The sequence below is a fragment of the Phymastichus coffea genome, unplaced genomic scaffold, assembly GCF_024137745.1.
Source record: "Phymastichus coffea isolate CEN01 unplaced genomic scaffold, Cenicafe_Pcof_1.1 PCOF00003, whole genome shotgun sequence".
NCBI classification, from domain to species: Eukaryota; Metazoa; Arthropoda; class Insecta; order Hymenoptera; family Eulophidae; genus Phymastichus; species Phymastichus coffea.
Window position 1 is genome coordinate 12,098,295 of NW_026706814.1, and position 109,911 is coordinate 12,208,205.

A 109,911-nucleotide genomic window follows, 5' to 3' on the forward strand; every position below is an offset into this window, starting at 1 on the left:
AAGTTTAAAAATCCATCAGTTGCCATGGTTATTAAAAATATTTTTTCTCGAAATATAAATGAGTGAATTTTTAAAATACATCGATGTTTGTAAGACAAAGTGTTGATTAATTTTATTTCATTTGAAAATACGTCATAGGTAAATGTCCTAAAAGAATATTCATTCATTTTTAAAAAGTATAAGATATTACTTTTGCAAATCATGGTTACCTTAAGCATCCATCCGAACAAGCTATAAAAATAAGTATACTTTGACCATTACTAGAAATTTTTAGTGTGCTTATGTCCATATATCTCATTTCTGGATCAATATTGTACATTAATTCTTTACCAATCCAAATTTTATCTCGTTCTGTGTCTGGTCCATATAACATGTATGACGAAAGATCTTTGCAAAGCAAATCCGCACTTTCAAACAAATTATTATTTGACTTTATGGTCACTTCCCATATTCTTAGTTGAGCTCTTCCACCTCCAGAAAAAATTAAGCTTTTACTAACATTTTCATTTTCACTCAGGGCAAATATTGAAATACATTTAATACAAGATAAATGTCCATCAAAGGATTCTAAATTTTTAAAGTTCATGTTTGATTCTTTTGTAGATGAATTAATGTGTATTAAATTCAAGGTACAATCCTCTCCTCCACCTACTAAAATATTACAACTTTTTGAGACGATTGGGATTGACTTAACTGTGTATATTTCTTTCTTACATAAACCTGTCTGTAATATACACAAAATTATTTATGATTTTCAATGAAAGTTGATAAAATTGTGTATTATACATACCAATAAAGGTGGAATATATAAAGTATCTAAAGGAATAACAATACTATGAAATTGTTTTTTTTTAATATATACAAAATGTATTTCATTATTGTAAATTATGCAATCCCAAGATCTATGGCCACCTCCACAAGAAAATTTAACTAAAATTCTTTTTAATGAAACACTATACATAACAAACTCATCCTAAAATAAAATATAAATTATTGTTGTATAAATAAATTTTAACTTCAATTGCAATGATTTTATTTTTTAAATTATCTAGTAATAATATATAATACCTCTTTGAACCCTAAAACATAATAGTCATTTTGATACTTTAACACTTTACTAACCCAATCCATGGGCATGTTCTTACAATATATGTATTCAATTTTTGGAACTTCATTATCTAGTTTATAGATATTATAAAATCTTAATTTTCCATCACGACCACTAGTCAGTAAATTGTTTTCAATTACAATACATGACTGTACACCCAGTCTGCCATGAATTTTTTTAAAAGATTGAATTGGGTTAACAGAGTCAATTGACAGTTTATACACAAAAATACTACCCATCCTGTCTCCGCATATCATAATATTATCATACATGCAAGCTGCTGTAACCCAGCGTTCGCGACTTGCAGGCAATTTGTGTTGTGATAAAATTTCGAAACCTCAAACATTAAATTTAACATATCAATATTGAAATATTTTTTATATCATTTTTTAATTTATTACTAATTCATTACTAATTAACTTTACCTTGAATAGAAAATTTAACCACACATAAACTTCCTTTTGCTGCACTAATTAAAGCTATATCAACACTCAACCACTGCATAGAAGATATTTTAAATTCAGTAATCTTATAGGTACCATTTTTAATCCATGTATTTTCAGATTCTGTAATAATTATAAGTTGTTTCATCTTTAAATACTGATAAAAGCAAAGATTCATTAACTATTATTCAAATTTATTGAAACTTACTTTTGTAAAGTGATATTTCACCTTTAATTGAAGCTAAAGCAATTGACTTTCTATCTGGAGACATTTCCATAATACAGTAGCTTGAATTATGCATAGGTAAATCATAAGCATCAACCAATAAGTTTTTATCTTCTAAATAGTGTAATAATTTGCTAGAACTTCTCATATTTGCATATACGATAATATCACAATTATGGAGATAATTGACATATTTAGGAACCATGTCAGTATCTAATGCTAATTTGTTTTGTACATAATTTGTAGTTTTATTAGAAGGCCAAGAATTTACTGAACCATCAGCACCTCCTGTATAAATAATATTATCTTGCGACATATCTATACACCAGATAGGTGCACCGCAGTGAGCTTCCACCTTATTCAATAATTTTCCAGACAAATCCCAAAAGCATATTCGAGAGTCCTTTATTTTAAAAATAAGAAAACATTTAAAAATTATGATGATACAAAGTAATCAATACATATTTGATATATAGTACAAGATAATGTTATTACTTACTTCTCCAATACTCGCAATCATATCTTTTAACATTATAGCTTTCCATACCCTTGCTAAGTGACCATACATTGTAGCTTGAAGAGATACCTCAACATTTTCCCAGATCAGATTTGTTTGATCTGAATTGTATTCTGAAACTACTTTCCATAATCGCACAGTTCTATCATCAGACGTAGAACAAATCAAATTATTAAATGAATTATAAAACACTGAAAATATTACACCCTGAAATATACTTTTTTTATTAAAGTTATAGAACTGGTTATATTTATTAATGAATTATAATCAATAATACAAACTTTGTGTCCTTTTAATCTATGCAAAACTTTGGAGTATTTGCTAATTCCATTTGGAGTAGTTGTTAATTTATTCTGGTTTACTTTCCATATTAAAATTTCCTGAAATACGGTTCCACTAAATATAATTACATTTCCAGGACCATTACCACACATACTTCCAGCATATCTGAATATTTTTGTTAAAGAAATATTATTTAAACTAATGAAACCAGACAATAAATAAATCAAATAAAAATGTATAAAGGATACAATAGACATGTTTCATTGCAAGTGGTATTAAAATACTCTCTCTCATTAAAATCAAAAGTAAAAACATTATTATGTGCAAATAAAACAGTTAAATTGGAATTGTGTAATGGCTCTAGCCATTCAACACTTATAATCCAATCATCAAATTTATGTACAATGTCCGATTTTGTTATGCTGATAAATTAATATAGAATTAAAATAAAAGATCCTGAAATTCAAAAGACATTATACTGTAAATTTTTATTTTTGTACTTACTTTATTGAATCATTTATCATATCAAGATCAAAGCAGCACAAACATTTTCCTCCATAAACAATTAACTTATTATTTCTATACACAATACCATGTATGTTATCAGGATGTAATGCATTTATTTTTAATTTTATTTTGAAATCATTTTTGTATATCACATACAACTTGCAGCCTGATCCTGTGATTAAAAACCATATAAATATACACTATAGTATTTATTAATTATTGCTACTTAAAAATCATTTTCATACCAACAAATATGTAATTTCCCACACATTTGATGGCTAACACATCTGTACTGATATCTAAGAATTTCATTATGAAAACTGCACCATCACTATCATTCTTATATTAATTCTAATTATTTAAATAAATGTTTAATCTAGCAATATTTCTGTTCATTCTAATTATTATTCTATTTTAATCCACATTCATATATTAGAATCGTTAAAACCACTATCAATATTATCGAGCACGATTAATGAATTACGGACAAATCGTATAGAGATTAATTATTCTATAAATGTAAAATAAATTGTGTAATGCTTGCTGATTATTTCAGTTTTATTATATTGAAAATATTAAGTATTTATCTATTTTTATTTGTAAAATTAATAAACTCATATTTTATGTATTAACTAATTGAAACCGACGTGACACATTCCGTGTCGTCTGCAAGAATGTACATACATCGAATAGGTTATGTTTATAAAACTATATTTAATTTTAATATTTTTTATTGTTACGAAGTTTTACAGATATATGTATTACAACACGATCACAGTGACACCGGTAAGGGCGCGAAGAACTGCAAATTTAAATACATGAATTTCGTGTTAAATTGATTCTTGCAAATTAATATAGAAAAACGTTTACGTTTACATGTATGTTTACAAATTAACGATGTATTGCAGTGATAAAATTATAAAATGTTTTGGAAACTTTGGACCATTTTTCCTCTTTTTAGAATTGGGTCAAATATATGTAATTAAATTCGTAAAGAGAAATATTTATTATTTGCTGAGTTACAGCGAGTTGAATGTCAAAAATTACGAAATTTTTTTTCTCATTTTTAAAAATTTTCGCGTGTTTTATAATGTTCTCCCAACTTCAGAAAATTTTAAACCGCATATTCGTATATATTCTCTTGAAAATATAAAAGTACATCATTATTAGCGACTAGAGGATTGATCTGGTCACTACTACCATGTCATTTTGGGGGTGGTGACCGCCGGCCTATTCTGTTCTGTTTTATTGGCACCAGAGTGGGATTTAACTTAACGTATAAGCTCTTTACGGCCATCAACTGAATTGTGAGCACTGAGCAGGCGCGTATGTTTTCTAACTTGGCGGAGAGTTTGAAAGTAGAAAGTAAAGTAAAGTATAGAGTTCAGGTAGACTGAAAGAAGAAGAGAAGGCTAGTTGTTGTAGTCGTGAGTATATTGTAGAGTGTTGTGCATTGTGTGGAAACTATATTGTGATATCGTATTTTTTTTAGGAATTTGCAACGGGTAGTTAGGCAGTCATAATTTGGGTTGTGTAAGAATTGTGTGATGGTGTAAGAAGGGTATAATTTGAGTTTTGTGAGCTTGTGAAGTAGGGATTTGCGCTGGGTGTCGAAGCGGTTGCTGGATCAAAACATGTAGTTACCGTCTTGTATGTCCTGGCCACATGCTTAGAGGTCAGAATTGATTAAATTCTTTCTGTATAAGTAGTGGGCGAGGCTGTAGTGATTGCTTTTCATTCGCGTTATTGTAACTGTTTCTATCTTTAGCAGTGGTAGTTTGTGGAACAATGGTTTAGGCGAGTTTTCATAGTATAGGTTAAAGGATAGCGTCTTTTTGTTTGTATCGGAGTTTATAAGAAAGTCGTGGAATTTCTTTTTGCAAAAGTCGTTGACTAGTTAAAGGAAATCTAAATATAGGAGAAGATGGACCGGTTTTGTTCCGACACCTATGACTTTGATATCGCGAGATCGTCGACAATTTTATTGCCTGGAATGCCTAGGTAGCTGGAGATCCAAGCTAAGAGAATCTCTTGGTTACTTTGTTCGATTTCTAAGGCAACGTTTTTAATCCTGTAAATAGTGATGTAAGAGGAGTTTAGTATGACGGATTCGTTAGAGTCTATCGTGCTCAGCGAGTCTGTAAATATCACATATTTTGGAATATTTTTAAGACGTATGTATTCTAGGGTGAGTTGGATAGTGTAGGTACTGAGAAAATCGATGCTTGAGTGTCAATTTGGAACTGCAAATTTAGATTTAGTGGTGTAGGGTTATGTATGGTGAGTCCTATATAAAGGCCGGGGTCTTTTGTTGATCCATCGGTGAAGAACGGCGTGTACGTGTTGAGGATATTTTGAAATTGTATGATGAATTCTTGGGGTGTATTATCCGGCTATTTTATTTGAGTGCCTTTGTCTTAAATTGATTTTAAGGTTGTTTGTTGGGCTTTTAACGGGAAGAAATAGCAAGAGGGAATGGAGCATGAGTAAATTTTCTTTTTTAGCGATTTCAATTTTAGGTATGCAGTCAGTAGTGGGAAGGTGCGTAGATATTACGGTGAGTTGGTTTTTATCGAGTATGATAGTTCGGAGATAGCTTCGATTATTGTTGCGAAAGAACGAAGAACGTAGTTTAAGGCGAGTTTTTTCTATCTGAGTTTAACTATTAGGAGTTGAGTCCCTAATACCTAGAGCTAATCTGAGAGCGCTTCTTTGTGTAACATTGAGCTTATATAATAACTGTTTGGTGTTGATGGGGATGCATGGTGAGCCGTAGTCGATAACTGCAGCAATAATTGCGTTGTGGATGAGGAGGAGAGTCCTAGGATGACCTCCCCACAACAATATGTATTCAAGACATTCATGGCGGGTATGATTTTCGCGGTTGTGTTGGAGATGCGTCGTCCAAGGTAGTCTCGTATCTAAGGTCAAGCCAAAAAATTTCTCTTTCTCGCTGACTGAGAGGGTATAACAGTGTTGACAATTCTGTGCATGTTTGAGGTGTTTGTTTTTTTGTTATATACTTGTTGGTGTGGATTATAACTTTTGTTTTTCCTAGGGAGAATGATAATACAATTTTATTAAGGAAAAGATTTACTCTGTGAATGTTTCTCTCAATTGTTTTTAGAGCAGTTTCTGGGTCGTTTGATGCGGCAAACAATGCGATGTCATCGGCGAACTAATTTCGTATTCTAAGAGAATGGAGTTGAGTTGTCTGGTGCTGATGCTGTGAAGGATAGGGCTCGAAACACAGTCCTGGAAATCCCCTGTCCTTGTGATAAATGAGCCTAGTATCTTATCGGTGACATTGAAATAAATTAATAAATAATTCTTTCGAACGTGAGGTTGTGGTAGAATTTACAAAGTAGTTCTTGAAGTTCTAGATTTCTTAGGGCGTACGTCAGAGTGGTTGGGTCAACGTCATGAAAAACACTTTTTACGTCCAGATAAGCAACTGCGGCGTATAGAACTTTGGAAAAGCTGGTGTATATTTTAAAGATGAGAATAGCAGTTATCGATGCAGGATCTTGACTTTCTGAATCCTTATTGTGAAAGCGGCAGTCTTAGGTTGTACTCTATCCACCAAGATAGTCAGGTAAAAATCATTTTTTCAAATAATTTTAGGGAGGCCGGGGCCAAAGAAATCAATCTAAATTTGTGTTTATCTGTTTTAAGAATGAAGAAGACGAGAAATTCGTTCCATGATTTCGGGAAAGCGTTTGATTGCTAGATGTTGTTTTCAACAATGCTTTCAGCATTGAGCAATTCTTGTACTCGTATGATGTTGTCTGGTAGATTGAATATCATACAATAATCAATTTTATCGAGCTCCGGGGTAGAGCCTTTTACTGCAAGAGTCTATTGCTGATTTTATTTCTTAGAGTATATGGGATTTATTGAAAAACTGTGTTGTTATTTCTGAGGGAGTGAAGATTGTGGGAAAATTTTAGGCGGTGCAGGAGGGAGGACATATAGTGTCAATCATTCCTTCCTGTTTTTCGATATTTTCAGAGTTATTTTTGGCGCATTGCGCTCCCAACGATCTATGCCGAAACCTTTTGATAGTTTTAAAGTTAGTGGAAAGTGGGGTAGAAGGACTGATAACTACGCAAAATTCTAAGAAGGCAGATGCTTTGGCTTGCTTGAATGTTCGTTTTGCATGTTTTTCAGCTGTGGTGAGTTCAATGATTGGGCTAGGGTTGTGACGAAAGTCCTCCAAAGCTAATTTTCGCAGATGATTGACCTGCTCACAGCCTTGGTTCGATCACGAGGCGTGAGTTCGTGGAGTATTCTAGTGAAATTTGTTCAAGATAGTTGCAGAAAGGCAGCCAGTCCTTAGAAGATTTGAACCTCCGAAAATTGTACCTTAAGTTAAAAGAGGGTTTCGTATATTGGTGTCTGGCTCGTAGCCCTGAGATGGTTTGCAGTGAGGGAAGACGTATTCTATAGCTTGTACTATAGTTGAGATTTCGTGGGAGTAGTTTATTTTTGCAGGCGGTGATTTTAATTGCCACAATGTAGTTGTCTTAATGGGTGTTGTCGGTGTTGAAATTGTCTAGTGAAATTTGTTGAAGATAGTTGCAGAAAGGCAGCCAGTCCTTAGAAGATTTGAACCTCCGAAAATTGTACCTTAAGTTAAAAGAGGGTTTCGTATATTGGTGTCTGGCTCGTAGCCCTGAGATGGTTTGCAGTGAGGGAAGACGTATTCTATAGCTTGTACTATAGTTGAGATTTCGTGGGAGTAGTTTATTTTTGCAGGCGGTGATTTTAATTGCCACAATGTAGTTGTCTTAATGGGTGTTGTCGGTGTTGAAATTGTCTAGTGAAATTTGTTGAAGATAGTTGCAGAAAGGCAGCCAGTCCTTAGAAGATTTGAACCTCCGAAAATTGTACCTTAAGTTAAAAGAGGGTTTTGAGGAAGGGCGGGAGATACCTATATTAAACGATATTAGATAGTGATTACTTCCTAAATTATCTTCTTCACGGTTCATTCGCAGAGAGCGTGTAAATGGGGGGACACAAATGATAAATTTATACAGGTTGGATTATGTGGATTTTTTTTGTTTATATGAGTGGGTAATATCGTCGTTGAGGATGACGTCATTGTCAGTGAAATGAGGTAGTAGCGTGTCACCGATATCGTCAATGTTAGAACTGCCCCAAGCTGTATTGTGGCAGTTAAAGTCATCACATGCAAAGATCAAGTTAAATTGGGATAGTGATTCAGATGAAATTTTCCAAAAAGTAGCGGAAAAGGGATGGTCATTGTGGGATGATCTGTATATAGTAGCTATTGTGTGGTTAGAGTTATTGAGTTTGATGGTTAGGGGTTGGGTTAGAACGTTAGGCGTACTCGGAATTGATTATTTGATCGTGAAAATGATGTCGTTTTTTATAGCTATATCTATTCCTTCATCTTTGCTATCATTTCTGTCTCGGCGTAGGATAGTAAACTGATTGATCTTCATATTGTATTTTTTATTAGCTTTGGTTTCCAACAAAATGATTACATCATAGTTGAAAGAAAAAGTACACTTGAACTTAAAGGGAAGCGATAAATATACGCTATAATTTAGTTCATGAAGTGAGTTCGATTGAGGGTGGGGTGAATTGTGCCATAAGCTTGACTATCTAATACATCAAAGAGAAAAGAAAACGAGACTTAGTTACTTTATTTGTGTGAACATGAACAAAATATGACACTTAAATTAATTAACGTAAATTATTGTTCATTTCGATATATCAACAGATTAATTTACACGTCTCTTATAATTAAAAACATGAACTTGATGGCGTTCAGGTATAATATAAGGTGATCGCTTATACTAATAATTATAGTGTGAATACCGTAGACACTATTTACAATGTACGCGGAGAGCTCTCTTATTTACTATTAATTAATGTATCGTCATCAAAATTTGGGAAAAATCTTACTTTCATGTGTACAACAATTGTGCCAAATTAAAAACAAATCCGTAACCTAAGAGTTATAAGTTAATCGAAATACGTAGCCAAAAATAATCCAGTTGCGCTTCAGGTTGCAGACAACGAACTGAACTAGTTCTCGTCTTCTTCTCAACTAACGATGCATCTCAACCCTCTCCCTCTACCCCGGTTATTAAGGGAGAGGTAAAGAAAGATGTTACAGATACACCGTTGTACCTGCACCGGTCAGGGTTTGCTCGGTTGCATGTATTGAAAGGACGCAACTCGAAAACCAATGATTTACAACCCGGGAAAATCTTTAGTTTCAAAGAGCGAAACATGTGCTAGCCCCCTGTCGAGCTTGCTTATGATTATTGGTGAGAAGAGCGTTTAGGTCGTAAACAATAGTCGTGAGCTATTTCGTGTAAGAGGGTACGCCTTTGGGAAAAGGAATTGCAGTTCCATTGTAGAATAAGTAATAGTTCCTTATTGCAACTTGGATCCATTTTGGGTGTTGTTTTTGATGAGCATAGAGTGTAGGAGATTCTGGATTTTATCGGCGTCTGGAGAGTTCCTTAACAGCGGTAAAATTAGTTGAATCATGCTAAGGAAAAATTGAAGCGCTTCTGAAACATCTTTAGGAGTGGGCATTATTTGGTAGGTTTCTTCAGGTAAAACTTTTGTGGTTGACAATTGTAGCCGTATATGTATACAGGTGAGGATCCTTGAGAGTTTACAGAAGGGGGGAGGGGGGCAGTAAGTGAAGGAGACGAGTAATTTTGGTTCAGTCTCATTTGAATGTCTGTAAGTGGAACCGATGTTACTCTGACCGTGCGGCGCTGCCAGCTGTTGTGAGAGGTGTAAGCTGATGGATTGTTGTAGATGCGGATAGGCAGGGAGGGTTCGGATTGACTGCGATGTTTTAGTTTCGGTAGAAGAGAAGGATTGTGGTGGGAGGAGGTAGTATGAATATGGTATGGTTTGGGTTATGGCTTTTAAAGATGCTTGCGTAGGATTTGGGATGGTTAAAAGCGGATGCGTAGGATGTTTGAAGGGACGATTGGGAATTATGGAGGTTTGAAAAGAGTGTGGGGTAATAGAGTTGCATCGCAGGTGGTGCATGAGATGACTGAGGTTTCGTTCTTTTGTAGTTTTCGTAGGCCCTTGAGTGGTAAATCGGTGGACAGGCTTTATAAAAAACGATGATGGTTTCGCGGATTGGCATGTTGTATTGAGCCGCGACTTTGCTGACTTTCTGCTGGTACTTGTACTCTAGGCAGTCCTTGGAGCTTGACATGTGTCCACCCTTGTAATGGTACCACTCTGGTGCTATGTTTGCGCGGGGCATTCCTCGTTGTGATCGTTGTCGTGTTTCAAGTTTCCGCAATGGAAACATCTGGGTTTACCTTTGCATCCGTCTTTCAAGTATCTGTAGAAGCAGCAATTGTTGCACATCTTCGACTATGGAACATAAACTTCAATTGGGTGACTTACAAAAAATAAATCGGGGGGAGAATTTGTCCGTCGAACATCAGCTGCATTGATTGAGTTTCAACGAGTTTCGGAGCGTTTGCTGAATCTTAGTTGTCACTTTACGTGTCAGCCTTCTGACTTGTGCAATTTCAAAGGGTGAGCCGATGATGTTTAGAAGTTCTGATGCGGACATGTCAATTGGCACTCCTCTGATGATACCCTGCCTGTTCGTGCGGTGGTAGGAGAGGGAGTTTCTGAGCTTGTTAGCAGTTAATAGGGGGTCTGTGAATAGGTGGTTCGCCGCCGCAGTGTTTTTGAATTTGACGGAAAGTTTTTGAGGACCGTTTGGTTCAATTGCACCTGAAAATAGTGAATTTTGATAAGACTTTGATATAACTCTGCCATACGTTGTGGGATTAAGAGTTATTTTGGCGCCAGAATCGTTAATGGGTTTAATGGATTCAATGAAGATGACATAGGAACCTGAGATAGCCTTTGAGTATCCATTGTACTCGTTGTCGCTTTTTTTCGCAAAGAATCTAGAATGATTTATCGCGGGGACGTCTTGGGAACATGTTCGAGGTGTGTCGCTTATACCTTTGCTGTCTTGAGAGAGGTTATCATATGGGGGAGTGGAAAGGCTACGGTTGGCGTATCCGCGTTTTGAATTTCCAGCACCTAATTCCGCTTGTTCCTCTTGTTAGTTTCTGATAATGTAAACACCTCTTATTTCTTGTTGTTTTCCAAGGTCGACCTCCATATCGATATTCTCTCGTTCGCTTAGGCTTTGAGTGCCTTTTTTAGGGGTTTACGCAGCGTGTTTTTTATTCTGCTTTTCCGATTCTCCTTGTTAATGACGGCGTGATTTCTCTTATTGTTAGATTTTGATATCCGTAATTTTTGAAAAATAATGATTTTTACATAAGTTATTAACTCCGGAAAATAAGTAAAATAAGCCATTTTATATATATATATTTTTTTCTTGTTTTAAACCATCTTTCTCGATAAAAATGAGTCCGCACTGAAAAACTCAGTTTTTCATAATACATCAGGAAATCGAATTTCCCGTAAGATGTACCACTTTTCGTTATTTCTGATCAAGATATTAGGATTCAGCGGGAAAATTTACATAGGGTTACATAGTTTTTGAAAGGTTTATCCCCGGTGCATACAGGAAGATACCCAGCTCCCAAATTATACGCTTTTCTATTGTTTTCTTTCCCCCTCCCAGCTGTTCGAGCCCGCGGATCGTCTGATGATTCTGAAGTGGATCTTGTGCGCCATCCGAGCCGTTTGACCAGTCTTTTAGGACTTCCATCCAGGGATCATGGTAGCCTCAAAAATGGTCCTCGGGCGATGATCCGAATATTTAAAAAAAGATCTATGGCGTCCAGCCCTGACACTGCGATACAGCTAGAATGCGCGTCATATCGAGCACGAACAACAGAGAGGCGTGCTATTATAAATAATAAAATTGTGCGTTCACACATTAACACTAATGCATAGTTCACGCTCGCAAATTAAAACTAACGTACGCGTGGGTTGTGTTTCGCGGAGGTTTTTCAAAAAGGTGTTTTCGGTCATTTCTTTTTCTCTTTTAATTGTAGGTCTGTGCCCCATAGACTCGTCAAACTTATGACGTTGAAAATGCTCGATGCTTGACCCGACGGATCTTATTGCAGGTACTAATCCGTATCCGTTCTACGTATTTCCCCAAAAGAAAAAGAAAAACAGACGTCTTCGAAGTGCTGCCATCTGTGCTACGGCTGTGAGCTGGATGTGGGCGAGCACATAATTCACATCTGTTCGCTATGCATTTGCCATCCGTAACAAATAAGCTTGGCATTGTAAACAAACTAAAGTAGACAACATTTATTAAAATCGTTATTATAACAAAATTACATTATCATTGGTATAATATTTATTACTTCCCCAGTATGGATGGCGAACGTTAAAGTTACTGACTAAAATGAAAGATTTGAATTTTTTAATCTCGTCTTGTAAAGCAACCCATTCATTATTCTTCAAATCATTGCCAGCTTCAGGTGATCTATAGCAAGAAATGATTACAAGATCACTTAAATTAGAAGAGATCTCGCCCCAATCTCGAGACTTTCCAATTTAAGATCAATGTCAACCTTTTCATACAAAAAGTTGTTTCTAATAAAATTTAGGAGGCTACAATCTTCTCCTAGACCATTTGGTTAATCGAATCTAAGAGTATTAAATTCTTTTAATGAGAAAACTTTGTTTTCTTTAAGCCACATTTCACTTAAAATATTGTGGAATTGATGATTTAAGTTGATGAAATGATATGCCACGTAATGAAATTGTGTTTAGTAAAATACTTTAATTGATGAAAAAATATAGGAGTACAATGTGGAAATCGCACAAATGCACTATGCAGAGGTTCCCAAAAAATTGACCAACTGCCCTTCGCAGAGGACTTAACTCTTCGTTCAACTTTCCGTTCCCATGCTTTCTATTTTTATGGCATTTTCCAAACGCTGATTACTCTCGTCAGACACGTGCAGTCCAAATGTTGGTAGCAAGCGACCTTACCCTTGCCTTTCGCGATCTAAGTAAGCGTCCAAGCTCATAAACCTTCAACACCTAAGCTTCTTTTATTCGACTTCTTTTATCCGACTTCTTTTATCCAACTTCTCTTATAAAAGACGTGAAGATGAAAATAAAAATTAATTTCTTACTAACGTTGCTTATTTGAGTAAGTCTTGAGCTGTTGAGTTGAAGTTGAATTGGCTGCTTGGTGTTGAATCTGACTAAAGTTGGACCTTTTTTTCTCGTGTTTTAATCTATCTTGTAATATTAAAATTGCGTTACCTAGTTTCTGCTGCGAGCCTGAAATATTATCACTAGTTGGTTTTACAGTGTCTTTAGAAATCTTCAAAGAAATATCTTGTTTGGATCGTTCGATCTGATTGACCGACTTAAATAATTCATTCATATTTACTTTGCCAAGTTGGAGTTCATTAAAAGTAGAAGAGCTAGTAATTGCATTTATTTTCTAATTCATTATTGTAGCTTAACTCAGATTCTTGAAAAAGTTTTTTAGTTTGAAATAAAATATTATATATCCTTTCAGTCAAATCCGATTGAGTTCTTTCTAAATTATTTAGTGCTTGGTCATTTGAGACGATATTCGTAAGAAAAATTTGACCTTATTTATATTATTTATTTTTAGACGGGCTTGGAAAAAAATTTTTTTTTGTTTGAACAAAGGAAATGTTGTCATAAGCCTAGATATATATTTACTCTGTGGTATTTAATATAAACTAGGCATCTTTAATAATTTTTTTTATGATTTCCATTACAGTTAGCACAGGTAGGTACATTGGCAGAACAAACATTATTCTTTCCATGGTCATGATTGTTCAAACCACACATAATACATTTTTTGACACTTTTACAAGTTTTTGCAGTATAACCAAATTTAAAGCAATTAAAGTATTGCATGGGTCTGCGAACGTATAGTTCAACTTTAACTCACACATGAAAGAGAATACTCCGGCAAAATATGACCCGAGAATATTAACAACACCGTTTGGGAAAGAATTCATTTTTCTTCCTCGCCTGTAACACATCTGTTTCTCTTATTTAAGCTTTTTTGTCAGTGATAATGGCGACTGAGCAAATACTCTCGCAAATTTCACTATCAGTAATGTCAGTTGAAACCCTCTTAATCTTCAGAGGACGGGGATTGGGAATTTTTAACTACTCAGTATTTTCTATAGAAAACGCAAAATATGTGTATCTAATATCGGAGAATACTCATATATGAAGTGGCGATCGATAGTCGAGCCACTATAGAGGCTTTCCCATTCTCAAGAGTAATGCTAATTTTGACACTTTGAAAAATGTAGTATAGGTATATAGGCGGGAGTTACTATGACTCTCTTAATCCAGCGTATGGCTGGAAGTCATGCGTATGGCCGAAAGCAATGCGTATGGCTGGAAGTCATGCGCGTGTTTGAAAGCAATGCGTATGACCGAAAGCAATGCGTATGGCTGGAAGCAATGCGCGTGGCTGAAAGCAATGCGTATGGACTTAGAGTTTTTAGTTGCTCAATGGACTAAGCGGAGAGGTGTCCCCTCTAACTTAGTCAAGTCTTGAAGCTACCTCTTCGTGGTACCGCTAGTAATACATTTGACGTGGCTCAAGTGTAGCTAAAGTCTTCAAGGCGGAGGGATACCGTGAGAGAGCAGCCCTCTCACATGACCAGCCTTCCCACTAGTTAGTGGCGGTATCCCCCCTAGGAAGGTGGTATATAAAGGAGTATGGGGTTGCCTTCCCTATACTTCACTGGAAGCAGGCACGAGTCGAAATATCAATTCTCGTGAGTCAAGTGACTCACCGCCGGTAGCCCCACTGGGGTCTCGGATTACCGGCCCTGCTTCGGCAACTGACCGTGACCGTCCGGTCTTGCCCTCAAGTGATGGCAACAACAACAGCCGTCACAAGTGTCCAGTTTGTGCGAGAGAGTTTGTCACTAAGATCGGCCTTGGAGTCCATTTAAGGAGAGCTCATCCTGAAAATGCTAATGAGAGAGTACAGTTGGCAGATCGCAAGGTGAGATGGAGAGACGAGGAGGTTGAACTGGTCGCCATGGAGGAGGCTAAGACCATTCACGAGGGCAGTGTCCGATTTATACGGCAGTACCTGTTATCTACGCCCCTTTTGAAGTCGCTTGGGTGTGATCTTGAGCGACTGAAGGGTCTCCGAAAGAAGGAGACGTATAAAGCCCTCGTAATGCAAAAACTAACAGCTTTACAAAGCCCCTCCCCAGGTCCCTCCTCAGATGTAGTTGGGCCGAACATCAACCCAACCACCCATCAAGTGTCCAGGGATAGCGATGACCATCTAACGCTTCCCTTGTCACAGGAGGAGGGCAATGATAATAACATCTATATCGATGCAATCAGGCATTCGATCGGGTTGGCTCGAGAGATTACATCTCATCGAGCTTCTGACCTGATCGAGATTGCAGAGGCCCTCCTGGATGGCAATCAAATTACACCTGATGATTGTCATCAATGGGTGATGAAGGTCTTTCCTCCACCCAAGATAGAACATCGTGTCCCTAGAGTACCTAGGGACACGCCGACTGCACATATCTCAAACTGGCGTAAGAGGCGGCGGGAATATGCTGCCATGCAAAGTTTGTGGACCAAGGACATGTCACGAGCGGCTAAGTTAGTCCTGGATGGCGAGGTGCGCGCCATTCAGCCCTCTATGGAGCAATTTATTGAGTTTTGGGAACCAATTCTCAATGCTCCATCCCAACATCTGGAAGAGGGAATAGTCGTTCGTGAGGACCCGACTTTGCAATGGCTTGCAGATCCGATTTGTCCCAATAACATCAGGGACAGTGAGATACCGCTCGCCTCGGCTGCTGGTTTAGACGGCATTTCCAGCCGACAGTGGAGGAGTGTGCCAATGCGTTTGAGGGCACTGTTCTACAACATCGTCCTGGCTGTTGGAGAATTTCCATCTCAACTTCTACTCAGCAGGACGGTGTTTGTCCCCAAGAAGGATGGGAGTTCACTTCCATCAGAATTCCGTCCCATAAGTGTGGCCTCTGTTGTCGTTCGTCAATTACATAAGATCATAGCGATGAGGTTGGTTAAAGCCAATATCATCGACGAGCGACAGAGAGGTTTACATGATGGCTGCGCTGAGAACACAATGGTTCTTGACACGGTATTGCACGTAGCGAAGACATCACTTCGTGAAATGCATGCCGTGTCGTTGGATGTCGCAAAGGCATTTGACAGTGTCAGTCATTATGCCATTACATCGGCATTGAGGGGACAAGGCATACCATCTAGCCTTGTCCGGTATATTGACAACATGTACCGGAAATGTGGAACGGTGCTCCAAGTGGCCGGACAATGTTCGCAACCTATTGTGGTAAAGCGGGGTGTAAGGCAGGGAGATCCCATGTCAAGCATCCTGTTTACCATGGTTGTGGACAGAGTCATGAGATCACTACCCAACAACATCGGGTTTAGAGTCCATCAACATCGGACTAACGCTATGGCATACGCGGATGATATAGTATTATTCGCGTCCTCTAAGGCTGGGATGGAAACACTACTGAAGACTGCTGAGAAAGAGGCCCGCAAGTATGGCCTTCAATTCAATTCATCAAAAAGTCAGGCCATCTCCATCCAAATAGCGGGGAAAGCTAAGACTTATAAAGTCATAAGCACCCCGTTATTTAAGCTTCAAGGTGAACCCGTCAAACAACTTGGGTCCACGGAACAGTTTAGATACCTAGGCATTAACATCTCGCCATTAGGTATCAAAAAGCCGGGTGGATATTTAGAGAGAGAGCTAAATAACATCACTCGAGCTCCTCTCAAGCCTCAACAGCGACTCAAGATCCTTCGCTGCTTTCTTATTCCTCGCCTGTATCATGGTCTGGTGCTTTCGCGGACCACTGCGAGGGTCTTGAGGGCACTAGATAGACAGGTGAGGATTGCAGTTCGGAGGTGGCTGCGTTTGCCCAAGGATACTCCGTTAGGGTACTTCCACGCCAAATGCAGGGATGGTGGATTGGGAGTCCCGGCTTTCATAACATCTGTGCCGGGACAAATGCATGCTAGATTATTGGCAATGGCCCATTCCACATCGCCTGCGGTGCGGGACGCCACTCAACATTTATATAACGTTAACTGGTCCGATGGGCTGAGGGGCTGCTCACATATAATGGGCAGTCACTTACGGGTCCAGAAGATCGGCGACGTTATTGGGCGTCCCGGCTCCATCAATCCAACGATGGAAGCGAGTTGCGTGAGGCTGCTAAAGTCACCGCTAGCAGCTTTTGGGTAGATGCAGGTAGTGCGAGAGTCCTTGGTCGGGATTATATCCAGTACCACAGGACACGAATTAACGCTCTACCCTCCAGAATAAGAACAACTAGAGGGCGCCGTGACGGAGGTGTTCCTGTGCTTTGCCGTGCCGGATGTCACGTGGCGGAGATTGCGGCGCACATTGTACAGGGCTGTCACCGAACTCATGGTGGCCGAATTCTGAGGCATGATGCCATCTGTCGCATAGCTGCGACAGGGCTCAGGCAAAAGGGGTGGCGCGTGTTCGAAAATCCGCACTACTGTCTTCCATCAGGGTTACAGAAACCTGATGTCGTTGCAGTAAAGGATGGGAGCGTCAAAGTCATCGATGCACAGGTGGTTAGTGGAGCAGCATCACTTGACGACGCACATAACACCAAGTGCAGAAAATATGATACTCTTCCGCTTAAACATCATATAGCAAATGAGTTGGGGGCTGTGGTCGAGAATATCTCGGTCACATCCATTACCCTCTCATGGAAGGGTATCTGGTCGTTGAGGTCTGCTAATGACCTGACCTCCTTGGGACTCCAAAAACTCTTACCAGGCATAACAACAAGAGCTTTGCAGGGTTCGCACACGAATTGGACACGGTGGAACAGAATGACTGGTGTTTATCCCAGTAATCCTGTTCCACGAGAAGGGATAGGATAGGGCGGTTACGGTCAACACGCTACAGCGTTTGGGTAACCCAGGCCCCACCATCTTAAGTCGGTACTGGGAAATAAAGCCGCGGCCTGCACAACCAACATCATCAGTGCAGGTGACAGATGGAGTTTTAGTGGGTATTCCTCTATGAGGTGAGTCCCACATACCAGCACTAACATCTGCTGAGATGCGTAAATGCATTTCTCCATCTATAAAAAAAAAAAAAAAAAAAAAAAAAAAAAAATAGTGTACCCTTATTTTAGGGGTGGTTTATGGTTTTTTCGTAATTTTGACCTTGGAATACGATTGAGCGTTGAAACCATGAGTCTCCATGGTCACCCCCCACTGTTTCTTACAATAGTATATGCTCCATTAATATATTTTCCTACGGCGTAGCTATTATTATTATTATAGTCTGCGGAGCGATCCTCTTTTCATTCCCAGGAAACCCTTAATTTTCTTGACTTAGGAACTTGTTCAGATTTTATAACCATTTAAAAATTCTGTTACTTTGCATTAATATATCAGATTTTTTTTATTTCTGAAAAAATATAGTCACAGTGACATTTTTCATTATTCACCGGGAATTTTTTGATTGTTATTACCTAATCATCCAGAAAAAATTTATCTGGAAACCATGCAGCATTGAACAACGTCACGATTCTCAGCTTCAAAACTGTACTTTTTTTATTTACTCATATATAATATTATTACTTAATTGTCAATCAGCAGAAATACTATGACAATCAAAATTTAGCGGAAACCTGTCAATGAATACAAAAAACCCTGTGGGCGTTGCCTCAGATTAATTCTTCTCTTAGGTGTTTAGTTTTAGATCAGTTTGAAGCGAAGATGAATAGGTAAGAAATAGAAAGTAATATAACTAAAAAAGCAATACAACTAATGAAGTAAATTTGTAAGTTAAGGTTAGCTGTTCTTATGAAGGCCGCAGTCCTACCAATGCGAAAACAGCCCGACACAAATAACATTTTATAAAAAAAAATGATCACATCTCACGTATGTCTAATTGTTCTTCTCGAAAAAATAATTATTTGTTATTGTACCATTATATTTCTCATAAAAAATAAAAAATATCGTTATCGATAATTCACCTCCTATTTATTCACATAAAAGACATAATTAAGCAAAAACAAATTCATAGAAAAATTGTACGTTCTGTAGTCTAAATTGTACCACCAGTACAATTCTATAAATTTGTTTCTAAAAGAAATAATAGGACAATTACAAAGCTCTACGGCTACGCAAAGTGCATTTCCGGATGACATCCTTGTAAGTTGTAACAATTAGTGGTAATTTGTAAAAATTCTTGAGAACAATATCAAGTCTGCTAGATACGTAGCAGCAGTCTGCGATAGACCATTCATTGTCACCCCCGTGGAGGTATACTCGTACAGTCTCCATGGTTGAAACATACCTCAGAAAACTATATTCACACTCCCTTACTATAGAAATTTTATTTTTGCGACTGAAAGGATAGTTTACCCTTATTTTAGGATTTCGTAATTTTTGACTTATGACGTCAAATTCGTAATCAGTATTCCCAAAAACCCCAGAAATAACCTATTTTACAGACTAACTTGAGAAATTATTTTGAGCCACTATAGTGGTTTTCCCGCCCTTTAAAGGTTAATTAAGTTTTATCTAGATTATAGAAATCCTGTAATGAAAGCTTCAAAATTTTGACATTTGAACAATTTACCTTTTAGGAAAATATTTGCCTCTTTTATTTTTTTAAAAGTAACTATAACCTTCAAATCGTCTCTATTTCTATTACACTTAATATTCTTATATTTAAAAAAAAGTATACTACTCACTTTAAAAGCATTAAATCCAAAGTTATTTTTCATTTATTTTATCGACATATCGTAAAGGATTTTATCATCTATTTTAAACTATTGCTGAACTTGTGTAGTGTTAGTCATTTGGCCGGTTTCTAATTTTCGGCCGTTGGAACTCTAAATAGAACCTTGTGGCTGTGACGTTATCGGAACTTTTTTCTGCACGTTCTCGATGAAATTATCCAAACAATTAATACACATCCAAGTAAGTTATATAGTATTATATTAGCAATACAATACCGTTATTCAAAATTCTAAAATTCAATTTGCCTCAGTGACAGTGGTAGAATTAAAAAATCATTTAACAGCGCTTTTCGAACTCCAAATTTCAATTTATAATATTAACAGACATTATTGATACATACTCTTTAAAAACTACAATAATTTAATAATAGAACGAAAAAAAATCAAACTAATATTTCTTTTAGTTACTGAGCTATTGCATTTGTTGATTAGGATGATACAATTATTTTGCAATAACATACAGGTCAGGGAAAGACATGGACACTTACTGAGATTTTTTAGCACATGCCGTGATGTTTCAACTATATGATATACCGTAGTTTAATCGACAATTTTTTAATATTAATCAACTAATTACTTTTTTAAAATATTTTCTGATTTCAGCGAGTTTCCGTTGTTATTAATATTTATAAAATCTATGATATTGTTAGACAAAAAACTTTTAACGTTTCTAACTTTAAATTTTAATACTTTACTTTAAGTTACAATACTTTAAGTTATTGAATCTTATATTCAATGACCTGTGCAATCCATTTAACATCTATTTAGCATAAAGTACCATTTTATGCATTTGCCCAAATACTTTCCATGTACAGAAAATATATTACGTTAATGATTATTGCACGTACTCTTCTACTCTTATAAATAAGAGAACCTGACAAAATGGAGCCAGTTTATTCATGGTCTAATTGTCTGATAGATAGTCACGTGATCAACTGTTGTGTGCTATTATATTCCTCCTCCTCTAGAGTCGCAGTCGTGGTAGTAGCTCAGCACAACGACGAGAAATTGAATTCATAATCGAATTCAATATCGTTGCGACCTCTTTATAACAACCTACTACTGTGGGCAAAAAGTAAGGTGAATTTTCAATTTAAACTTCGCGGGCTTAACATTTCGGGCTAGTTCTTTTTTTCTTGAGTTGGTAGGACTGCGAATGACATCTGGGACAAATTTCATGTCAATGTCATCATCAGTAATATATTTACGTTTGTGTTTACCAAACGACCAAGAGTGCATGTTTCGATTTTTACAATGTCTGATTTAATTGAGCAAAGAAGTGCCATCAAATTTTGTTTGCGGAATGAAATTTCGGCTGCGGAAACGTTGAGGATGTTGCGGAAGGCCTTTGGTGATTCTACCATGTCGCAGAAAAATGTTTATAAGTGGTACAAAGACTTCAAAGAGGGTCGAGAACGTGTTGATGACTTGGAGCGCTCCGGACGACCATCGACGTCAACAGATGACCAACACGTCAATAAAGTGAAGGAATTAGTGCTCGAAAATCGTCGGTTGACTGTTAGAGACCTTACTGATATGATCGGAATATCAGAAGGATCTGTGAAAACAATTTTGAAAGACCATTTGGGCCTACGAAAAGTCAAATCTCGTTTGGTACCGAAAACGCTCAATTTCTTGCAAAAAAGTCGCCGCGTTGATGTGTGTGAAACAATGCTTTCTGACTATCAGGACAAGCTCAAATGCATGATTACGGGAGATGAGACTTGGATTTATGCTTACGACCCTGAAACAACCGACCAATCAAGCGAATATCGTGCTAAAGGCGAGGCCAGACCGAAAAGAGCACGTCAAAGTCGTTCAAAAATCAAGGTCATGATGACAGTTTTCTTCGATTTTCATGGTGTGGTGCACTATGAATTCCTTCCACCCGGCCAAACTGTTAATAAGGAATATTATTTGAGCGTTATGCGTCGTTTGCGTGAAGCAATTCGTCTAAAAAGACCAGAATTATGGGCTAACAACTCTTGGTTTTTGCATCACGATAATGCACCATCTCACACTGCACTCGTTCTTCGTGACCAATTCGCCAAAAATTCGACGCATATCGTTCCGCAACCACCGTATTCGCCTGATTTGGCTCCGTGTGACTTCTGGCTATTCCCAAAACTCAAGAGACCACTCCGGGGAACGCGTTTCGAGTCGATTGAGGAGATAAGAGCTGAATCGAAGAAGGCGCTGATGGCTATACCGGAAAGGGACTATTTGGCATGTTTCGAGGATTGGAAAAAACGTTGGCATAAGTGTATTTTATCGGGAGGGGATTACTTCGAAGGGGATGACATTGATGTTGAAGAATAAATAAAGATTTTTTATTTTACAAACAAATTCACCTTACTTTTTGCCCACAGTAGTATCTCTGCTTCTAATTATCAAATTCGATTTTTTACTTGATATGGGAAATCTTGATAAATTCAAATATAAAATTGTTTTTATGATATTTTCATGAATGTACGAGGTACAGTAACTATAATTTTTTTTGTGATTTTTGTAAATAACAGTCATATCGTCTTTTAGAATAAATACGTAAATATTTCATTAATATTGAACTAAATTAATTAATTTTTATTAATGAATCATGTGCAGCAAGTGATTGTAGATTCAATTATTTTTGCCATTCAAGAATGTGGCAACGTAGAAATTGTAATTAGATAATTATTCATAAATTTTTACCACTATAAATCATTGTAATAATTTTAAAAAAGTTAGGGAACAGTACGGAATTATAACTATCAGTTTCAACAACGTAAATTCATTTATTTTACGAAAGCTGTAACGGGGTTGCTTACCGTTTAATTAATTTTATCCGCGTAATCGTATTAAAAAACGCACGTAATTACCTATGTTTAATACGGAGGTCGGAGAGCAAGAGGGAACGGGTGTTAGTCAACCAAATAACTACGAATACGAAATAAACAGGTCGAAAGTACTGGCTAATATCACAGACGAAAACTCTTTATTACCTCTGAATGTTACATTACATTCGGCCGGCGTGTTTATGTTTACATACCGCGCCCCCACAGCAACGACATACAGTGTCGGATCGCTCGCCGCTCTTTGTTAGCAGAGCTATTACATGCACGCTTCGCTTCGAGTACGGAAAATTGATTATCAGGCATGCAATCGCGGTCGCGAGATTAAGCTAGCCAGCTTACCTTAATTACGGGTGTTCGGCAGCGAACGAAACTTAGCACACACACGCTCGGATAAAGTCTGTTGTTCTCCCTTTCTTTCGGGTCGCGAACTTGCGCACGCACGGTTTCGCCCTCGAAGGCGAAACACTTCACACACACTCGTGGTGGCAGGGGAGGACACCGTGTCTGCAGGCTCTGGTCAGCACTCTCTGGGTAACTCGGCGACAATAATTACTCGATTTCTGCGGTGTGTTCAGGCTCTGGTCAGCATTCTCTGGGTAACCCGGCGACAACAATCACTCGATTTCTGCGGTGTATTCAGGCGATCAGGTTACGAGCCTCGATTTTTGCGGCCTCTGTATCGGTAGCTAGTCCCATACTCGGATCAGCTCGTCTCGGCACTCGGGAAAGCTCGGGAACTATCAACTATCCCACCTTGCACAGCTTAGCGACCGGGCGCTCATCTTCGACTCCTCTTAGGCGATATCGATAGCTGATCCTCGACTGGTTCGTTTTCAATCGCGCGCGTTCCGCCTCGTCGCGTGCCGAATTCCCTCATTACGTTTTTCGTCTCCCGGTAGGTGCTGCCCCCGCGGGCAGCCACTAGGTTAAGCTATTAGCGCTAATATGACGTTTACCGTCACAAAGCATTCAAGAACTGTATTCGGAGAGAATAAAGTATATTAAAAAAATATTTTCTTTAGCCATAAGATACATTTACAATAAAGAAAAATATTTTCATGTTTATTTTCATATTTATGTCATTATCTTATTCCTATACATCTATATAATCTAAAAAGATAATGCTAGATATTAAATAATTTTACTATAGTCGAATGGGGAAACGTGCAGAAAAAGGCCATATTTTGCATATTTTGCTCTAAATATTTATTGTGCAAAACGCACAAAGAAATTCAAGGTGACAGACATAGTATTTACATTAATATAATATTCATTAGCGATTTCAAACAAAATAGGTTCCTGCTCTCATGTCCATAATTCGTGCCCTTTTGAGCTAATTCTACTAAACTATATATTATGCAACATATAGAAAAGCTTCTCAAACAAGTAATGTTTTTATTTCTGGACGAAATAATTTGGTAATATGAAAAAGGTGTTTAATATTATGAACACATTTATTTCATTCTCTGTAAACACTATACACAAGGTATATAGATATAAGCTAAAGATGTTATTATGATTCGTCACAGCGCACTGGAATTACGTAATCGACCGATACAGCAGAAACTGTTGATTGAGGCTCTTCATTGAGAATGCGAGTCATGCAGATACGATATTTATTGTATTAAATGAAAAATTTCAATTGTCGTTTACGTATTTTGTTTCTACAAATATTATTAACATCTTTTTTTATTTTAAATTACTTGTAAAATAAAGCTTTTCAGACTGTTGGCTACTTAAGCAAAATTTGTTCCATGTCCGCAAAACAAAAATTTTTTGAATGTTTATTAGATGATTTCTTTGTAAAAATAAAACTTAAAAAATAGAAATGAATAGGACTAGAGACTATTTTTTCAAAAATTCTTTACAACAATCTAACAGATAGCTCAATCTGTAAAAAAATTATTGATCTAAAATCTCTTGCATTACTTAGTTTAACTTGAAAATATACAATTTCTATAAATTTAATTTTTAAATTAACATAAACAATTATATTCAAAAATGAAGAATTATATAATTTAAAAAAATATGTTAACACTACCGCATATAGAAACATACAGTAGAGAAAAAAAAATGAAATAAATGTTTATTATGTGATAGACCTTATGACATAAATTTATACTTGAAAGAGATCAAGAAAGCAATAAGTAGCCAGAAACTATCATGTAGTAGTTTGCCATGCGTTTAATCAACAATAAACGATTAGTCATTTGAACTTTAAGTTACGGGTTATCAGACGTTCTGCTACAGCTATTTATTTATTGTTTTGATATACTCTCAGACATGTAGTTGACGTAAAATTATCAAGCTTGGGGTTCACATCTGGGTAAACTGTATCTAAGTGAAAATTTCTGTTGTTAACAATTATACAAATGCGCAGAGGAGAATCGAAAGCACTAAAATGCTAGAAATTTTAAGGTGACATGTAAGCTCGCGATATATATAACTGCGGTTTGATGTACAGCAGGCAGTAATGACCTTCAATTGATGCTATATTCTGTTCAGTCTTATAAATAGTAAATTGACTGTGATCGGACAGTTAGTATGCAACTTCTACAATTTACGATTGTAATTTTGCCTTGTTATGTATATAGCTATTAATTTCGTCAATGCCCAAAGGACAAAATTAAATCACTTGAAACCAATTCTAAGCCATCGAATTGGTACGCCATCCTAATGAAACTAAATTGAACTATATATGTAATTATTTTATTTATTTCGTACTGGGTAATTGACGCGAGATTAATAGCAATAACTTTGCATTAAACTATTTGTAATCAAAGGCCATTAGATAAGTCAACAATAATTTGCCATTTAAATTAAAATGGATTTAAGTAGCATTCGTGAGATCTTATGAGAAACTGAAAAAAAATTTTGTATTCGTTGTTGCAAACATGTGGATATTTTTTAGCAACCTTATGAGCTTTCCCACTATAAATTTATATTACACACTGTGTTCATTTTGTTTACTTGGGCTGCCAGGAAAAACATCCTTTTCCAAGATGTAATTTTATAATTAAAAAAAGTCAAATTCTAATTTATAATAAGCTTGGAATTCGTATCATGTTTTCTATTGTATTCAAATCATCTCGGAGATGATGCCATATTATATAAGAATGGATAATAAATTGAAATATATTTATTAAACGACAATTGCTAGCGTTTATTGTGATTTTAAGATTGTATATTTATTTTTCAGTAACGGAATTATATATTTTTTAGGAAAAGTATAAACAAATTTAACAAATATTCAATCGAACTTTTGTTTTTAAATTGTTACTCAAAAATAAAATTGCAGTTCATACTGTTTATTTAATAAGATGCTATTGTATATGAGTAATTATTTATTTTCCAATATAATCAACTTAGTAAGTATATCTATTATTAAAAAGTGCAATAACTAATCTTTATGTATGCAATATTTAGTAATATGATTAACAAAGAAATAGAAATTTTGTGTTACTTTACTTTTTATTGATATTAATGATAGATTATAGTCCAACACCAATAATTTGATTATTACAAAAGTAAATGATTGAACTCTCAATCTATATTATATAATGTGTAAATGCTTTTAGTATTACATTAGTCAAAATGCCAAAAAAATTCTATTCTAGCTTATTATCAAATTTGGAAATATGATCAAACAATTTATAAGTGTATAGATGATCATTTATTATTGGAAATTATTTAGATATTCTGTTGTTATATGAAAAACAACTTATATTTTTCATTGTCTTCAAAATATACATAACATTGAAAGAAAAAGTTGCGCATTTCTCCACTAAAACAAAACTTAAGTTTCACTATGGAAAAGTATATACGAGATAGTCGTAAAAGCAATCGGGAGAAGTATCAAGCGAAATGACGTAAGACTTTTAAAGACACGACACCCCACTTAAATTGAGATGACGAAACGACAATTTGCTTCAAAGTAACGGAAGATATCGGCTTAGTCTGATACTTTCTGCTGAGAAGGTAAGTTGAGATCATCAGACTTCTTTTCGTTGCGGTTTAGATCATTTATACTGTACCAGAAAAATGAACAATAATTTTTTGACTATTTATTTATAACTTTTTTATATGTTTCGTTTATTCTGTCGAATTTTCTTTCGTGAATTCAAAGCTCTTTGTTAAAATTATTATATTGTAACATTGTATGTAATAATTATATGCTCGATTTCTTGAATTATATTCATCTAATATTTGCGTATGTTTAGTTAGATACGACAATGAAACTGCTAATTTCAACGGCGGTAGCCGTTGTACTGCTTGCTTGTGTCAATTCTGCGCTCAGCGCTGTTGATTCTCATGAACACACCAAAGTCGTTTGTTATTGGAACTCAACATCTTTCCTGCGCGCTGGTAAATAGCATTATAATCTCTTAAAATTTCTTCACCATTGCATGGATACATTGCATATTCTATAAAAGATATTTATTTTAATTTAAAGTTTTATCGGTACAATTTCCAAATTGCATAATGTTACTGTATACGATACTTGAAAAATTTATAATGTTCACAATTATTGCCGTAAATTTGAATTTTTAATACAACTCTGAAATACTTACTAAAGTTCAAGTTATCCTTATAGCAAGTCCACAATCAATCTATAGTTTTGAATTATTATTCCAGAAACAATGACAGTATGTTAAAACTGGTGATCGCTTTATATCAGCTAAATTGGTGTAGTCATTGGTTTATTGGTCTTTCTTTTTCAAACTTCTAATATGATTGTTAATTGCGTAGGTCCCGGTAAATTTAACGTGGACGATCTCCGGCCGGCGCTTTCGCTTTGTACTCACTTGATTTACGGCTTTGCTGGTATCAACGCCGCAAATTTTGAGGTCATACCATTGAACCCAAGCTTAGACACTGGTGCTGGTTATGGATTCTATCGTCTAGTTACCCAACTCAAACGTCAATTCCCTGACCTTAAAGTCTACCTTGGAATTGGTGGCAATGCCGATCCTTATGAAGACACTCACAAATATCTCCTTGTCGTAAGTAAATCCATATTCATTCATAAAGTCCCCGTGATATCGAATTTTCGAGATAATCTCTAATGAAAATAAAAATATTAGATTATAATGCATTGCTAAGAATACTATCACAAATTTATCTTCAGCCTCGAATAGAACATCAAAGATTATTACGAAATGACGTACGATCTACTGACTAATGGCACTAAGTCACTTTTATGTATTACTAAACATTTTCTTATTCCTTGTTTGCACAACAGATAAATTTTTGAAGTAATTATAAAATACTTAAAAATTAATGTTTTAATGCAATGGCATAAATAATAATGACATATTCTTCAAACCAATGAAACTTTAGATTTTAACACGTATATTAGATCACTAAACTATTTGTAACGATTGAAATAATTAGCATAGCCGTTAGTTATCTTCGGCGAGTAAATAATTCGCAGTCGAGTACGTATAATGTTCAAGGCTATCTTGATTATAACCATTTTGAATTTTGCACTTACGAAGTGCGAATGAAATTATTCAACAGTACGTGTTCGTACTAATGAATGTTGATTATTTCACAACCGCGACGGAAATTTCTCACTTAAAATTTGATTAATCTTACCGAATTAAATGAATTGTTTTCAGACGGAAACGTCAGAAGCCAGAAGCAAGTTCATCAATTCGGTGATTCGTTTGTTGTACGATTATGAGTTTGACGGTGTTGACCTCGCCTGGCAATTCCCAGAGGTTCGGGTGAAAAAACAACGTGGCACGTTTGGATCTTTCTGGCACGGTGTCAAGAAAGTATTCGGAGCAGGTAAATTTAAGGACGAGAAGGAGGACGATCATCGCAATGGTTTTACCAATATTGTCCGCGATCTCAAGGCTCAACTGAGGACAAAGAACAAGGCGCTATCTTTGACGGTTTTGCCTCACGTCAATGCTAGTAGTTAGTATTGGAGCTCACCTATATCGTTGAATCGTTCTAATGGCTTGCGTCAATCCTAAAAAATCAAACTTATTTATTTGTTCAGCTTACTACGACGCGAGAACGATTATACCGCATTTGGAAGCTATCCACATTCTTGCCTTTGACCAGAGCACTCCTGAGCGAAACCCCAAGAAGGCTGACTATCCTGCACCAGTTTATGAGAGCTACGGCCGTGAACAAAGCGATAATATCGACACTCAAGCTAGGTAATTAATTGCATAACAATGTCAGTTGCGAGCGAGTAGTCAAATGAAATGGCGATTGTTGTTTTTCAGATACTGGCTGCAAAACGGAACGCCCGGAAGTAAAATCGTCATCGGAATACCCGCATTTGCTCGCACGTGGAAATTGACTCAGGACAGTGAAGCTGCGGGAGTACCTCCTGTAACCGCTGATGGTCCAGGAGGCGAAGGTCCGCACACCAACATTCCCGGTCTGCTGTCGTATGCCGAGGTCTGCTCTCGCCTGACCGAGCACGCGGTTGGCCGCATTCGACGCGTCAACGATCCGTCCAATAAGTACGGGCCTTACGCTTATCAACAGTACAACGCCGATACCAAAGCCGATGGCATCTGGGTTGGATTCGAAGATCCCGACACTGCTGGCAAAAAGGCCAATTACGTCAAGTCCAAGGGACTCGGTGGTGTGGCCATCTATGATCTGTCTCTCGATGACTTCCGTGGCATTTGCAATGGTGACAAGTTCCCCATTGTCAAAGGAGCTAAATTCAAATTAGTCTAAATCTATTCGACTTGATACTCATCAAAGCTCTTCATTTTTATTCTTTTTTTTGTCTTATGTCCGTTGACTTTATTTCTCTGTTTACGAAGTTTACAATCCAAGCAAAGACTTTTAAATAAATAAACTTTAAAGGATATGGAACAACTTCATTTCTGACCGTATTATCATGTAACAAATTCAAATTCCGTTGATGATTTCATAAATTATATACTAATTACGATATTATATCATTTTCTAATATATTATTTATTATATTTTTTCGATTTCAACAATAGTTTGGATAAATTATTAGATAAGTAAAAGATATCGTTACATTTTTATTCTTTCTTTTTGATGAAAGGAAAATTGGTACAGTAGTTGGTTATCGTCAATAGTACCAATCTACACGCAATCTTATAGAATAATCTTCTATTTTTATATATTAAATCGCTTGTAATTTTTGCAATAAAATCTCCAATATCTTATGGTCATTTATTTCATTCTTTATTACATTGCAAGAAATATACAAGGTTTAATCAAAATAATATTTTTCATACAATCCAACAACTTGTTTTACATAATGAAGACTAGCATCAGTAAACTAAATATAATAATAACGAAGAGTATATCGTTTGTTTATAGATACACATAAAATATACTGTAGATTTACATATTCTCTTAATATAGAATACACTCGAACTAACAGTTTTTCTTTCGATAACTCCAGAATTCTAATGACAAGCTAATCATTCATTTTACCGTAGAGGTTTAACATAAAAAAATAATAATTATTTTGATTCGAGCACAGAACGTTTTTTTTTCATACGCCGCAATGTATAAAACACAAAACTTCAATACAGTTTGATACTAAATTATGGTATATATTGTATTAACTATAATCATGATTATTAAAGTAATAAGAATAGAGAAATAAAACTTTGTCAAATCATTAGACTTTATAACGTGATTTTTCTTATGTTCAAATTAATCGATATTTTTTATTCATTCAGAATAAATGTGCATTCTACTGAAATCATAAACTTATAATAATACATTATTTCTCAAATAAGTATTTTTCTACAATAGACATTTATAAACATACTATAAACATTTACAGACATTTACAAACATTCAAGGATAGTCTCAATATATTTTTTTTCTTGATAAACTGTAAAAGCTCTGCATTTGTAGATCACAAGCAGCTGTTGTTCATCATTTATTAACACAAATAACGTTTTCAATTCAACAACAGCCAGTCGGCATAACCGTTGTTTTGTCAATTAATGGAAGTTTTCCGAAAATTTTTTATTATTTAAAAGTACACGTGTGCATATATCAATAAAGTGCAAAATTTCTCTTAATATAGATGACGATTGTATTATGCGAGTTTTAACTGTTCAAACTGTTTTGGCGTATTTTCTCATGTTTCGTATGGAGCTGCAATTTAAGATTATGATCTATACCGGACGGTTATGATTTTTGAATTCAACTAATATCGATGTTAATGAATAAAGTGTACTTTTTTGTTACATACAAATCAAATCACGTGCCAACTTCCATACTCTATTGTCTTTAATGCAAGTAGTTTAGTTATTAGAATAGTGCAAATTCAGTGTCTGGTGTCACTAAAAAGTTGCAATTAGTATTTTTTTTTGCATAATATACACTATACGTGTTGATAATAAGATGATACTTGTTAAATGCACCTCTAAGTTAATCAAATATTATTCAATTCTAATATTGAAGCTTTTACTTCGTGGCACAGGCGGAATACATAATTCGGCAGAGGAAGAAGTTGAAGGCTTTAAGATTTTGTTATTTTTAATAATTCCATAAGTTTAGTGGAATAAAATTTTTCTTAATTTCTGTACTCGACTGTGCAAAAATTCAACCTTGTCTTTGCTAATGTCTCGTTTAGAATTTGTATCTAGCGATTAAATGCTTATATACAGTGTGTTATAGGATCCATTAATTGGTTTTATACCTGTTAGTACATGTTTTAGTATTTTATCTGTGATAATCGTAAGATAATTCATAAATTTTATGTCAACAATAATTATATATGGTTTCTCTAATAAAAGCCAAAAATTATATTTATATATATATATATATATATATATATACAGAAAGCGAGCGTCGTTTTTATTCTTTAAAAGATATTAATTAATGCGTTTCTCAAAATTTACATATACATCATTTTGAATTCAATAAAAGTTATGATCTATATTTTCACTGGAGTTATTAAAGCGGATGTACATCGAATTTCGATGAGACGTATCGAATGTTAAATTCGTAACTATAAAGAGTATCACCCATAGTTGCAGATATTGAAAAATGGAATGAAGAACCAACCCTTCCGAGAATGTTCTATTTTTTAAATAAATTCTAACATAATTAGAGTTTTGAATTTTATGATTAGGGCTCTGAACTATTGTTTTATCCAGCGGCTTGAAAGTAGTTTTTTTCGACCGTATCTCAGTCGGTAACATACTAATTGTGGCCTCGGTGGACAAAAAAATAGTATTGGCCCTACCGTCGGGAAATTGGCAAGCCGATCATAGCATGTATTTGCCAATTCTTACGTGCTATCAACTTACTGATACTTTCCCAATCTAGGTACGTAATATACTATAGAGACAAACCAAAATAAAGTATAAAATTTTATGTTGACTATTATAGAAATCTCTATAATAGTAGTAATTTATATTCAGTGCTTTTAATTTCTTTTATATTTTTGATAGTAGAGTTATGAAAATGTAAAAATCCGGCAGTTTTTTTGTAGTAATTTGAGGTCTTCAGTTAAGTTTTTCAAATGTTATACTTCTTAAGAATAGTTGTTTAAAAATGATATGATCATAATTCTTTTATACACAAGTTACTTGAAGTTAATGTGTGTTTATTTCTAAAAATCTTCTAAGATCATAAAAATAAAAAAATATCATAATTACCAGCTCCAATTTTAATTCATAATATATTATTAATCTAAGCATCGCCTATTCATAAAAAGATTAGGCTTATTATAATTAATCGAGTACAAACGATGCAGCAAAGACGATTGAATATTCAATCTTTCATGGACCATACAACCACTTGATCAATTGTTTTCATTGAATAATATCATAATGATTTGTAACGACGCTCGCAGTCAATCAATGCTCTTAACTTTCATTTATTTGTACGGACAAGATAATAATTAGGCATTTGTCAACTTCTGTTTATTCTCACTATATACGATGTTTTCGGTGAACTAAGAGCAGCTATGTGACTATCCATATTACGTTAGGTAGACATTTCACCGCGCTCGGGATTTAATATTTATTTAATATACTTTTTATGGAACTGTAATTTGCATATATTGCAAAATAAATATATTACTAATCTGGCGTAATATACTTATTTAATTCATTATACTACTTTAAATATTGACAAATCTGTGCATATAGTGTCTAACTCGAAATAATCAATATGTAAGTGATTACATTGTCTGTTAAAATTAAATAAATTATTATCAAAAATAATAATATTTCAATGCATTATTATAGGTGATTGTATAATCATGTCTAATGTATATTACATTCGATTAAGTAGTCATCTGTAATTCCGAACGCTGTATACAAAAATATGAAAAATTAAAGATGTGCAGCACCTATCAAACTTTTAAATTGATTCTTGAAAAAAAATTTCATTCGATATTCAATACAATATATTAAGTTTCTGCTAGAGTATAATACGTAGACTCCTTTGAATATTATTTAATTTATCAAAGTATCACTTGTGTTTGTTGTATCTAAAAAAATAGTTTCAAATTCAGCTAGGTTCGATAAACTTCTTGTTATCAACGCTTTATATTTATAATGTAATATGGTTAAGCCACTTGTTTTAACTAGAATCGCACACTTATTATATTACGTTATTTATATTTTGTATTTCTTCTTAGCTAAAAGTCAATAACTTTAAAGAAAAAGTAACAATTTATAACATCATTAGTAGATATATCTTATACACTTTTACTATGTACGATTCATTTACGTCAGGCTATAAAATAATTTATTTTATTAAGCAGTAATTTAATTAATACGAATTTTTATTTTCAAATCGATTGTTTGTCTGATTTATAACAGCTGCTCTTCAACGTATTTTGTAGTTCAATCTGAAACTGGTTAAGCATTACGTTTTCAACACGCCGTGCGAAAAATACTACTTTGCCGAATGCTCGGTGAAAAACGTGCACTCAACTTGAGTGCTCATGTCTTATATCAGTTGTACTTTACACGCATTGTTTTGAAAAATACCGTATCTAACATGTTCGGGAAAGAGATTTTTGCCTCGTGTGCCTTTCCAACCTCGCTTCACTTCGCTTGGGTGTAAACCTCACACGAGACAAAAATCTACTTTCCCGCGCTAGTTAGCTAATATACTAATAATATTTATGGTGATCTAGCTTAATTTCGATTTAGTACATTACGATACAAGTGCGGGAAAATAGATTCTTGCCTCGTGTGGCGTTTATGCCCGAGCGAAGCGAGAAACTCTTTCCTGAACATGTGCCGTACCGTATTTTTTAATACGGCGTGTGGAAAGTGCGATTTTCAACGCACGTTTCTTGCCGAGCGTGCGAGAAAAACGCACTTTCCGCACGGAGTGTCCAAAAATAATGAATAGCATTACATGGAAATTGCTTCTACTAATTAAGAAAGTTCATTTAAGCTTAATTTTTCTTAGTCATAATTTGAAAAATTACCAATGTGTAAAATAAATTATTTAAATTGTCACGTGCGAAGCTTCCTGAGAGTCACTGGACTCCAGCTTATACTCTGCTTATACTCGCGCTCGCCATGTTCTTACGGCTTGAAGGGTATTCGTCAACTTTTTTGGGTCGCTCATGCAAGTGCATTTGCACCTCTACAAGGACAAAGTGGAGACGATTAGGCGAAATGCGTACCGAGATGATTCGGCGCAGCCGGGAGACATTCGAGCTCGGGCAGTAGTCGCGCGCGCACACACACGATCTCTCTCTCTCTCTCTCTCTCTCTTTCTCTCTTTCGTTTTTAATTAATAAAGCGCATACACTTATTGTATATTTAATTGCATTTATTTCACCATCCAACCTTATCCTCAAAGATCGGGTAATGTCAAGAAAGAACTCTCAACCCGTCACAAAATCTGGTTATAATTAATTTGTTTTCAACTCTATAACATATTTCTATAGTATATATAAATTGCCTTTTACTGGCAGTATACTCCTGATCACCTTCACGTGCAATAAAATCATAGATAATACATTCAATAAGTACATCGTAAATATATAACAATTTCCTATAATTCTCAAATTTTTTAAGCAATATTAAAAATTTAATGTAAAATCAATAATAGTTTTCCAACAACTTAACCGCATAGATGAATGTTATTTTTACTTTGTTTATTTTTTTATGTCTAGGAAAGTCTAAAAAAGTCGATAGGCATATCCTCAATATTTTTCAAGTATAGACAAAATCAGTTCCAATTTTTCTAATAGCTAATAATCAGGATGCACAGATTGTTTTTTAAAAGGTTGTTTATAGGATTTACCAACATAAACAAAAACAAAGCCTATAAAATTGAAATGGTAATGATCATCTAGATATTATGAAATTGGAAGCGGTGCTAGAACGAAGCAAAACGTTAAATTATGAAAGTTAAACGGTCAATCCACAAAAGAAAGAAATTAATTTCTAAAAAGTTGAACGGTACGCTTTAAGATTGAAGTTGGCGTGTATATTATAAATATTATTAATAATTAATAATAAGTAATATTAATTAATATTAATTAATAATAATTATTATTATTAATAATTAATTATTAATTAATATTATTATTATTAATATTATATTATTAATATTCTGTGAGGCATGTATGTGATCTAGAATATTACATGACAGAACAGCGCGTAACATTGTACCGATTATCTCGGTCCACATTGTTGATGCTGAGTACCTTGAGTAGACGTTCGGTATCTTTGAAGGTGCTTCCAGTGCGCTGTCGACCGGTACGCAAAGCACCTGCCTCCAACATTGACTTCATTGTCTTCTCGCGCATTGTCGCTATCATCATGCGGTGGCGTCTTCTTCGCTTTCGCTTGCGATACTTCGGTAGCGAAAGCTCGAAAAATTCGCCAAGACGCAGCCGTATTGGCGACATGGTAATTTCTTCGTCGACGCGGATCTCAACAACATCATCGACAATCTGCTCCAACTGATGCCCCTTCTTTTTCTTCTTCTTATTGTCCTTGTCCTTTTGTTTCACCTTGGACTGTAACACACGAAACTAGTTACGTCGGTAAATCCCATGAAATGTATAAATAAGTATACAGCTGTATCCGACCTTGTCAGCCATGCATCTTGATCGTATCTGTAGATTTTGGCTCTCGTCCCAGTTGACAATGACAGCTTCATTTTCTTGTGGAAAGCTATCGTGGATCCTTACGGGTCTAGCCAAAGACGAGCGTTTGCGAGCAGGCGTAGCGGGACCCCTCTGATGATTTTGCTTGTCACACAAGTGTTGTAGGCGTGCCTCGTTGTAGCTGCTGCTGTTGGAGCTTTTTGATAGCCAACGACGTATCGAAGGATCCTTCACGCTCATCAGATAACTTTCAAGTTGTTGATTATTAGTGGCAGTCTTGTTGGTGCTTTTGACGTTCGCCGCTTGAAGATTGTTGATCTTCTGAACTCGATTTTTATTGACGGCGGCGCTGCTCACTGCACTGCTGTTCTTTTGATTTTTTGCAGCCACCGCGTTGATTTTGTTGTTCGAATTGGTGCTTTTGTTGACGTTTTTGGCGACGTTTTTACCACGATTAGCAACATTCGGCCTGCTATTCTTGCCGTGGAGATTTTTACCGGGGAGGTTATTCTTGTTACTGTTGTTATTATTGCAACAATTGTTTCTGCTTTTCAGAATGAGATCGTGCCTGCACTGATCAGCACATTGCAAGCAATCGTAATACTTTTCCGAGGCAGTTGTGGGCCCGCGGTTGCGATTGCGTCTATAGTGATCGCCGTCGGCCTGGGCCTGAGAAGGTTGCTGTCACACCTCCTGCAGATATTTCAAGGGACACAAAATCTCTTTGCATCGAATCTCGCCATCCTTTGTAGCTTGCCCTGACGCAAGCACGTCCGAAGCGCAGCGCACCATTGCGACACCGTCAACTTCTTCGCCGACTTGCACGACAATCTACAACAGATGTTTTCATCAACCAAGCTCAATCATATGAAGAAGTACTCGATAAATTGTTGAAAATGTATTTTGAAATGGTGTTGAAAAATAAACTCAGTTATTGCCTTCGGCGAAAGCTTCAACTCTAAATCTATTCAATTCACCGTATAAATTAAGATGAAAGAGCCCACATACAACTCGAAAATACGAACAATAAAAATCGAGGTTTAAGAGGCTTGCAAAAATATTGCAAGTTCTTAAATTTAGCAACGCAAATAATGCGACAACTCCTAATTATTGAGCCAAATCGAGCTTCTACAGAACTTCACTAAAGTGACAAAAGAATTTAACTCTGCAGATCCAATTATAAATAGAATCATTCGATTGGAATACAGTTCACCTTATAGAATATAACTCTTATTTTATTAAATTTTTAATTAAAATTTTTGTCTCCTGTTATATAAAAAATTGGATACTATTTGCAGTAGGCAATTTCTCGAATTGCATAAAAATGAAAACACTGAACTCTCCTCGTGTTTCATTGCTATTAAATTTATACACGCTGAACACACATCTATGGTGTGTTCCATTTCTTTTCCCAAGCCAACTTATCATTCAAAATAAAATAGACTCATAAATGTTTACCTGATCACGCAAAAGAGTCATTTGGTCTGCTAACTGAAGGTTCCGTGTTACTTGGAGTGTCTTTTGGCCGGATTCTACCCTCATAACGTAAGTGCTGGGGAAAAAACCCGCCCGTCCACCTAAACATTTTCCTTTCCACCAATCTTTGTCGGATTTGTCTATAACAGTTACTTTATAGCCGGCTCTGTAAAAATATATATTTTAGGTATGTATTGTTAATGCTAATGTCACATTATATTACTCTGTTATAATAGAACAATAACTAAGAAAAGTAAATTTGTGGTAATTGTTTACAACAACTAAAATGGTTATATAAGAAATAAATTCGTATACTGTACTGATGATTAATTTGTTAGTAATCTTTACAGTAAAGAAGTAAAATATTTTCAACTGTTTATATTATTATTACCTATTGTATTAGTTCTACTATTCTCAATCAATGTATTTTTGTTTAATAATTAGCAGTAAACTTAAATAATTAAACGTCAATAATTATTAAATATTTCGAAACAGTCGTAAATAGAATAGAATAAAATAGAATAGAGAGAGAATAGTCTTAATGTACTTCGTATTGATTTTTCACTGATAATATATTAGAATATTTGAAATCATATATTTGCTCCGCCTATTATTTCAAACAAGCTAGAGAAAATTAAACGATTGTTAGGACGAAAATGGTATAATCATTTGTTAATGATTGTTTATATAGCTTCAAAAATTAGACAAATTGTATTTTATTTCAAGTTCAAATTTATTGAAGAAAATTAAATATAGTCTTACAGTCTAACACTTATAAACCTTGTGAATATCTACAGTAGCACCGAACAAATAATAGAAACGATAACTCGCCTAAACTCTGCTTAAGTCTCTTTCAAGAATATTACGGGCGGAAATTTGAAAACTTGTCTGTTTAATACCATTCGAATGTATAATCTTATAAGATTTATATATAGAAGTACAACAAAGACATCGAGAAAAAAAATACTTTCTATACAAGTATCGCTATTTACAGAAGTATTATATAACACGTAAGCAGCCCTACATCTTTGCTACACGTGTAAATCTCAAAAAATATCACGCAATATTTATTGATAATGAAAATATCAATATGACTTACTTAAGGTCAAGCTCGTCACGATGTCGAGCTTCGAAATTGTACAAAACAACGTAAAGATTATTTGGCGGTAGGACACGTTTGCCAGCCGGATTCGAATGATTTTGATTGTTCATATGAGGCGAAGGACAAGGCGAAGTGCTCGCAGAAGAGTACGACTTTTCGTTGTCATCAGGCAATTCAACACTTGACATTCGTATAGTGCCTCGTAAATGTTGCTTGTGAATGCCATGGATGCTTTGACCTGGACTGCATGGCGCCGCTGCAACATTGCAAGTGTTCTCGTTTGATTATAATTTCAAAAAATCTTTTAAGAAAATGTACTTTTATTCAATGCATTATATAATTTTACGAAATTATCTAACACATCAGGAAGCAAAACCACCTTTTTCTTCTTTTTTTATTATCGTATTTTACAAAAATAGAAGTTACATATAATATCTACGGAGAAATAATGACTATAAGCTTATTTATCTCATTTTACAACGAGAACTGTATCGTATCTGAACCTGTGCAAGCAATAGAGTCGAGTTTTCGAATCAAAATAATGTTTTTGAAAGTAATTAAATAAATAATCAAATCTTAAATTACTTGGTGTTATAATTAAACAAGTTGATTAAATGTTGCTGTGCAATAACAGTCGAAGTAATTTTCTCGGGCAAGAAATAACAGTTTCTTTAATAAATTCACAATTTATTTATGATATTTTGAAAGTGATAGTCTAAATAGTAATATTTATAGAAAAGTTAATATAGTGAGATTCTTAAAATAATTGTAAAAATAGTAGATTACGTATCTAAGCCGTGAGAGTATTGATAAATCTATAGAATTGACGACCGAGGCAAAGCCGATGTTGTCAAACACATTATGAACTTGCCAATATTTTCGTGGCCTTGAGTTGTAATCTACCATTTTTTGGCTCCGGTGGATAGAAATATAGTATACGCAACATGGCGAATTTTCACGTGCTATGGACTTACTAATACTTTCCCGGCCTAGATACGTAATCTATACTATTATTCGCTAAAATTTTTGAGTTTTCTTTTCTTATTCAAGGTATATAGTGATGAAAAAAAGTCCAGAAGCTTTAGCAAATGAAAAAAAATTTTTTAAAGCTACTCTTCCGAAAAATACATTTTCAATAGTTTTGTCATGTATTGAAAAGATAATTTGTCTGTGTAATTTAAAAGGGTCGTCGCGTAGATTACTTTACCAATTTTCGTATTTCAACTGCTAAAATTAATTTACGCGTATTGCAAAAAAGCTAAGAACTTTTTCTGACACTCTCCATACAGACGACCATCGTATGTATCTTTTATTTAGTTCATATACCAGTGACTCTCTAATTTTGAATTTTGACACCGATGCTTGCAAGTGAGTTTTGTTTGATATTTTAACTTTATTAAATTGGGACTACTCATGACTGTGTTACTCTATATTTTGGAATACGGCAATTCTTTTCCACAAACTAAGAAAACTAAACAATAGTTAATGTCGATTATTACTTTAAAATTTATTAACAAAATAAACTTCAAAAAAGAGAAATAACAAATTTGTTACGGATGTATTTTGAAATATGCTCTCAAAGAATTTTCGGACAAAGACATTGCGCTTGGATCATTTCATTACGCCGCGGACTGTTTTGCTAATCGATGCGCGCGTGCGATATCGAACTCGAAATCAAGATCGAGTGACCATGCGTCGCGGCATCGACACTCTTATTTCTAAAAGAATCTTTTATCTGCCGATATTTGTCGGTTGGTCCCTTTGTTGTTAAATTCAATTACAGCCTCTTCGAAACTCAAAACTTAAGCAACACTACGAATATTGTTTACTTTAAAATAAGCGTGTGAGAGAAGCGTGCGCCGCATCAAGCTGAGTTACGATTTAGAATCAAATTTTTACTATTTAACATTGCTACGATCACTGCCTCCAAACTCGCAAAAATGCACACATCGCTAAAAAAGATGGCAAAAGCATTGCGGCAATCAGACTGGTTGAAAGGTTACCTTTCAAAGCTGATTGCCGATGACGGACATTGAGCGTCCGTCACCCCGTTGTTTGAGCCGAAAGCCGGCAATATCAAACAACGCAACACGAGCCACCAAAACACGGCACAATCTTTAGCGCGCGGTCGGAATCATCACAGACTTCGACTCGAGCCAATCAACTAGAGTAAGGAGCAGTTGATACGTGAATAATGAAACCTCGTTGGCAGGAGGTCAAGAAGTTCACGCCTTCGACCTTCGTGCGAGGAAAGGGAATTGAGATAAAAAAAATTTTTTGCATCGGACTCAGCTGGCGCGGTGACGCGTTTCAATCTTTCTAGATCCGGCTCTTAAAAAAGGCAAGTCGCTTATCGTTGAGCACGCGTGCGTTTATCATACTCTATTAATTGTCCTTCCGTCAACTATACCTTTGTAATATTTGGAGATACGATTCTTGTGCCGACTTATTTAATCCTTTCTTATTTTTAACTAACTCAGTTTGCGATTGAGATTTCGAACTTTTATAAATGTAATTTGTATCGTTAGTTTTAATTGCAAACTTACTTTGGTTCCGAGCGTTCCGGTTTATTTGTTATATTTAAGCTATTTTATTGTAAGTTGAATAAATCCGGCGTTCTTATATCTAATATTTTAAAACTTCCACTCTCAGTCCTTCTCACCCTAACAAAATTAAAAAAATATCAAGATACAAATATTCTTATTAAGGTTACACATCATATTCTCCTCTGTTAAAACAATCATACTGTTAAAAATGAGAATTTCATTTAATATACAGTTGTAACAAATGGGTCAGCGGATGCGATCCAATTCGTTCGTGAAATCAATCAGTCGATGTTGTCTTACCGCCTATACTGTTGATCGTGCAAATAAGAGTAAATTTTCTCGTATCTAATCGAAATTGTTTTCCTAACTATCCAACCTCAATCGAAAATAGTTGTGTGTATTTATTTTACGTTCAACTGCACTAGTTAAGTCAAGCGGATAACTATAGTTCAACATGGTCTCATAGTAGTTTTAAATACCATTCGAAAATTTTTTGTTACAATGCAATATTATTGAAATTTATGAGAAAAAATAAAAGGACGTAAGACAAGACACGAACAGTATACTCACACAATCGGTTAATACTGCCACTGTCGGATCGTCGGGGCGGAGTCGACGAATCGCGTTGACCTGTACCGGGGTAATCTCGTGGTCGATGACGTACGTGAGCTGAGCCTTCCGGCGAGTCCAGACTCAAACTTTTCATGCGCAGATTAAGCCGCTCTCGGCGACGCTGCGGACTGTGTGGTGCTGCATTTTTTTTAAATAGACAGAACATTTAGTGACGTTGGAATATTTGTGCTGCATTTATTTGTTTGAACGTTTATTTCTTTTTTGTATTTCCAAACCGAAAACAAAACTTGTCGTTCTAATACAAATTTGTAAAGCTTCTTTCTCATTTTCCTTCTAAACAAAAAATTTCTTTCAATTAATTGAGTAGTATTCCTTAGTCAAATGAAATATTTACTTCAATCTGAAAGCTGCATCAGTAAACGATCTACTTTCAAGTAAAAATTTATGGTCGACAAAACGCTGCGAAGAATACTAGTTTAATTATAATATGAGTATACATATGAGGAAATTACTTGGCACAAGTAAAAACTAGTGAAGCAGCATGCACTTTATCATTCACAAATGCATTATCATACACAGTACAAATAAACGAAATTATAGAGGGACAAAATGTAAGATAGAATGCACATGTGCTAGTGCATAGATAATTTAAGCATTAAAAGTGAGCGTAGTAAAAAATTCATATCTCGCGAGGGACACGGGACTCGTTGCTCAACCTACCTTTTTCCTCCCCGAGGATTATTATTTGCAGCGTTATTTCTTCCTTATAGTTAGTTCCTCTATTTCATTTTTATTCCAAGCTTTATACGGTTTACTTACCTTCCTTATTGTCCATTGATTAGTTATTTTTCATGTTCTTCTAATGAAACGTAGATAATTTATATTTGAGAACAAAAGTCAGAGTGTTATAGAAAGACAGTCTAGAGACCAAAACAATTGTGAATAGAGAACCGTAACAGTTATACTGAAATATAATACGAGTACAATACGGTGCTCTGTGTATGTTTCTTTTCGTAATCAACACATTTATACTTGAAAGAATACAGTGGAAAACTTTCTGTAGAGACATTTTTGCAAGCAAGATGCAGCTCATAATTTCATTTTATATAGGCTTCATAAATCATCATGAATGTCAGGTAGTGACTCTAACCCTTTCGTGAAAGGACGTTATAAAAAAAGAGGCCAGCAGAAAGGCTACGTCTAGCCTCAATCTGCTGTTTGAAAGCTTTTACGTTGAGCCGAGTGCAATATCGCCGTTGTTAAATGTTGACGGGTTTATAAACAAGAACTAACGGCGCGTTCGCGAATAATAACGTTGTCGTATATAGTTATACGAACGCGTTGTTTGTTTCTCAAGGTCACTAAGCGACCAAATACAAAGAAGGAATCTGTTGGTAAATACAATGTGAACTTGTTCTACTGTATCAATTAATAACTTCGATATAGCATTTTAATTGACTATACTTAAATTTAAGAGGATATTTAGAATCTTATCATTGATTCAAGATGTTAAGACATACAGACTCACGTAATTACATCTTTTTTGTATTGCAAATTTCTCAAACTTATCAAGATCTCTTTATCAAATACACGTAATATACAGATACAGTAAGAAAGCTGTGCTTTCAATCTTTTTATAATTCATTTGTTTTGATTCTACTTTTTCTGCTCTCCCTATATCCTTCTTGGGCTTTCAGGATATGTTACTCACCACCGTAGTGTGAGAAGCATCTCCCCTTATTCGCTTTATATGTCATTCCTTGAACCATCGAGATTCATCGGACTACCGCGTTCCAAAGTAGTCGTTATTCGCGTTTATTTGGTGCTTTTCATAAATATAATTATATAAATAACCGAAGGTTTATAGTTTATTATAAATTATCGATTTCGCTGGAAAATAACTAATTACCTAGAATTATGAATATTCAAAACGAAAGGATTTTAGTTTTATTAAATATTTGTCTTATTTAGTGAGATAATTTTATGGTATATTTTCCAGTCAATAAGTGAATCAAATTACAGCTTTTACTTATTCTACGATTATTAATTACGGGAAATTTTTTACGTAAGTTATTAAAAAGATTATTCGTAAAAGTTAAAAATTAATTTACGTCAATGTTTAAAGTATATATGAGATTTGTTAGAGAATATGATCATCGTTTTCGTCCAACGTTTCTTTTTGAATCAATTTGCTGAGGTGATCTATTCATAACTGGAAGAGCAGAAGTACCGCTAGTTCCGCTAGTGATTACGAGTGGCTGTCCAAAGGGTCGAGTACCTGAAGTTGAACTACCGCTCTCTCTTCTTCCTAAAGATGGAAATCCATTGATTTTATAGTTCTTTAGAAGCTTTTAATAATATTAAAAAAAATTGTTTTGCTTTAAAAGTTACTCTAAAATAAAAAATCTGAAAATCTTGTAAAAAGCACTAAATATCAATAACTTTTCTATTCGTTGCTATTTCAGTAGATAGGAGTGTAGTTATTTTTAATATTTTCAACAATTACGAAGCATAAAATTGTTGAACTTCCATCATAATTATTTTTCCAATATAATGACTTTTCTTTATTTTATTGCAGTATATCATTTTTCATTATATTAATGAGATTCTATTTTTTTAATTTTCTTTCGGTATTTTATTTTTTTTATAACACAAGTCTTATTTATTTATTTTTCTTATTAAATAATCAAACTGTAATAAAACTTATGTTGATGAAAATTATGTCTAACTTTGATGTTATTAATATTAGCAAGACACTGGATAATTTACATGTAACTATTTGTATGAATATTTATGCATTACATTAGTAAAATTATTAGTAATAATTATTATAGTAAACAGATACGATGTGAATTTACTTACTATGTGCCAAAGCTTTATGGAAATGAAACAAAAATACTTACTGCTTATATATTATTATAAATGGATCTGATCAGCGTATAAATTGAAATAATAAATGAGTTTTTTTTCAATATTTTTAATTTTCTAAATGAATTTTAAGTTATTTATAAGTTTACATTATATTTCTTATCAGAAGGCCACGTTCATTCATTGGCAAGGCAGAAGTTTTGGCGTTTAGCCGTATCAACTGAGTTTCTCGATGACATTGCATTGTCAAAGTGTGATTTGTATCAATCCATATTCATGAACTGAGTTGTAAGTTTGGTCGGAAATTTGTTTTTTAAATTTTTGCGAAAGCTTCAAAAGCCTGAATGTTTCGAACTAAATTCGCAAGCCTAGGCGAGCCATGAAATTGTGACAGTTCAGAGATCATTGCAATTAAAATTACAAAAGAATATTAAACGATTGTAAGAAAAAGTTCTTTCTATATTTACAATTTATCTTGTAGCGTTCAAGTCCAATACTTGTACGTACAGATCAAAAGGTATAGAAAGCTCGAAAGTCGGAGCCGATGTATTTGTTCACGTAATAAGTAGCACGGCGGTACGTCGGTTTCGGAGTTGAAAAGCATATATCTATAGAGTGATCCGGTATATACGTTGAAAGCTTTTGCTATCGCCAAATCGATGCCCAACAGCTTGAAAAACCTTGAAAGTTTTCAAATGAAAAGCTGAGTCGCAGCGAGCGGTGTTGAGCCGGTATAGCTTTCACGTGAACTAGCAAGTTGTGTATGCTATGAAGTCGAATGACAAGTAAGCGATCCAATCAAGAGGAATGCTGCTTGAATTATCGCGATTTAACAAGTCAAGCTCTCGGGGATACGTAGCTCTATTTTCTCTCGTTACATACGCGCGCGCGTACACGCATTGCACGCGTGTGCTTTCGCGGAAATGTCTGCCCGAATTGTTCGTGCGTCTCTGGTCTTTTAGTTGGGCTGCTGCGCTGTGCAACGAGGGGCTTTGATTAATTGACGGGAAAACAGATTGCTGTCGCCCCTATGTTAGTGCTAATACCAACAGCGGAGGAGGCCGGATGATGCTTCTAGCTCATTAACCTGCAAATCCCGACGAACGAGCTCAGCTCTCCCTCTCTCCCTCTAGATCTCCACAGATCACCTTCCATTGCACGTGCCCACAATTTAAATGTATTTTATTACTAATGTCAACTACCTGACCATTTTTTTCAAACATGCTAACACACACATCAGTTATCTTTGAAAAATTCTACAAAATTGTGAGTTATTGCTTTATGCAAAGCACAAATAGTTCAATAATTCCCAAGTATTTTCTTTTTTCAAAATAAAACATGCACATCACATATCAACGTACAAACATTAATGATCTTTGACAAGGTCTTTGATTGTTTTTATGGACACACATTTTCCTAACTTACTTCCTGTTCCGTAAATAAATGATCTGTGTTCCTCTTTACCGTTGGACAGAGAAATAATATTCTTTCGCTTTTTATTCCGGCACATTGTCCGACACAAATTTTTACATGCTGCAATATTTCTCTATAATTTGGTGACATTTACGTAATAGTATAGCCATAAAAAAATTAAGTAAGAACTGCTTCAACTTGTAACATGCATTGTAAAATTTGATGTTTTTTTTTATAAAACAATGGCTCTTATTGTATAAAAAGTACTGTACAAAAAGACCGTGAAGAAAGTATAAGTTGCTTTTTTTCAATGTTCAAAACGCTCGAGAAACATTGCTTAAAAGAGAAAACAAACCAAGTGGCATTAGTGAAAATATGGCGATTTTTAGTATTTTTTCTTGCAAACAATAAACATTTATATGTATATATGGATGCTTTTCCTTGAAAAAACCAATAAAACGTCAGCAGCTAGTTGGCAAAAAATAAAATAAATAATAAGCAATCAGTTTTGCATGCCATTTCCAACAATTTGAATGCTCTATTGCATATATAGATTTTACGAGCGTGCAATCTTTGCCGCGCACAGATGGTTGCGTAATAAACAAGGATTATGATGACAACGCTTGCGATAAACCCAGATGCATGAATGTAATACTAAACAAAAGTTCGATCAAGTTGTAGCGGAAAAAATGTAATACGCAATATATACACATTTACATTTTAAGTTACTTTCAGAAATCTATTGACGGCTTTGATTAGTTCATAATATTATGAAATTTCGACCACATACTATTCCATGTCAATAATTATTTTTTCTTTGACATTTCGTATATAGTGAAGATTTTACAAATTAAGAACTTCGTTTCCTAATTTTTAATCATGCAGTATAAGTGTGAATCTTATCCTTATTTTAAGAATTTTTTTACCGCAATACATCAAAATCCCTGTTTATTGACCATTACAATCAATAGAACAAGTACTAAAAGAAGAAATAGAATGGTTAAAACAATTTATCTGGAAATGTCACGTACAAAAGAAAGAGAGACCAACATCAAGTTATACGACGTTGTAAGATATATAGGTATAGATATGTACCGTGTGTAGGATAACACCGAAAGCTATATTAAGGTCGATAATCGCGTTTACGCCATGCGCACACATACATCGCTGAAATATAAACTAGGGTTATAAAAAAAGAAAGATTTTCACGGAATACAGCCGAAACGATTGTGCACCGAAGGCTACAGAGGTTTACCAGTGCACATAACTGTGTCGGGTCGGAAGTGAAGCCGATAGAATTCTTTTTTGAGGCAGTAGAAGCTTGCCAAATATAAAAATGCTCTGAAAGTTTAGCCACTGTTCTGAAAGCTCAATCCACACGGTATATAGATTCAAGTGAAGCGGACATTTGCGCACAAAGTTATCGTTACTTACGTTTGCAACTGAAAAGAGAAAAGAAAAACCGAACACGTCGATTATTTTCTAGTTTTCGAGTGAATCGACCTGACAGCTTAGTTAGTATTCGTACTGAAAAGCAGATAAAACGAAATCTTGGAAGGGAACATCCAGTTATTTCGCAGTAGATTGGCCAGAATTGATCGTGAAAGAAAACCGAGGAATAATTGGCCGTAAAATAAAATTAATGTGACGTTAACGAAGGGCGCATGGCGTAAAAGCTATATAATGTGATAGATATATAAAGAAAGAAAAGGGATAGAACAGCAAAGAGAGATATATAAAGAGAAAAGAGATGAACGAAGAATAAGGGAGAGGCAGGCGGTGCGTCAGTCTTACCAGAGGTAGACGAGGAACAAGGTTGGGAGGAGGTAGTTGTCCTCGCTGACGACGAAGGTGCTGCACCGGGGGGAGGATGACCAGCCGTAGGAGGCGTAGGTGGTGAGTTTGCCGAGTTGCCACGTATTTCGCCAGCCTGCTTCAGCACCTGGTATATGGCGTCCACATCTGCCAGATCGCTCGTCAGTATTTCACGAGTATTCAAAGCTCTAAGATGTTTTTGCTTGTTTTCTCTAATGCTAGTCATCGATTTGTCACTTTTTTATCTTGCCTGCCTGTCGTCTTGCTAGTTCTCTTTTTTGCGCGCAATACCATCAAAATGTATCGTTAAGCAACCAGCCGTTGATCTTATTTTCATTAAGGCACCAGTGCATGTATTTGTAATAATTTGCAGGAAACTATTGAATATCTGAACAGATTAATGTTGATCGATGAATTTTTATTTGGATGATGTCAGATGGCCAATAACAATGTGGCAACTCCAAAATAACAGGTTGCTTGTCGATACGTTCAAAGGCAAGAAAACGGTTAAATGCGATTGACGATGAAATAGTCGTCGCACTTGAGTGCTTAAATTTTATAGCAAAAAACATAATAGTATAATGATGATGATGATAACGATGATGACGATGACAATGATGATGATGATGACGACGACAATAATGATGATGATGATGATGATGATGATGATGATGATGATGATGATGATGATAATAATAATGAGTGCAGAGCCTAAATATAATTAAGGCCTCAAGACACGCAGTGAGCCTCTGAAGATACTTAAGCAATCTAGCATCAACTGCCTAAAGTCTAAGACTCTAGAAGTAGGCAGAGGCGCACAGTACCAATCTAGTTATCTAAATCAATAAGTGACTAGCAGTTGTGCTGAGAATAGAAGGTTGAATATAGAGAAGGGATTCAGATCAGTTAGCTCTAAATACAATGTGTTGTCGATGTTGTACTGCAGCAAAACCTTGTCGAATTTTACATTTGCTCACATTTGACATTTAACGAGGGCAATGCTTCGCTACTAATTGTGGAAAAGCAATCGCCAGGTGGATCGGCATTTCGAGTAACGTCTGATACACATGTAACACGTAAAGGTTGAGCATAAAAATAACGAGTACCACAGCGACAAGCACAAGGTGTTCGTTGCAAGAAAAGGGGTGCAAGGACTGATGGCGGCTCTGAGGATGAGTTTCGGAATGAGTAATCAATAGAATAGAATGTATACTGACTTTGATCGGTCGTGGCTGTCTCTTCGACGGGTGGCGCGGTGCTTTTCTGCCTGCGCAACAAGGGTATTCCAGCGCCGCGCTTGGACTGCAGACTTGGACAATTCGGCGGCTGTATCGAACTCATGCAGTCGGCGTGAGCATTCGCCTTGCAGTTTCGGCATCGGTAACCCTGGCGAGCGTGACCGCGCAACACTTGGCCACAGGCATCGCACGGCGTTATCTTGCGGTAGGTGTACTCGCGCCACTGGTGACCGCCGCTCTCCGATTCCAGATTTTTCCTAGCCATCGCAAATCATTCGCCTTGTTCATCACTATTGCCATTGCGATCTCTAAGTAATAATGCTAACACCAGTTCAACGAATGCTCGATCAGAGTATACAAATCGATCATACGTTTCTTTAACTCCATGACATTTCTTCCGCTATCACGTAAGAAACCAGCGACTAAAAAGTCACAAATTTTGTCCCGCACACAGACTGTAGAAAACGTTTTATTTATAAATTTTGCCGTTTATTTATTTTAAACTGTAAGAAATATTCATAGACGTTTGTAAGCGTTAATCTTTTGAGAAAAACCGAGAACCGTATACGCTGCCGTAACGTGTCCCGGAAATGCGTATAAGCTATGTTTCTCTATAAGAAAGGCCTTTATTAGCATATATCAGTCCATTAAAAAAATTTTTATGAAAAAAGGGAAAGAGAAAATGTTCGTGTATATTTTCCACAGTAATTAAGGACGTTTTCGTATATGTGACGACTCTTACTCAACTTTACACGTGAAAAACACGCTGCATCCGTTCTACTCACTCATAAGTGAATTATTATAAATAATTATTGATGCATTGCAACGAAAAAGCTTGCGAATATTAACCATAGTATCTAGTTTCCTGACTATACACTTTATCAGAGATCAATATGTACTTTCGTTTATTTAGAAAAAATTAAAAGCTCAAGAGTTGAGAAAGGCGTAATTTTAATGCACCAAACGCTGTCATATGAACTGTTGAAAGTGAAAATTTGTTTAGTACTACATTTGTTGAAAACGCAATATTTCTACCAGCTTGCGCTCCAAGCTCTAAATATCCCATCATAAATTACGCAGCAAAATTTCGAGTCGCCGTAGTTTTGAAAAAGAATTTGAGGCCCGCGCGGGCAATAAAGCCGTTGGGGAAAACCCAAAAAAACCAGCAAATGGCACGACAGCAGCAATACTGACCGGTAGTTCAAAAAAAAAAAAGGGTTTAGGGCCCTTTGCCTGAGAAATAGTGCAGCAGGGAACACGTGGTCAGCAGATGCGCTGCATACACCTCATTTTTTTTTATCCGAAGCCTGCGACGGAACACGCGTAAAAGCAAAAGCGTCAATATCGTAAATGCGGAGCTGTTCTCGAACGTCTTCTTTTCAATAGTTTTTAAGACCATTGTAACAGCGGGATTTATGATCATCGTGTGCGTATGTCTGTTTCTGGAATAGGTGTAAGTTGTAATAGAACAAATTTGTATTCATGTTATACTGTATATGAAATGTCCATATGTAATCTAGATATAAGATAGTCAAAGGGGTTAAAAGAATAATCAACTTGCTTGTTTGCAACTACTTCGTCGTTGGCTGTCTCTCGATTCAAATTTGCATATTTTTCTTCATGTTTTATACGCCACATAACAAAGCTTCGATCTCTCTCGCGCGTTAACGTTGCGCGGCATGAATGTGCACGAGCGCCTTGAATGCGGCGTAGCGTGGCCTTGAAGCCCAATTTTATCAGCATCGGCGAGCATAGGAGCTCCCCGAGTGTTGTCAGACCTCGCGAGGGAACATTGTTCCCGGGTATTGAAGGTCACCCAAACATACGGCACGGAAGGCTGTCAGGCCGACCGTGGGTCCATCAGGCAAGCGAACGGAAAAGCGAGCGAGAGAGAGAGAGAGAGAGTAGAAGTAGCCCTTTGAGGCAATTAAAAGAGAGGCAGCGAACGAGAGTATAGCAGCGTAGGCGGAGCGAAGGGATGCGCGCGGCAGCGGGGCCTAAAGAGAGGGCTAGAGCTGTCGAAAACTGTAGCGGACGTCCGGAAAAGGGGGCGAGCGGGCCCCACGCGAAGAAAACACTAGTCAGTTTTGGCACTCATCGTTCAGCCGGCAAACAAGCAAGTTGTCCTTGTTCGTAAAGCTTAGCATATCTTCGAATATCTTGTTCTTGCGTTGAGTTGGCTTAAGCAACAAATATTAAACTTGTTATATTTCAATAAAACTTCACCGTGTAAAGTTATTGGCTCAAATCCCACATCCAACAACATTGTTTTTAAAGATCCCAAGAATGTGCCTATCAACTTTGAGATGTTATAGAAGCGATTTAGTGGGACGGCGTAATAACGCGTCATCACTTTCTAACAACAATATATAGTTTATAACTTTTAAAAACACACCGTGACCTATTTTATTAGGACGCTTATCCGTGCGGGACGTATAAATCTTGACTTTCTGAAAGTTTCTAAAGAAACTTTCCATGTGAATCGTCAATCTAAACACAAGAACATTTTGTTTTTTTACATATTTTCTTATAAGAAATAAATTTTTTCATTTATTTTTGAAAATTCACATAGAAAGCTGCTTTAGCAAATGACAGAACATATGCAAAATCAATTTTCCGAATGGATAAGCATGCTATAAAAAACAAGTAATAAGTATAAAATAAGTAATTTAAATAAGTACGGTGTGTTTTTAAAAGTTATATACTATACTGTTGTTGAAAAACTATGCCGCTTCCGTTGTTACGCCCTTATACTAAATCGCTCCTATAGTTTGCTCTTATAAACATTAATATCTTAAAACTGATATATACATTCTTGGGATCTTTGAAAACAATGTAGTACTGAACAAATGTTCATTTTCAGCAATTCGTAACAGTGTTTTGTACATTCAAATGCCGCAATTCTTAACTATTGAGGTTTTAATTTTTTTCTGAATAAAAAACTAAGAAAGTACATATTGATCTCTGGAAAAGACTACAGGAAATTGGATAGTATGTGGAATATTCTTATATTTTTTCACTTAAATTTATCAATAATCATTCTCTTACGCAACGCTTTGTCTACGCGTAAAGTTGGGTGAGAACACTCACATACAAGAGAAAGTTCTTAACAACGTGGCTCGTACTGGCGACTGAGAATGTACACTCCGTGAAATTTCAAATTGGAAATAGTTATGAAAAAAATAAGTATGACTCAGTAACAATATAAAAATTGAAAGGATTGTCATAATGTTGTCGTTCAGGAAACAAAACAAAAGCAGCTTCGTATTACAGAGCGTAGACAGAACGTATGCGCGACGTATCGGTTGCAGTCGGTCGCTACTTTACTCGGCACACAGTCTTGACATAAGCCAATAAGTGAATTTACTCTCTCAAACATTGATGTTTTTTATATGAAACTTTATTAATAACACTAAGACATTCTGTACAAGACTAAGTTTCTCAAAAAAAATGTGCATTCTATTTGGTTTTTTTTTCTTTCTTAAACAGTACAAATATAATGTAAAGTTCTAGCGTAATTTTTTCAAGAATTTTTTAGATAGTTTATGCAAGATTTTATTCATGTAAATAATTTACTATGAGTCCAAAAAGAACAAAATATATAGAAATTTAATACTTGAATGATTTCAATAATCAACTTGAACTAACAATACAGTAAGCGCATGGTTCAGCGGGATTAAAGGTTAGTAGTGATATAACCCTGTGTATTTTTAAACAAGAAAACGGAAAAATAGAGGTCATTGAGCTTTATTTAGAAAATTACTGTTGACTATGTTTTATATTGATTGTTCTAAGATTAAAATTGAGTTGGCCGTAATGACCGTATTTTTGACAAGAATTTTTTTTTGTAAATTTCAATTGAGTTCGTGCCAGATCATTTCCAAGACCATGCTGCTATTGTGAGTATGGAAATAATTCTTACCTGGACATGGCGACCACGGAGGAAACAGCATGGTACATTGCTTGTTTTCCTCTGAAGCATTAGTAATAAAAAAAGCCAGATCGTTAATATTATCAAAGCTTTGATTACTTTTTACGATTTTTGAAGTGCTAAAAATCATCTACAAATTATTACATGCAATCGCGGATGTTGTTTGATTAAATGTCACTGCACTCTGCAGTTCAATATAATCTGACGCTAGTGAGATTTTCTCAATACTAGACAAAAAATTAACAGGTATAAAGCATATTAATTTCGTAACAAAAGAGCTGAGGATTTCAATTCATAAATAGAATCATTGTCCTAACACGATTGAAAATATGCATGATAAAAACTCACTTCTCATTAGGCGGAGGAGTTGTCGGTGTAGTTTTCAGACTTTTGAAAGCTTTTAACCATTTATGTTTTGTATTACTACCAGTTGAACCATTTGATAATTTTCGATTTCCAATTCCGTCGGGCATTGCTGCTTCAGCTCCGGCGCTGCCGCCACCAAATAACTCTTTCTATAACAAAAGAAAAGAATACAATACTTTTTAAATTGTTCCTCGATTTATATTTAAATGCATAGATAAGTGGTAATTATTTATGTATTTTGCTGAAAGAAATACGTGAGTATAGCAAATCATTGATAGCTATATACCTAATTGTACTTTAAGAATGTTAAGATAAGTCTATAGGTATTCTATTTCTTAATATCTTACCACTTTCCTGTACATATTAAATATTTGTCGCAGAATATTTTTTGTAATTGTAAATCATGAATTAAAGTGTCGCAACAATACACCTAACTATTATTTTTCAATATATTTACAGCATTTATAGATTATTTTATCACCGATTGAATATTGTTTTCGATAAAAGAAAACAAATGTAAAAGCAATATTTAGCTTCATTTAGAATTAATGTAATTCTCGTCCAAGAAAAATAACAGTCATAAAAAATAGAATAATGAATGCATTGTTTTGAATAATTTTGCTTGAAACTATTGATGTTATGCTTCAGTCTCACGAACGTACACTTTGTTGAAATGTTCCAATCTGAATTGAAGTTGTACCTTTCTACGCTTAGCCTGATGTTTGCTATCCTCCATCGAGCGATATTTTCTAATTCGTCTGACCATCATCGTTATACTATTAATGTGGTACTCAGGACAGTGCTTAGCTTGAATACTAATTAGAATAACGGAGGCTCGTTCTATGCCCGTCTGATTGCGGCATGTCATCGAGCAGACTGCCAGGCATTTCATCGAAGCCCTCGAAGCCAAATGCAACGGGCCTAATTGGATCTGCATGTGTGTTTGTGCACGTGTCCCTTTCCTCGCTTCGTGGCAAGAATTACGCGTCAGAGATAAGCCTGATGCGATGCGTATGAGCTAACTTAGTCTGTGATTTATAGAGCGCGAATGAATTCGATTTTATACATCTTAAGGTTGGATAGATACGTTCCAGACAATTTAAATTTTCGTATGAGATACTAAGCTATGTATCACTGATTCGGAGGAAAAAACACAAGAGAATCAGATTAATGTATTATACATTTGCCATATTTTTTACCATTCCATTTTTCTTACTTAATGTTCAATAAATTCTCTAGCTGTAACTCTTATGATGGCAAACAGATCACTTCTATTAAATATAGTCCTATTTAGATGAATAATAAATCACAACTATTCATTAAATATAACAGTTATTATAAATAAAAATATCTAAATAATCTTGAAGCACGGAAAATTACAAATAGCAAATTACGATAAGCATGTAAATTCGTGTCGTCGACAACGATATAAGAGAAATTTATAAGCAGTATCATTATTGTTCATTTGAACATTATTTAGTCGAAAATATCACTATAAAAATTAATTCAAATCCAACAAATTAATAATAGTTTTAATATTGTAGCGTGCATCAGAAACTTGTAGGGTCTGATACATTCGACGGCATTATCTTAATTTATTGTGATCATATTTGATTCTCAACAAAAATTGTTCATGCGGAGGAGACACGTGGCATACCAAGCATATAATATTTTTACATTATAAAGATAGTTCTGTTATACCAATAATGTTAAGTAAATTATATAGATTGCCACGAAAATTATTTTTCAATGGGTTTATGCAGAATGGAAAATATATTTACTTCTTCATTTCATTTAGAAAAAATTAATCATTTTTATGGATAACTCATTCATAAAAAATTAATAAATGTAGAGGTAAAATGGATGGCTTGTAGTTGTTTATATACTAACAAGTTTCATATGAATAATAGACTTTTGAAAAACTTGAGCGACTTAAGCTTTTGATCTTGAACTTATTAATAAATTTATATATAAATAACTACGTAGGTTCCAATGAAATGCTTAACTAAAAATCTTGAAAGGTTAAAGCAACTCAGATTCATACAGAAAAATGCAGAAAGTTCATGGGTCGATGCTGCGAATAGCATCGAACCTCGAAAGCTTTAGCCTATGGCTACATTCTTTAACACTAAATATTTTAGTGTAACAATCACTTTGAGCTACAAAAATAACCCTGGTTTGTGTACTGACTTAATCGACTTCAATTTTCTTAAACGCCCTTATTATGTCACTGCGAATACCTTTTTTCAAATTAATTACAATTAATGCAATGTACTTAAATGATTTATTTTTTTGTAAAAATGAAGTTGCCATACTTATGGAAATACACTGTAATGAATGACAGTTCAATAACATCACTGTTGAGATTCTTCATTTGTTTTTAAATTTATTAAAAGCAACACTTTATTATGATGGCGCATTTGAAAAATTAAATGGAAAGTTATGTAAAATATTTATTCTTCTAAATTGAGTATATGCACGCAATTTTTTAGTTATTCATTGAATTACAAGAGTTATTGGAAGTATTTTATTTGCTTTATAGAGATAACTATTGCAATGATGCAGTACTTGAATGACTGCCTGATACTTAACGTTTAAATAAAATGCGCCCCTTTCATAAAAGAGTAATTTTAGAAAAATATCGAGAATCGTCATTCGTTATCGTAGAGCGCTAATGAATAATTTCTACTTTTAATGTTAATTGGTCAGTTATTTGTTCAGTCAATTTATTTTAAATTTTTGGCATTGCATTGTTAAAATTTTTTAAATAACAGCAAAAGAAAATTAAGGAAAAATTGTAAACTTTTCATATCAACAAAATCTCGAGATACAGAACGTTCTACAAAGTGGTAGATGATAAACCACACAAAGGTAATTTATTGAATAAGGCTTTATTAAAAATGAATTTTAATAACACTTCTATTGTGGGGATTTTGTCTAAGTACTGAAAAAAATATATATGTACAATTGACGAACGATCTAAAGTGCAATTTGACTTAATAATTAATAGGCGCGTACAGCCTAGTACTTTCATGTACTATAGCTGCATACATTTATTGTATAGATCTTTAATTTAATGCCGGTTCGGTCAAAAGTAAATTTTGGAGGCAATGCAATTATTTGAATACGATATAAAAAGTAATGATAATCCAATTGAAAGAGTAATGTGAACTTCAGAATCGTGAGTATTTTAATGAAGCGTAGCTATTTATTAATTAATCAAATGATTGAGTTTAAAATGTGATGTACTTTTTAAGCTGAGAAACCTCGTTTCATCAAATTTTTCCGCATTGCAAAAGAGAATTTGGATTGATATAGGTAAGTACGGCACCGACAAGTCTGATGTAATCGTTCGTCCTGACGCAGGATGCATTGGTTCTAACCTCAATAGCTGCGTTATTTCAGATGCCGTAACGCATCGCGATAAATCTAGTAACTACAAGTGTAATAAATATTGAAAGTAATACTAACGACGCGCACACGCAGCGACGTCCAGCCCATGATTAGCGAGGAGGAAAAACGGGTCGAATTTGGCCGGGCCAAGAGCGCAGAGTCCTCGCACTTTCTCTCTTGGCGACCTATCTCGTCGGACTAGGTTGGCAAGCTGGATTTCCGCTATGCATTTCTCTCTCGGTCTGACCCAGTTGCGAGGGCGCATGTCGAGTTTGGCCAATATCGTTAGCCCGCGTAGCGCCGCGTTGCTTGTATTTACCTATACACTCCCGCTCCATCCCTCCGCCTGTCTTTCTCGGCACTTCCCTCGCTCGCTTTCTAGCCAGCTTCTACAGCTATCGTTCGGGCATGAACACTGCCTCGCTGATGAACGACTCGTTTACACGCGCTTTTCTTTGGCTTTCGGCAATAACAAGCCCAATCAACTAAGCGTGCCTTTGCACATGAGCCCAGCGGCGATCCAATTGGCTAAGTCGTCGCCCAAGAAGATAGCAAGTGGCAGGAAAAGATGCCTCTAATTCTACCTATTTACCGCGTGGTGCATGACCAGGCGCATGCGCTTCAACTGCATTTAAGAACGCGGCGGCGCGATTCGCCGATTGAGAACAGAACGCTCTCTACATAAGCATATCCTCATTCCCTTTATTCAGAACATAGAATAATAACGCATTCTATGCCAAGACTGTGAAAAGACTCTTTTCACAAATACAGTCAATAGACAACTCGAGGTATTTCCTTGCAACAACGAATAAAACATTTTTATTAGGATAGCATTAACTTGGAATTTTGAAGGTATCTTACAAGGCACCATGTGATTTATTAAAATGTTAGATAATTATAGTTGACTAACAAAAAGATAATTTTAGTGGCATTTTTATCTGCTATGAAATAACTTCTGAAGCTATGCGTAGAAATTCATTACAGCATACAGCATAGTGCGAACTTTTGCAGGGATAAGCGAAACTTCTGAAGTTCTCATAGCTACGGACTATTGAATCTTATGAGCTTTTCTAAATATTGAAGACATAATATATTTGGACAATGGGTACGTAATCAATTTGAAAATGCATATAAATCTAAACTTGAATATTTTATGAGCATTAGCAGTACGCATTCTTTTAATATTTAGTACATTTTTTTGAAGTTTGGATGAACGAAATGAAGCATTGTTTAGAGATTTCATTTCGTTTGCTCAAATAACCTAAATACTTAGTTTTACGTTGAAAGTCAAACGAGCTTTTACTAATCAAACTTTGTATTTTATAGAAAAATTTACAGACTCGATTTAGTTAATCAACGCCGCATGGTGAACACAATTTTTAACATTTTCTTCAACAATTTAAAAAAATGTTCCGTTACCCATTCTTTTTAAAACGGTAGTCGATAAAGGCTATAAGAAACTTTTTTTCCCAAAGTTTTGCGAAATTCTAAGGAAGCTTTTTATGTTCTTCAGTCAAAAGATGAGAAAATGTTGTAGCCAATATATTTTCACATAAAATGTTAATTTTTCCTAGAGTTTCGCAAAATTCTAAGAAAGTTTTCTATATGATATAACAAAATCAAAACGGAAAAATTAATGTTTTATAAAAAAATACATTGACTATAACATTTCCGTATCTTTTGAATGAAGAACAACATAAAAAGCTTCCTTAGAATTTCACAAAACTCTGGGAAAAAGAAGTTTCTTATACCCTTTATCAACTACCGTGTTAAAAAATAGGTAGCGGGACGTTTTTAAAAGTTATTAAAGAAAATGTTAAAAATCGCGATCGCTGTACGGCGCTGATTAACTAAATCAAGTCTGTAAATTTTTCTAATTTATATTAAGATCTAGAAATTTATACATATATACTTGGAATGATAGCAACCAATGTAGTATTAAAAAAATATGGATTTTTGAAAATTCTTAACAGCCGTTTGTTTATGGAACTTACGTATTCTGTGACTTTTCATAAACAACACTTATTATCGAATTTCAAAGAAAACTATAAGATATACACTATAAAGAATAGTATATAATATAATATACATATAAAGATATACACTATAAAGAATACCTCCAAATCTTTTCATTTCAAACTATCGACAACTTTTAGAATACGACCGAGTTAAATTTAAATATACATTTTTTAGTTGCGCGGAGCCGAAATTGCAAACCACTGAGCAAGAGAACATCCTTAAAAAAGGTGAAATTGACATACGAGTAGGATATAGGTGCTTAGAGACGGTTTTAAAATGAATTTTTTTTTTGTAACAAGCAATTATTGTATAGAAATTGTAATTTCGATGTTAAGTAGAGAGAGATTTTAAGATTTTCAAGATTTTTAGGACTTTAAGATTTTGGTTTAACAATTCTTGTCAAGATCAAATGACTTATCCGTTCTTCCTTGAAATCGTTTACATTTCTAATATCAAGACGTATGCTAATTGCGTTTCATTTAGTTTTTATGTTATAACAGTTGGCTTATTTCGTCTAACCCGTATTTTAATAAAAATTTCATTTATGCAAATGTAATATGCATTACAAAAGTAAACTTATATACAAACTATATTTTACAAATAACAATATGTTTTTATATTTTTTCTTTGGGTATATGATTCTTTTTGCAGAGAATAATTTTATTTTTATTTTACTATAATCTTCAAAATGAACGAATCCTAAATCAGGTAAGACGTGATGTTCATTTTCACTCATTAAAAGTTAATTTAAAATAAGCTATAATCTTTAGATATTTAGTAAAGTTCCTACATGATTGAACGTAAGTATGTCCAAAAAATGTTCTACCAGAGGGCAGCACGAAGTAATCATACAGTGCGATTGACTTGTGATGCGCCGGGACATCCTACAGTCTTCACTAAAGTCTAACACTTAATCAATAATTTTAATAATAGAATATGATATTAATTAATTGAAATGTTTATATCACTCATGTTTTCAAGATTTAAGGGCCATTATTTGAGTTCCGGGAGTGGCACACACTCAAATTAAAGTATGAAATATTCGATTGATTAAAAAGAATCTATCATAAAATTTTAATGTCGATCATATAATTGCATCTGACGTTATTTAATTTTACAGACCGAGATTATAACTATTTCTGCAGTTTTCCTTCTTCTTTTCTACACGGCTATCTTAATGTATCGACAAAGGTGTGTTTTTTAGATTAAAGTATAACTCTTACAGTATACTTAAGGTAAAAATAGCAATCATCCAAGCTGAGTCTGATATTTGTCCCATTATTTATCAAATGGTTTAATACTTTTGAAGATATATGTTACTAAAGTCACACGTATCTAAAAGAGTATCAAACTACTTGATTAATCGTAACACACATACTTTAATTAGCTTAGACTATTGCTTTTGTAATCTAAATTAGATTTTCAAAACATCTGAAAAATGCACTCTTTATATCTTAATTAACACGTGTGGAAAACTATGAAATAATTTATAATTTTGGCGTATTATTTTTATCTAAATGTGCAGAGCAAGCTGCATAAGAGTGCAACATCTTCTCACACTATCAGAAACATGAACTTCGTGAATTCTTTGCTTTGTTGGCCAAAGTTTGGTTTGTTGTGTACTTTCTCAGTTAGGCCAATCTTTTATTTCAAGAGTCTATTATTTGTTGTTTTAAACTTTATCTTAAAAGCAGCTTAATTAATTTATTAAATAGAGAATTGTTAGGAAATTAAAATAAAATTAATGAAAGAAAACTATTATATAAGCAATCTTTCGAAGCATTGAAGGCGTAGTTTTAGATCTTTATTTAGGTAGTTATTTGTCTGGAATTCTTCTTTAACGAAATTTTATTTAATATTTATTAGACAATTCTTTATATAAATAAATTAAAATTTATTACTTATTTTATATCAATTTTTCTTATATAAAGCAAATTTTGACAGTAAGCACGATTTTTATATTATAGAAACGTAAACATATACAAAAAACGTACAAAGCTTAATTATATTGTAAAATATGAAAATCCCTTAATTCGCAATTTTTAAAATTCGTAATTGTTAAAATTCACTCTTATTTAACATTATTATTTATTGAAAATGACGGTATCAGGTACTTCATTATCAGATAACATGAGTAAAAGGAAAGGCAAAATGAGGTGTGTTATGTACAAGAAAAAACCCAAAATTACGTCAATTGGATTCTCTTATCTTACAAAAATTGTATACGTATACATCTTGGTCGAAATTTTAAGTAACAAAAATTTATTTAAGATCTATTAAAAAAATAAACTTAAACTATTTAGAGACCTACAAAAATCGTTGTTTACCATCATTTTTTATCAATCATTACCCCGGGATAGGTTAATTAAATAAAAAATTAAATTTAACTTAGGTTAAACTTTTTTGCTTCCTCATAAAGGAAGCTTTGTTTTGATGATAATTTTTTTTACCGGAAACTACTTTAGAAGTTTATTTAAGGTTATCAGGAATCTTTCAAATTCAATTATTATGAAATGTCTGTATGTATGTATGTGTATGATCTATGTCGTTGTTAGTAACTTATATTCTATACAGTAACATTTGTCACGTAAAGACTTTTTGGTTGTGTTTTTATCGCGTGAAGGATGGAAAAGAAGATTCATTCAAATCTATAGGATAGATCGATCAAAACTCTAAATTATATGATTTCGAAAAATTATGAAATTTGTTTTTTCAATAATTTTTGGTCTTATACATGAGATTTATTGAATTTTATGTTAGAGTTTCATAGTAATTTTATTTTCCTTTCATTAATAATGAGCCGAGGTCTTTGTATGTAACTTCGAAGTCAAATTTAATCATAGAATTTATACTACTCTTACATACTAATTTTACACAGATTCAAGCTTTCACCAATCTAAAAATAAGAAAAAAAAACAAGTACCTAATTTTACGTTAATGGAATATATCTAAGATCGTAGTAGAATATAATTAACTGTCAAAGAGATCACCAGGCCGCAAGAGATTTTAATTTTGATAAAACTTTGGGGAAACATTCATTATCAAGTATTACGGTCGCAGCATGCATGCGAGTAGATATGAAATAGCTGTGAAGCCTGGCTGTACACAACACTATATTCTATAAGTTAGTTGCTCAGAGCTCCCCGGAAAGTGTTTCATCGTATTTATAGTTTGCATGCGTGATATTTTGATACATCCAATAGTAAAATAAGAAGTCTAGATTACTATCTTTCCTTCAAAAAAAGTTTTAATTCAATTGATGTAATTTCGAGGAAATTAATTGAAAAATAAGATTTTTTCAATGTTGTTTTCTCGAACAACTTTTCATCACAAGCTTTCTTTCTGGTTGAGTTCTGTATAATACATTGAAATAAAATTTATTATGACCTGAAAAATTTTTATAATAAACAGAGCAAAAAATACTAGAGTCGAAATCTAGCGAGCGCGCAATAGCCGCTACATACTGTACATCCAGAAGCAACTCTGGTCAGACAATAAGTTACAAGTGAAGTTACAGGGGTAACATGTGAATAATTTGATCTAAGCTTGTTATTGATGAACATTTTCCCTAAAAGGAACGTTTAACAAAGTAAAAAATTGCATGTTTGCTTTATTAATAATCTTTTAACGATAAAAAAATTTTCTAGCTTTTTCAAATAAAAAAAATTATATTAACTTTTTATTTCATTGCTAATGATTACTACTTTTAAATAACTTTATTTGTAGTAATCTTATTTAAATATTTTGTCGAAATTATTTTTAAACTGTAACTAACGGATATTCGTTAATGCATGAGCGACCGCGATAGGAAATAGCGAATGTAGATGTGAGATTGGCTAAAAAATTCGGTAGCGCACCTAAATTAAATTAAGTGTGTGTGCACGAAATGGAAGGGGAAGAGCGACACGCGACTAAGGATAGCTTTGACAAGCAACAAAGAAGCAAAAAGAAATAATCTAAGCGGACATTCCGGCATGTTTTCTCGCCCTTTCGCCTGCTTCTTCTTTTGTCGTTGGCGGTGGTGTGCCTGGCAAGTACGACTCAAGTACATCGACGGAACACCAAAGGGAAAAATTTCATCGCCTTGTAGATTTTCCAAAGGGTGGAACATGTACTCGCCGAGAACTTGATAGTCCAGCAGAAGTGGCTCCTTAGATAAGTATACCCATGCGGGCAGTCGTTCTCCGAACCAACATCCGTGACATTGTCAGCTGCAGCAGCAATCTCCTCACTCTCTCTCTCTCTCTCTCTCTCTCTCTCTCTCACAGTCGCGATCAACAAGTGCGATGCCTTGTTGTTGTCTTCGGGATAACTTGTATCCAAACTTCTCGGGCAAAACAAATTTTTTTGTTATTGTCGTGTTCTCAGTCAATTTCAACCGAGCGAGACGTATGAACAACGATACCAAGCATACCAGAAGCAGATCGAAGCTGCGATAAGCCTTGCAATGAGAAACAAACATTCTTATAATGGCGTTAATAAATTTATTTTATTCTACCAACCCTTATAAAATTTTTGAAAGTAGTAAAATCTATCGAAACAAGTACTGATGATATTTCTTTTAGATGCTTTACATAAATGATCAAATTACAAGTTTTCTTCATAGAAAATTAAATAAGCAGTTATTATTTATATATAATTCTATAAATATTACTTAAATTTGTTTTATAATTAAAATAAATAACTTGCCTTTTAATCGTTACAAAAAAATATATTTACAATATATACAATCTATATCAAAATTATAACGTGACAAATTGTTATTAAATTTTTTATATAGGTCTGAAAGTAACGATGCCACGATTTCAAATGACCTGTATAAAGAACTCGGTTCATTGTTTATTATGAGCAATATTTGTACTAAATTGGAACTCAATTTAATTCAATTTATTCCTATTATTGTAAAAACATAAAACGTCTATTTTAAAACAAAAATTTTTTTTACTGAAATTAATGCATGTAAAGACTGGAAATATACAGGATATTTTACATATAATATGAGATACCTTCAGTAAAATTTTGGAAAAGTTTCATCTATTATTTTTCAAAATATGATTTTTTTTCAACGTTTAGTAACGTAACTAAAATAGGAGTAGCTAGAGATAACATTTTATTTTTCAAATAAACAGAAAATAAAATTACTACAAAATTCTAGTATAAAATTTAACAAACCCATATATAAGATTAAAAATAATTGAAAAACTAATTTTTATAATTTTTTTAAATCATAGAATTTTGATTTTTTATAAAACTACTGGATGGATTTGAATGAATCTTTTTTGTTCCACTTTTCACATGGTAAAAATAACATTCATAGCAGGACTACAAAATTGGCTCCAGGGCTCCAGGGTTGGGCTCCAGGGTTGGGCTCCGGGTTTGGGTTGGGTTTTCAATGGAAATGGTTGGCGGAAAGGAAAAACGACCTAAATTGCCCTAATTGTCCCTAATAATGATGGTTATATCCCATTTTCGATTCGTAAATGCGAAATACGTGAAAATCGAATTTTTCCGTATAGCTACAATATGGAGGTTTTCTTATAAAATTATTAAAGAATCTTAACGTTCAAGAGGTTAAAATAATGATTGTGATTTCCCTCGTCATCTCTTGTTATCGCATTCGTTGTAAAGGCATTCGATTTTTAATTACAATAAAAAATAATTTTCGACACTCGAGCGACGGAAAAGCAAAACATTTGGTATGTGAGAGCACTGTAATTCTATTTCCAGCCTTGGTATTGTTTTTCCGCCGTACGAGTATCGAAAATGATTATTTATTACAATTCAACATTAATTGTGTTTAAAACAAATGTGAATACAGAAGATGACAATCGAAATTACAATCGTTATTGTTACTTTTATTATTTTTATTAATATTATTTAAGCCCTTGATTATACTACATACTTCAGCTACGTGGAAAAATTCGATTTCCACCTATTTTGCATTCACGAAACGAAAATAGGAAATTACTACTACTATCAGGGATAATTAGATTAATTTATGTCGTTTTCCCTTTTTCGCCAATAAATTCCCTTGAAAACCCGAGGGTCGACAAATTTTATCGTAGAGAATGTGAGTTATTGACAACGCCATACATACGTGACACACACATACACACACACATATCATTTTGTAAAAATTGTATTTTTAGACTCCTGATAACATTAAACAAACTTCTCAAAATGATTTTCGGTAAAACATTTTTTCATAAAAATAAAGCTTCCTCTATGAGAAAACAATAAATAGAACTTACGATTAGAAACGGTACAATCTTCAAAATATTATATAGCCAGACAATATTTCAACGTTAGAATATATTAATTCTCAAAAATTCCCAAAAAATGAAAGAAATATTTCAAAGAGTACCGTAGAAGTAAGCATATATTTATGAAGTATCGATAGCAATGGTAATAGGAAAGAATATATAAAATTTTAAAATATAATATTTTATTTGTTAACGTTATTTTCTTGAACTGGATCTAATAATGGCTGATGTAATTGAGTCGTAGCTGGTATATACTGAATCAATTATCTAACATTGGCATGCGTAACTTAAATTCATAGAGTATTATTCACAAAATTAGAATCTGTTATTTCATTTGAAGCAACATTTAAGTTATATTAAATTGAAGATTTGGAACTATAGAAATACGAGATGGTGGAGCTTTTGAATTTGTTTTTGTTGATAAACTACTTTGTTTGTTGTCTAAAATTTTTACATGTATAAGCTGTAATTGTTTATTTTGTTCCTGCTGAAGCTTCATTTGTAATCAAAAGATTAGAATTCAATATCAAGACATCAGTTGTTTGTGAAAATATTTACTGTTGTTCTACTTTAAGGATAATTTTTGAACATTTGTTAAAAAAATTTATTTATGAGAAATATTTTTTAGTTTTGATCAAGTATCGCAACATACAATGTTATACGAAATAGTAATCCCAATACACGAATAAAATATCAATGCCATTCAATAAAAAAATAGTGCAAACATTTTATAAAACACTACTTCTTGTAAAATACAAATAATTTTATTTTTCTTTGTATTCAGGTTATCACCAGAAAAGTTACGTCGCTTTATTCATAGCAAATTATGTCGTTGTTTATACAATATCTTATATATATAGTGTCTGTTTGCACTTTTCAGCTTCACGTTTGCGCTTTTCAACGCCTTGTTTGCGCCTATCAACGCATACTTTGTGTCTTTCAGCGCCTGGTTTGCGCCTTTAGATACTTGCATACGATGTACCATTAGAAGCTTTTTACATAATGTGCGACCGAACGTCGAACAACAGACATCGGACATGTAGCGTGGTGAAAAAATAAATTGATTGTTTGTCATCTATGCGTTCTGCAAGCAACCATTAATCAATGTAAAAAATAAAATGAATTGACCTACTTTATTTCGTTGTTATCATTTTTTAATTAATATTCCTTTTTACTAACATCAATTATTTTGAATAAAAAGTAAATCCAAAAGTAGAACTTTTTTTGTTTGGTTGTTTTGTTATTTGAAAAAAAAGAATTTAATTTGAAATCTTTATTGATTTAATGAAAAGATTATACATTTTAACATTTGTGACATTTAAATGTTACGTTCAGAACTGGTTAATGAACATTCTCAAAGTTAATAAAAAATGCTTGTTTAAACAAAAGCAATAATTACATGATTTAACGTTGTAAAATTTAATTATTTTCCCTTTCACGAGACAAACTTCAGGTAATTATAGAACATTTTAGAACGATTTTGACACCATCGAGACAATAAAAAAGAAGTACTCGTGGAACGAAAAATATAAGTTTTATCAGTTTTGATCCTTGCTCTAATAATGAATGCAAAAAAATAAAACATACTAGGCTAGAACTATCGGCTCTTTGAGTTTAATGAACCCGAGTATAAACGTACGTATATTACAGTAGTTGGTCAATGCAAATTTGAAAACAGCAATATTAAGTGATGTGATTTATTCATTTTGCAGAAATATTCAATTCTATGAAAATATTAATTTTACTACAATTAACAAAATTATATTGGTGCAATATACTTTCACCCGCCAACCGATTGCCCCCCGAGAGTATTGGTACGATTCTCGAGAACATCTTCGGTGAGGATCGAGACCCATTTAAATCTCTAATGACTGTACAGGTACCTGCCGAGTTGAGAACCGCAACTACATACCATGCAAACAACCGGGTATACATAGCCATGCACACTTCGTCATTTCGTTGGTGATCCCATCTACTACAGGGATTCTTTCCATTTGCATTTTTAAGGCCGAGTACCCAAGCGTGTTTCTTCATACAGCATCCTATCTGTGACATAGCCTTGTAGGTTACATAACTCGACGGTTAAGGAAATCAAGGTTTAAGAGTCTAGAGTTATATAAAATACTTTTGCCTTGCAAATTACAGAGCTCGAGGATTAAGAAAATTGGGGTCTAGGGTCTGAGATTGTAATCTTACACGTTATAAAGCTCAAAAGTTAAGTAAATTGGAGTTTAGGAATCTGTCATTACAATGTGCTGTATTTGAATACTGTCACGAAATCGCTACAATCCTTCAATTTACAACGCATATCAATGAAAAAAAGAACTAAAATCTAAAAAAGGATCAAAGTTGCACTTTCTAATGGTTTGATCTATTTTCTGAATAAAATTTTTTTTGTAATGTTACGAAACCTTAAATATGCTAAACAGCTGCTTGTTTTTGCTGTTTCAGTTCAGGATATCTCGAAAATCTGACGTGATCAGAAAATTCTGACTTCAGATTCGGATTATAGACAAAAAATTACTTTGGTAATGACCCATGTCTGGCCAACAACAAAACCATACCGATCTGTTTCATTGTAAATGATTTACAAGGATTTCATAATGTTTGTATTCATATATATCATCAAAGTAATAAATTAATGTTAAATAGGACTAACAATTTTTAGAAAACAATGATAAAATTTCAATAACGTAAATGAAAATTTTTGAACATATATGCTATATGAAAATCTAACCAAAGCATGTAGCTATAATGCATGTTTTGAATGTCGTGGTTTTGGTTTTTCAGCTAATAAATTACTAATTTCTTTTAGAACCAATTCAATTAATAGTATCAAATTAAAAAGATGTAGGATAATGTGCATGACAAGTATCAATGAATTGATGTTAAGTTATCTAAAGAACATAGTATGTTCATGAACTGATAATGCAGTTTGTTAATAAATTTGGCGTGCATAATTACGTAACTAAATGTGAAAGTGATTTCATAAGAACAACATTTTGAATTTGAGTAATTAGCTTGTAATGATGGATAATAATATTTGTAATGATGGATTTTGCTGAAAAATAACATATGCAAATTTCAAGATGAAATTCAATCCGCGTATATTATACTAAAGATCAAATACTATACATCCTTTCTCAGTTTACAAAAAAATTAACGGTAGAGTCGAGCGAGAGAATTTAGCTAATATATCTGAACGTTTAGAACATAATACGTATGCAGTTTTATTGTATCAAAGAATTAATTTAATTCGTAGAAAATAAATTAGTTTTGATGCCAAAAGCATATAAGAATTTTTGAATTTATTCCGTTATTACAAAATGTATTATATTAACGTAAATTAATATTTTTCACGAGTTAAAAGTAAATAAAAAACGGCAAAATTCCATGTGATGGTATTGGAGTAGATATGAAAAGATTGGTTCGACGAGATAACTGCTTGATAGTATATTAATCAATTCTACAAAAATTTTCGAATGGACGAGTAAGGTATGCCTAAAATAATATTTATTTACTGTGTAAGTTTAATATAGCTAATTCATTGAGTTTCAAAAATCTCACTTTATTAGCTTTATAAACACAAGTTTTATGCCTTTGTAAAAAATTATGACATTTAATTCTATTAATAAACATAAATCTATGAATAAAAATTTTTAGCAGACACTTTGTGTGAATTCAAAATAAATTACAATATTCCTAAACCATTTAAAGTGTTACTGTGTAATCCGTCTTACTACCTTCAAATTTTACGCAACACTGAATTTCATTAGACCGCTTACTTAGATATGTTTACAAACAATAACAACATACGCCGTAACTTTTTCGAAATATTCATACATACGCTACACCAAGGCTTTTACGAGGTTGAACCATATTACTATAATAATATATGAACGATCAAATACAGTCAAATGAATTTTTCTTTAACTAGAAAAAATTTTTTTCAACTAGCAATTTTTTTCCTTCTCAATGACAAAAAAATCCGTGAAAAAATAATCATGAATTGAAAGGTCTCATAATTGCCTATTTTTTTTTTTTTTTTTTTAATTTTCAAAAAAAAAATAATGATGGGATTTTTGAGAAAATCGATTTTGAAATTTTACGTAAAAAGTGAATTCTCCACGTTATTTTTCAAAATTTTTAAATTTGCTAATTTCATTGGAAAGAGTAAATGATTCTCTGAAAAGTGCTACCAACACAAGTTTAATAGATCAAAAATTAACGTAAATATAGCTATTTTAAGATAAAACAGCGTACATAATGCAATTTTCACTGCACATGTATAATAACATTTATTAGGTGCATCCTATAACTGATCGATAAATAAAACAATACGGGTCCGATGATTTCGTAAGTAGAACAATATATTTAATTCCTAATTGAATCCGAAATACGCCATCCGTTGGCGTGCATGATTTGAGGTGGAGTTGGTCATATATTAATGATGGTGGTGATGGATTCCACATTAAGTTGTAGATCCGATAAAAACTAATTAAAAACTGATAAGATTCACAATTTTTAATTGTAACTTTAGGTCAATATCTATAGTTGCAAAGAATTTTATTTTGGTATGAAAAACAGAGAATCGACGAAAACGCCAAATATTTTTATCATGTACGACTTATAATTTCATTTATTATTATTATTATTATTATTATTATTATTATTATTATTATTATTGTTGTTGTTGTTGTTGTTGTTGTTGTTGTTATTATTCTTATTATCATTTAAAACCCCATATAACAAAGATTTTTATCATGTCAAATGTTCATAACATTGTGTTAACCACAATAAAATTATTTTAATGAAACATAACATGGATTTTAATATATGTCGATAAGATCATATCTTTTTGTCAACTTTCAATTTTATTAGTGCTTTAAGTTTATTAAAAGTTTATATAAATAAATGTTGTATAAACTTGATTACATATATGCTAGATCAGATACATTGTAATATGTACAATCGTAGTTAAAAATTAGTAATACTTACTTGAGCATGGATAGCTGATAACTGTAATTGCGCTACTCCTAAATCGAAGCGTTTAATTGAAATGTCTTCTTGTAATTCGACTACCTTCGTGTGGAGATTGCCTTCAGCACTCCTACAACAGAATTATAAAGCAACTGTTATGAATGGTTATCCAAACGAATCCGACCATGTACATCACGGTCATTTAGGTGTGATAACGAATTAAATTTTAATTGTGGATTTTTTTAAATAACTTTGCTATCCAAAAGGCACGTGTATTTTATAAACTCATATTCATTATAGTATCAACTTTTTACTATGAATAAATTTTTTCACGTACATGGGGACATACTTTAGAGCATATTATGTATCTAAATATATAAAAGTTTGATCGAACATTTTAAAGTTTACAGCGAAATCTAAAAAATTAAGAATTTTATTTTGGTAAATGTCACCGAGTCAACAAAAAATTCGTAGAGCGAGAAATTTTGTTTGCGTTGAAGAGTGTGATGTTGACACCAATTTAATCAGCAAATACGGTCACATTTCCACAACGTGACGTGATGTTTCGCGAAATTTATTTGCAATTAGTTTTATTGAGTGCATAAGTCTTAATGAATACTTAATCTAAAAATTCACGTTACGAGAGTTAAGAGTTAATGAGCTATCCTTTATATGAATCTATTTGTTCATCAAATCAATTGCAGTCAATCATATTACGAATATTACTGACTTTCGCTGCATGCGATTAAGAGTGTCAAGCGCATCTTGTATATGAGCGATTTCCTGAGCGAGTCTATCAGCTTCAACCTGGAGATCCTCCTCGATCATGGAAAGACTATTGCTCCCAGTGGGTACAAGTTCGTCCCTCAAAGCAGGCACACTGTTTATGCGATCACTGCTTGACTGTTCGGGTGGCGTCAGTGGCACGAACAACCGTTTTGCTGGTTTACGTGGCTGTGCTATTGTCGATAGGCTTCGTGCTAAAATCTGAAAATAAATCCGATACCATGTTTTTTTTCCAACATTCAGTGTACATATGGAATCATTATTATTAATTCGTCCATTATTCGTGTTAATTCATTCAGTTATGCTTAGCTATTATGTTATTAAATAGCCGATTATTTAAGTTGCATAATTGTTTAAATATTTTATCTAAGAAAATTTGCATTAAAAAAAGTTATGTACTTGATTATAGTAGACAGTATACTATATTATTTAAATAATATAATCAAGTTTTATGTGGAGATATATTTTGAAGTACTTTAATTGTCAAAGTTTCGATCACGAAACAACGTTTTAATTAGAAAAGTTGTTATTGTGCACAGCTTAACCAAGATAGCAACAGGTTATATACAGAATTAGGGAAATTAGATGGTACACACGTACTTAAACGCTGAATGCATATGTGCATAACATCCAAAACGTAAACGCATACTCATGAAGTATATAAGCGGCCCATATATACATGTATGCAATAGTGGGGTCTCCGTTTAGACAGACGGAAATTTGAAACGAGGGAAAGACAGCGGAAGGTATGCGAGAAAAGAAGAAATAATAGAAGTAAGGCGTCGTTATACCTGCAAATCCGACTGAGGATTAATTGTTCGCACTTCCTTGGCGAGTGCTTGGTACCTTCTGGCCTGCTCGTTAATGCGCTCATTAGCTGCCTCTGATATGCCGGAGATGCAGTTGCAGGTGAGATTGCAGAGCTCCTCGTAGACCTCGGCTACCTCGCCGAGCAAATTGGGCAGACAGTGGAACTGATAGCGCTCAGCGATAGCGTTGGTGGCCCGTAATTGCAGCACGAAAGCATTGTGTGCCTCCAGGTAGGCGCGCTTCAGCTCCGAGTCTTGACTCGGCTCTGGAGTCACCAACAGCGCTCCGTAGGTGCGCTTGTACTCCGCGCGAGCGCGCTGCAGCTTTTCTTCCGACTTTGCCACCACTTGCTCAAACGCCTCGCGGTGCCCGAACACCTTTGATACCATCAGTGTTCTATTTTATTACTTGATTCTAGTCAAATAATGATAATAATAGTACAAATTGCCTTTACAATTCAGTTTTCATCGTGCCTGTTCCGGATTGCTTTTTTAAATTACCTTTCCACATTTTAATCGCGAAAATTGCATTTTCTACAAATTATAACCGATGCGACGGTAGACGATATAGCTGGATATTTTTATCATTGTTTTTTATAATTGCCTGTCTATGTATACGCCTAATTCATTCAGTTGTGCTTAGCTATTCATTCAGTTATGCTTCAAAACCTTCGAGCTTGAATGTTATGATTACAAGGTCAAATATTATCGGGTTGATACCCGGAAATTAAAAAAAAAAACAATTTCATTACTGTACAATCATATTTAAATCATATATGTCCAAACTTCTTAGATTTCCCTTAAAAAACCGCTCTGTGAGACAATATCTGTATTCACGCAAGCGAAATTTATTTTAAAAAAGCAATAAGAGAAAATTGTAAAAAAGGAGAAAAATGAAAACTGTGATCGAATCAAGCGTTTGTATTGTAACGAATATCAACTATAATAAGTATAAACAAATTCATATTTAAGTTCTGTTATTTTATTATAGATAACAATGATTAAATTGTTTATATTGTATATAACTGTAAGGAAAACATAAACATTAATTGCAGCATAAAAAACGATGATTATTATTATTATTATAATCATATGACACGTATATAATGGGAAAAATATAAGGTATACATAAATTTCTCCGAATGATGTATGCTAACGCGAGTCGAAATTTGATACACGTATTACAAATTAGATACGGGTCAGAGACAATTTGAGGTACCAAATCCCTCGATCGTTTCGTGAAGAACTTGAGAAGCAGAATTCCTCGAACGTTACATTTTTATGTCAAATGGATTTAATTGAACAATTAAGTATAACATGACTATGAAGCTACTATCATCCCCCTTCAGCTTGTCGTACGTGCATGTACACCACTAAAATCGATGTACGTATTGTCGTATAGCTATATGTATAGATCAAACTTTAGTTCCGAAATTGGAAACAGAGAACGGAAATTGATAAAATTAATTTCCACTAAACGATATAAAGCAACACCTCACATGGAATTATGAGAATTGAAACGAATTATAGAGCGAGACGCAGGGTATAGTAAGCTTCAATCCTATTCCTGAAGAAAGCTAAAAAAGCTGCATCTCAATTTATAAATCTTAAACGAGAGAGAGACAGAGAGAGAGAGAGAGAGAGCGACGGAAGAATGAGAAGCCGTAATAGTTCAACTCGCTCAGCAAGCATAGTTCAGAAAGCTTTTGGCCGTCATCAAGGTAAGTGTCGTTGTTAAGATCGCCACGCGTACTTATATAGATTTCACAAAGTTGACAACTTGTAAAATAGTCTAGCCTCGTGGAATTTATATACTGTTCTATCCGTGGTTCATTAAAATATCTTTGTAATTAGATTATACATTTTGTATTTTTAATAGACAGCAATCTTCCAAATCCAAATAAGGTCGTAAACGAAAGTAACGTTCAAACGATAGTGCAGAGTGCCACTGGTCACGTATTCTACTACCATGTCATACCAACTTGGAGGAATTTATAGCTCGATACCCAAGGCCAAACAAATGTGTATTACGTGTACTGGAATGGCATATTGATGCTCACTTTCTGATTCTTTGATCTCACTTGCAGATAGATCAATATTTCCAAATTTGGCTAAAATATTTGACCGAATATTTTTCCTTTCGCGTATAATTATTGAGCTATATAAGGAAATGTAGTCACTTTTTACACGCATTGAAATCTACAAAAAATTTCGACGTTTTTTAATTTCGTAACTCGAATAAACAGTGCAAAATGATTGTAAGGAAAAAAACTGACCTTTCTGTGTTGTACTTTCCGATGAAAGCAACCTTCGAGTGCAGGTCTGGACAATTGTTGTTGTAGCAAAGATGCAAGGTCAAGCTGTGCGGTAGCATCAGCTTCCACTTGCCTGAGCAGGCTGTCCCAAACGCGGCGCATCCCGCCGGCATCACCTCTCGAGTCGGTTGTACGTCCACGAAAATCATCAACCAGCCGAATGACATTTTGTCCATGACACTCCAAAGCACCACCCAACGATTGCGCAAACTCCGATACTACAAAATACGAAAATCATTTTTGCTTTTAATTTCGCGTAACGTTCTTGTTTACAAATGTTATTGCGATATATCCAAGTTATCTATGGAGTAATGTTCTAAAGTTCACCAAAAATAGATCTATTGTACAGCGTATAATTAGGTTAATGATGAAGGTAAACATCAGGTGGTGAGCAATATCACCTTAATTGTGTTTAAGATCTTGTTAGAACGTTGGATATTTTGTTCACATCACAAGTAAATATTTTCTAATGCGACAGGCTTCACGGTATTTCATCATTCATTCAATAAGTAATTACTAAATATTAAGCATTACATAATTTTTGCCCACGGAGAAGGTATGAATTATCGCTCTAAACAAAACAGATTCTGTAATTACATTTTTAACCAACAAATGAGAAATCGTCTTCATTAAACTTAATGAGTAACTAGAACAAATAAAGTCATTTTTAAATTGAAATCTATTAGAGACATTAAATTGGCTACACTTTGGTTTTTCGATTTTTATTAATTGGTATTGTTGCGCCGTATAGTGCAATCAATTTAATATAGCACAATAATGAATAAATTACACTGAATTAACCGGTATTCAAATTCAAATAGCAATATATTGTAGAAATTTGGAAACTGAAATCAATAAGTTAAAAGATTTTGATTGAACAAAAACATTAATGACGTATTCAACCAAATAAAATATTGATTTCTGTTGTTACACTTTATCTAACAAGTCCCTCGTCAATGTAAGTTTGAAAAATAATACGTTAAACAATAATAGTGATTCGATATCAAAATAGAAGTAAATCTGAGGATTACTCTTGAAATGTTATCTATTCATAGACTCGATTGTGGAAAAATTGTTTCTCGAGATTATGAAAAAGCAAGGCCAAAGAAACCGAGGGAATCAAGCCAACGATCAAACACAGTATAGCATAGTACAGTGCAGCTAAGATGTAAATTTAGTGAAAATCTCAGGAGAGGATCGGGAGCCGCGTAGGGATGTAAGATTGCATCGAGGGATGATCGGTTGAAAGTGCTTGCGCGGATATTGAGTCTCGCGCGTGATACCGCAGCATACCAATCGCGTATTATATAAAGGATCGTTAAAACGTACAACATTTTTAACGAGAAAAACGGATCGATGTTGGTATTGACGGGCTGGAGTTCGAGTTTGCCCCTGATCCCGCATACTGCAATGCACATGCAAACTAAACGTACTTACACTCGTATAGACGACGGAATGTACGTTCACACATTCGCGCGGGACATCGCGCTGCCGGCATCCCCAAAGCGATCACATGTTCTATCTCTCTCTCTCTCTCTCTCTCTCTCTCTCTCTCTCGCTGTCTCGGTCAAACTTTGCCAATGTACCCTCCCCCCCCCCCCCCCCCCCATCGTTTGAGCTATTGACGGCATACGCAGATGTGTTTGCCAAATTCAGTGAATCTCTCAAATAGCAAACTATTTTAAGGCAGAGAAGGTGTTAAGTGATAGAAATGAGAGATGAAAAGTCGCGAGGAGAAACAGATCTGATGAAAAATCGGCGATAATTGTTATACGTTCAGAAAGCAATAAATCAATAAAGGAACTTGATTATTATCGCCTCGTAAGTTCTTTTGAAAAGCAAGCCCGTAGGTAGAATCTATATATGCGAGGAGGGGAACTTGACCTGGAAAATAGAATGACGGCAAACAGGCAGACAGGCAGTCCTCGATGGCCATCAGCTCCCCCGATGACTGGCGCCTCGTGTAATTCCATCCAAGTGCATTCTTCGATATATATATATATATATATATATATATATATATATATATATATACATATAATATACATTGGAAAAGAGCCTCCCCCTCAAGTTTGATGTGTACGTGTGTATATATAGGTATCTATTCCCGTGGGTTTACCAGTCAGCTTCCCTTCCACGGCGCGAACGGGTAAAACTTTGAAATTGTAGGAGACTGGATTGACGTCTATCGCTATAAGGTCGCTACCGCAGCCTCTGCCTCAAGCCCATATCTTTCGCTATCTATCCTGTACACATATCTCGTACAACTACGTACAGGAATCAGTAGAACTAGTAACAAGCCTACCTGCTATTTATTGATCTCTCTCTCTCTCTCTCTTTTCTATTGAGAGCGCACAATGCGGTTATGTGTGTGCATGTCTGTGCCGCGAGAGAGAAAAAAATATTACCACCGCCGTGCGAAACAACCACACACTCAACGTTTTCTCTCTCGTTTTTCTGTCGCAGCTTTCTATGAACGACCCACGCGAGTGCATCATACAAATAACCTGAGGCTGGGACACCAACAAATATTCATTACACCCGCAGTCGCTCGTGTATATCCACAAATTTATTTTATTTTCACCAAGTCAAACGCATGGTGTCTAGTTGAAAAATTGTTTCAGACACGAGATTATTTTGGTTTTTGAGCGCAAGCTGATCGTTTCTTGCCAACGCGTTACCAGAAGCAATATATCTAGCATAAAGACTTGATGACTACTGGAATGTCTGTTCACTCATATTTGTTGTAAGCTTTAAAATAAAACGAGTTAAATATCCATGCATTATAAATAAACGAAAGATGCAGACATCTATCGTTTTGTATGATCAAATTAAAGAAAACAATAGAAAAAAATGTAACGATGATCGGTGCTGCGTTGCATTTTGGCGCGACAAAACGTCGCGGCTTGGGTCCAAGGCTTGAGCGAGCCCAACTGCAAGCATCGGGATGTACGATCTTGGTTCGTGTTCTTTTCGCGAGAGCAGCCAAAAACAGGTCGATGGCTCGTATCGATAAAAAAGGCATCTTGGCACGATTGCCCGAGTGCACGACGTTCGATAAATTTCACCGAAATAGCACTCTCAATAAAGAAATGCGCTCGCAGTTCTGCCCATTGATGATAAGCTAAAAGAACTCTACTCGCTAAAACAGCAATGTGTGGATTCGCGCTCGCGCAAACACTACTATATCTCTTGGTGGATTCGACTGTTCGATATAATTTTTCTCTATCTATTTATTTTCTCTCTTTGAAAGTAAGTGCTTCCGAAGATCTTTCGTGGCCAACACTCAACCGTTAAAACTCTTGCAGATAACTTGATTCCTTTTTCAATTTCTTCGTGTCACTCTATCTCTTTCTCCTACCTATATTTCACTGAAATGACTGATTTTTAATAACGCTCCATAAGCTACCTGTTACATATTTTAATACCGATGGACATAATGATATCACGTTTTCTTGTAAAAAAACTTATCTTTCGGAATAATTCAAGTATAGAAAAAATCAAGTTTGCTTTCTCGGAGCAATCGAGTTTTAATTGAAGTAATAGCCGTGATGATTGGACAAACAAGCAAAGTGAAGTTGAACGAAAGTCCAGTAAATGTGGTGATTGTGCTTTCGTACACATGGCTGAGAGGAGGGAGGTACTCGATCATCGATTTTCGCTATCTACGGGACTTCAACATGGTTAACTCGAGCTACTGACGCGTCACGAAGGTATACACTAGTACTAGTGTGTACACATTGTTGTATGCATACGTGGTTGGCTCGCATATAAATATGATCTAGATAGTTAACGCGCTATAAGAGACGCGTGCGCACAATAATCGTTGCTACATAATCGAGCTATGTTCATTAGTTCAACTAACGTTGGTGCTAACTCAACGCTGGCCTTTCCACCCGCGAAATCCATATTTGCAATTAGATTATTGTATTTGACGGCTACGAAATTACTTTTTACATTATTATCATTATTACTACACGTGCATTGTTCAAAGTCGATCGCGGAGTGTAGGCTACATTGGGAAAATATTTCTTCATCTCTTTGTACATGTGTCAATCAACTTTTACACGTTTATTAATTAACTACAAGCAACATTGTGCTTGCAAAAATCTTATGTAAAATTGCATCATAAGTCATAAGCCTCATACCGTTTCTCATTTTCGCTTTGCTTTCTCCCCTGCCTTGTTACTAATCTGAGGACACAAAGCAGAAAATCAAACAGAAATATTCGATTGGTCCAATTTATTTGCTAATCAACGCCGTAACGTTTATCGCCAGTTGCTTATCCATCTTTGGATGTTGAACAACGAAGCGCCACCTGCTGCTATCTAAAACTTTGTCTCCCGTAAAGACTTTTATGAGCTAATACCCCAACTTTTGCCCCATTGACCTTCGTTCTTACATGCTATTGGTGACTGATTTAATGAATATCCTCTCGCAGTAATCCAGAATTTCAAAAATTACTTTAGTAGAATTAATTTTACAATTTCGTAAAGTTTTTGCACCATCCACTTTTTCTTCTGTTATAACAAACGTCACAAGCATTTGTACAAGTTAACGAAAATTTTTCAAAGCAATTTTGTTGACTTTGATGTATTAAGTGCAATCACTCACGTAATGTGACTAAAAGTCATTGAATTTCATGCGAGACTTGAATTCTATTAATGTAACCAAGCGCCACCTCAATTCCGTGTACTAGTATTATTATATAATCAACGTGATTCGCACGCGAAGCGCTATACACATTTTCGTAAGTGAGGCTTGTATTAAATGATGTAATCATTGTTAATCATACCTGACCTTCTATTACGGTATTTAAAAAATACGGTATCTATTAAATCAACGTGTGAAAAGCACGAATGTGAGCGCACGTTTTTCACCAAGCGTGCGCTAAAATTCGCACTTTCTACATGTTTTTTTTTCAATATCGTAGCTGAAATGTTATCACGTCTCGCTACGCTCGGATTTAAGCCTCACACGAGACAAGAATCTACTTTTCTGCACTAGTTAGCTAACGTACTAATTTCCGCACGCTTTTCCGTGCGGAAAGCTCTCAATTCCCGCTAGGCTCAGCGTGTGGAAAGAATCACGAGATATATGTAAAAAAGACAGGTAACATTACGGTCACGTTATTTTGGGTTTTTCCAAGCTCGACATAAATTATTCTTGCACTCATCTGCAAATATACCATTTTCAGAAATGAATTCATGACCACCGTTGGTCATTTTCGTGAGCTCATTGTTATTCGTGGTAGACAATTTACACACTAGCGAGAGTCATTTTTCCAATTTTTTTGTAAGCTTTGAAAATGGGTTCGGATAATGATTCAACTATATACAGTGATAATGTGCCGAAAGATCTATGAGCGATAAAATTCATTAGTTTGAATTTATTGCTTCCAACATCAAACATGTATAAAGATCTATAATGAATAGGAAACATATCTACAATCGAACAAAATTCATTACATTAATTCTTAATAACTGCAATAATATAACTATAAATTTCTAGGACAAATCTGATAAATCATAATTTTGTCAGGTTTATAAAAACTTGTTTTATTCTTCCATGGAATAAATTAAAAATTAACGATTTTTTATACCCTTTAATCTAAAAACTTTTAATGACAGTTCTCATAAATTTTTTTAAAAGGTAGAGGCAGCTTTCCTTATTATCCGTCCTATCACCATCATCGATTTAGAATTACTGATAGCTTTCTACTTTCATGTAACATATTTTTATTATACCAATGGCGCTTTGAACGTCTATATTTCTGATTTTTTTATTATCCTGTATATTTACTTTAAGATCTAGCGTTTTGTTAAAGTAACATATAATAGTTCATTATCACTTTTATTTTTAATCAACCATTCTTGTATAAACAATGAAAAATTTATTATTAACACAAATTCTATGAATCAGATAGTTGGTCGTATATTTTCCATGTGTAACGCTGCCTGCAAAACTTCTTAATGCAATAATGCGAAGGTATGTTTGAAAATGCATGTTCAATACAATATGATGAAAATAAAAGAATAAAATCTATGTTTACAACTTTTGCAAATATTGAAGCTCAACTGGAAGCGTTATTACTTTTTACACTTCTTCGATAATGGTATCGAATTCGTTACTCATTATCTTTTGTAGAGCTAATAACTAGTCAATTAGTAAATTAGTCAATTTAAAATTTTATGAATTCCAATTCCTTTGAACAAAGTTTTGTTATTTTATTAAATATTACTTGATATCTGCTTCATCGATAATTTGCAAGAGTGCTTGGCAGATTGGACAGCGATTTGACAAAGCTGGCATTATAGCTAGCTTTCTCTTTGTCTTTTGTCGGTACCTATCACTACCTACTATGCTATCATGCACATGCACAATCGGAATACTGTAGTGCTAGACGTTCATACATTTCTTACAGCTTTTACATTATTGACGTTCTCTTTTTACAGAACTTGAAAGTTTGTCTTAATGAAATTGTCGAAGAAGAGAAACTCTTACTCGTTACTGTTAATAAGTAGAAGTTTTATAATAGGAAATGTGAAAAAATAAGAATAATACGTGACTGCGAATAATGCGTTGACTGTATGAAATCAGTATGAGTATACGAATTCGGCTGCAAGATGCTAAGAAAAATCTTTTTTTGAAAGATCGCGCATAGTTTGATATCTGTAATTGAACGCCTGGCACGTGAGAGGAGTATCATCCCGGAACCGAGAAATCTGTCAACGATCTCTCCAGCAATGAAACGCTACAGGTACGTTGTTATCGAGCAGTAGGTATTAAAGGCGGAAGTAAATCGACTCGTGAATGTAAGTCGTAGCAACGTGTTAACTCGTGTTAGTTGGGGTGAGAATGTCGCTACGGCGTTTAGCACGTGCGCTAGTGCGGTGGTATCGTGCGGGAGTCGTCGAGAATAGAGTCGAAGAGAAAAAGAGGCGTTTTCGAGCGTATAATACACAGACGAAGATACGCAGACATACACCGGCAGCCAGAGCAAAGGTGTTTAGTCAGGGGCTGACCTGAATTCAGGTGGGGTGAGAATCAATACGCCGCGTGCCTGTTCACCTCGCCAGTTGTTGCCATGACAACCAGACTCCTTCCTTTATTAAATATATAACCTGCGCTAGTGCGCGCACTCGCGAGCCCTACAGGTGCGTTCGAGCCGAGCAACCACGCGCCGACGCGCCGACGCGCCAATTTTTGAATTGCATCTGCAGCTGCCTTCCGCCATCCGCGGGCTTTGCTTGCCTTACAACTTCTGCCGCGGAGAGATAGTTCCGCTTGATTCCGTGCGGCTTCCTACCTCAAAACTAAAGTCTACTTAGCGATATTGCGCAATAATCTCTCCCTTCCTCCGTGTTTCCCTGCTGTATACGACTAATGTATCCTTTATGTAACCCTTTCAAATGCTAGACGAGGTGACACGACTGAGAAACGAGCTGCCTTGCCGCTCATTCGCGACCGTGACGGCTGCTCGACGAAAATGTATATTTTCTGTTGACAACGAAATTTATCATTATTTCAGTCGGATACTGTCAACGTAAACGTGGCTTTGAAGGATCGCTTTGATGCCATTTTCACTTGGCCAAACTATTCCACGCGAAGGCGTGCACGTGCTCTCCCCAAGATCTATTGCTTGGTCCGCTCCAGCAGCAGCAACCACTTCTCTTTCTTGTTCGCCCTCCCTCCCTCCCTCCCTCCCTCTGTTTTCTTTGGGCTGTATTTACCTAGCTATTTTTCAAGACCGGCCGCTCTCCATCTCCTCGATTGCTACGTCTCTCTCGTTCACTTTCAGGCACACGGACACCTCGTCTAACTCTATAAAATCCGTCTCCGCCGATGCCATTCTACAAGTTTGAGTGCAATCAGTGTGCATACCCTAGAGAAAGAGAAAGGGCCCACTTGCGAGAAACTTTGGCGAAGATTGAGACATGAGCGACAGAGAGCTAATTACTGAGGCACGACAAAATTAACTTGGCTTATTGGCAAAACTTTACAGAGCTCCTCACGGCGGACTCTCTTCACCTAGTAGCTACTTCATCAATCTTTGTTCACGCTAAACCATCTATCAACTTCTGATGCTACAAGTACCAATTTCAAACAGCCATTTAAGCAGCTTCACTAATTATTCATCGGATTTCGACCAATCATCTTCATCCATCCGCGATCCCCTGCTATATGCTTCATTCATTTATTCTGTGAAGACTTGAAATGTCGTCAGTGCGTTCAATCAAGAAAATAAGATGACGAGAGGTGTTCATTTTCCAATAAGCATTGAAAGAGCACTCAAAAAATTATTCAATCTTGTGCTTAGATATGATTTCATTAACTTTCAATTTTTCTTAATATCTTTCTTTATTATTATTTTTATTAGCAAATTTTGTCGCTTGACGATCTAAAAATTGATGTTGTTCAAGTCCAGCAAGTTCGAGGAAATTCAACCGTTGCAAAAGTAGTGTTATACCAACTTTGCGGTGGACGAATTACACACTCCGATAAATCAACTTCGCGTTGTATACCTCGTAAATATTAGTTATAAATCGGTACCACTACGTAACCATCGACGATTCGAGGAAAAAAAACGAGAATGAATGGATAGAGCCATTGATGTTTGTAAATCACGAAAACTTATTTATCTTTGAAATAAATTACTTTTTATTGATTCACTCTGTGTATGCGCCTGAAATTGAATACACATTTGCATGTTTGAATGATAACAGTTTGTGTTTCGACATTGAGTACAAGTGCTTATAAATATTACAATCGAACGATTTGTGTCTGCATTTTACGACAAACAATATTATGCACACTCAACGAAAACTTTCTTTTGGTACGTATGGATAATCCTCCCCTTTCGCAGTGAAATAGAATCGCATATAGAGCTTTTACGTATCGCACATTAATTCTTTTTTGTTTCGTTTATTTCGTGCATGCTAGCACGATAAAAAGTGTGTTATCGTTATGGAAGTTTCGCAGAAATAAATCTCGTATCATCTAGAGTAAACGTTTTTTTGTCAATCATGAGTCCTATGTAAATATTAATATAGTGCAAAACCTGTGTGCTGATAGATTTTTTAAATATTCAAACTATTATTCAAACGACGCAACAATGTCAAAGTTTTATAGGCTGAATTTGGGGGGATGTGACGATAACAAGTATGAATTGACAGTTGTGTACATATATATACACAAGCTGCGTGCGGAAAAAAAGGAATGATGGCATAAAGTTAGCAGATCCTCCCTTGTCGATGTGAATACATACATTATATCTCCTAAACCCTCTCGTGTATATACAAAGATAATCAGGCAGTGTGTTTAATGGAGCTTGAATGCTCGTGTAAATTACATTCGATATCTAGTGGCTTTTTGTTGCTTTAATTTTTTTCTCTTGACTCTTCTGAAACTGCTGTAGCTGCTCGTTACATTTTCTCTTAGCTTCTCCCCTGCGATATCTCGTTCACTTGTTCACGCTATCTTTGTTATTCGCTCCCCTCAATCAACTGCGAAGCTCATTTCTCTTGGCAGTCCAGGCCGTTGCCACCTCTTGTTACGTGCGAAATTTCTTTTTTCTCCCCCTTGTGATCGTCATATCTATGCGTGCGAGCAGTTTAGTTAATTAACAGCGAGCTTGTGCCACTCTCTTAGCCTCGTATAACAAACGACTAATTTTTATGTCAGATTAATACGCTCTTCGTGGATTGATACATGGTGTGTTATCGTCGCAAGACCTGATTCATGATATAGTTCGGCCGTTAGCAGAGGTTCTTGGAGCCACTTTCGATCCCTCTCGGAAACTTTTTTCATTCATACTCGTATATGTTTTGACATGGAGAATCAACTTTCCGACAGCTTTTGGCCGAAAACCCGTCAATTTTTTTCTTATTAACAATTTGATTGTTTAAAAGCATATAATTTATTGTTTAACAAATCTACACGATTTCTGATCATATGCGTCGATAGAAAATTTCACAACTAATCATTTCTATTTATAATTTTGAAAAAATAACAACTAGGAGAAAGGTCATGCACAAATTAGCCAAAAAATATTGCAAATATAAAGTTTTTTTCATACGATCGATCAAAAGTCGGTTAGTATTAAAGCTGTTGCAACTTCCAATTACTCATTATGAAGTAAATACATGTCGGTTCAAAATCAGTAGTCAAAATACAAATTACATTGGTTTGGGTTCGTTTTATAGCGATTGAAATTTGAAAATTGTTGACATGCCTAATGAGTCTCTTACTCAATGACGACTCAACAATGTCGAAAAATGACCTAGTTCATATTATTTTTGATTGCATTACAAAACTTATGAGTTCCTACAAGTAGATCTAAAAATGGCTAGTAGAACAATAAATAAATTAATATTAACAAGTATTTACTTAATAATGAATCATTAGAAATCGCAATAGCTATGCGACGAACCTAGTAGCGATCGATGGAATGAAAAACATTTTATAATTATAATATTTTTTGGCTAATTTTTGCATAACTGTTGTTCTAATTATGAGTTTTTCAAAATGAAAGATTGAAAATGTTCTTCCTAAGATTTGCTATCGATACGACTGATCAGAAGTCGTATAAATTTGATAAACGATAAATACGATAAATTATACGCATTTAAATAATTAGATTGTTAATAAGTAAAAAACGGATGAATTTTCGGCCAGAAACCCTCGAAAAATCGTTTACCTCAAAAAATATAAAAATGAACAAATTTTCCGAGGGGGATCGGAAGTAGCTACGGGAACCCTCTGTTAGTGCCCGGACTAATATCTTTAGAGGTCGTACGATAGTAGATCAAAACGTAGGAAAAATCTTGATACGAATATATACATATATATATATATATATATATATATATATATATATATATATATATATATATATATATAAAGAAAAGCAGATCAGCAACAAGTGCCAACTTTACGATATAAAAGTTAAGGTAGATAAAAAGGCCTATATCGTTCAATATAGTTAGATCGAAAGGCAGATTGCAAACAATAAGAAACAAGTAGCCTTGGAAGGGAATTAACTATAAGCGAAGGTGATGTAAGTGCGAAACTTGTTGCGTTGAAAAAAGTAGATATGTGCGGCTAGTCCGGTAACTGGCGCTGTAATGTTTCTCGAGTCAGAGATATCGCGCGTGTGAGCGATATAGGCTACTGACATTAGCCAAGCGATAACGAATGGTTTATGAAATGCTCTGATGCCAGACCGGTTCTGGCTTTACTGATCAATCTCCGCTCGCTCTGGGCCAGCAAGGGACTGTACCAAAAGCCACGCGCCTGCCTGCTTTCCTTCCTTCCTTCCTTCCTTCCTACCTGCCTCTTGCGTTTCGTTCGCATATCCCGTGCCGTGCTATACTTGCAGTATTTTGCGCAGGTGGCTCGAGTTTATTTTCACTCAAACCCAACCGGCTCACCTCAAGCTTAGCCGAGCTCCCGGGTAAACTTGGCTTTGCACTGCTGCCCGCTGATTCTCGTGATTCATTGCCGTTTGTTCGACGTCCAATTTGCCAAGCATCCTTAAACTTCACTACACTGCATGCTCTTCGTCTTGCCAGCTATCTCACTATCCGCTGGTCCTCCCTTCCACCACGCTACTTTCAATTCCGTTCACGTTCAGACGTTTGCACGCTTTTTGACGACGATCAGAACTTGATAAATTTAAAGTATCGATTATATCTTTCCCTGACGTGATCTACGTACGGACATGTTTGTGTCCTCAGAATCTATTCTCGACCTCGTTTCGCAAAGTTGTCGGTAATGCTTCTATGGCTTTAGTGGTGTATTCATTGATCCGCGTCGTTTATTACCTCGTCAATAAAAAGGTTGAAGAAAAGATTGTTCGACTTGCCAGTTAAGCCTAATGTAGTAGACTTTACAAAGAAAGCTCCGATCTATTTAGGAGATTTTTCATCGATCAACGTTCGCAAGGAACTGTACATAACTCGAAGATAAACTTGCTTTATTACACTTTAAAACTTTGTTTAAAGCTCGCAAAACGGCGTCGATCATAAAATTTCACCATGCATAACTCGCGGGCTTTACGTCAAATACGATTTCGCTCTTCAAACAATCGAATTATTTTCCAGCAGTAACTGCGTTGGATAATATATTAATCGGCGTACCGGCGGAGCAATTTGCGATAGAGTAAGAGCAGTAGCAGCATCTTGAGTATATGGTCACGAAGCGATAAGTTTCAAGCTCCGTACATATGATTGTTCAAGGCGAATAAGTGAATGTCGGTGTAATAGAGCAGTTAGTTCGTGCAGATGAAATTTATCGTAGCCGTAAAAGTAGCGCTGGAAGCGCCTTTTCGTGCGACGCGTGTTTGCACTAAAACACGAGCAGTGAACTTATACTTCCTTACAGCGTGATACGCATTGGCGCTATACATCAAGGTACCGTTAAAAGTCTTGCCTAAAGTACCAAATTATTTCTCAGATTGTCGGACAAAGAGAGACAAATGGTACAGAAATTCTCGGTACCGAAATTCACCACTCGGAAGATGCTCGTCTCCTTGATACTCCGACTTTCAGAATCTACAGATACTCAAGATTATGTCCAGTAGGCGCGCGCACGACAGAATGTCGGGGAATAGATTTTGTAGCTTGTTCTCTTCCCGAGTGCAAAACACGTGTAAGTTTAGAGCTGCAGTAGTGCACAAGTTTACGACACGAGCTACTTTTAACTTTCCTTATGTACCACAAACTTACCAGTCAGCTTATTTTCAATTCACTTTTTATTGCAGTTATTTCAACAGTCACGTAGCTATTGACATTTGCATTTCCAGCGGATTCAACTTAAGTTTAAGCAGCTCGGTTATTACTTTTGAATGAGTATTTCCTACGTCAAAGTTCTCTGATTTTGCTAAAATCGAAGACAAAATGAGTTTTCTCGGCGCGGCGGTAAAAGAAAAAAATTAAAATGGATCTCCGAATGGAGAGGAAGACAAGCCAATTATTCGACGGGGCACGGGGTAACTTTAAATTACAGTAATTGTAGTTGGGTCGCTTGCGCTCGAAACGAACTAATGCAATTTGCCAGTGAGAGGTGCGCGTGGGCGACGTAGATGTTCGCCAAGCTATAGGGCTGATCATTAATACCGGCTGCGAATAATTCAAAAGTCGCTGAGTAACTCGCCAATCGGCAACAGTCAAGACAGGATCATGAATTTTAAATCGAAAAGCCACTCGGCTTTGGTCGTACGGCCGATTGGTCGCTTGACAAATCGAACTGCACCCTCGACATTCTCATACCGGTTTTATACGTAATATCGTTCATAATTTAGCATTCTACCAAGCAAATTACAGTCTTGCGGACTTTCTGACTGCACTTTATTTTTTTTCCGTCGAGCTAGCTATTCTGCGATTTCGTTTAGTTTTAGGTTATTTACTGGCACGATATCATTCATAGATAGCTTGCAAACTATTTGAGAGGTATTTTACAAATTGACCTTGAAAACAATAATTAGCAAAAAAATAGTAATAAATAATACGTCTGTCAAATAGCACAAGTCCGTTTTAAAACATGCATATACGAAACTTTGTTGATCGAACTCGAATCTATAGTTCAAATTTAAATAAAAAAATGTAGATAACGTATGGTTTCCATTTTCATCTTCACGAATGCAACAAATCAAAGCTTTATTATTTATTTCAGGATCTTTGCGAATAATATTATAATATAGAGAGCTAATGCGGATTGCTAATAATAATTGTCTTTATCGTTAAGTGGATGATAGTAAATCTAGATTAGAGTATTGAAGCAAGTTGTGCTAACATAGTTAATTACATTTATAGAAACCGCTAACCGAAACTGAAGCAGCAAGTTTCATTATTGGCCGACTGTATACGTATCTGTACTACTGAAAGATGAATCCGCTATAGACCCTAGCAAATTTTCAATTACGGCAGTGGGTGCACTGATCAAGCTGTTTAATGCTGGAACGGATCAAACTGAACTACTTGCAGGTGGGAAACATCGACTGGATTAAAAAGCGCGCATTATTCAATTAGCGCGTGAAATATTAGCGGATGGATTCTCATTAACAGGCGTTAATTGGTGTTGCGCAACCATTAATCAGAGTTCTGACATTGATAATGTTGTTGTTGTACAGCTAGATCTAGATATAGGTACGATCACAGCAGCTGGAAGATCATCGCTGAAAATTTTTAACGGACGACAAGCGGAATATAGTGCGAGTGGCCGTGTTAGTATAAACTTTGCCGTTATCTTTGTCTCTCTCTCTCTCTCTTTCGCTGTAGTTTTATTTTCTCTTCTCAGCTCTGTGTGTGTGTGTGTGTGTGTGTGTGTGTACATGTGCGTGCGCGTGTAGAATGTGCCAACTTGGTCGGGAAATAATAGACTCGCTATAAGTCGTATTATAGCGCTCGATCGACCACTACCGACGCCGCCACGACAAAGTTTAGCTTTCTTTTGCGCTTCCATCGCTCGGGCGCAGGGCTAAAGTTTGTTTTGGCCCTTCGTGCTCGAACGGTACTGTGGTACGCGTTTCTTTTTATAGCTGCCACAGCCAGAGTTCGTTTTGGCGCTTTAGCTTGCTATTATTATTGGGAGGCCTCGTCGTATACATGGAATGCGCGGTGATCGTGTATTCTTTTGTCGTTGCCGGCTGTCTTTTTCAGAGCACGAAGAAAGCTCCTCATGTACGCGTAGTCGAGAAAGTTTGCCCTGCGCCCACGACCGCAAAGAAAATTCTTGACGATGTCTTTTTCAATGTCGGAGATGATTGAAGCTAAGCGCGACTCGTGCACTCGCACAAAGAAATCGAGCAGCTAGTGCCTTTCGTTAACAAAGAGCGTCGCCATTGTAACTCGAACGCGCGAGCACAGCTATTGCGAATAACGTTATTCAAGTGGTAAAAGCCCATCGGATAGGCGAATTACAGGCGTGCGGCAGCAGCGGCAACGACGGCGACATCAATTGCGCTTGTCACGAGACATATCGTCATAATGCAGATGTGCGCCGCTACAAGCCCATAAATCGTAGAACCAACTGCTGGCCGCAGATTTCTGATGTAGCCTGTGAGTCGCAATAATTAGGCTTTCGTTCTGCTTAAGCCTTCTCTGCCGCCGTTGCCCAGAAGCTTGTATAACTAAGCGCGAGCTACGAGGACCATCACTATATAAAGCTGTAATTATTCAGCGACCAAGAGTCGTCGTCGGCGAGAGAGCTCGATTTATAAGGTTCGCGCTGAGAGCCATTTACGGACACCTGACGAATAGCCATACGCTATAGCTCCTTATCTTGCTCGCCGAGTCAAAACCATCCAGATTGAGTGGTTGTGAAAAAGATCCGCTCGTTAACAGCCAACACGCTTCCAGCTCCGTATATTTAAATAATTTTCTCGTAACAGCGAGCTCATTGCCGTTCACCTTACACGAAATAATGGTGGTAATTATTCTACGAGCAAATTCGTAAGTGCCGAGCGACTCGAGTGGCTCCTTTTTTAATACGAACTAAGTTGATTTAACTTGAATTTCTTCCTATTTTCGCATAAATGCTTTCTTTTCAATTGCTCAATTCCCCTCACAGATACCAATAATGCTTTATTCCACGTGGTCTTTGCTTTCCGAATTGCATAATAAAGAAAATAAACTTCCAAACCTAAGTGAAGATTTCGATTTATTTCATTGTAAATTATTCAAAACTGGGAGTAGTTCAATAACGTAAAAGTGAAAAAATCGGGAAATTAACAAAGGTGAGAATGACTAGAAGATGACGAGAGAGCAACAAAGTTGTTAACTCTACGTATCTATCGTCAAGATGGTAAATGTAGGACATAAAGATATAGTTATGGTAAATTGTTTACCGGTTTGCACGAGCTTAACGGCATTGGCATTGTGCTGCTTTAGTGGCTCGCTCAGATTCGCGTGTGTCAGGTCCTTCAGAGGGTTTGCGCCCTCGTCCAACAGGCTCCGATTGTTTTGCATAATAGTTGGCTTCGGGCGATGCTCGCCTTCTCCGCTTTTCGTTGACTCCGTCCTTTCCACTTGTGATCCTTGTTCTTTTTAATTTCGTTCTCGTTGGCCTTTTCTCTTTTTCTGTAAATTGTTATGTCACCGTTTTACTTAAACACCATATATTCGCTTGAAAAAAGGGGGAAGGTTAATTTAAAGTAGAATAACTCGAACTGGATACCATGAGGTTGCTTTCATAAGCTCTAAAATTTAAAATATTAAAATCTGTCGTACGTTAAAAAATAGATTTTGAATTAAATGCTAGAGCAGTTTACGCACAGTGCATCATATTGAGTCCACCTAGCTTATACGTTTAATATTGTAAACAAATACTGTAAGAACAATTTCAACTACTGCGGGTAAACTCTATGTGGGCATATTTAAGTTTAGGTTCAGCTCCAATGCGCGTATTAAACTGTTTTAAGCTTCTGATAATCTGTGCTTGCAATGTGACGCTCTCTTGGTATTTTAACATAAAAATCGTGTACTTTCATAGGTAATAATTCTTAAAAAGTTTGTCTTCGAATCGACTCTGTGTTCCGAAGACTCTTAACGCTAATAATGGAATTTCTATTTCATTGATTCGAGGAATTCAGGCTCAACGACAGAAATTGCTATGTAATTAGGTACTTTGAAATAAGAAAAGAAAAGAAAAACTTCAAAGATCAGCAGCTGTTGAGACGAAAAGAAAAACACGATTGCGGAAACTTTTCAATTTTCAACAAAACTTGGAGACACTAATAAGTGATGAAGTTGGAAAAAAAATTGGTAAAAAATCAAAGGGAACCTAACCAAAGTTTAACTAGGACGGGTGACACTTGTGGTATGCTGTTCCCAAGCTCTTCCAACGTACTTATCGTGGTCAGGCGAGATGTTTGTTTTGCGAGTTAGTAGATTGCCAAGAGACGCGGGCCTATCACAAGTATAGAATAGCTGATCTGCCGGCTAGATGACGTACAGCATGCCGCTGGAAAAAACTGGTTGCTGTCGTTAGGCTCTCGGTGCGGCTTGACCGGTGATTGGTAATCATTGCGTTTGGTAAATCTGTGGCGACTGATCCGTTTCAGGGCCGCTTGTCGGCCCAGTACTGACATATTTTTGCCAGAATGACTAGAGCAATAGTAACAGCAGTAGCAGCAACTGGTTTATTTGTTGACACCTGCTAGCTCAGTCAAAAACGCGTTCTCGCAAGCCTCCAATTGGTCGTTAATGGACTGTCGCTGTCCTGTGGTCACGGTCTTCTCTCTCTATCTCTCTCTCTCTCTCTCTCGTGGACGCTTACAAAGCTGAAACAGTCAAAAATAGGTTTTCTCTTAATTCAGTTTGCCGTCACGTTGATCGCTCTCGTATAGCCTCATTTATATGTCGCGCTCATGAATAACTCAATCAAATTATGTTCTATTTCAAGACTACGCCCTTCATATGACTAGTCTTTGTTATGTTTCAATTACATTTGTAATTGCTTTTTATTACTTTGATTATTTATTATTAATGTATGAAAGGTCATACAATAATTGATAGGACGCAGGCCGCAGCAGCCAATCGTTATGCGTACCAGCGATTCAAATTGAAGATTCCAATTAACGCTGTCGAGTACGACTTTGACGTCGTAAATTGAACAGCCGTTGACTAAATTAAACTCGAAGTGATGCGGCAGCATACTCCCTCACAGCTCTCTTGCTTTATTGCTTTTGATCTTAATTAAATATTCGACTTTCACCTGTGTGCTATGTCAAATTTATCATTTTCATTTTGCGAGTGTGTAACGAATGTCCTCTAAGTTTGTTTAATTTATATTATTGAAAAACTCAAGACGTTAGAGCCATAAAACAATGACAGGATTCGCCTAAGTCTTGATTTTCGGTTGCGAGGCTACCACGTTTGGATAATTTGAAAAATAGAAAATAAATAAGCGTAAAAAAGAAAATGTAAAATGAGACACATCGAAGAGTTGCAGAGGAAAAGGAGGTACCAGGTGAATCGTATGCGCAGTGAATTGTCGGTTTTGGCCACCTGGAGGAGAGAAAAGCACGAGAGTACGAGGAGCGTTACATTTGGTGACTCCGCAGTCGTACAATGTCGTCAATTTTGTATTCGAACTAGTCTCCGTGCTACACGGAAATCTACTACCCGCCCTGTCGCCCGCTATCTCCTATCAACTATTCAACATTCCAGCTATTCATTTTTTTCTTCTCCCGGATGGCCAAGATTATCCTTAACTGATGATACATAGACGCGTCGCTTGCTTCCAATCAACTTTACACGTAAACCATACGCACTCTAAAATCAATTTCGTTTCTATCATAGAATCGTTATTATTGCTTGCTTTTCACACGTAATAAATGAGACAAAGCTTCGTCTATTCGGGTAATTAATAAGAAATTTCAAGTCTTAAATCGTTTTCGAAAGATGAATTTGAAATGTTTGACTGCCAGTAATCTGGTTAAATCTATTATTTTTTCAAAGCTATAAATTCACATTCTTTGAAATTTATTGCATCCCTGATGCTCATTCGATTCTGCTTGGTGAAGCATTCGTACAAGTGGAAAAGTTGTTAATAAACTAGGAGTAAGAAGAGGCCGACGGGAGAGAATGAGAGTCCTAAAATTAATATTGTCAAGATAGCTTTATTCCAATAGATAACTGTACTTATACGAACGCCCATCGCAATATTCGAGCGGCTTACAATGTTTCGACTTTCTTTATACTTTTCAAACTTTATGTCAATCTTAGTTTGCTGTGTATTTAATGCTCAAATTATAGTCTCTCTAGGAAACTTACGGTAATTACTTTTTCTTTTGGTCGAAAATGTTTGAAAGTTAGTCGTAAATCAACCAGGGACATCAGTATTTCATAATATGAAAGAATAATCTTATTAGTATATCGAAAAGAATTTTATTAGACATCATAATCTTCTATTACGAATATCAACGTAATCATGATGGCTACTTCCATGACTGAATCTTCCCGGAGTTATTTCTACAACAATGATTCTTAAAATTTATAGTAATTAGAAATACCGTGTGTATAAATTAAAGTTCACTAAGAGTGGTCTCACCGCTTACTCATACAGACGATGGGGAAATGCTATTAAAAACTTATAATTACGATTCTTTTGTCTTGGCCAAGTTTTAATATGAGTAAACTTTTGTTACGACTTTTGTATGCATTGTGCTCGCATTCCAAAAGTTTCACCCGCACTTCATTTATAACGATTGAAACGTAGTACATTAAATTACAGTCAATGACAATATTATGGTAGGTTTCGAGAAACTAACTCTGTAGTTTAATCAAAACTCGTTGTACGTATTTTAAGGACTTCCGTGTGGCTAACATTAGTTGTTGTCTAGTGGTTAGCTCAGCGAATATTGTTAAAAATTCAAGATCTCAATGTTGAATAAAGTTCGAAAATAAATTTGCTTTTGTACCAAGAAAAAGTTCAGTAATTTAACTTGTTTACTGAGTTATGCATAATCCAAATAAATCAACATATAATTTATTATATATTTTTAACGTTTGTTCTGCCTAAAAATTGTTAATTGTAAAAATGTGTTTATTTACAATTTCAAATAGTACGACGAAAAGTATCATTAGTCTAGTCTGGAGTGTCAACTTATAAAGTAGATTCATAAATGTGTCGTTTCGGCTGAAGTCCGTAGAAAACGCTTGATCAGAAGCGAAGCAAAAGACGCATGTTAATGAGCGTAGCGTTGACCAAAAATAGAGTACTGGCGTGAAAAGGCCAAAAGTGGAAATGGAATCTGATTAGTTCCAGCACGGAGCTCTTCAATTCGACGTTCATGAAAGTAGCGCATACTTTTAAAATGTCGAGAAGGACGAAAAAGAAACGTGTGGAAGCAAGAATTTCGAAATAATTTAATATTTGTCGCGCAGCGTTTTCCCCTTTTATCTGCCTTGGCATGCATTGGCCTCCTTTTCCGTTTTGCATCTCCCTCCGAGGTGTAAAGAAGCAGCGCATATTCGGGGGCAGCGACTCATATGACGTGCTCTAGACTTGATTAATTTTGGAAGCGTTAGCAGCAGTGGTAGGGCATGGACTTAAAAATTACAAGCTGTCGCGTTAGCCGCTCTTGTGCACTATATAAAGCTGCATATATCTTTTCCGATTGCATGTCTTTGTGATCAAGCAGCTTCGCGAGGCGCGCGCGGCTCTCTTTCTCTCTCTATCTCTCTTTTTGCAAAATTGGAAGCGGGCCAGCTAGTAAGTGTGCATCTTGTATATAGCTCAAGAGAAACCAAATGTATTTTATGCCTACGTACGTTTGCCTTCCTCGAGTTTCCGCGCGTGTCCGCCTCTTCGACAACCAACCTACCCAGTCCTTTCAATATTTACGAATTCTCGCGACAAATGCCACGTCTGCCTGTATTTCCTCATTCCACTAAAGGTCCTGCGTATTATTATTCTACAAATGTACGTGCGTCAAATTGTTTTCCGTTTTTCCCCTCCTATCTGTTCTCATTTTTCTTTTCTCTCTCCCTTACGTCTGTCTTATTGATTTTCAGCTTTTATACTTATTTCCTTTTCTACATAGCTCCATTAATGCTACCTGAGCCATTTCATTAGATTAATCATTCACGCACAATACTTATTATTTATACACGTGTACCATTATTATTTCGTCGACCCAAAGCACACAATGTCAAGCTTTATCTTTCAATACTCTAGAGACAGTTAATCGTAAATTGATAAGAGAATGATGTTCAAAATTCTATTCTGTCTAATGATCTAGTTCGCCTTATAAAAGTTATGTAATTCGGTAAAATATAAATAGTTATAAGGATCAATGATGTAGAATTTTATTTTGATAAGTAATTGTACTGTGCGAATTCATAAAATAATTATAGTGAACAACAATGAATTATCATTCATCTATCTGTGTTCATCCAAAAATATTAAAAGTTGTGTAACAATTTTTCATCAAATACACCCGTCATACTTCCTTAGTGTTATAACAAAGTCCAATTAATACAACAATGCTAATGACGTACTTCATTATTTGCAAATGTAGTCGTTCTAATTATTTGTGGAACTCCGATATCAAACGAGAACATCTCGATAATACTATAGTGCTTCGATAGCACTTATTTTACTCTAATTGCATATCTATTGAGACACTTTGCTTTCCTTAGCTATTAGCTATAACAACTATTGTTTACGTGCAATTTTTCAGTTTCTTTTCCTACGGTTTATTGTTCTGTATAATATGTCAATAATTGTTGGATACGGGCAAGCAGCGTGTACTTCGTCGACTTCAATAATCGAATGTCAATTTAAATGAAATTTACTTGACTCGATTGACGGATACGCATATCATTATGTATAGTTAATTAAACTACGTTTGACATCGCTATTACACTCTATAACAAGGTAGTGTTTTGCTCCTTGCGTAGCTTGCTCTCCGGAAATTTCCAATGACTCTTGATATCGCTCCAATGAAAATCCGATTAGCAGCTTTGAAATTTCTATGAAAGTTGCCGGGTCAACGTCAGCGAGCAGGAAAATTTCATTATACTTTTTTATTCAGTAACGTGTAAAAGATTTTAATAACCTTCCTTTTAGTCTTAGTGCTCTTTCATTCAATACATTAAAACATTCATTCCTTTTCCAATATGTATTTAAAAATCACATAGATAATAATTCGTCATGTTAAGTCGTATAACAATATTGTAAATTCGCAACCGTTTGTATAACGAAGACGTATCTCATGACTTGTTTTCTCAACTAGCTGTAATTTGAGTCCTAGTTCTCATTCAGGGTTTATATTTTGAATGAAAGTTTGGTTTGAAATTGAATGTTTGATTTGTTTCATACAATATCTATTTGTAGTTTTATTGCTGAAAATTTTATAATAATAAATATTTATACGTTATTAGTTATTAATTTGCTGTTGCTGTATTCTTTCTTTCATTTAGAGATCACTATTATTTCCGGATCTTCGTCATTTTCCGATATATAATTGTCATTCTTATTCTGGACCTCTTGTAAGCTTTAATTATGTTACGCAATATCCAATTCGCAACTAATTATTTGTAGCAGATGAGGAAGTATAAGGAAATCTTTTCTTATTTAATCATGGTCTTTCTTTTCATTTTGTTTTCAAAATAACATTTGTTATTACGTTACAATACCAATACAAGCAATATTAAATCAAATTCTTATTTCTGAATTTCACTCCAAACTTGTGTAATGGAATCTTAAAACCATTTGAAAAACCTTTCTTTATCTCTGATACTGAACGGATTTATTCACGTCGAAAATAAGTTTCAAGCTTTTCCTAATCCTATAAGATATACAATATATAATACACTTACATGTGACACAATCTCAGATTTTCTGCAGATTTACGCATTATTATGAAAAACAATACAGTAAAATCGACATTTATAAATCACATTATTGTATCAATTTTCGTATATTCTCAATCAAAAACGGTGTTTTTCTGTTGTTTGGAATAATATTAAATTCGCTGTATGTTACTTATCGTTACAAACCGTACTAATTCTTATGATCACGCTCTGAAAAGTTTTATTAAATAATTTTATAAAAATACTATAAATCATGTCCAAAAAGTCATGAGCATAATTTCGCAACTAGTTAGCATTCCCTACTATCTGTATAAAATATTCCATACTTGAACTTTCCAAATTTTAAAAGGTATGTTGTTGCTTTGGTAACAGGTAAAGGCAAGTATTATCCACTTGTATATTTTATTATTTACGGATATTCGATATCTCAAGACTATATGCGTGTGCTTAGGCAGGCCAAAGTAGTGAAATAGTACATTACGATACAAGTGCGGGAAAGTAGATTCTAGCCTCGTGTAGTGTTTACGCCCGAGCGAAGCGAGAAACTCTGTCCTGAACATGTGCCGTACCGTATTTTTTTATACGACGTGTGGAAAGTGCGATTTTCAACGCACGTTTTCTATCGAGCGTGCGGGAAAGACGCACTTTGCGCACGGAGTGTCGAAATAGAAATTTTAGCATAATTTAGATATTTTGGACGCGTTGTAGCAATTATCTTAAAAAATGTATGATGATTTATTTTTTTCAATTGTTTATATCAAAGTCTTCTTTTATATTTTCCTTTTTATATAATAGTATATCACAATAGTAGCAGTGCGCAATTTATTTCTCAAACTTGCATCACATTGGATGTTTTTTATACGACTCATGAAAAGTTCAGTATCGAGCATGCGGAAACACTCTCTTTCCGCACAAAATGTCAAAGGGCTTGCCATTTTCTATATTAACGTACTTACTGTATAATGCAATTCGAGTAATTTGAGAAAAATGGAAATCACTCTTTTGAATTTTGTATTCAATCAAGCCGTAAACGTTTTTCATCGATGCGCTTTTCGATAAAAATATAAACAAAACTATTCACAATTTAGATGTAGTTGTCTATATAAGGATCAAACTTTGAAATGTCATAGAACACGTGCTAGAAATGCGGAATCTCGTGGTGTGTATGCCTTCCTTTTTTTGCGTTTTCGACATTTGATTCATAGACACACCATAACTTACATATTTTTCTTTTTCAAAATGAATTCCTTGCAAATGATATTGAGATTGATAGCGTTAAAAACCAAACAGCCAGAATGCATTTTGTTTCATAATATGCTAATTAACAGTAATATAGTGATTGAGGAAGCGCGCGAGTTTAAGGATGGTTTGAATAGAAATAGGATAAAAAAAATAAATGGATAATATAATAGTATTAATGAATAATGATAAGGCGATGATATGTTGTGTTTGTAACTTTTATTTTTAATGTACCTGCATGATAAATTGAATTGAGCCGAGGGAAAAAAAAGACAAAGCACGGAGTTCTGCTGTCACGTTTGAGCTGAGCAAGTTTAAAAAAGTTTTGAAATTGGTGTGAGAGTCAAAGTAGTTTTCGGAACAACAAACTCAACAATTGAAAGGACTGAAAAAAGAAGATGCTAGAATGGCAGATACTTTATTATTGAGCGAAGCTCGGCGTTGCTTTGAAAACTCGGATGTGTTGGAAATAAACGATGAACAGATAAAATGGTTTTCATTTGACCGGTTTGCCGGGAAAGATGATAAGAACTGAGTGGAGCTTGCAACGTGGCAGATGCTGATAGTTAAATACGGCGTAAGACGAGGCAAGCAGAGCAGGCAACAAACGAGGGGAGGCTGTCAGTGGAAGCGAGTGGCACGAGCGAACGATAAGTAATGATTATTCGAGGCGACAAAAGCAGAGGAAGAGAGCAGGCTCGTAAGCCTAGTAAAGCTGATTGAAAAGCTGCGGGTGCTGTATACTCGGGTCGACTTTTCAAGTGGCTGCAATGCAGAGCGGGGGAAGGAGAGAGAGAGAGAGAGTTAAGCAGGTTAGGTAGAGCATTGGTACGACGCGTCTGGCAGATTGATTTTGCCAGCGTTCTAAGTTGATTTCCATTCGGCCCTCGAATTTCCCCCGTACTAGATCATCTTCATTTGTTCCCGCGCTCACCTCGCAACTGCATATACCCCGATGATCTCTATACCTGTTCCGTTCTCTCTCTCTCTCTCTCTCTCTTTGGTTCTGTGTATCGGCTTCAAATTATCGTTGACGAGCCCAATTGTGCTGTCGAAGGTTCGCAGCTTTGTCTCTCTCTCTCCCTCCTCGACAATTGCATCTCGCCGAATTGTACCATCTGGTTATTCGCCTATTTCAGCAGCGAACCACGCGTTCGACCAACGTCTCGTAGTTGATATATTGCTACCAATCTCGTTTTGCCAGTTAACACGTTTCTCGCTTTTCAATCTTCCTTGATATCAAACGTCACCCATTCGGAACTTCAACCTCTATAAATGACATGCTTGTTATACATTTGGTGCGCTCGTTTTTCCTGTCACCCATCACAGCTCGTACAGTTTATTCTTTTCATCAAGCTTTCGTAGATTCAAGTGATATTTCAATTTCAACTAATTATATATATACTGTGACCAAAATCGAAATATTCTCTCTTTCTCTCTCTCCATTGATTTAATGTGCAAATCCGATCATAAATCTTGAATTTGAAAGTAGTCCAAGAGGAACTCATTTGTTGCAAAGTTGGTTCAAATTACGTGTGATACTCTCTGTGTACGAGAGCAAAGAAAATTATGTTCGCGAAAACCGTTGAATATCGGGAATAATTTACAAGCTCGTAAATCATAAAGTTTTTTTACTGACTTTCAAATGGCGATTCATAAGAACAACGAACAACAATGACGAACGTGGATTGCTTGTGGGGTGGAAAATAAATCGATGCTACATATCTAGTTGGGGTCAACTGCGAAGATGGGAAAGTTTCAAGGTTCCCGGAAGTGAAAATTGTTCGACAACGCTCCGACTCACTTACATCACCTTGGCTGTTCATAGCGCAATAGAGTCGCCGGTAATTCGTAAGGAAACTTCTAAAAAACTGTCCAAATTACGACACAATCAGACATTTGGCCAGTGAAGGGAACAAAGAGAAACACACGCGAGGTTCGAAATGGCGGTAAGAAATAGCTGAGAAAGCGTTGATACAAGAGCTAAAGAGAGGCGAACGCGAGAGAAAAGGAAAGGAAAGAAAATGAATAAGTACAGGGCTTGTTTAAGTTCTGGTGAGGGTAACGAGGTCGAGAGAACGAGAAAGAGAGCTAAGAAAGGGAGAGAAAGAGAAAAAGAACGATGCCGCTCGGCAAGTGGAGCATAGGACGGCTCTCTCTCTCTCTCCTCTCTCTTCTGTAAAAGTAGAATATAAGTAGCCACCCTTTGGTGAAGTAATTGCGTTGAAAATATGCAAAACTACGTGCAACTGGCGCTGCTGATGACTGCTTCCTTGCTTCTCCCCGATTTGCCTTGGGGACCATCTTCGTTCCAGCAATATGCATTACGTATTCACAATGCATATTTTCACCTTCGCCCCTGCCAAATATATCATCCATCGAGCTTACCACCTTAAAAATTCCACCTCGCTTTTTCTCTTTTCTCTTTTATTCGTTTTATCAAATGTCCATCATCATTTTACCTACGTATGGCTTGAATGGTTTGTACGGAAAGACTTAAACTCGATTTCAATTTGAATGACGAATACATGTTTACACGCATCTATCAAGTTTGCTAAGCTCGATACTACTCAATAACTACGCAAAGGAAAATCAAAACAGTTTAGATTGAATAGGATTCGAAGGAAAAATACAAAAAAAAAAGCAATAGCAATAAAAAAGGCGGAAAAGAACTTGTGCAAAGAAATGAAATAGAAGAGCAGATAAAACCAAGTGACTTATACAGCTCGCAGGACTTTTCAGCGAGTCGAGGAATGGCGTGATAGTTTTATAGGTGTTTGATTGTTCTCTCTGCCTTGCACACGGCAACATTCTCGTTTTGACAGGGGGACAGGGGAAACGGGTAGAAAAATAGAACCGATTATCTTTTGTAATCGACGCCATCCGAAGGCATTAGCAAAATTTTTTTTTTCGTGCGCTATCACTTTCAATCGATGAAACGTTTCGCTTGCCGCGGATTATCTTGGAAAAAGGGATAAGAACTGGGATTCAAGAAACTTCTCAGCTGATTTTTATCAAGAAACAGCTCATAGACGGAGTAATGCGAATGTAAATCTGCGCTGAAGATGCCTCTGCAACGCGCCAACTTCTGCAGGCAGTCTCCGGCATTTTGCATCCTCGTCGATCCATTCTTAATGAGATAATAATTGTTAGCTATGATTGTTCTACGTCAAATAAATCTAAATCGAGAAGTTTTATTGTATCATTTTTATTGTATTTTTTATTAAATCATTTTAATGCGTTAATTATTACTCTATTACATATACGTGTACACGTGCGTGTTTATTCAATTTTACGTATAATATCAATTGTCAATACATCAGTTTATGATAAACGGCTAAACAAGAAATCGTGAGTTCGATCCTATAGTATACTTATTATGAATGTGTTTTATTTTATTTTTTATCAAAATTTTACTTATTTTTATTTCTTTAATAATTTATTTTTTTTTATTTCGTCCTCGTTCCTTACCTAAGGTGTTAGTCTTTCACTTTCTCAATTAACCATTTTTATCTTATCTTTAGCTTTCAGATTAAAATCGTAGACAAAATCACTAATTTAGTTCGAATAGATTATAAACAAATATATTATTCGATTAATTTTTTAATAGGATATTATAGCATATCTATACAAGATAAGAGCAAAGCCATGTATTGAATTTTCAAGCAAGAAAATAAAAAAAATTTTTTTTCTAAATTTAAAGTACTTAATACTCAGCAATTTCATTTTACTTTATCTTTGCTCTCTAATATTTTCAAGAGAGCCTTTCTGAAACGTAATAACGAACGAATCGGATAACTGCTAACTCGTAGCTTTTAATTTCGTTTTAAAGTGAATATCTGCAATTGAGTTTAAAAAGTATAAGTTTTTCCAGTATTTTTAACCAACTTACGCAGAAAATAAACACGGTTAAAGTAACTATGAAATGTATTATTATAATCTATTACGTAATAGATAAAGTATTATGAAAACTAAGATTGGAGTTATTTTTGTTAAAATGGATATTTTATATTTTATAGAAGTTAGCATGAAGATGTCACTCATAATAAAGAATAACTTAAGCAAATAACATTATGGCAACTAGCAGTGTAATACATTTTTTCATTGATTTTCATGAACTATACATAACTAACAAACAGTTGTATATAATATAACTAAATACATTCAGTAGTGTACGGTACAAAATAAATTAACATTCTTAAAAATATTCAGTATCTCTTTTTTCTTTAACTTATCATGGTCTAACTTTTACGAAGATGAATGAAATAAGGGAGCGAGAGTGAAAAAGAAAGGACTAGGCGACTAAAGTAAGAGAGAGGGAGAGAGAGAGAGAGACGTAGGAAAAAGAAACGGTAAACGTAAACGAAGGGGAGGAGAGATTCGTTTGATAAGAGGTCAATGATATTGATTTTTCGCACAGCAGGTTGACGCTTTGAAAATACTCGAGTATTCGAAGTTCAATTAAGAGCGAACTTATATGAATATCTTTCTCAAAAGTGCAAAACACTTAATTCAACTGATATGTCACGCTTGAAAACTCATGTAACTAATGTTGCTGGCAAAATATGAAGCTAAACATCATAAAAAGGCATTTTATCTTTTAACGACTCTTAATTTACAATAAATTTCTATTTATGTTTTTATGAGTTCTCAAAGATTTTACGAGTATACATCTTGATTACACTCAGATTGCCAAAGTTTGCTCCATTTTTTTTGGAAATGATTAGCGAGAAAAAAGAACATCGACTTGAAGAATTTATCTAAAATCCACGATTCAGTATTAGTACGCTTGGGTATATTTTTAATTACTATATTTATTACTTCTATTTCTTACATCTTCTGCTTACCGATTAAGGTATAATACAGAAAACCGAAGAGAAAGTCTTAACATTTACAGAGAGATATGTAACTATATGATTACTGAGGTCCTTTTTTAATTTTTTTTATAAGTCGTTATTTAGTTTCCATAATAAAAGTAATTTTAGTACTCCGTCCAAATAAACTTTATGAATGTGAATGTATTCAATTTTAGACAAAATGCAAACAAATTTTATCTGAACTTATTAAGATAATTTTATTGAGATCTCTATTGAATTATTGAAATTATGCTATCATAGTAATTCAAGATTTAGCAGGAATCAAAAGTCAGTCAGTCGAGTCGCTTGATTCCGATTGATGATGTACAAAGCCTGTGATTTAACGTATAAATGATAGTTCATTTGGAACATGTGCAAATCACATGGATTATATTCAAGAAAGTTTGACACGTGAACTGATGTTATGAAATTTATGATGTGACGAGGGTCGACACGAGAATCATCATATTGTAGAGATGACAGTAAAAAATGCACTGTATTAACAAAAAAGGGAGCCCTTGGCGCTCTGTCAGGATTAAGCATAGGAAAAAACAAAACAAATCGTCTGCGGGGTTCGAATTACTTTACTCACCCTCTGACGCGAGAACGCGCATACACACACCCACACTCACACAGAGTCACAGACACGTGGAAAGCCTCTTCCGTTTGCTCTTTCCCTTTTTCGTACCTTGCCTTTTCACTTTCTTGTCTTTCTCTTTTTATTTTTCTTAACCTGAGCGCGTTAATGGTTAACCTTTTTATTTGCTCGCTTCGTTTTCTTCGTCTTGTCTTTTCCTACAGGACGTGATTGGGTATCTCTAGGTTGTTTGAAAATAGTCATTTATTACAGCGGAAAATGTAGGCGACCAAAATCGCAAGAGTCACAAAACTGTTGTTCCGGAAAAGTTTGCGAATGAAGAAGGGTAACAATGTGGAGCATCGATCGCCGGGGATATTATTAAACATCGAAATAAATATTGCACCCGTGTGAATGTTTCGTAAGCACGGCGTCTGGGATATAATCCCCAACGTTGACTAAATAATGCGGATTAATCTACTTCTCGCGTGTCGGTGAAATCCTGTCTCTCAAGCTGAATCTCCATAGAGCCAGCAGTGATAAGCAAAGCAAGAGAGGAGCCCTTATTTCTCGTGCGAACGTGCCGAGGAGCCGAGTGGTGGAAAGGGAGGGAGGCTGAGGAGTAAGAATTCGATCAACGTCGAAGCTTTGGGGTGTCGGTAGGCAGAGACGCGAGCAAGGGCGAGCGTGATCGCCTCCCTTCGCACATTTACGTACAAATAAGCGGCGGCCGAGCTGGCTGATGGCTTGTCCGCGGTTGCGTGGCTCCGATCGGTACATGATTTTATGCATTACGAGTAGAAGCGGGCCAGTTGGCGCACGCGAATGTCTTTCGTGCGTGGCGGCGGCAACGGCAGCGTAATTACGAACGCGCTTGCCCTTGGAATGTACGTATAGGTGCGTTCGACAGGTATTTGTGTCGCTGCCTCAACTCAATTAATCTTGAGCAGGTGCAATAACTCGGCTGTACTGTCACTGCTGTTATTTCAACTTTTTGTTGCGAACATCTTAGATCATTTTTGCAATCACAAGCCGACGGTAAACAAAACCTGCTCCGAGCCCCATTGACGCCTATTGCTCGCAGCAAGCACCACATAATAACGATTCGATTTTTGCAAATTCGTCGAAATACTATAATTTTCGCTGCTGTTGTTATCGAGACGCGCTGCAACAACTGCTTTCGAATTGTTTCCACGTACTATAGGCAAAAGCCGCCGTGAGCAGGAGGTTCATAAATAACGATAAGTTTTCAGCGAACACTTTAGTTCAATTCTGACAACTCGAATCTTGGAAAATCTCGTACTGCTATATTCGATATGGCTTCGAAGCCATATTGCACGCGGTATTACGCTCGCGAAATTTAAACACTACCACTTATTATTTTTTTTTCTTTTTTTAACACGTAATCTGCAATGGCTATTCAAATTCTTATCAAAAGCAAACTCATCAGAGAATTAATACAGCCAAAGTATTCTTCTCGGCGAATGAATAAGCTCTGAGGGAATAAGTGAAGCAAAAATGCAAACTGTTACCTGAAATATGTATGCCTCGGTGCTAGTGGTTTGGAAGCAGCAACGTCGATCGTTATTCAATTTGTTTTATAGGCGCGTGGTTTGAAAAAAAAAAGAAAAAGAAAGACGAGCAAATAAATAAATGCGAAGGCCCGCGAGGTGAACAAATTGCTCACACGGTAATGAAGTGCCGTGGTGAACTAACGCCGCGCGCGCGGGTCATGGAAAAGTGGAAGATTTTTTAGGGCAATCGGTGTGAGTAGCCTTATAAATTAAAAGTTGTAAGAGGAGGAAGACTGGTGCTGGTGGGAAGTATGCTAAAAGTTTGTGGTTTAGAGTGAAGTGTAAAGGTGAGCTGTGCCAGTGACGAGTCCGCAAGGAAAATCGCAATTTAAGATCGACGTTTTCGGAGCAGGGCTAGCGAGTGCAATGTCCGAATAGCTTGGGTTGCCGCACTATAAGCGAGGTTATAGTGTGTGCGCGCGCTTATATGTGTGTGTGTGTGTGTATTCTGGCAGTAGCAGAGAAACGGCCGCGACCGAGTCCAAGGGGGAATAGACCTCGACCGAGCGCCAAGCAAGCCTCGCTCGTAGTGTAAGCTCGTGTGTGTCGAGCAGGCGGAGCGAAAACGTCTTTGGAATTTTCGATGCCGCGATATTGGCATCTGCGGCGTGTCAGCACTCTTTTACTTACGGATACTAAGGCTCATATCCCTCTCAACACTTTCCCCTCTCTCTCTTTCATCTGCTTCACCGGCCGATCGACCATCTACGTATGTAGATCGAGCTTTCCGGTCTTCTTATATACATCTCCTTTTCTCTCTTTCTTTCTTCTTCCAATTTTCTCGTTTCTTGCTCCACTTTACCAAACTACAAGTACGGTACTTTCTGTTTTATTATTTCAGTACTACCTCTGTTTCCTTTCCTTTCCAGCAACTAATTTTCTTTTCTTTCTCTCGTCGTACCATTTTTACACGAGAAATTGATCCGATAGCGTGAAATATTTTCTCAGCCGCGTGCCAGATACAAAGATAAAACGCTCGAAAGTTTTCTTATGCATGGACAGATATTTCCGACGTAGCAACAACCGTAATCTACTCTAATATGCTATTAGTTTTTTATAGGCACGTTACATGTCTTGTAAGAAAAACTTCAAAATGAACCTGCTATTATTAAATTTTCGAGAAATCCATACTGTACTTTGTATTTGGAATTAAGTTTGAATGATGAGAGTCGGTGATTTATATGAAATACCATTTTATCCTTCGATCGTTCACTTTGTTTATTTATATAGAGGTGTACTGTGTCCGTATAGAAATGGATGCAATTTTATCAAAACAAACGACTGACTGCCTGTTCCATTTGAATAGTGCATGTCCGCTTGCGTGCATGTGTGCCTAGGGATGTTAGTGAAAAAGATGAAACGTATTGATTGCATTTATTTTCATTAACCATTGACCTATAAACCAACAGTTATATCAAACCAAGTTCATATTTTTATTTAAAAATATTGATTTTTAACGGCGACTTTTCCTTATTAGCATCAAAGAAGAAAAGTTTTCGTTGATCATTTTTACCTTCTGAATAGACACCACTGATCAAGAGACCAAAAGACTTGTTAATTGCATAGGCAATTGGCAGTAATCATCTTATCATGCATAGGAGTTGCTGCTTCGATAAAAAATGCTTACAATTAAAAAATGCTTCCATCGTTCGTTTGATGATTTATTCATGCAAGAAGCTCAAGCCTATTAATCATGAATGCTTTACGCATGATCCGTCTTAAAATGTTTATCCCTGGAGAGCGCAAGGAAGCGGAAGTCGAGGCAAGATACAGGTAAGCGGCCAGCTTTCACCAAACCACGATGGAATAAAAATACTAATGCACGAGCATAACGATGAGCGACAAGCGTGCAAGCTCTCTTGTGCGTTGCGGACACTTGCCAGACATTAAGAATTCACCTATAGGCCTGTGTTGCCTAGAATTTATTTATATGTGACTAGGTGAGTATTTTATGCTGCATTAGACGTTCGCATGTAAAGTTTGCCTCTGTGCAAGCGCCAAATCGCCAAATCCCCAGCACAATCGACTTTTTGAAGCCAGGGGCCGTGCAGCAAGCTTGACAACCCAATTCTAACTGAGCTCTCTACGGATTCTTTGAACGGCACGCATTTTTTACTTCAATCACTATTTGCAAAAAATAGATGAATGGCTTATACATTGGCTGAGATTTTTTATTACTAGTCAGTTTCATCGTTGTTCGTCCTACACGAATTTCGATCGATATTTTTTAACTTAGCTTATTAGATGGATAAGTTTTTTTACTTTTCTCTGCACGTACAGCTTTTTTATGAGCTTGAAAGCTTTTCACAACTTTACTGCAGCCTTATCTCCTATCAGAGATAACATTCTAAGCCATTCTACAAGGAGTCAAATATAAATCCAGGGCGTCATACCGTCATATGGCTTTTTACGGTATAAATGAGTTTCGTTTGATTGTCAAATTATTGATAAGTTTACTCTGTTGTTGTATTTATAAAATGTATAAAAATAGTGGCCCAAGTTCCTTTAATAGAATCCAAAATTAATGAGGCGAGTGTGCTGAAATTTGTTAATTAACATTTTTATCGAAAATATCGTGCTTAATTTGCTTAATTTTCTTGAAAATACACAAATAAATATCATTTATTCGAATTTGAATTTAGAATAATCAATGGCAAAGTAGAATTCTAAATGATTTCCAGATATTTATTACAAAGCACACTATGCGACGGAAAATTATTCGTCCTAAAAATATTAAGTATTCAATAGCTTGACCGAATTAGTTTTCAATTAAAATATGATATTTAATAAGCCTCTTCAGTGTTCAAAACAAACGTTGAATGATGAAGCAGCACAATGAAAAAGAATATTTCAATGAAGTCAAAAGATTTTAAATCATCGTGGAATTAAATTATAGGAAATGGGTAAACTCTACAGACTGTAGTCAATGGATAAAACTGCCCGAATTTCATGCTTAATAAAACAGCTGAAAAAGCACTTTAACATGGAAAAGTCTTTTACCAGTCAAAGCTCACCCATGTGTATATACTGGCAATATTCGCAATTTATTTAAAGATTACCTTTCGGCAACAGCTTCTCCGTACAGTATTTTTTACTTTCCTCCCTGTTTTCTCTCTCTCTCTCTCTCCTCCTGTCTCTGGCCTTTTCTTGTGTCATACACAATCGTTTTGCCTTGCTAGCTTTGCAAGCATGTGGCAATTTTCAATATAACGGAAATTATAGAAATTCCACGAAAAATACACCGATAACCAAAAAAAGAATGCGAACAACACGCTTATATACTCTAAATTATTAAATCCACAAAAATATGAAGGAAATTCTTGACGTCATCATTTTTTCACGTATGATAAAACATTAATGAATATTTACATCAAAAGCAACATATATAAAGCCACTATTTGAACTATCAATTATGAAACGTATATATCTATTGAAATGATTTTTCAACCAGCGCTTTTAATTGAAGTATTATGAATTTAATGCAGTATACCACACAGTACATGATACATTTTTTATAAAGAAATTTTTATATCTATAAAATATTATATATATATATATATATATATATATATATATATGTAACTTCATGTGTAATAAAATGTGTAATAAAATAAAATGTTAGTTAACAAGATTAAAAAAAAAGATATCATTGTAATTTCTATTCATTACAAGCCTTTTAATTTTAACGTATTTTCAGTCATATAAAATTTATGCAGATTTTAAAATTATATTTAATAAAATTCGATAATGTAAAAGTGGAAATAATAGTTAAGTAATAAAAGTAAAAACATATTTTTGAGTACACCACTCGAAAAATCAATTTACTTAGTTCTTGATATAATAGTAACGATAACGTGAAAATATAAATGACAATATAAGATGAAATAATGTCTCGCTTATAAAAGAACAATTTAAATAAAAACTTCGAAACCAGTTTACAAAGTTTTTTAATTATCAAACCTTAAGAAAACTTCGACACTTTATTGTAAAGATTTTAAAGCTTTTACTTAATGTATTGTGAAATATGACATTTATTAATTACTGCAGTGAATTAATGAAATCAAATCGATTAAAATAGTTTTGTATACAACATCTAACGGTTCGCTTTTACATTTCATCATCTAGATCATGTTTGTGCAGGAAAAATTGAAATTTTATAATAAAATTCTGTCTTCCACAATATTAAATTTGAAATTATATCTCTGCAAAATAAAAAAATGAGAACGGAATAATATTCAGTGAATTTTATCCAGCCTATCTAAAACGAGTCTACCCATACCAACTGTCAAGTGAGTTTTGTAATAACGTATAATGTCATGAAAATGAATCTATGGTTATTCTGCAGAAACTAAAATCGGAATAGTGCCATGACTTAAAATAAATTGTACGCACACACCCTGTAATTGAATGCACTTTATGAGGTCAAAGTTTAATTATGACTTGTTGCATGTACGAGAGAAAAGAATATATGAAAATGACAAATACGAGTAGAAAAAGTTTTCGGATGTAATAAAGTGTTATAGCATTGAAAATAAAGCTGAAATGTTATCTAAAAAGCTCACCTCAGCTTGCGCCAATTTGCCTCTCGACGGCGCGTTAACTCTACCGGAAAGCTGTCTACGACTTCCTGGCCAGAGCAGAAGTTGTGCGGAGAGTACAGCAAAAGAAAGCGCAATCACAAGTTCATGCCAGCTTCGAAAAAGCAACCAAACAAACGTGGAAAGTTCTTGCATGAAAAACTTTTCTTCGGCGTACACTCTGTCGCCTGCAGGAGAGGCAATGTTCGGCAAAAAAGAAAGAAAAAGCGGAAAATAAGAGGAGAGGCTCACGAAACACTCGCAAGCTCGCGAGTTACGTGTAGTTTGAAAGGTAGACGTTGCCCGGCTAACGTCCTCGCTCCTCAAAAGCTCGCGCACCACTGATTCCCTTCGCACTGCCGGCTATGCCGTGCTACGCGCGCGTCGACGTCGTCGTCGAACGGCGCGTCGCGACGCCTTCTCTCTCTCTCTCTCTCTCTCTTGCTCTCTCTCTCTCTTGCTCTCTCTCTCTCTCTCTCTCTCTCTCTCTCTCTATCTTCGTTCAAGGGCTTGCTTTCTTTTTCGTCGCCTTGTTCTTTTTCTTCGGCCGTCGGACGCTCGGGCGCGCTTCTCTCCGTAGTTTTGGTTTTTTTTGAGATGTCCGTGCCAAACGCTCCCAATTTTGCGTTTATTTTCGTGGGCACGCCTGCTACTGCTAATGCTACTGCCGAGATTGCTTGTTGGGCATACTCCCGTATATTTTGCAACGACTCAACGTATAGTGTGGACAAGACGTTGACACAAAGCGTTGCAGTATTGTCTGATGCAGCTTTTGGGCTTGTCACTGATTCATAACTTTGTCTCGCCTCGTATATTTTGTTTTCGTATTTCGATGTAGCTCTTGTGAAATCATTTGGCCGTGAAAATTTTTTTCAGTACTTCCAGTCTCTCTGAATGGTTTTGGGGTCAATGAGTCAATGTATATAGGTCAAAGCCATGTGTGTTACGGATATGCAACTTTCTGGTTTGTTATCGAATTGAATTCTCAAAAAAAAAAGCAATGAATTGACATTTTTATGCATTCTGTTAATGGAAAGTCTATATTTACACCGATCCATTTTATTCTGTTGCTGTATTTTACAACATCT

The 109,911-nt window shown here is 35.3% G+C and overlaps 4 protein-coding genes across 9 annotated transcripts in view; 1 reads left to right on the forward strand and 3 right to left on the reverse strand.

Annotated features, from left to right (window-relative positions):
• The window catches only part of LOC131664553 (WD repeat-containing protein 6), a 4,811-nt gene extending 1,073 nt beyond the window's left edge, over positions 1–3,738 (reverse strand). Inside the window, exons 1-11 of the mRNA XM_058935757.1 lie at positions 3,329–3,738; positions 3,081–3,255; positions 2,825–2,998; positions 2,576–2,741; positions 2,277–2,501; positions 1,760–2,180; positions 1,534–1,674; positions 1,069–1,445; positions 791–973; positions 210–724; positions 1–147 (exon numbers count right to left, since the gene is read on the reverse strand). The exon at positions 1–147 is cut by the window's left edge and continues 266 nt beyond it. Coding sequence (XP_058791740.1) covers positions 1–147; positions 210–724; positions 791–973; positions 1,069–1,445; positions 1,534–1,674; positions 1,760–2,180; positions 2,277–2,501; positions 2,576–2,741; positions 2,825–2,998; positions 3,081–3,255; positions 3,329–3,395 — 2,591 coding nt within the window. The 5' untranslated portion in view covers positions 3,396–3,738. The remainder of the gene's footprint in view (positions 148–209; positions 725–790; positions 974–1,068; positions 1,446–1,533; positions 1,675–1,759; positions 2,181–2,276; positions 2,502–2,575; positions 2,742–2,824; positions 2,999–3,080; positions 3,256–3,328) is intronic.
• A 22,840-nt stretch (positions 3,739–26,578) lies between these two features.
• Positions 26,579–29,563, forward strand: LOC131666252 (chitinase-like protein Idgf4). The gene is made up of 6 exons (XM_058938760.1): positions 26,579–26,697; positions 26,940–27,084; positions 27,469–27,722; positions 28,341–28,644; positions 28,730–28,892; positions 28,962–29,563. The coding sequence occupies exons 2-6, from the start codon at positions 26,952–26,954 to the stop codon at positions 29,425–29,427; spliced, it is 1,320 nt and encodes a 439-aa protein (XP_058794743.1). The 5' UTR covers positions 26,579–26,697; positions 26,940–26,951; the 3' UTR covers positions 29,428–29,563.
• LOC131666259 (uncharacterized) lies at positions 29,471–36,461 on the reverse strand. The gene is made up of 2 exons (XM_058938772.1): positions 35,768–36,461; positions 29,471–35,695 (listed from the first exon to the last, which is right to left on the reverse strand). Exons 1-2 carry the CDS (start codon positions 36,023–36,025, stop codon positions 35,315–35,317), a joined length of 639 nt encoding a protein of 212 aa, XP_058794755.1. The 5' UTR covers positions 36,026–36,461; the 3' UTR covers positions 29,471–35,314.
• On the reverse strand, positions 36,461–109,147 carry LOC131666226 (uncharacterized). Of its 6 annotated transcripts, XM_058938726.1 has the most exons (16): positions 109,076–109,129; positions 91,229–91,393; positions 90,527–90,959; positions 89,526–89,757; positions 73,640–73,896; positions 71,346–71,741; positions 70,499–70,755; positions 69,787–69,898; positions 53,096–53,262; positions 52,739–52,789; positions 48,796–49,073; positions 47,558–47,725; positions 41,480–41,659; positions 38,361–38,619; positions 37,244–37,427; positions 36,461–36,616 (listed from the first exon to the last, which is right to left on the reverse strand). In XM_058938726.1, exons 4-16 carry the CDS (start codon positions 89,644–89,646, stop codon positions 36,470–36,472), a joined length of 2,577 nt encoding a protein of 858 aa, XP_058794709.1. In that variant the 5' UTR covers positions 89,647–89,757; positions 90,527–90,959; positions 91,229–91,393; positions 109,076–109,129; the 3' UTR covers positions 36,461–36,469. The 6 variants fall into 6 exon arrangements, 5 of the variants coding, with proteins under 5 accessions (XP_058794709.1, XP_058794691.1, XP_058794700.1 ...); XM_058938708.1 differs by lacking the exon at positions 91,229–91,393 and having other exon boundaries at positions 108,809–109,147; XM_058938717.1 differs by lacking the exon at positions 91,229–91,393 and having other exon boundaries at positions 90,466–90,959; positions 108,809–109,147.
• Positions 109,148–109,911: the final 764 nt, after the last annotated feature.

Coding starts and splice junctions, on each gene's coding strand:
- LOC131666252 (XM_058938760.1), top strand. CDS start 26,952: ATGAAACTGCTAATTTCAACGGCGGTAGCCGTTGTACTGCTTGCTTGT. Junction 27,723..28,340: donor CTCACAAATATCTCCTTGTC/GTAAGTAAATCC, acceptor AATTGTTTTCAG/ACGGAAACGTCAGAAGCCAG. Junction 28,893..28,961: donor AATATCGACACTCAAGCTAG/GTAATTAATTGC, acceptor GTTGTTTTTCAG/ATACTGGCTGCAAAACGGAA.
- LOC131666259 (XM_058938772.1), bottom strand. CDS start 36,025: ATGAGCGTGAAGGATCCTTCGATACGTCGTTGGCTATCAAAAAGCTCC. Junction 35,696..35,767: donor CAAGATGCATGGCTGACAAG/GTCGGATACAGC, acceptor CGTGTGTTACAG/TCCAAGGTGAAACAAAAGGA.
- LOC131666226 (XM_058938708.1), bottom strand. CDS start 89,646: ATGCAAAACAATCGGAGCCTGTTGGACGAGGGCGCAAACCCTCTGAAG. Junction 38,620..41,479: donor TGGCAGTATTAACCGATTGT/GTGAGTATACTG, acceptor GCAATGTTGCAG/CGGCGCCATGCAGTCCAGGT. Junction 36,617..37,243: donor TGACTCTTTTGCGTGATCAG/GTAAACATTTAT, acceptor CATCTGTTGTAG/ATTGTCGTGCAAGTCGGCGA.